Below are 144,179 nucleotides of genomic sequence, written 5' to 3'. Positions count from 1 at the left end.
CTGCTACTGCTTCTTTAATAATGGACTCCAACATTTTCCCAACCACAGATGTTAGGCTAACTGGTCTATAGTTTCCTGCTTTTTGTCTGCATTATTTTTTAAATAGGGGTGTTACATTTGCAGTTTTCCAATCTGCTGGGACCTCCCCAGAATCCAGGTAATTTTGCAACATTCTCTTTTATGGACAAACTCACTAAAACAGCCACCCTTCTACGGTTATTATTTGGGCAACTATCAAACATTTCTCCCTTCAAAACCTTACGAACGCTTTCTAGGATATCCTCATCCCAAAAAGTTTCATGCAGACACAATAGGTTAGTGCCTTTAAAACACTGCAACAACGGCTGCAATTTCTTCTCCTGCCTCAGTCCGTTCACACTAATCGAGACCAATGTAATCATTGATCCTAATAAAAGAAGTGTGCCTGATAATCCCCCCATCATCATTAAATCTCTGGCCTTTCCCACCTCTCATGCTCCTCCCCAACCTTTTGGGCAGCTGTTGCTCTCTCCTGCAGCCTCCGGCTCTTTTTCACTTCCTGTTTGAACTTTCCCTGCAGTTTCAGCCTCTTACATTAAATTTAGGCCGTGGAACTGCACCTTCTCCCTCCTTCTGCCCCTCACTAACCTTTCCCTTCCCACATGATACACCACCACCCCCCATGTCCATGCCTCCTTCCTCTTCTGACTCCTTACTCTCGGGCTCTTCTGTAACCTCCCGTCCCTGTTCCCCGTCAGATACAGAATCTCCCTTAGAGAGTCCTCCTACTAACCTGGCTTCTCCAACAGTGCCACTCCCTTCAGCCTCACCTCCACCACTGAACTTGCTCCCTGTTTCTTCTCTCTCTGGGACAATGGCGCATCTCCACCCATCTTGCTCCCTTTTGGCGTCTTTGTCTCCCTGCTCCTGTCCTGCTGCCCCTTTAAGGCTCCTGTCTCTTGCACCCTCTCCTGGTCTTGCCCCCTCCTGCTCCCCAAGATGTACAACTCCCTGTATCACTTTGAAGTACTAACACTTACCCCGTACCCTGCACCCGCCTCTGTTCCCCTATGGACACCTGAAGGCGAGCAATATTATGGCTCAACTCTGTCCTTAACCTGTGATGTCCTCCGCTGACTTTGTCCTTTTCCATCATACTTGCTGTATTTTCCACCATCTCCATCCTGTTTTTTGCTCTGCAATTTTATGCCTCTTCTTGATGTCTTTCCTCATTCCGTTCGGCGGCTGTGTCCTCCGCCTGCTCCCATCTTCTGGCCACTTCACTCAGACCTCCTGCTCCTTCTCCCATCTCCTCGTTGCTCAATGAGCTCCCTTCTGCCTCATGCTCACAGCGGGTGGGGCCTTTGAAACAAACCGCACAGCTCTCTGCCTTGCAGTTCCGAGCGATGTGTCCAGACTTGCCACAGTTATAACAGTACAGGTCTGGACAGCTTCTTACTAAATGGTCATGTCCAAGACAGAAATAGCAAACCTTCACCTGGTTATCATGCAGAACCTGGAAGTACTGCGCTCCTTTCATTGTCTCAAATTTTATGCTGTAGGGTAATGACTTCATCCCCTCTGTGAACCGCACTTTTACATAACAGGTTCCATCAGCTACCCGCTTTCCAGGAAAGGATCTCCTCCTTATTACTTAGCAAAGTTTAATATCCCACGACTCCAACTTTTTTATCAGCACATCGTCCTCAACATATACCGGCAGGTTTAAAAATGAAACTACCACCTCTCGGAATACAGCAGAGATACAGAAGAACTTCTCACCAACCTTCAGGCTCAGTAAAAGTTTTTCCACCCCCTCTCGGCCTCTGACCATCACCTCGAATCCAACATTCGGATTTGGTCAGCAAGCAAAGCAACTTCCCTCACCGCAGTCCTCATGTACCGCCTGGATAATATCCCAAGCTCGCATCACCTTATCCTGGCAGTGAATCACCATTGTGGTTGATTTTCCAAACCTCCTGGGATCCTGGCCCAAATGTTTGGACCTTTTATTCTCCCTTCTCAAGACATTCTCTTCCCTGGTTAAATTCACACTGGGAGCATGTCTTCTGAGGGGTCCGGCACTCCAGGCCCCTCAGCAGCCATGTGGTTGATGTTTATGGGCCAAAAAGGCCCTAAAATTTGAAAAGAAACTACCCAAAAACCCACCATCAACTTTTACACACTCACTCCAATAATCAGCAGCACCTGCTCACTCCTAGCCCCTCCCACCTCGAGAGTGCTACCCATTGGCCCATAGCTGACACCGATTATTCAAACAGAAGCAAAGTTCAGATATCATAGACCCTTCAATCAGTCCCTTTTGGAAATATAATACAAGTTTCCCACATTACAACACTTCCAAAGTACTTCATTGGCTGTAAAGAGCTTTGGTTTGTTCTGAGGCAGCTAAAGGCGCTGTATAACTGCTAATTCTTTCTTTAAGTACTTATTATTAAAGATGATTATTGCAATGATTTTCTCCCTTTTTCCTGTGGGAGATGAACTTTTCTTATGCCGCAGAAGAGCAGAGAATGGGTGACCTACATTTCAAGAAATGTTCCAAAAGGATGCTGTTATGTAATTCTCCTGCTTATGACCTTTGCCTACCTGAAGGATAATGTGGAGGATGTTTCCGTTCAAAGGATGAAAATGATCTTGCAAAGTAAGAAATCCTATTTCCTTGGCAGCTTTCAGTCCATGAATACTGCCTCTGAATGAGATAGAACCTGAACAGCCCTGCTCGGTGATGCAGTGGGGACTGCTCCAGTAATAGATTTATAGCTGTTCTCTGAACGAACCACCATAACGCTCTGACTGGGTCAGATCTGTCCTGGATTTCTACCACAGCAGTCGAACTTACGCTAAACCCTTTAGGGTAGAAATTACTCTCAGCAGTTTTCTCACACAAATGCTTAAGGCATTTTGGGGATGAAATTGGGTTCCTTTGCGCATCCCGGTCACGCCTCCGGGAGGCGGGGGCGATAACGATAACGTGTCGCAAATGGTTTTGCGACCGGGAGCAGCGAGATCCGCAACTCCTGCTAAATTCGGCGGGAGGTTTGCAGCGGCAGTAAGACGTTGTGCCCCGATCTCCTGCGCCCGGAGATCTTTACGTCATTGCCCTGCGCAGCACCCCGGTAACACCCCGGATGCTAAATTGACTCTCGCCCCCAGCTTGTGCACCTGCCATTAACACCAACGGGTAGAGAAGGTGGCTTTCAGTCACATGTTGGCTGGATGAATGCTATTTCAAGGCGCCAACATCCGGTTTAGTTTTATTCGGCCAATAATACTGCCTTGTTACTTTCACACAGGCAAACAGCCCTTTTGACCGGTTTGAGGTTTTTGCAGTTTACCGAGTGTTCTGGCTCATAAAGATTCCTGAGTTTCATTGAGGGGAGATTTGAAAGTCCAATATTTAGATCCTTTCATGGGGGCTGTGCTGGCACTGGACCTCGCTCCCAGCCTCAATGTCGGAGGCAACTGAGGCACAGAGAAAGACAGCAAAATGTGGCCAGAGGGAGGAGGGCCAACAGGGCTGTCAACAGAAGGTCTTACCCACTCAGGGTATTCCGGCAGCAGTTCTCCGACATCAATTTCACTGAGGAACGGTGTGTGCGAAGGCTGCACTTCAGCAAGGACGTGGTCACAGAGCTCTGCCAGCTCCTGTAACCAGACCTCGAGCCTCAGACCAGGGTGACCACGGCTCTCTCAGTGGCAGTAAAGGTCACCATCGCGTTCAATTTCTACACCAGTGGATCCTTCCAGTGTGCAACAGGAGACATCTCCAACATCTCCCAGTTTGTCATCCATTGCTCCATCCGTGAGGTCACAGATGCTCTGTACAGAAGGAGGAGAGACTACATTTCCTTCCCCATGACCAGACAGAAGCAGCACGAGTGTGCATGATGTTTTGCCAGGATAGCGGGTTTCCCCCGGTGCAGGGCGCCATTGACTGCACCGATGTCGCTTTGCGGGCACCGCATCACAATCCTGAGATATTCCGTAACCACCAAGGCTTCCATTCACTGAATGTGTAGTTGGTGTGCGACCACACACGCAGAATCCTCACCGTCAATGCTCACTATCCTGGCAGCAGCCACGATGCCTTCATCCTGTGCCAGACTGGTGTGCCAGATCTCTTCCAGCCACCACATCAAGCTCGCGGCTGGCTGCTTGGAGACAAGGACTATCAGCTCTCCACCTGGCTCATGACTCCCCTCCATAACCCAACACTCCTGGCTAGTACTCATACAATGAGGGCCATGCCGACACCAGGAACATCATTGAGTCGACCATCAGAGTGCTCAAGCAACGGATCCGCTGCCTTGACCGCTCAGGAGGAGTCCTCCAGTACGCGGCTGAGCGGGTGTCCCTTTTCGTCGTCATCTGCTGCATGCTGCAATCAACCTGGCCATCATGAGGGTGCAGCCGCACCACATAAGGAGGAAGAGGACGATGAGGAGGAAGAGGATCATGAGGAGGAACAGGAGCAACAACAACAGCGACAGAGGAGGCAGCCACTCAATCGGCCTTGTGGAAGGGTGGTCCGTGACTGCCTCATCAGACTTTGGTGCCAATGAATTGCAGGCTACTTCCTGGTTGCTCAGCACATCCCCATCATTGCATCAATTTCCGCTTGCATACCACACCCCAAAGCTGAAATGAACGACGCCACCAAATGTGCAACATTCCAGAAATAAATGTCTCCAAAAGCATTAACCACATATATATTGTGTTCCTAACACAGATGAGGCTGCACACAGGGAGGTTAAAGTAACAGTGACCTCAGTCTTTAATAAGACACTGCACAGTGAGGAACAGGCCTTAGGGGCCATCTTATATACAGTGCTCCCAAGGTATGCTGGGATCCCTTGGGACTTCAGGGGATGAGCTCCCTGGTAGCGGAACATGGGAGTGCATGCTTTACAGATACTTCGCCCCCCCCAAAGTCAAAGTGAAAACTATTTACAAGGTGAGGCGGTCGGGAGCCTTTCTTTCCCTGGTGGACCGCCTCGGTACAAATGTCTGTTCTGGTGTGTTGGCTGTGCCCTCGCTGGGCTGGCGTGTTGTTGGCCCTGCAGGGTTGCTAGGTGAGCCTGGCCATGATGGGCTGTTAGGCATGATGGGTTCGATTTCCTGGTCCGGCGTGGTGCCGTTGATCCTTTGGGTGTGTGTTATGGGCTCGAAAAAGGTGGTGCCTGCTGTGGGTTGTTCAGTGCAGCCTGTGAACCGCAGCCTCGTTTGGTCCAGGTGCTTTCTGCAAATTTGTCCATTGTCTAGTTTGACTACAAACACCCTATTCCCTTCCTTAGCTATCACCGTGCCCACGTTCCACTTGGGACCATGTCCATAGTTTAGCACATACACAGGGTCATTCTGTAAAGTCCTGTCCCCTCAGTACAGATTCACAGGAGGCATGTAGTGAAGTCAATGTCACTCTGGACCTGCACCTTTATTTCACAGCTCTGGAATGCTGCACTTGCCTGAGACCTGTGCTTCTTTACCTGTCTCTTGCAAGTGCACCCCTGGTGGTAAGGTATGCTGGTGGTTACAGGTCATATCTTATTACAGTCATGTATAGCATGTTAGGATACAGTTATATATAATAATGTAAGATACATGACATCACCCTCCCCCAAGGTCTTATTGTCTTTATAGGTTCAGTCTCTCAGGTGGTCTACGCTCTCGCGTGGAGCGTCTGAGTTGTGGTTCAGTTGTTTGCCTTTGTGTCTGTTTTTCTTTGGGTGCGGTTGCTGGTATCTCGCCTGGGCTGTCTGTTTCGATTGGTGTGATTGTTGTTGACTCGCCTGGGCTGTCTGTTGGGATTGCCTCAGGTTGTTCCCTCTGTCTGTCCACCAGGTGTGGTGCGAGTTCCACGTTGTAGTCTGCCTCTGGTTCCGCAGTGTTGTTGGTAAATCTGCTTTTGACTTGGTCTACATGCCTCCGGCAGGTTTTGCCATTGTCCATTTGTACTACCAGTAGCCTGTTTCCTTCCTTGCCCGTTATTGTCCCTGCAAGCCATTTGGGACCCCTGCCATAGTTTAGTACAAACACTTTGTCCCCTATCTCATTCCATCTCCCCCTCGAATTTCTGCCATGGTACTCAGTCAGCTTACGGCGCTTTGCCTCAACGATTTCGTGCATGTCTGGGAGGATTAATGAGAGCCTTGTTTTTAAAGTCCTTTTTATCAACAGTTGCGTGGGGGGATCCCAGTCAGTGAGTGTGGACAAGATCTGTAGGCCAGCAGCAGTCGCGACAGGCGACCCTGCAGCGTGGGACCTTGGATTTTAAGCATGCCTTGTTTAATGATTTGCACTGCACTCTCCGCCTGGCTGGTGGAGGCTGGCTTGAACGGTGCCGTCTTGACGTGATTTATGCTGTGGTCAATTATAAAGTCTTGGAATTCTGCGCTGGTGAAGCACGGACCATTGTCACTGACCAATGTGTCAGGGATTCCGTGCGTTGCAAACATGGTTGCGAGGCTCTCCACAGTGGTGGAGGTTGTGCTCGAGTTTAAAATGGTACATTTGATCCACTTTGAAAATGCATCTACAACTACGAGGAACATTTTGCCCATGAATGGGCCCGCATAGTCTACGTGCACCCGCGACCACGGTTTGGTAGGCCAGGGCCAGAGGCTCAGTGGAGCCTCCCTGGGGGCATTGCTGAGTTGGGCACAAATGGTGCACCTTCGGACGCAGAGCTCCAAGTCCGCATCAATACCAGGCCACCAGACGTGGGATCTGGCTATGGCTTTCATGAGAATGATCCCCGGGTGCTCGCGGTGGAGCTCCCGGACAAATGCCTCTCTGCCTCGCAGAGGCATGACTACTCGGCTGCCCCACATCAGGCAGTCTGCTTGTAGTGATAGCTCAGGCATGTGCCTGTGAAAGGGTTTTAATTCCTCGGGGCAGGATTCGCGAGCCTCTGCCCAGTCACCGGTTAGGACACATCTTTTTACTAAGGATAACGTGGGGTCGCTGGCCGTCCAGGCCCTGATTTGGCGAGCCGTCATGGGCGAACCTGTGGACTCAAAGGCATTGATTCCCATGACTATCTCACAGTACTGTTCGTCAGACCCTTCCGTGGTTGCCAGGGGTAGCCTGCTGAGCGCGTCGGCACAGTTGTCTGTGTCTGGTCTGTGCCTTATTGTGTCGTCGTAGGACGCCAGCATGAGTGCCCACCATTGAATTTGCGCCGAGGCGTTGGTGTTTATTGCCTTGCTCTCGGATAGGAGGGACGTGAGGGGCTTGTGGTCGGTTTCTAACACGAACTTGGCCCCGAAAAGGTATTGGTGCATCTTTTTCACATCATACACGTACGCGAGCGCCTTCTTCTCTAACATTCCGTACACGCGCTCTGCCCGCGAAAGTGACCGAGAGGCATAAGCTATGGGTTGTAATTTGCCCGCACTATTGACATGTTGCAAAACGCACCCGACCCCGTACACTGACGCATTGCATGTGAGAACTAGCTTTTTACCTGGGTCAAAGAAAGTCAAAACACTGTTGGAACACAGAAGATTGCATGCCTTATTGAAGGCGTGTTCCTGGGCGTCCCCCCAAAACCAATCGCACCCCTTCCTGAGTAGCACGTGGAGAGGCTCCAGCAGCGTGCTTAAGTTCTGCATAAAGTTCCGAAAGTAATTGAGTAGCCCGAGAAAAGCGCGCAGTTCTGAGACATTCCGGGGCCTGGGTGCCAGGCGATTTGCTTCTGTTTTGTACTCTATTGGGCGGATTCCATCAACGGCAATCCTTCTGCCCAAAAATTCAACCTCGGGTGCGAGAAACAGGCACTTGGATTTCTTGACTCGTAGGCCTACCCGATCCAACCGCTTTAGTACTTCCTCCAAATTACGGAGATGGGAGTCGGTGTCCCTGCCCGTGATAAGTATGTCGTCTTGAAATACAACCGTCCCCGGGATGGACTTGAGCAGACTCTCCATGTTGCACTGGAATATGGCAGCTGCCGACCTGATACCAAATGGGCATCGATTGTACATGAAAAGGCCTAGATGTGTGTTGATGGTGGTGAGTAGCTTGGATTCCTCGGTCAATTCTTGCGTCATATACGCAGATGTGAGGTCTAATTTTGAGAAAAGTTTACTTCCAGCCAATGTAACAAATAAGTCCTCCGCTCTGGGCAGCGAGTACTGGTCCTGTAGTGAGACTCTGTTTATGGTAGATTTGTAGTCCCCACAGATTCTTACGGATCCATCAGGCTTCATGACTGGGACGATGGGACTTGCCCAGTCGCTAAATTCCACAGGTGATATAATGCCTTCCCGCAGAAGCCTGTCAAGTTCGTGTTCAATCTTTTCCCTCATTACATAGGGTACAGCTCTGGCCTTGTGATGGACTGGTCTAGCATCCTGTGTGATGTAGATTTTGACTTTGGCCCCTTTGAAAGTGCCCACACCTGGCTGAAAGAGATGCTCAAATCACTTTATAGCTGTTGAGCAGGAGATCCGTTCCTCTAATGACATGGCATGGACATCATCCCATTTCCAGTTTAGTTTTGCCAGCCAGCTTCTCCCCAGCAGTGCTGGGGGGTCTCCGGGGACAATCCACAGGGGAAGTCGGTTCACTGTCCCTTTGTGTGTGACAGAGAGCATGGCGCTGCCGAGGACTGGTACGATTTCTTTGGTATAGGTCCTGAGTGTGGTGTCGACCCTTGTGAGTTTTGGTCTGTCTCTTTTATGCGGCCACAATTGTTCAAATTGTTGAGCGCACATGAGAGATTGACTCGCTCCCGTATCCAGCTCCATATTGACAGATATCCTGTTGAGTAGGACCCTCATCATTGTAGGAGGCGTCCTGTTGTAGGAGCAGCGGCCATTGATCGTGTTGACCCGCTGTACATCGGTGTCCCGGGTACTGTCCCCACCATTTTCTGGTCCGCTTTCCGACCCATCAGATTCGTATACCAGCCGAGCTGCTGTTTTTTTGCACATGCGGGCCAAATGCCCTGTATAGTCGCAGTTTCTGCAAACAGCCTGCTGAAATCGACATCCCCTTGACGAGTGCCCACCCCCACACCTTCAGCACAGACCTGTTCCATTGTTCAAAGTGTTCCCAAAGAATGAGCTGCATCTGGCTAATCTCTCTTGAGCTTCTCTCAGTTTGTAGTTGATTGCTCGCATTGTGGGTAGATGAGGTGTGAACGGCCGTTCCTCTGGCCTTTGATGGCTTCTGCCTGCTGTCGGGAACCTGTTCTCCCGGTTTTGTCTGTGTGTGGGGGTAGCAGCTTGTTTAGTGCTGTCAACTTCTTGTTCCAATATTTCATTAGTTGTCGTACCTGCATTGTAAATCAATCGTTTCTTCTTCCCCTTCCAAGAATGTCTGTGCAACCAGTGCTGCTGCCTCTAAGGTCAGGTTCTTGGTCTCTATGAGCTTTCGGAATATGCCTGCGTGGCCTATTCCTTCAATGAAAAAGTCTCTCAGCATTTCTCTCCTCAATTCATCGGAGAACTCACATAAACTAGCCAACCTCCGAAGTTCCGCCACAAAGTCAGGTATGCTCTGGCCCACACAACGTCTGTAGTTGTAAAACCTGTGTCTGGCCATGTGTAGGCTGCTCGCTGGCTTCAGGTGGTCTCTTACCAGTGTGCTCAATTCTTCAAACGACTTGCTTGCTGGTTTCTCAGGTGCCAACAGATCTTTCATTAAAGTGTATGTTTTCGAGCCACAGCTGGTCAAGAGATGGGCTCTTCTCTTGTCTGCCTTATCGTCGCCTCACTTGTCTTTGGTTACAAAGCTTTGCTGGAGCCTTTCTATAAAGTCCTCCCAATTGTCTCCCGCAATGTACTTTTCATCTGATCCGTTGTTCGCCATTCTGTGGATTCTGTAATCCCGTAACCCGTCGCCACTGTAAAGTTCTGTCCCCTCAGTACAGATTCACACGAGGCATGTAGTGAAGACAAGGTCACTCTGGACCTGCACCTTTATTTCACAGCTCTGGAATGCTGCACTTGCCTGAGACCTGTGCTTATATACCTGTCTCTTGGTGGTAAGGTATGCTGGTGGTTACAGGTCATATCTTATTACAGTCATGTATAGCGTGTTAGGATACAGTTATATATAATAATGTAAGATACATGACAATGCAGATCAATTTCCCGTGACACAGTAGCGCAACATAGAAACATAGAAAATAGGTGCAGGAGTAGGCCATTCGGCCCTTCTAGCCTGCACCGCCATTCAATGAGTTCATGGCTGAACATGCAACTTCAGTACCCCATTCCTGCTTTCTCACCATACCCCTTGATTCCCCTAGTCGTAAGGACTTCATCTAACTCCTTATTGAATATATTTAGTGAATTGGCCTCAACAACTTTCTGTGGTAGAGAATTCCACAGGTTCACCACTCTCTGGGTGAAGAAATTTCTCTTCATCTCGGTCCTAAATGGCTTCCCCCTTATCCTTAGACTGTGTCCCCTGGTTCTGGACTTCCCCAACATTGGGAACATTCTTCCTGCATCTAACCTGTCTAACCCCGTCAGAATTTTAAACGTTTCTATGAGGTCCCCTCTCATTCTTCTGAACTCCAGTGAATACAAGCCCAGTTGATCCAGTCTTTCTTGATAGGTCAGTCCCGCCATCCCGGGAATCAGTCTGGTGAACCTTCGCTGCACTCCCTCAATAGCAAGAATGTCCTTCCTCAGGTTAGGAGACCAAAACTGTACACAATACTCCAGGTGTGGCCTCACCAAGGCCCTGTATAATTGTAGCAACACCTCCCTGCCCCTGTACTCAAATCGCCTCGCTATGAAGGCCAACATGCCATTTGCTTTCTTAACCGCCTGCTGTACCTGCATACCAACCTTCAATGACTGATGTACCATGACACCCAGGTCTCTTTGCACCTCCCCTTTTCCTAATCTGTCACCATTCAGATAATAGTCTGTCTCTCTGTTTTTACCACCAAAGTGGATAACCTCACATTTATCCACATTATACTTCATCTGCCATGCATTTGCCCACTCACCTAACCTATCCAAGTCACTCTGCAGCCTAATAGCATCCTTCTCGCAGCTCACACTGCCACCCAACTTAGTGTCTTCCGCAAATTTGGAGATACTACATTTAATCCCCTCGTCTAAATCATTAATGTACAGTGTAAACAGTTGGGGCCCCAGCACAGAACCTTGCGGTACCCCACTAGTCACTGCCTGCCATTCTGAAAAGTCCCCATTTACTCCTACTCTTTGCTCCCTGTCTGACAACCAGTTCTCAATCCATGTCAGCACACTACCCCCAATCCCATGTGCTTTAACTTTGCACATTAATCTCTTGTGTGGGACCTTGTCGAAAGCCTTCTGAAAGTCCAAATATACCACATCAACTGGTTCTCCCTTGTCCACTCTACTGGAAACATCCTGAAAAAATTCCAGAAGATTTGTCAAGCATGATTTCCCTTTCACAAATCTATGCTGACTTAGACTTATCATATTACCTCTTTCCAAATGCGCTGTTATGACATCCTTAATAATTGATTCCATCATTTTACCCACTACCGATGTCAGGCTGACCGGTCTATAATTCCCTGTTTTCTCTCTCCCTCCTTTTTTAAAAAGTGGGGTTACATTGGCTACCCTCCACTCCATAGGAACTGATCCAGAGTCAATGGGATGTTGGAAAATGACTGTCAATGCATCCACTATTTCCAAGGCCACCTCCTTAAGTACTCTGGGATACAGTCCATCAGGCCCTGGGGATTTATCGGCCTTCAATCCCATCAATTTCCCCAACACAATTTCCCGACTAATAAAGATTTCCCTCAGTTCCACCTCCTTACTAGACCCTCCGACCCCTTTTATATCCGGAAGGTTGTTTGTGTCCTCCTCAGTGAATACCGAACCAAGTACTTGTTCAATTGGTCCGCCATTTCTTTGTTCCCCGTTATGACTTCCCCTGATTCTGACTGCAACCATCATTTACATTTTGTTGCTGCCTCCTGTTCTCTACCTGATTATGCAGGTTGGGGTGAACCAGTGAGAGTCTGGTTTTAAGTGTCCTTTTCATGAGTAGCTCAGCCGGGGGCATCCCTGTGAGCGAGTGGGGTCTCGTGCGGTAGCTGAGCAGTACTCGGGACAGGCGGGTTTGGAGTGAGCCTTCTGTGACTCGTTTAAGGCTCTGTTTGATGGTTTGTACTACCCGCTCTGCCTTCCCATTGGAGGCTGGTTTTAACGGGGCTGAGGTGACATGTTTGATCCCATTACGGGTCATGAGTTCTTTAAATTCGGCACTGGTGAAACATGGCCCGTTGTCACTGACCAGTATGTCAGGCAGGCCTTGGTTGGCAAACATGGCCCTCAGGCTTTCAATGGTGGCGGTGGCGGTGCTTCCTGACATTATTTCACATTCGATCCATTTTGAAAAAGCATCCACCACCACCAGGAACATTTTACCGAGAAACGGGCCCGCGTAATCGACATGGATCCTTGACCATGGTCTGGAGGGCCAGGGCCGCACACTTAGTGGTGCCTCTCTGGGCACATTGCTCAACTGAGCACATATGCTGCATTGCCATCCACAGGACTCTAAGTCAGAATCGATATCGGGCCACCACATGTGGGATCTGGCTATCGCTTTCATCATTACTATACCCGGGTGTGTGCTGTGGCGATCCGAGATGAACGTCTTCCTGCCCTTTTTTGGTAACACTATGCAGTTACCCCACAACAGGCAGTCTGCCTGAATAGACAGCTCGTCCTTTCGCCGCTGGAACAGCTTGATTGGCTCTTGCATTTCAACGGGGATGCTGGCCCAGCTCCCATGCAGTACAGTTTTTTACTAGGGACAGCAGAAGATCTTGGGTGGTCCAAGTCCTAATCTGGCAGGCCGTGACAGGTGATTTATCATTTTCAAATGCTTCCATGACCATCAACGAGTCTGCGGGCTTCGCCACCATCAACAAGTTTGTAGGCTTGGCCATTTCCACCCCCATGGTGGGCAATGGTAGCCGACTGAGAGCATCGCACAGTTCTTGGTGCCTGGCCTGTGGCAGATGGTATAGTTATATGCTGATAGCGCGAGTGCCCACCTTTGTATGCAGGCTGAGGCATTAGTATTTATCCCCTTGTTTTCAGCGAACAGGGATGTGAGGGGCTTGTGATCGATTTCCATGTCAAATTTGAGGCCAAACAGGTACTGATGCATTTTCTTTACCCCGAACACACACGCGAATGCCTCTTACTCAATCATGCTGTTGGCCCTCTCGGCCTTAGACAAGCTCCTGGAAGCATAGGCGACAGGTTGCAACTTCCCCGCAACGTTAGCTTGTTGTAATACACACTCGACTCCATACGACGATGCGTCACATGCTAACACAAGTCTTTTACACGGGTTATACAATACAAGCAGCTTGTTGGAGCATAAAATGTTTCTGGCTTTCTCAAAAGCAATTATTTGTTTTTTTTTCCCAAACCCAGTTCTCACCTTTGCGCAATAACACATGTAAGGGCTCTAAAAGGGTGCTTAACCCCGGTAGGAAGTTACCAAAATAGTTGAGGAGTTCCAGACACGACCGCAGCTCCGTGACATTCTGTGGCCTGGGCGCGTTCATGATAGCCTCTGTCTTGGCGTCTGTGGGCCGAATGCCGTCCGCCTCGATCTTTCTCCCCAAAAACTCCACTTCTGTTGCCATGAAGAAGCATTTCGACCTCTTCAGCCGCAGCCCTACGCGATCCAGTCACTGGAGGACCTCCTCCAGGTTTTGTAGGTGCTCGGCGGTTACTCGACCTGTGACCAATATGTCGTCCTGAAAGACCACCGTGTGTGGTACCGACTTGAGTCGGCTCTCCATGTTTCTCTGGAAGATCGCTGCAGCCGACCGAATTCCAAACGGGCACCTGTTGTAGATGAACAGTCCCTTGTGCATGTTGATGCAGGTGAGGCCCTTCAGAGGCTCCTCCAGCTCCTGCATCATGTAGGCTGAAGTCAGGTAGAGCTTGATGAATGTCTTGCCTCCTTCCAGCGGCGCAAATAGGTCATCTGCCTTAGGTAGCGGGTATTGGTCCTGTAGCGAGAAACGATTAATAGTCACTTTATAATCGCCGCAAATCCTGACCGTGCCATCACTTTTGAGTACTGCAACAATAGAGCTGGCCCACTCGCTGAATTCGACTGGGGAGATGATGCCCTCGCGTTGCAGCCAGTCCAGCCTGTCCAGCTTAATTTCCACTCTCTCCCTCATCATGTGAGGTACCGCTCACGCCTTGTGGTGAATGGGTCGTGCCTCTGGGACCAAGTGGAAAAGTTTCACCTCAGAAAAGTTTCCAATGCCTGGCTCAAAAAGGGAAGGAACTTTGTTGAGAACCTGGGTACATGAGGCCTCATCGACATGTGATAGCGCTCGGATGTCATCCCAGTTCCAGCAGATTTTGCCGAGTCAGCCCCTTCCGAGCAGTGTGGGGCCATCGCCTGGGACAATCCAAAGTGGCATTTCGTGCACTGTGCCCTCGTAGGTGACCTTGACCATGGCGCTGCCCAGGACAGTGATAAGCTCTTTGGTGTACGTTCTCAGTTTCGTGTGGATAGGGCTCAGGGCTGGTCTGAATGCCTTGTTGCACCACTGTCTCTCAAACATCTTTTTACTCATGATGGATTGGCTAGCACCGGTGTCCAGTTCCATGGCTACGGGTAAGCCATTCAATTTTACGTTTCGCATTACAGGTGGACATTTCGTCGAAAATGTGTGCACCCCGTGTACTTCAGCCTCCTCTCTCTGAGGCTCGAAATTGCTTTACTCCACCATGTACCGATCTTCCTCTGCCACGTGGTGGTTAGCAGGTTTTGCAGAGCTTGCAGCTCGTTTGCAAGCTCGTTGGAAGTGCCCCATTGTTCCACAGCTCTTGCAAACATACCCTTTGAAGTGGCATGAATAAGCTGAATGGCAGCCTCCACAACGCCAACAAGGTGTGAATTGCCTTGCAATCATCCTTTGTTGGGGACTCGGAGTCATCTGGATCAACTGAAGCCTGCTGGCAGTTGTAGACTCGTGGGTTCTGCCCTGTACATTTCTGCTCGCAAACACAGTTCCAGTTAATTTATGAATATTGCTAGCACTTGTGTTCTGAGAGATTTGTTTGGTGTTATCACTGGTGGACATAAACGCCTGTGCTATCGCAATGGCCTTACTGAGGGTCAGTATCTCTATAGTCAAAAGTTTTCGTAGAATGGTCTCGTGGCCAATGCCCAGTACAAAAAAATCTCTGAGCATTTGCTCCAGGTAGCCTTCAAACTCACATTGTCCTGCAAGTCGCCTTAGCTTGGCGACGTAGCTCGCCACTACCTGACCTTCAGATCGCTGGCACGTGTCGAACCGATACCTCGCCATCAGCACGCTCTCCCTCGGGTTAAGATGCTCCCGAACCAGTGTACACAGCTCCTCATACAACTTATCTGTGGGTTTCACCGGAGCCAGAAGATTCTTCATGAGGCTGTAGGTCGGTACCCCGCAGACTGTGAGGAGGACCGCTCTCCTTTTTGCAGCACTTCCTTCTCCGTCCAGCTCATTGGCTACAAAGTACTTGTCAAGCCGTTCGACATAGGCTTCCCAGTCCTCAACCTCCGAGAACTTATCCAGGAGACCCACAGTTTGCCGCATCTTTGTGTTGGATTCGTATTCTCGTCGCCAGTTATTGTGTTCCTAACACAGATGAGGCTGCACACATGGAGGTTAAAGTAACAGTGACATCAGTCTTTAATAAGACACTCCCAAGTGAGGAACAGGCCTTAGTGGCCGGCTTATATACAGTGCTCCCAAGGGATGCTGGGATTCCTTGGGACTTCAGGGGATGAGCTCCCTGGTGGCAGAACATGGGAGTGCTTGCTTTACAGATACACAACAATACCCAACAACAATATTGACTAATCACGCTTGTGCAAACCCTCCCTCCCCTCTTAACACTGCCTTTTCCTAATCTACTGCTCCTAGATAGTGCCTCCCCAGTGGCTGCAGCAGGGAGGCTGCTGTGTACCAAGGCCAGAGACGACAGATGGCCTTGCAGGATGTGCTTGACCAGCTGTGGACGTGGAAGGCCCGGCTTTAGACTGCACCACCTCAGGCTGGGCGGCAGCAGTCTGGGCTGGCTGGATGACAGATAGTGACAAGTGCAATGGCAGAGTAGCAGTGGTGGGATCAGGAATGCTGTCATCCTGAGAGAGGCCAGCAGGTTCCTGCTCCACTGACCCACGGCCAATTCATCGGGGCAGCACCTCAGCATCCCCACCTATTTGCTTGAGCACAGATTGGTGACCTGCTGCAACACTGTGAGATCCCCGATGGACTGTGGTGGAACCAGCGATGATGGCAGCAGCCTGAGCTTCGATGCCAGCTTCCATTATCTGCATTCCAGCACTAAGATGTTGCATGGCTTCTGCCTGTGCTGCAATGGAAGCTGCCAAAAGCCCATGGCGCACATCATGAGGTCTAGGTCCCCATGGACTATCTAGGAGTCCACCATCCTCTGCAGACTGGCAATGATGGGCTCCATGGTGTGCGCAGAACTCTGTGCAATATTGGAAGTGGACTCCTCCACACTCCTTATCATTGTCGAGAGGTTCTCGGGCACCCTTGCCATTGCACCATTTGGAGTGCATGGCCATCGCCCTCCTTGTTAATGCCTCCCCATCGAGGTCCTCATCTGAGTTCTGTGCAGCAGAACACGTGCGTAAACTCACCCTCCGAGGTACTGGCCCCCGAGCTACCCTTTCCCCTTGGCCTTGCTGCAGCCTGCTTGTCCCCAGTGCATCGCCCAGTGCAGATCCCTCTGCTAAACTTGCCTCTAACAAACGCATAGTGCCAGTCTCTGAGGTGCCTGCGGGTGAAGATGCAGTGACATGGTGCTCCTTCCTCACTCTCAGTGGGGTCTCAGGGACAGGCTGGTCATCTGCTTGCTGATTATCTGAAAGCATAAAGGCACAAGGCTTGGGTTAAGGTGAGGGCAGGGGGGCAGGAATGGAGCAAGGAAGGCAGACAGTACCAGGAGCTGGAAAGTGATAAAGGTTTCTGATGTGAGGGGGAAGTGGGATGAGAAAAGGAGAGGGGTTGAAGATACCCTTGTTGCCCCCAGCGGGGTTGATGTTACCGATGGCCACGGCGCCCACCACCTGCTGCCCAATGAGTGGCAACACTTGCTCCTCCAGGTCGGGCAGCTGCTGGAGTTGAGGTTCACCCCCGTCTGTCCTCTGCTGCTCACTCCTATTGTGCGCCATCTTGGCCTGCAAAAGAGACGAATGTGTGTGAGTCAGAGTCCAGCTATGTGTTTGTGAGATATGCCTGCTGTCACAGAATAACGGTGAGTGTAAGCAAGGCGTGAGATGTGGATATGAGTTTGAATAGGTGCAGATGTTTAGTGGGTGAGTGGTGGGGGAGTGGTACTTTGCACAGAGGTTCAGATGCTGGTATGTGGGGTCTGTTGAAGCATGTGTTCACCTTGACCACCCGACTGAGGTCATTGAATTTCTTCCGTCACTGTGACAGGCTGCGTTGCACCACACTGCTGGCCGAGACCTCCTGGACCCCTTGCCTCCACATTGCCCTGAAGACCTGGGGCAATGGCCTCCTTCCAGTGACTGGGAACAGCACTACCCTCCTTCGTTTTGCTCCACTCCCGTGATCACAGATAGATAGATTTTTAACCAATAAGGGAATTAAGGGTTATGGGGAGCGAGCGGGTAAGTGGAGCTGAGTCCACGGCCAGATCAGCCATGATCTTGTTGAATGGCAGAGCAGGTTCGAGGGGCTAGATGGCCTACTCCTGTTCCTAATTCTTATGTTCTTATGTTCTTATCAATGCCTAAAATGCCATGTTCGTGAACCAATGAGCTCTTTCCCTGGGAGTGGGATCAGCCATGATGATCAGGGGATCCACTTGTTCACAGGTCGTCTTCAGAGCCAGCAATGCAGAAAATGAGCATCTGCACAATGATACAACCTCCCCTTCAATGTCTCCTTGAAATTTAACTTTTTCATTAAAATAGCAGAGGGAGGAATTTACAAGCATGTTTACTGTTAGTGCAGTAACTTCACCAAAGGTAAGTTAACCATTGTGCTACTAAAGAGAGATTACATACTGGTGGAATGCCAATCATTTTTGACAGGATTCAGATGGAGCTAACAGCTACACATTGGATAACTTGTCTCGCGTACAATTTCCTTTCAGGGTTGCTCCTGTTTATATTATCCTTCTTGTGGATCTGATTCTTTGTGCTTTCAGAAATCGATAAAACCATCTTCCTGATTCGGCTGTCACTATTTTGCAAAGTATTAAAAGGTGGCAGCTGTAATGTCTGTAAGCTTGTAATGTTTGTAGCTCCACACTGTGGATGTGGACGTATTGTGTACTGCAAGTGCAGGGTTAATAATAAACAGCCCAGGCAGATTTCTGGAGACTTCCGAGAGCGATGCCTGCCATGTTAGGAAGCTGTGTGTACTGTGCTCTGTGAATGTATCACATTTGGCAATGGAAAATGGGGTTTTTCGGATGATTTAAAGCTTCATTTTTGTTGGTGAAGGATTCAGCCAGGTGACAGAGAGACTTTGGAAGTTTCTGTCTTTGGAAAAAAGCTACAAAATCCAAGGTAAAATACAACACACGATGTGAACAGCTAGAGATTAAAATGGCAGGTGCAATCGGTCATTTGGGGGAATATAGACACGACCGGGAATATTTTAAAGCGTATGTGGATCGGCTAGAATTGTATTTAATTGCAAATAACATAATCGAAGTTCCAGACAATGCAGTCCAGAACAGGGCTGTGTTGGAACGTAAGAAAGCGATCTTCTTATCGGAGGCAGGTCCAGCATTATATGACATTCTTGTAAATCTGCTTGTGCCTGACGAGCCAAAGGACACAACGCTTAAAGAGATTTTAATGAAGCTGGAGCAGCACTATAAACCCAAACCATTAGAAATTGCTGAAAGCTAACGTTTTGAGATTCAGAATCAAAAGGCTGATGAAAGTATCAGTGATTACATCGTTGCATTAAAGAAGCTATCGATGCACTGTAATTTTGGAAACTTTCAAAACTGAGCATTACGGGCTCATTTTGTTTGTGGGGTGAAAAATAATGCGATCAGAAGGAAGTTATTGATGATGGATGACTTGACTTTTGAGATTGCTTGTCAGACAGCAAGGTCGATGGGCATGGCCAAACAATATTCCCGAGAATTAAATAATGATTACGGTCGTCAGTCAACCCAGGTAAATCACCTGCAGGTTCAAGGTAAAAGACGGGCATGGCTGAAAGTCTCAGAAACTGGAAATTCTACCAGAGCATCGAAGTCGTGCTATAGGTGCCTGGGACAACACATTGCTCAAAGTTGTCCATATGTGAAGGCAGAGTGTTTCTTCTGCAGAAAGACTGGGCATCTTGCGAAGGCATGCCGACTGAAGGATAAACCAGTTTTTAAAGCTATGAGTCCAGCGTTCAAAGCTATGAGTAGAAATCCCAAGAGACTACATAGCATGGAAAAACAACAACAGGACGAAGAGATGTTAGAGTTACACGTCATCAGGAGCACGAGGTTAACGGAAGCGATTCGGAAAGCATCAAAATCCACATAGATGTTGCGGGATTCAAGATACCACGGAAATCAACATGGGTGCCTCCGTGAGTGTAGTACCGGAGTCACTATACCGTGACAAATTGTGTGATTTCCAACTGGAGAAATCCAAGATAGAGCTGCGAGGCTACTCGGGAGAGAAAATTCCTGTGATAGGTCGTATCACCATACCGGTGAAATATAAAGATCAATTTCAGAACTTGCCTCAAATAGTAGTGAAAGGAGACAAGCCGGCTTTACTAGGAAGAAATTGGTTGAGCTCACTGAAGCTGGATTGGAGTAAGATTTTCTGTGTGGAAGCGAGATTTTCATCAACGGATGAGGTTATCAATAAGTATCCGAAGGTGTTCTGTGAAACGGGCAGTCCGATCCAAGGCTTCAAGGTGAGTGTCAGGGTACAGAAGGACACAAGATCGGTTTACTACAAGCCACATTCCTGACCATATGCACTCAAGGAGAAAGTTGAGCAAGAACTCAAAAGACTAGAGACTGAGAACATTATATGTAAAATACATCGATGTAATTGGACTACACCTATTGTTGTTGTACCTAAGTCCGATGGTAAGGTAAGATTGTGTGGTGATTATAAAGTAAACCAGGTTCTAGAGGGTAATGTCCCCAATACATTGCCGAATATAGAAGATTTGTTCACAACACTGACAGGTGGTCAGATCTTCTCAAAACTGGATCTTACGAATGCCTACTTACAGCTTGTACTAGATGAGGAGTCCAAGTCATGTTTGACTATAAATACTCATCTAGGCCTATATCAATTTAATAGGCTACCGCTTGGAGTGTCTTCCACCCCTGCCATATTCCAAGGTGTGATGAACCAGATTTTGCAAGGTATTGAAGGGGTAGTATGTTATTTGGATAACATACTAATTTCAGCACCAAATAGGCAAATTTATAATAACATTTTTAAATGAAGTCCTCAAACGGCTAGAGAAGCACAGAGTACGAGTGTCTGCTCCTAAGTGTGAGTTATTTAAAAACTCAGTGGAGTACTTAGGGTATAGAGTAGACAAAGATGGTTTACTTCCAACCATGGAAAAATTGGATGCAATTAGAAATGCACGCACTCCCAGGAATGTCACTGAACTTCGTTTATTCTTGGGTCTTTTGAACTATTATGGGAAGTTCCTACCAAATTTGGCTACAGTGTTACATCCACTGAATGAACTTTTGAAAAAACAGGTCCATTGGAAGTGGTCAAAAGAATGCGATACAGCATTCAAGGAGTGTAAAAGCAAATTAGTAGAGAGCACCATGTTGGTTCACTATGACATATCTAAGGAGATTAAGCTAACATGTGATGCCTCTCCGTATGGAGTTGGGGCAGTAATCTCTCATGTATTAAGTAGTGGGGAGGAGAGACCAATTGCTTTTGCTTCACGCGCTCTCAGTGCCAGTGAGAGTAATTATGCGCAAATTGAAAGGGAAGCTTTGGCATTAATTTTTGGGGTCAAGAAGTTTCACAAATACTTGTATGGTCGTAAGTTTACCATCGTTACGGATCATAAGCCCCTAACAGCAATCCTCCATCCAAAGTCCCCAGTTCCAACATTAGCTGCAGCCCGAATGCAGAGATGGGCTTTGATTTTGTCAGCATATACATATGATATTGAATACAGACGATCAGCTGATCACAGTAACGCTGATGCAATGTCTGATTGCCTTCCCCATCACAGGTTACACCCAATAGGGAAGGTGTTTTATTCTTCATAAATTGATGAACTGCCAGTCACAGCTGAAGAGATTGGTAGAGCAACCAAACATGACCCAGTGATGTCAAAGGTGTATGAGTATATTGCAAATGGATGGCCAAACCAGGTAACAGACAAAGATACACATCATTCTTCATTTGTAGGAATGAATTATCAGTAGATAAAGATTGTATCATGTGGGGTGCAAGAGTGGTTATACCAAATAAATTCAGGTCCAAATTATTAGGAGACCTCCATGACCAGCATATGCGAAAGTGCTTGACCAAGAGTTTGGCACGCAGTTATTTATGGTGGCCGGGTCTTGATAAAGATATAGAGTACATCGTGAGTCAGTGTACGACATGTCAATCGGTCAGCAAGCAACCACCACCAGTACCATTACAGCCATGGAAATGACCTCCCAGGGTGTGGCAAAGGCTACATATTGATTTTGCTGAGTTAGAAAGACAACAATTGTTCATTGTGATTGATAGCCATTCAAAGTGGGTTGAGGTGTTTCCAATGTGGAAAATAACAACAAGTAAAACATTGGACATTTTACGAAAATTATTTTCTTCATTTGGCCTCCCTGAAGAAATTGTTTCGGATAATGGACCACAATTTCATTCAGAAGAATTTGCACAATTCACCAGCAAAAATGGTGTGAAACATACCATGGTTCCACTATACCATCCTGCTTCAAATGTTGCAGCAGAGTGCACTGTACAAATTGTAAAATGTGCCCTCATAAAACAAATGTTAGATCCAAATCCAAGGAAACGACAGTTGTCATTGGATCACAAATTGGCTAATTTTTTGATTGCATATCGAAATACTCCTCATACAACTACTAGTAGAACACCAGCAGAGTTGTATCTCAAACGACAGCCTCGAACCAGATTCTCGTTGTTAAAGCCAAATTTGACACAGTCCGTAGAAGAGACACAATTAAGTCAGAAAGAGAATCAGGATAGAGGTAGAGTAAAAGAGAGAAGTGTGAAATTAAACCAGAAGGTGAGAGTGAAGAACCATCACCATAAATGGTTAAAGTGGTTACCAGGAAGAGTAGTGAAGATATAGAAACATAGAAACATAGAAAATAGGTGCAGGAGTAGGCCATTCAGCCCTTCTAGCCTGCACCGCCATTCAATGAGTTCATGGCTGAACATGAAACTTCAGTACCCCCTTCCTGCTTTCTCGCCATACCCCTTGATCCCCCGAGTAGTAAGGACTTCATCTAACTCCCTTTTGAATATATTTAGTGAATTGGCCTCAACTACTTTCTGTGGTAGAGAATTCCACAGGTTCACCACTCTCTGGGTGAAGAAGTTTCTCCTCATCTCGGTCCTAAATGGCTTACCCCTTATCCTTAGACTGTGACCCCTGGTTCTGGACTTCCCCAACATTGGGAACATTCTTCCTGCATCTAACCTGTCTAAACCCGTCAGAATTTTAAACGTTTCTATGAGGTCCCCTCTCATTCTTCTGAACTCCAGTGAATACAAGCCCAGTTGATCCAGTCTTTCTTGATAGGTCAGTCCCACCATCCCGGGAATCAGTCTGGTGAATCTTCGCTGCACTCCCTCAATAGCAAGAATGTCCTTCCTCAAGTTAGGAGACCAAAACTGTACACAATACTCCAGGTGTGGCCTCACCAAGGCCCTGTACAACTGTAGCAACACCTCCCTGCCCCTGTACTCAAATCCCCTTGCTATGAAGGCCAACATGCCATTTGCTTTCTTAACCGCCTGCTGTACCTGCATGCCAATCTTCAATGACTGATGTACCATGACACCCAGGTCTCGTTGCACCTCCCCTTTTCCTAATCTGTCACCATTCAGATAATAGTCTGTCTCTCTGTTTTTACCACCAAAGTGGATAACCTCACATTTATCCACATTGTACTTCATCTGCCATGCATTTGCCCACTCACCTAACCTATCCAAGTCACTCTGCAGCCTCATAGCATCCTCCTCGCAGCTCACACTGCCACCCAACTTAGTGTCATCCGCAAATTTGGAGATACTACATTTAATCCCCTCATCTAAATCATTAATGTACAATGTAAACAGCTGGGGCCCCAGCACGGAACCTTGCGGTACCCCACTAGTCACTGCCTGCCATTCTGGAAAGTACCCATTTACTCCTACTCTTTGCTTCCTGTCTGACAACCAGTTCTCAATCCACGTCAGCACACTACCCCCAATCCCATGTGCTTTAACTTTGCACATTAATCTCTTGTGTGGGACCTTGTCGAAAGCCTTCTGAAAGTCCAAATATGCCACATCAACTGGTTCTCCTTTGTCCACTTTACTGGAAACATCCTCAAAAAATTCCAGAAGATTTGTCAAGCATGATTTCCCTTTCACAATTCCATGCTGACTTGGACCTATCATGTCACCATTTTCCAAATGCACTGCTATGACATCCTTAATAATTGATTCCATCATTTTACCCACTACTGAGGTCAGGCTGACCGGTCTATAATTCCCTGTTTTCTCTCTCCCTCCTTTTTTAAAAAGTGGGGTTACATTGGCTACCCTCCACTTGATAGGAACTGATCCAGAGTCAATGGAATGTTGGAAAATGACTGTCAATGCATCCGCTATTTCCAAGGCCATCTCCTTAAGTACTCTGGGATGCAGTCCATCAGGCCCTGGGGATTTATCGGCCTTCAATCCCATCAATTTCCCCAACACAATTTCCCGACTAATAAAGATTTCCCTCAGTTCCTCCTCCTTACTAGACCCTCTGACCCCTTTTATATCCGGAAGGTTGTTTGTGTCCTCCTTAGTGAATACCGAATCAAAGTACTTGTTCAATTGGTCTGCCATTTCTTTGTTCCCCGTTATGACTTCCCCTGATTCTGACTGCAGGGGACCTACGTTTGTCTTTACTAACCTTTTTCTCTTTACATACCTATAGAAACTTTTGCAATCCGCCTTAATGTTCCTTGCAAGCTTCTTCTCGTACTCCATTTTCCCTGCCCTAATCAAACCCTTTGTCCTCCTCTGCTGAGTTCTAAATTTCTCCCAGTCCCCGGGTTTGCTGCTATTTCTGGCCAATTTGTATGCCACTTCCTTGGCTTTAATACTATCCCTGATTTCCCTAGATAGCCACATATTTGATAAAGATGTTTGATGATGGACAGGTTAGGTTTGTTCATATTGATCATATTTTACCTCCAGACATGGAAGGAGTTGAAGGTGGGAATGATTCAATTATTTCTGACTCATCAGAGAGTTTTGATATACCAGTAGCAAATCTTAAATCCAATGTACTGGAAACAAATCCAGGAGAGAATCAGAATGAAAGTCTGAGTCCGAGTCAGGAAAACAAAGAGCCTGAAGTTAGAGTGAGTTCAAATGAAAATCAAGGAAATTCCGTAGAGGAAAACATTCCTCAGGATGAGCCTCGAATGAGTGTGAAATCGACACCAAGTTTGGAAGGTTCTGTTCGAGAGCGAAGGTATCCTTTTCGAAACAGAAAAGAAGTGGTAAAGTTAAATTTGTAAATATGGAAAAAAATAAGTTTATATCCTGTGTTATGTATAAACATGAAAGTTTTGTATGATGTTTGTTATGATGGCTTCTTCATTAAGGAGGGAGGAGTGTAATGTCTGTAAGCTTGTAATGTTTGTAGCTCCACACTGTGGATGTGGACGTATTGTGTACTGCAAGTGCAGGGTTAATAATAAACAGCCCAGGCAGATTTCCGGAGACTTCCGAGAGAGCTGCCTGCCATGTTAGGACGCTAGGTGTGCTGTGCTCTGTGAATATATCACAGCAGCGAGAGTCTTCTTTTATTAAGCAGTCCCTTGGAGTCGAGGATGACTTGCTTCTCCTCTAATATGAGTTCTCAGGTGACTGAAGAGTCCAATGCTGGACCTACAATCTCTGTCACAGGTGAGGCAGACGGTGGTTGGAGGGACGGGTGGGTGGGGTGCTTGGGTTGTCGTACGCTCCTTCCGCTGTTTGCGCTTGGCCTCCGCTTGCTCCCGGCAAAGAGACACGAGGTGTTCGGTGCCTTCCCGGATACTTCTCCTCCTCTTTGAGTGGTCTTGGGCCAGGAATTCCCAGGTGTTGGTGGGGATGTTATACTTTTTCAAGGAGGCTTTGAGGGTGTCCTTGAAGCGTTTCCTCTGCCCACCTGGGGCTCGCTTGCCATGTCGGAGCTCCGAGTAGAGCACTTGTTTTGGGAGTCTTGTATCGGGCATGCGGACGATGTGGCCCATCCAGTCGAGCTGATTGAGCGTGATCAGTGCTTCGATGCTGTGGATGTTGATCTGAGTGAGAATACTGACATTGGTGCGCCTATTCTGCCAATGGATTTGCAGGATGTTGCGGAGGCAGCGTTGGTGGTACTTCTCCAGTGCTTTGAGGTGCCTGCTGTATATAGTCCATGTCTGTGAAGCGCATAGGAGGGCAGGTATCACTACTGCTCTGTAGACTATGGGTTTAAGGTCCTGGTCCTCAAACACTCTCTTCCTCAGACAACCGAAGGCTGCACTGGCACACTGTGTTGGACTTCGTCATCGAAGTCTGCCCTTGTTAACAGTAGGCTTCCGAGGTATGGAAAATGGATCACGTTGTCCAGGGCCTCGTCGTGGATTTTGATAATCGGGAGGGGGGGGGGCAGTGCTGTGTGGGGCGGGGAAGGTTGGTAGAGAACCGTTGTCTTACGGATGTTTAGCATAAGGCCCATACTCTCTTATGCTTCTGTGAAGATGTTGACGATCGTTTGGAGTTCGGCCTCCACGTGTGTGCAGACGCGAGCGAGGGACTGCCTCAGAAGAAGACAAATAAAATAATTTACAGAAGCAGGAAGATAATCAGATGCCTAGGCAACACAAGTGGCCATTTACAATATATGCAGCTCAGATCATCATTTAAAAGAATTCATTATTCGCTTTGGCACTTCTGGCAAACTCTCGGAAAGGCACAGTCTCCGGTGTAAGATCTCCCAGAGGGGCCCTGGTTCCATATATTCGAGGTTGACCCGTATTGAGCATATAAATCCAGGCTGACAGAGTTTTCATCTTTCAAATAAGACACAAAAGATCCCATGGCGCTATTTGAAGAAGAGCGGGGGCGTTCTCCCAGGTGTCAAGGCCGCAACCAACATCATTAAAAAATATATTATCTGGTCATTATCACATTGGCTGCCGCGTTTTCCACATTACAACAGTGACTATGGGCCCAAGTTTCCACATGATTTGCGCCTGATTTTTAGGAGCAACTGGTGGAGAACGGACTATTTTAGAAATCGCAATTCTCCACATTTTTTTTTCTGCAGTTCTAGTCAGGTAGAACAGTTCTATTTTGGAACAGAATTTTTTCTTCTAAAGGGGGCGCGTCCGGCCACTGACGCCTGATTTCAAAGCTTCCACAGTGAAAACGTACTCCAAACTAACTTAGAATGGAGCAAGTGAAGATTTTTGTAGACCTGAAAAAACCTGTTCTACACATAAAAAAATCAGGCGCAGGTTACAAATTAGGTGTCCAGAACGAGGTGGGGGGGGGTGGGGGGGGGAAGGGAAGTCATTAAATTCTACAATAAATCCTTATTTATACTTCTACAAATATTATACAAATAAATCCAACCTGAATAAAAATTTATAAGCAAAGAAAAGATTAAATAAACCATCTTCCTACCTGTGTGAAAGTGCTTCAGCCAGCCTCACAAGTTCGTTCGTTCGTTCCCGACAGCAGAGGGGGGAGGAGGAAGCCGTTCCCGACGGCGGGCGGGGGGGGGGGAGGAGGGAGTGCGAGACCGACCGACCGACTGACTGCCTGCCCGACCGCAAGGGGGGGGAGGGGAGGAAGCCGTTCCAGACGGAGGGCGGGAAGGAGATAGTGAGAAGGCTGCAGGAAGCCTCAGAAGTTGAGCAGCCATTCCCGACGGCATGGGGCCGTTGGGAATGGCTGCTTAACTTTCTGAGGCTTCCTGCACCTTCTCACTGCTGCAAGAAGCCTCAGTGCTGATGTGCTGATGGCAATGTGCTTTTATTAAAAAATGTTCAAAAATTAAACAGCTACAAAGAACTACAAAAATGGCCGAGTGCCAATGTTTCCTTCACACTGCGCGTGTGTGAACGCTCCAATGCGCACACGCAGGGTTGCCGGCAGGAAAAAAACGAATTTAAATGGTACCCGCCCCCTCCCACTTACAAAATCGGCGCGAGTGGTAGGCTCCGCCCCCTGCACGCCATGCCAAGCAGACATGGAGCTGCAAGGCGCTCGAGAATAGCGTGGTTTCTTTTAGGCGCCGTTTTAGGCGCGAAAAACGGGCGCCCAGCTCGGAGGGGCGCCCGTTTTATATCGTGTGGAAACTTGGGCCCATACTTCACAAGTACTTCATTGGTTGTAAACTCCTTTGGGACATCCTGAGTTTCTGAAAGGCGCTATGTAAATGCAAGTTCTTTCTTCACAAGATTAACAGAAAAATAGTTTTGAATACGAAAAGATTCTCGAGATTTAAGGACATTTTCTCCTGTGAAGGTGAAAGAATTTCATTTCAGAGGTTAAGCCAGCAAGATGCTAAGGGGCCGAAATTGTCCTCCACCCAAAATGGGGTGCACCTACTGCTTTTGTGTGTTCATTACCGCCGCGATGGATGCGTCAGTGATTGGAGTGAAATTCAGCGTTTTTGGTGGTAAAAAGCAGCAGAGCGGTATTGCAGGAAATGGGCTGTTTGCAGCGGTGTGGGTGCGGGTGGCCTTTGACTGTGAAATTCAGCTGCTGACCATTTGCTCAAAACGAGGCATCTGTTCCCTGGCCTTCTCAAAGAGCAGGTTTTGCAGCTGGGCCAAGCACTGAGTTTGGTCTCTGTTGCTCGAGAGGAGATGGCTGAGGCTCCTCCCCAAGCCCCGCCTCCTCCCCAAGCCCTGCCTCCTCAGTCATGGCTCCCTGTTGTGGAGTTGGAAGAGGCGAGGTGAGGCAGAATTGTTTCACGCAGCGAGTTGTTGTGACCTGGAATGCAGTGCCTGAAAGGGTGCTAGAAGCTGATTCAATATACAGTTGAAGGGGAAATAATTGCAGGGCTATGAGCAGAGGATTAGAATGAATTGGTTAGCTCTACCCAAGAGCCGGCACAGGCATGATGCGCCGAATTGATTCCTTCTGTACTGTATCATTCTATGATTCTATCATCAGTTCTTGGTATTTATGCTGTTAAATCTATTCACAGTAGTCTGGCGACAGACTCATACAGCCAAACAACAATGTAAAAACAGCTTAAGATGAATTATTTGATTAAATTGTTCTTAATTATGTCAGAATTGTCGTGGGAGCAGGGAAAAGCACAACACTCTGTATTAACCCTGATACATACTGTAACAACCGTACGAGCGCTGCTGCCTTTCTCGCTCCCAATTCCATTCCCTCTCCCACTCCTATATCCTTTCCTTCTCCCACACCCGCTCCAGCTCCCAATTCCATTCCCATTCCCTCTCCCACTCCCGGTCCTGTTCCCTCTCCCACTCTCGCTCCCACATCCTATCCTGCACAACATGTTCTCCTGCTCCCACTCTCACAATATTGTCCTCAGTAATCGGGGGGCGGGGGGTGGGGAGTCGTTCCTCGGCGCTTTGGGGTTGGGGAGGTCAGCCGCGATTTCAGCTTGGGGAGGTCAGCGCTCAGTGCTTGGGATGGTGTGTGTCTTGGAGGGGAACTTGAAGGTGATGGTGTTCCCATGTGCCTGCTGTCCTTGTCCTTCTAGGTGGTGGAGGTCGTGGGTTTGGGAGTTGTTGTCAAAGAACTTGTATTATATAAAGAGAATAAAGACTGGAGAACGATGGAACATCTAGTATTCAAAGAGACTTTAATCATTTGCTCATCACTTAGTCAGGCACAGTTTAGAATATCATCCTCATTAACAGGATACATGGTGTATTCCACAATACCGTCTTATAGTTGGAGCACTGTGATTATAAAATACATGGATAAGGACCACAAACTATAAGTAAAACACGGTTTTATTTAACGTCATGGTTGTCTTAACTATAATTGCCACAAACATTCCATTTTAATTGCACTTCCAAATCTTAGTTTATTTAAATATTTGCTTCATGAGTGTCCCCATTAATGAAAACCAGAAACCTAACTATAAACTAGTCACCAGTCGCTAAGAGACAACAATGGGCATAAAGACACTCAACATAATCTTCACTTAGCATCACAGGAATACTTGCACATTTATTACGCAAGCGACTGCAATATTGAGGAGACATTAAATCTCAGAACTTTCAGGAGACATGCTGCCCTTTTGTTTTCATACTTGCTGCAGAAAAATATAGGAACATTAAGAATGGGAGTAGGTCATTCAGCCCCTCGAGCCTGCTCCGCCATTCAATTGGATCACAGCTGATCTGCACCTCAACTCCATTTAGCCGCCTTTGTTCCATATCCCTTGATACCCTTACCAAAAATAAATCTATCCATCTCAAGCTTGAAAGCTCCAATTGTCCCCCAGTATCCACAGTCTTTTAGAGGAGAGAAATCCAGAAACACGATGCAGTACAGTAACAAGCCCAATGAAGGGAATATGATGAATAAGAAAGAGTCTTCTTGGTAGGATAGTGAAATGGAAAGTCTTGACTCACTCAAGAGATAGATAATATTTGGGCTAAAAAGGTTAAACTATTAGGACAGGTTGCATAGACTAGGCTTGTATTCCCTTGAATATAGAAGAACAAAGGGTGATCTAATTATGGTGTTTAAGATGATCAATGGATTTGATAGAAATTATTCCTCGGGTCGCAGAGTCCCAAACAAGGGGGCAGAGCCATGAAAATAGAGCCAGGCCATTCAGGAGTGATGTCAAGCATCACTTCTTCACACAAAGGGTAGTGGGAATCTGGAACTCTAAAAAGCTGTTGAGGCTGGTGGGGTGGGGGGGGGGGGGGGGGGGCGGAGGGGAGGGTCAATTGAAAATGTCAAAACTTTGATCAATTTTTGTTCAGCAAGGCACAAAAAGTTGTTGAGGCCAGTTCGTTAGATATATTCAAAAGGGAATTAGATGTGGCCCTTACAGCTAAAGACATCAAGGGATATGGAGAGAAAGCAGGAATGGGGTACTGAAGTTGCATGATCAACCATGATCATATTGAATGGTGGTGCAGGCTCGAATAGCCTGTGCCTGCACCTATTTTCTATGTTTCTATTAAGGGCTATGGAACCAAAGTTAATAGATGGAGGCAAGGTACAGATCAGCCATGATCTAATTGAATAACAGAACAAGCTCAAGGAGCTAAATGGCCTCCTGTTCTATATTCCTATGAGACAATGGGGCAATGCAACATTTTGTTTATTCTGAATGGATGTCTTAAGATGGGCCAAACAGCCTCCATCATCTGCATTTATCTTGTGAAGTCAAAGTTACTTTACACTGGTAAGTAATCAGCTTTCTTAAATGCACGAACCCCGCTATTTTGGCCAGCGTCCATCTATTGTATGTAACCGGTCTTCCTTGTAGCTTTTGTACTCCATATATCGCAACCAAATGGGTGTTCACCTAACTCGGCTGAGCAAATGGCTAAACAAAGTTCTAGTTGCACTGTCGCTGATCAATGGAAATTTAGAGATTGACTTCAACTCTTCAGCATTTACACCATTGTCCAGTTCAGGACAACGCCTGGCCAATTTGTAAAAGAGAGGAAAATAATAAGGAGTAAGATTGGAACCTTTCTCTTATTTTAATGCAAACCGCATTTGTGGAAAAGAAAGCTCTTTGAGGAGGACGAAGTGTTGCACTATGCAAGCTAAACTGAAATATTCGCAATATTCATGAATAATTTAAGTCGAAATATAGTTTAAAGAGGCACGTTTTTTTTAAAATTGAAATTGTACGATAAATTGTTCTTGTTGCCAAACACTGCTAAATCGTCACATCAAACTGCGCTATTAGTCACAATAAACTTCAGGGATCAAAACTACATACTCCTGACCTGGGTGTTCCCTCTTTTCAATGACAGAAAACAGTGCCTCTAAATTCCGTGGCTCAATGGGTAATACACGTGCCTCAGAGTCTGAAGGTTGTGGGTTCAAGTTCCACTCCAGAGACTGGAGTACAAAAATCCAGGCTGACACTCCCCGGGCAGTGCTGAAGGAGTGCTGCACTGTCGGAGGTGCCATCTTTCGGATGAGACGTTAAACCAAGGCCCCGTCTGCTCTCTCAGCTGGACGTAAAAAATCCCATGGCATTATTTTGAAGAAGAGCGGGGGAGTTCTCCCCGGTGTCCTGGGGCCAATATTTATCCCTCAATCAACATCACTAAAAACAGATTATCTGGTTATTATCACATTGTTGATTGTGGGAGCTTGCGGTGCACAAATTGTCTGCCACGTTTCCTACATTTCAACAGTGACTACACTTCAAAAAGTACTTCATTGGCTGAAATGCACTATGGAACGTCCGGTAGTCATGAAAGGCTCTATATAAATGCAAGTCTTTCTTAAAATTTACAGATTGGATGTTACCAGAACATAGTGCAAATGTAAATAATTTGGCGCTTGATTCTAATCAGCACTCCTCTGCCTAATCCAAACAGGACAGGCTATTGTGAGATAATCCAGAATAAACCAGCACCAAATCCTGGCCTTTAACTGGTAGGTAGGCCTTCAAGACTACTTCACAGCTTATCTAAATAGCTACACTGAAGCAATATGTTACATTCAAGCGTGAAAGATTGTGGGGTCAGTCAAAATGCACTTAACATAGTCAAGTTTTACTAATTGTCAGAAATGCAATTAATACAGTTATTAAGGCTAGGGGCATCGACTAGTCAAGATCTGGTTTAGACAAAATCAATTCCATAACTACGTATTACATCAAAACAAACATATATGATTTAGATACGGTGTTTTTTTAAACATACATACAGTTCTCAACCAAACAGAAATCTACATAATCAGAATGTGTATTAAAAGGCAGAATTTTGCCCCCTAATCCTCAGCTACGTTTGTATATTGAGCCCAAGTATTTCTTTAAGATGTATGACGAAATAGTTCACACAGCTTGTGACAGATTCTGTCGGTACAGGCAGATTAAATTATTTCACACATCCAAATGCCGTGTGCGCACTACATGGATTGCTGCAAAAATAAGATAATATATTTCACTTTGGCTTCATGAGAACACACACATACACACACACACGAGACGAAATGTGCAAACCATCAGATACTAGGTTAAATTGAATGTTGCTGATAATATAATGGGAATCCAAAATCCGACAAGGTGCATACATGTTTTCAAGTTAAAAAAAAAGACCCAAACGTCCCCAGGCTAATTGGTCTTTTCTTGTATTATTTTGTGCTGGACGTAATGATGTCTGTGGAAGACGAGGTGCTTCTTATGACTATAAATGCTACTTAACATCACGTTTCAATACATTTTAAATAGGGGAAATCGTGGGTGGCAGAGTGGCACATTGGTACAGAGCGCCAAGATGCACACACCATAGAGTTGTAAGTTCCTGATCTGTTACTGCAGGGAGGCACTGAATGGAGGCCGATGGTTTCTCAATGGGGTGGGGGCCGGGGTGCAGGGCGGGAAGGGAGTGGGAGAGTCGGCAAACCAGTCACCCCTGGTCTGCTCTCGTACGCCTCCTCAAACTATTGTGGGGCACCTGGGAATCGATCGTCTACCTGGTTCCTTGGCTTCAGTTAGTTCATAGGCCAGGAAGCACGAAAGGAATGGAGAGGGGAGGGGGATGGGGAATTTGGCCTTGTATTTTTTTTCTTAAAGTAACAAGAAAATATTACTTGTAGTATATGTTTGAGCAGAAATTGTAAAAGTTTTAAGATTCACTCTCACTGTCTTTGTATTCCAGGCATAAATAATATGTTTCCCTCATTGTCTCCGACAGGACCAATTAAGTTCAAACTATTCTGTACTTTGTATATTCCTTGCAGATTTTTTTAGCTCTTCCCTAAATTGAATTCCAAGTACATAAGAAAGCATAAATAATTTAAAAATGCTTGTTGCTTCATAAATATACATATGACTTAACAAAAATATACATTCTCAAAATAAGACAATATTATTGGGATTCAGACTGTAAAAATAGTCACAAAAATGCACTGAGATTTCAGCATTGAAGGTCGTGAATTGATTATATTATCAGTAACATCCTTCACATCACCCTGACCGTGCACATCCTCCACTAGATGAGATTCCATTCAATGTACTGTTTCAGTAAGACATGAATGGCTAAAATAAAACACCACTTGTGCAGTGGCGATGACAGGTGTATCTGCCACACTGCATACCCGATCTGGGGGTCGGCTGGGCAGCTAGTCACCGCGGGAGGTTCCGAGACATGAATAATAACACGCGCCGAATGCCTTTCAAACGTTCCCGAAGGGTGGTCATCGCAAGGAAAGGAAGTTGAGCCCGGTTTTCCAATGGCAGCACGGCAAGTAGCCACCAGCACCAGCCCGGGCCGTTCGGACTTGCCTGGGGAGAAGAGAAACAAAACACAAGGTTAGCTGAAAGGGCAGCTCAACATACATTCTAGTCCATGGCCTCACCCCTTCCCTATCTCTGTAATCTCATCCAGCCCCCCAAACCCCCGCCACGAGATATTGGCACTTCTCAAATTCTGCCCTCTTGAGCATCCCTGATGATAATCGCTCAACCATTGGTGGCCATGCCTTCAGCTGCCTGGGCCCCAAGCTCTGGAACTCCCTCCCTAAACCTCTCCACCTCTCTACCTCAAGAAGAATGAGAGGGGATCTCATAGAAACATATAAAATTCTGACAGGATTGGACAGGTTAGATGCAGGAAGAATGTTCCTGATGTTGGGGAAGTCCAGAACCAGGGGTCACAGGCTAAGGATGAGGGTAAGCCATTTAGGACTGAGATGAGGAGAAACTTCTTCACTCAGAGAATTGTGAACCTGTGAAATTCTCTATCACAGAAAGTTGTTGAGGCCAGTTCGTTAGATATATTCAAAAGGGATGTGACCCTTATGGCTAAAGGGATTAAGGGGTATGGAGAGAAAGCAGGAATGGGGTACTGAAATTGCATGATCAGCCATGATCATATTGAATGGTGGTGCAGGCTCAAAGGGCCAAATGGCCTACTCCTGCACCTACTTTCTATGTTTCTATGTTTCCTCTTCAAGACGTTCCTTAAAACCTACCTCTCATCGGCCGTAATTTCTTCCTATCTGGCTCAGTGTCAAATTTATTTTTTGTCTTATAACACTCCTGTGAAGCACCTTGGGACGTTTTACTTACATTAAGGGTGCTATAGAAATACAATTTGTTGTGGTAGTAGAGTGATCAGCCCTCCCGCACGGCCCTAGAGTCTCCAGGGATTAAAGATTAATCTGCAGGACACTGCTGTAGCAACCCAGGAGAACGATCACAAGCTGTATTTTTGAATCTACGAACAGGATACAACCATTTTAGTTGCTCCTGTAAACCAAATTTCAATCAAGTGCCCCCTGATTAAAGGCAGGGTGGGGGGGGTGGGAGTACCAAAGCCGATACATTAAACAAATTAACTTTGAACAATAAACAGGGTCAAATTAAAATTTGATTGCCGGGGTGATGATGCACTCCAGTCCCTCCGGCGCCCACTTCTCGCAGAAGGCCGCGAGCGTACTGGTGGGCACCATGTGCTCCATCTCCAGGGACACCCTGGCTCGGATGTAACCGCGGAAGAGAGGCAGGCAGTCAGGCTGAACGGCCCCCTCAACCACCCGCTGCCCGGACCGGTTGATGGCCACCTTGGCCATGCCCCGAAGCAGTCCTACGAGGAAGCCCTCCGACCTGCCCGACCACCTCCGAACAGGGTACGAACAGGTTGCAGCATTTTTCTCGAGAAAACAGAGGGTTAGAGCAAGGTTCCCTTTAATGTTATTTTTGGATGCGCAGTCCCTTTTAACGGGCCCCGGGGCCCATTCAAATTTCCGCACATGCGTGGGGTTTATTTCTATTTAAATGCCGGTGAGCCGGCTACGCAGGACCTCCAGAGCTCTGCAAAGGCCACACAGCTTAAAGGGAACTTTGGTTGAGCGGTGACCTGATAGAGGTCTGTAAAATTATGAAGGGGTTCGATAGGGTAGATATAGAGAAGATGTTTGCACTTGTGGGTGGTAATCCAAAACTAGGGGTCATAAATATAAGACAGTCACGAATAAATCCAATAGGGACAAAATACTGCGAATGCTGGAATCTGGAATAAAAACAGAAAATGCTGGAAATCTCAGCAGGTCAGGCAGCATCTGTGGCATCATTGGCAAAATGTTTTTCTAACTCCTGGCATTACAATTTGAATTTGGGCCATCAAGAGCAAATTATTATTTAAATGGAGAAAAATTGCAAAGTGCCGCAATAAGCGGGACCTGGGGGTACTTGTGCATGAAACACAAAAGGATAGTATGCAGGTACAGCAAGTGATCAGGAAGGCCAATGTTTTCTTGGCCTTTATTGCAATGGATTGAGTGTAAAGGGAATGGAGTGTAAAAGCAGGGAAGTCTTGCTACAGCTATATAAGGTATTGGTGAGGCCACACCTGGAATATTGCGTGCGGTTTTTGTTTCCATATTTACAAAGGATATACTTGCTTTGGAGGCAGTTCAGAGAAGATTCACTAGGTTGGTTCTGGGGATGAGGGGGTTGACTTATGAGTAAAGGTTGAGTAGGTTGGGCCTCTACTTATTGGAATTCAGAAGAATGAGAGGTGATCTTATCGAAGCTTATAAGATTATGAGGGTACTTGACAAGGTGGATGCAGAGAGGATGTTTCCACTGATGGGGGAGACGAGACCTAGAGGGCATGATCTTAGAATAAGGGGCCGCCCATTTAAAACAGAGATGAGGAGAAATTTCTTCTCTCAGAGGGTTGTAAATCTATGGAATTCGCTGCCTGAGAGAGCTGTGGAAGCTGGGACATTGAATAAATTTAAGACAGAAATACACAGTTTCTTAAGTGATAAGGGGTTATGGGGAGCGGGCAGGGAAGCGGAGCTGAGTCCATGATCAGACCAGCCATGATCTTATTGAATGGTGGAGCAAGCTCGAGGGCCGTACGGCCTACTCCTGCTCCTATTTCTTATGTTCTTATTATCCCTTTTGTCTCTCTAATCTCTCCTGTCTTCCAACCTATCACAGACCTTCCCGTTTGTTCTTTCTTCCCCTCCCCCTTTCATTGCTCGTTAAGAATCTGTTCTTTTCGAACACTCTCCAGTTCTGACGAAGGGTCATCGACTCAAAACGTTAACTCTGCTTCCTCTCCACAGATGTTGCCTGACCCACTGAGATTTCCAGCATTTTCTGTTTTTAAATCCAATAGGAAATTCAGGAGAAACTTCTTCCCCCAGAGAGTGGTGAGAATGTGGAACTCACTATCACGGGGAGTAGTTGAGGTGAATGGCAGAGATGCATTTCAGGGGACGCTAGATAAACACATGAGGGAGAAGGGAATAGAAGGATATGTTGATGGGGTTAGATGAAGAAAGCTGGGAGGAGGCTCGTGTGAAGCATAAACACTGACATGGACCTGTTGGGCAAAATGGACGGTTTCTGTGCTGTAAATAATTTGTAATATTTTGTGAACTGCTATTTCAAAAGCTGATGTTGGATGCCTACTTGTTAAATTAATTCTAAAAGCAACTAAGGCACACATGTAGTCGCGAGCTAACGCACCTGTATGTCTGTATCCTTCTTCGGCATTGGTCCAAAGTGGCTCAGAATTCGAGTCTTCAATATTTGCTTGAGTGAGCTGGACCACACATACGCCTGATCATAAACCAAGTCATGTAGCCGAAGAAGTTCAGCGTAGTTCTCTCCCTCTACCTGTTAGATGGTAGGTCACATGAGAGTACAGGAGGTTTAGTATACCCATTAGAGAAAATTCCTTAGCAGTGGTCAGATACATCCCATGTGACTATAGATGCACTTCTGCTTTCTCCATCTCCCTCTAATGAATGCCTTCCTCATATTCCAAGATAATTGGCAAAAGAACTAGAGGGGAGATGAGGCGAAATTCTTTTACAGCGAGGTGTGGTGATCTCGAATGCATGGCCTCAAAGGGTAACTGAAGCAGATTTAATAATAACTTCTTTAGGCAGAGAGTGGAACTCGCTACCACATGGAGTGGTTGAAGGGAATAGTATAGATGCTTTTAAGAGGAGGCTAGACAAGCATATGAGGGAGATAGGAATACAGGGTTATGCGGATAGATAAGGAAAGACGGGAGAAGGCTCGTGTGGAGCATAAACGCCGGCATGGACTGGTTGGGCCGAAATGCCTGTTTCTGTGCTGTATATCCTGTGTAATCCTATGTAACTTGCAAAAAGGAATTAGATAAATACATGAAAAGGAAAAATTGGAAGGCTACGGGGAAAGAGCACGGGGGTGGGACTAATTGGATTGCTCTTTCAAAGAGCCAGCACAGGCACGGTGGGCCAAATGGCCTCCTTCTGTGCTGTACAATTCTATGATTTTATTCACAGTTTCACCAATTGTAGCAAAATCCTATTGCAAATAAGTAAATTCTTAAAAGGTTCATTGCTATTAACTCCATCATCAACAGCCCTCGATTAATTGTCAAAGCATAAAAGGACACAGCATGAAGGTTTAATGATCACACGCAGTATCTTTGAGAAAGCGTCACCTTTTCGTCTTCAAGGTATTCAATATCTGCAGTACTGTAGCCGTCCTTTTCACTGTGTCGTAACACCTTAAACCTTCGCCTGCCGATAGTGTCTACGACCGAACGACCATCTGAAAATACCTCGACATTTCTGACCTCCAGCATGCAGCCATACTCAGCGAAACTGCGCAGGTTAAAATGAGCACAGTTATAATATATCTGTATCAACGGTGCATTGTTCTAAGTGACTCTAAGGTGTCAGATGTGGTTCAGTTGGTAGAATTCTTCATTCTTGCTTCCCATGTACCTCCCAAATCCGCGACCTCTACCACCTAGAAGGACGAGGGCAGCAGGCGCATGGGAACACCATCACCTCCACATTCCCCTCCAAGTCACACACCATCCCGATTGGGAAATGTATCGGCTGTTGCTTCATCGTCGCTGGGTCAAAATCCTGGAATTCCCTCCCTAACAGCACTGTGGGAGCACCGTCACCACACAGACTGCAGCAGTTCAAGAAGGCGGCTCACCACCACCTTCTCAAGGACAATTAGGGATGGGCAATAAATGCCGGCCTTGCCAGCGACGCTCACATCCCGTGCATGAATAAAAAAAGTGTTCAATCACTCTGTCCCTAATAATAGATGCTGGTAATTTCCCCACAACACAAACTAATAGGTCTATAATTTATTGGTCTCTCTCTCCCTCCCTTCTTATATAGTCGGGTGACATCGGCAATTTTTCAATCCAAGGGGACAATTCCTGAATCAAGAGACTTTTTGGAAGATAACGACGAGACCATCAGCAATTTCCTCACCCATTTCTTCGAATACTGAGGGTGCAAACCATCAGGTCCTGGCAATTTGTCAATCTTCAGTCTCACTGTTTCTCCATTAGCATTTCTTTACTTATATTAAATCTATTTTTTTTAATTTTAGTTATTTTTAGTTTTCCTCGTAACTCTGGCATTTTAAAGTCCCCACGACAAAGATCATATCAACAAGAAGTGGGAAACAGAAGCTGCTGGAAATACACAGCAGGTCAGTCAGTCTCCGTAAAGAGAGCATTCATCGAAACTGGTAGAGAAACATGAATCTGCCTTTTCTATCTACATGCGCTAATTGACCTGCTTTGTAGTTCTGTTTTTATTTCAGATTCAAATCGTTTTTTTTAGTCATGCAGGTGCAGCGTCGAGAATCCGGAACCCTCGGGATCGAGGCCATTCCGGACTTTCGATCGTCTTTCTGACGTCACGAATCCGGAAGCACCCAAGCCCAGGTTCTGGTATTATTTTGGAACATCAGAAAGAGGGGGGGGGGGGGGGGGGGGGGTAGGTGGCGGCAGTCCCCACCAAGGAGCTGTTCGGGCCGGCCGGCCCCATGGTGGAGGTGTTCAGGCAGGCCCTGCCGCCGAGGAGGTGTTCGGGCGGGCCCCGCCGCCGAGGAGGTGTTCGGGCGGGCCCCGCCGCCGAGGAGGTGTTCGGACGAGCCGGTGAGGAGGTGTTCGGGTGGGCCGGCCCCATGGAGGAGGTGTTCGGGCTGGACGGCCCCATGGAGGAGGTGTTTGGGTGGGCCCGCCGCCGAGAAGATGTTCGGGTGGGCTGGTGAGGAGGTGTTACGGTGGGCTGGCCCCATGGAGGAGGTGTTCGGGCCGGACGGCCCCATGGAGGAGGTGTTTGGGTGGGCTGGCCCCATGGAGGAGGTGTTCGGGCCGGACGGCCCCATGGAGGAGGTGTTTGGGTGGGCCCGCCGCCGAGAAGATGTTCGGGCGGGCTGGTGAGGAGGTGTTTGGGTGGGCTGGTCCCATGGAGGAGGTGTTCGGGCCGGACGGCCCCATGGAGGAGGTGTTTGGGTGGGCCCGCCGCCGAGAAGATGTTCGGGTGGGCTGGTGAGGAGGTGTTTGGGTGGGCTGGCCCCATGGAGGAGGTGTTTGGGCCGGACGGTCCCATGGGGGAGGTGTTTGGATGGGCCCCACCGGCAAGGAGGCCCCGAGGTCGGCAGGGTCGTTGGGTCTGGATTCCAGAACATTTTACGGATTCCGGACGACCCTGCCATCAATCGATCCAGAGTCCAGATTTCGGAACATTCCGAATTCCGGAACTCCGGATTCTCGATGCTACCCCTGTATTAATAAGATTGGGTTTTTTCCATAATCAGTATAAGGGGTTTTGATAAGAGTAAATAGGGAAAAGCTGTTTCCACTGGCAGAAGGGTCGGTGACTTGAGGACACAGATCTGAAGTAATTGGCGAAAGAAAGGAGGATAATGAGGAGAATTCTTTCTGTGATCTGGAATGCGCTGCCTGAAAGGGCAGTGGAAGAAGATTGAACGGCGATTTTCAAAAGGAAATTAGATAAATACTTGAATGGGAAAAAAAATTGCAGGGCGATGGGCAAAGAGCAGAGGAGTGGAACTAATTGGATAGCTCTTTCAAAGAGGCACGATGGGCCGAATGGCCTCCTTCTGTGCTGTACAATTCTATGAAGATATGGTAACAGATGCTGTTATATCCTCATTTTCAAATCTCTCCAAGGCCTCCCTATCCCTGTAAACTCCTACAGCTCTACAACTCTACAACCCTTCAAGACCTCTGCAATTCTCCAATTCTGGCCTCGTGCACAGCCCTGATTTTCATTGTTCCACCAATGGCGGCTGTGCCTTCAGCTGCCTAGGCCCTAAGCTCTGGAATTCCCTCCCTAAACCTCTGCACCACTCTACCCCCTCCTTAAAACACTCCTTAAAACTTACCTCTTTGGCCAAGCTTTTGGTCACCTGCCCTAATATCTACTTATATGGCTCGGTGTCAAACTTTGTTCAATAACGCTCCTGTGAAGCGCCTTTGGGACGGTTTTACTATGCTAAAGGCGCTATATGAATTCAACTTGTTGTTGTTGCTGCTACTCACCCCTTAACCGGATCACTCAAACACATTCCAAACTGCTTGCTGCCAGACTCCATGCATCTCCGAATCATTAACCGATAACAAGGCTCAAAAATGTGCAGAGGACACGGGACAGTGGGATATGCCATAGTGCAGACGAATATTGGCACATCATTGTTGAGACTGAGAAAAACAAATATTTTCCAGAATTAATGAGCTAATAGTAAAGTACATCATCCATCTTATAAGTTATATTTCAATGCAGAAATAGATAGCTCAGCTCTACAAGAAGTTGTCCTTATCCCTTGTGTCAAGCAATCCCACTGTGCGAATTCACAATGATACCAATCCTATTGAAACTAATGGCTGGAATTTTACTGGCGCTGAGAGGGCGGGATTGATGGTGGAAGCCCGCCATCAACCCGTCTCCACGCGAGTCTCCCAAGTGTCAGGTCTGTCAGCGCTGAACAGACCCGACATCAAACGACGGAGCAGGCAATTTACATTATTAAGAGTTAGTAAAAACCCAATTAAAGACAATTATACCCTCTACTTACCATTTTCCCAGCTTTTGGCAAGGTTCACGGTACTGGGGATTATGTCAGGTAAGTAGGTCAGGTGTTCCATCAGTATACATTCTTCTGAATAGTTGACAGCGGCAAATCTGGTATAAAAGCTACCATTTCACAGCTGTTCACTTAGAAGTTGGAGCCTTCAGGATTTGGAAGACACTTTTGAGCTTTATGCAAGTTGGAAATGTTTGGAGTAAACTTTCTATCCACTGTCACCTCTATGGAATAACCTCTCTCACCATTGACAGATCGCTTCTGTCATCGCAACTTCAGCTGCTATCTATTCCATCAGCATCAGTGTCCTTGTAAAAAATCTCACCTTGGTCCTCAGAATCTGACCATGATCAGCCCCATCACCAGCAGCACCAGACACACCAGCACCAACAAGACCAACCTTCTCTGCAATCACCTGATGCTGCACAGGTCAGAGGGCATCAGCACCTGACCACATTGCTGCCCGGGAGGCCAGGGATGGCTTCACCATGGCCAGATTGACTTCAGTGGACATTGTACATCCTGTTGATGTGAGGTGGTGCCACATGATACACCAGGTTGGCACCACCTCACACCAACACCATAAAGTATCCCTGCAATTCTCAAGCCATTCCTTTCACACTCATCACCATTGTGGAGGCTACCATTACGTCTCACCATTCAGTACAACTCACTAAGCACACAAATCTGTCTAAGAAGGCAAAATGTTGAAAATAAAGATTTCAATGTTTGACAACTCATTAACAGAAACTTTACATGAACATTGGCTAAAAGACCCAAGTCCCTACCCTTGTGTGTTGTTAGTTGATATGATTGGACAAGGATGAGCGGGAGGGGTGGCAACTGAGATGATGAAGTGACAATGTAGAGAGAGAAGGATGGGTGGAGGTGCACGGTAAGTTAGTGCAAGTAAGGATGTGCAGGAGTAGGGTAGGGAAGGCAGAGTGATGGGGATGTTATGATTGACACAGGAAGATGAGATCAAGTGTTGCTTTCTACTAATGTTTCGTGATCTACTGAGATCATTGAAAGGTTTGCGCCATTGCAGCCTGGTCCTCCTGACCACATCCCTGCTTGTGCCCTCCTGTGCAATGTGCAACCAGGCTGCGTTGGTCCCTGGGGAGGTCTCTACTGCCCATTGGAAGGGAAGAGGACCTCCCTGCGTGCTGTGACTCCCTCCATGGAAGAGCCTGGGTGCAGGCCTGCACCTCTGCCAGTGTTTGCAGCAACTCAATACTGTCGAACACTGATAGCACAACTGTCAAAATTAATTTGGACATGGTCACTTTAAGGAAACTGGCTGATGACGCGTCATCAAATGACGTTTTAATTGGCTGGGAACCTCGCTGGGCAGGCTTAACTAGCCCCATCATCATAAAATTATTTGGAAAGAGCGGGCTGCGGTCAACAGTGGGCCAGAACCTCGCTAAAGACCCTGGCCGCCCCGGATTCGCCACGGTTTGCGAAATCGTGGCCCATGTGGTCCATTCCCACACGTTGGCAAGACCCACATTTGATACGGTGAGCTTGTGACAAGAGTGGTTTTCCCTTACTCGCTTAGCTGTATGTCACAGGACCTAGATTTGCACATTAGATGGGGGCTTACTGCCTCAAGCCGGCAGACACTTCGGGAACCCAGAGTTAGGCCCCAGTGGAAATGGCAGCGGGCCAATCGTCATGGTTACCAGGGTGGGCAGACTATGTGCCTCATTTTTTGGCCTTTACTGCCCCATTAACACCAATTTTACCAAATGAAATTGACCCCCCACATAACTTCCGTGTCAGCCAATGACTCAGTTGGTAGCGCTTTCGTCTCTGAGTCAGAAAGTTGTGGGTTCAAGTCCCACTACAGAGATTTGAGCATAAAAATCTTGGCCGACACTCCAGCACTGTACCGTCGGATGTGCCGTCCTTCGCATGAGACGTTAAACCGAGGTCCCGTCTGCTCTCTCTGTGTAATAGAACTCCTGGCACTGTTTTGAAACATAGAAATATAGAAACTAGGTGCAGGAATAAGCCCTTCGAGCCTGCACCACTATTCAATAAGATCATGACTGATCATTCACCTCAGTAACCCTTTCCTGCTTTCTCTCCATACCCCTTGATCCTTTTAGCCGTAAGGACCATATCTAACTCCCTCTTGAATATATCCAATGAACTGGCATCAACAACTCTCTGTGGTAGGGAATTCCACAAGTTAACAACACTCTGAGTGAAGAAGTTTCTCCTCATCTCAGTCCTAAATGTCTCACCCCTTATCCTTAGACTATGTCCCCTGGTTCTGGACTTCCCCAACATCGGGAACATTCTTCCTGCATCTAACCTGTCCAGTCCCGTCAGAATTTTATATGTTTCTATGAGATACCCTCTCATCCTTCTAAACGCCAGTGAATACAGGCCCAGTCGATCCAGTCTCTCCTCATATGTCAGTTCTGCCATCCCGGGAATCAGTCTGGTGAACCTTCACTGCACTCCCTCAATAGCAAGAATGTCCTTCCTCAGATTAGGAGACCAAAACTGAACACAATATTCCAGGTGAGGCCTCATTAAGGTCCTGTACAACTGCAGTAAGACCTCCCTGCTCCTATACTCAAATCCCCTAGCTATGAAGGCCAACATACCATTTGCCTTCTTCACCGCCTGCTGTACATGCATGCCAACTTTCAATGACTGATGCATCATGACACCCAGGTCTCATTGCACCTCCCATTTTCCTCATCTGCCGCCATTCAGATAATATTCTGCCTTCGTGTTTTTGCCACCAAAGTGGATAACCTCACATTTATCCACATTATACTGCATCTGCCACTCGTTTGCCCACTCACCTAACCTGTCCAAGTCACCCTGCAGCCTTTTAGCATCCTCCTCACAGCTCACACCACCACCCAGCTTAGTGTCATCTGCAAACTTGGAGATATTACATTCAATTCCCTCATCCAAATCGTTAATGTATATTGTAAATAGCTGGGGTCCCAGCACTGAGCCCTGCGGCACTCCACTAGTCACTGCCTGCCATTCTGAAAAGAACCCGTTTATCCCGACTCGCTGCTTCCTGTCTGCCAACCAGTTCTCTATCCATGTCAGTACATTACCCCCAATACCATGTGCTTTAATTTTGCACACCAATCTCGTGTGGGACCTTGTCAAAAGCCTTTTGAAAGTCCAAATACACCACATCCACTGGTTCTCCCTTGTCCACTCTACTAGTTACATCCTCAAAAAATTCTAGAAGATTTGTCAAGCAGGATTTCCCTTTCATAAATCCATGCTGACTTGGACCGATCCCGTCACTGCTTTTCAAATGTGCTGCTATTTCATCTTTAATAATTGATTCCAACTTTTTTCCCACTACTGATATCAGGCTAACTGGTCTACAATTACCAGCCTTCTCTCTCCCTCCTTTCTTAAAAAGTGGTGTTACATTAGCTACCTTCCGGTCCATAGGAACCGATCCAGAGTCGATAGACTGTTGGAAAATGATTACCAATGCATCCACTATTTCTAGGGCTACTTCCTTAAGTACTCTGGGATGTAGACTATCAGGCTCCAGAGATTTATCGGCCTTCAATCCCATCAATTTCCCGCCTAATAAGGATTTCCTTCAGTCCCTCCTTCTCACTAGACCCTCGGTCCCTTAGTATTTCCGGAAGGTTATTTGTGTCTTCCTTCGTGAAGACAGAACTAAAGTATTTGTTTAACTGGTCTGCCATTTCTTTGTTCCCCATTATAAATGCACCTGAATCTGACTGCAATGGAGCTACGTTTGCCTTCACTAATCTTTTTCTCTTCACATACCTATAGAAGCTTTTGCAGTCAGTTTTTATGGTCCCAGCAAGCTTCCTCTCATACTCTATTTTCCCCCTCCTAATTAAACCCTTTGTCCTCCACTGCTGAATTCTAAATTTCTCCTAGTCCTCAGGTTTGCTGCTTTTTCTGGCCAATTTATATGCCTCTTCCTTGGATTTAACACAATCCTCAATTTCCCTTGTTAGCCACAGCTGAGCCACCTTCCCAGTTTTATTTTTACTCCAGGCAGGGATGTACAATTGTTGAAGTTCATCATGTGATCTTTAAATGTTTGCCATTGCCTATCCACCATCAACCCTTTAAGTATCACTCGCCAGTCTATTCTAGCCAATTCACGTCTCATACCATCAAAGTTACCTTTCCTTAAGTTCAGGACCCTAGTCTCTGAATTAACTGTGTCACTCTCCATCTTAATAAAGAATTCTACCATATTAAGGTCACTCTTCCCCAAGGGGCCTCGTACAACAAGATTGCTGATTAGTCCTTTCTCATTACACATCACACAGTCTAGGATGGCCAACCCTGTAGTTGGCTCCTCGACATATTGGTCTAGAAAACCATCCCTAATACACTACAGGAAATCCTCCTCCACCACATTGCTACCAGTTTGGTTAGCCCAATCAATATGTAGATTAAAGTCGTCCATGATAACTGCTGTACCTTTCTTGCACGCATCCCTAATTTCTTGTTTGATGCTGTCCCCAACCTCACTACTACTGCTTGGTGGTCTGTACACAACTCCCACTAGCGTTTTCTGCCCTTTGGTATTCCGTAGCTCCACCCATACCGATTCCACATCATCCAAGCTAATGTCCTTCCTTACTATTGCATTAATTTCCTCTTTAACCAGCAACACCACCCCACATCCTTTTCCTTTTTGTCTATCCTTCTTAAAAGTTAAATACCCCTGGATGTTGAGTTCCCAGCCTTGGTCACCCTGCAGCCATGTCTCCGTGATGCCAATTACATCATAACCATTAAGTGCTATCTGCGCAGTTAATTCGTCCACCTTATTGCGAATACTCCTCGCATTGAGCACAGAGCCTTCAGGCTTATCTTTTTAACACCCTTTGCCCCTTTAGACTTTTGCTGTAATGTGGCCCTTTTTGCTTTTTGCCTTGGGTTTCTCTGCCCAAACTTTTACTTTTCCTCTTTCTATCTTTTGTTTTTGCCCCCATTCTACTTTTCTCTGTCTCCCTGCATAGGTTCCCATACCCTTTGGATTTATCACTATCCTTAATTTCTGTTGTTAGCCATGGTTGAGCCACCTTCCCCGTTTTATTTTTACTCCAAATAGGGGAGTTATCCCCGGTATCCTGACCGGTATCGTGACCAATATCCTGACCAGAAGAGCAGGGAAGTTATCCCCGGTATCCTGACCAATATTTATCCCTCAGTCAACACAACAAACACAGATTATCGGGTCATTATCACATTGCTATTTGTGGGAGATTGCTATGCGCAAATTAGCAGCTGCCTTTTCTGCATTGCAACAGTGACTACACTTCAAAAGTACTTCATTGGCTGTAAAAAAATCTTTAGGATGTCCTGAGGTCTGGGCAGGCACAATATATTAACATAAGTCTTTCTTTCTTTCTTTAGCATGCGCACAAATTCAAAACAATTTTGCACCAATGCTAAACTTGCAGTCAATGCACTGTTAAATACAGCTCTTACCCTAGTCTGCCTCGGCAAAGTTATAATTTGAACTGTTAATTCAGCTTTTAAACGCAAGTTAGCTCCACATGGAATCACCTCCACACGATACCATTTGTTTACTGCATGCCAATGAGATAACCAAAGTATTGGAAAGGTCAACAGAATTTTTATTTATTCATTCAGTGCATGTGGGCGTCGCTGGCAAGGCCAGCAGTTATTGCCCAAGTGCCCTTGAGAAGGTGGTGAGCCGCCTCATACAACTTAGTGGCTTGCACGGCCAAGTCGGAGGGCAGTTAAGAATCAACCACATTGCTGTAGGTCTGGAGTCACATATCGGCCAGACCAGGTAAGGACGGCAGATTTCCTTCCCTAAAAGGACATTAGTGAACCAGATGGGTTTTTATGATAACCCATGGTCACCATTACTGATACTAGCTTTATTTCTAGATTTATTTAATTAACTGAATTTAAATTCCACAAGCTGCCGTTGTGGGATTTGAACTCATGTCACAGGATCATTCGTCCAGGCCTCTGGATTACTATTCCTGTAACATAACCACTCTGCTACTGTACTCCATCATCATCATTATCATCATCATCATAGGCAGTCCCTCGGAATCGAGGAAGACTTGTTTCCACTCTTAGAATGAGTCCTTAGGTGGCTGAACAGTCCAAAGCGAGAGCCACAGTCCCTGCCACAGGTGGGACATTCGCTGAGAGTAAGAGAGGGTGGGACAGGTTTGCCGCACATTCCTTCCACAGCCTGCGCTCATCTTCCGCATGCACTCGACGACGAGACTAGAGATGCTTAGCACCCTCCCGGAAATGCCTCCTCCACCCAGGGTAGTATTCGGCCAGGGACTCCCAGGAGTCGGTGGGTTGCTGCACTTTATCAGGGAGGCTTTGAGGGTGTCCTTGTAACATTTCCTCTGTCCACCTTTGGCTCGTTTGCCATGAAGGAGTTCCGAGTAGAGCACTTGTTTCGGGATTCTAGAGTCTGGCATGCGAAAAATGTGTCTCGCCCAGCGGAGCTGATCAAGTGTAGTCAGTGCTTCAATTCTGGGGATGTTCGCCTAGAATTTGTAGGATCTTGTGGAGGCATCGTTGGTGGTATTTCTCTAGCGACTTGAGGTGTCTACTATACATGGTCCATGTCTCTGAACCATATAGGAGGGCGGGTATTACTACAGCCCTGTAGACCATGAGCTTGGTGGTAAATTTGAGGGCCTCGTCTACGAACATTCTTTTCCTCAGGCGGCCGAAGACTGTGCTGGCGCACTGGAGGCGGTGTTGAATCTCCTCATCAATGTTTGCTTTTGTTGATAAGAAGCTCCCGAGGTAAGGGAAATGGTCCACGTTGTTCAGGGCCACGCCGTGGATCTTGATGACTGGGAGGGGGGGCAGTGCTCTGTGGTAAGGACAGACTGGTAGAGGACCTTTGTCTTATGGATGTTTAGCGTAAGACCCAAACTTTCTTACGCCTCGGTAAATACGTGGACAATGTCCTGGAATTCAACCTCTGAGTGTGCGCAGACGCAGGCTCTCTCAATCTCTCTCATCTGGAGGAAGGAAAGCAAGCCAGGAGATTTCAGAGATGCAGTGCTTGTGACCATCTCCAAAAATAGGGACAAGTCTGACTGCGGCAACTACAGAGGAATCTCTCTGCTATCAGCCACTGGGAAAGTTCTCCTCCTCAACCGCCTTCCCAGAGTCAAAGTGCGGATTCCGTCCCCTACGGGGCACAATGGACATGATTTTTGCAGCGCAACAGCTGCAGGGAAAATGCAGGGAGCAGCGCCAGCCCTTATACATGGCCTGCTACGACCTTACAAAGGCCTTTGACACTGTCAACCGAGAGGGTCTATGGAGCGTCCTCCGCCGTTTCGGATGCCCCCAAAAGTTCATTAACATCCTCCGCCTGATCCACGATGACATGCAGGCCGTGATCCATACCAACAGATCTATTTCAGACCCAATCCATGTCCGGACTGGGGTCAAACAGGGCTGCGTCATCGCTCCAACCTTCTTCTCAATCTTCCTCGCTGCCATGCTCCACCTCATAGTCAACAAACTCCCTGCTGGAATGGAACTAAACTACAGAACCAGTGGGAAGCTGTTCAACCTATGCCACTCCAGGCTAGATCCAAGACCATCCCAACTGTACTCCAATAGACAGGTGACAGCAAATGCATGGTGACATGAATAATAATTCTTTAATAGCTTGATTTTTAAGTAAATACTGATGGTGAGAGTCCTTCTTTAAATAGAAATGAATATTAATTCTGTCACCATTAAAATTCCAAAACGCAACAGTTTTACGATTGACCTACTTTGACAATTCTGCCATCTCTTCGTCATTCACTCTTTTCCTTTCAGCAAGTTCCTCCGGCAAGTGATGGGCTGCTAGTTCTTCTATTAGAACAGTTCTGTTGTACTGTCTCAATGCCTGATACTGCAGGAAGGAGGAAAAGATGTGTCAGTGTTCCTGGTTAAGATGAGAAGCCCATCACACAGTATGCAGGTGAGACTAATCCGTGGGTAGAATCACACCAGCACTGACAGGCAGTGAATCTGCGATGAAACACCTCCCCCCCCCACTCTGGATGCAACAGTCCGGTGCTGGTAGTTTTTACAAAGTATTACAAAAAGTGTTAAAAAGCACAGAAACCGGCCGTTCGGCCCAACAGATCTATGCCGGCATTTATGTTCCACATGAACCTCCTCTCACCCTTCTTAGAATCACAGGGTCATACAAACTTACGGCACAGAAGGGGGCCATTCGGCCCGTCGGCCCGTGCTGGGTCTTTGAGAGAGCAATCGTGCCTAGTCCCCCCGCCTGTTGTCCGAACCCTGCAAGTTACTCATGCTCAAGTACCTGTCCAACTCCCGTTTAAAATGATTTATAGAATCAGCATCCACCACCTTTTCACTAGAGCGTTCCAGATCCTGACAGCTTTCCAAGTGAAAAAAATTCTCATCGCCCCTCGAGATCTTTTGCCAATGATTTTAAATCTGGTTATTGACCCATTCACCAGAGGGAATAGTTTTTCTCTCTCTACTCTTTCAAAACCTCTCCTCGTCTTGAAAACCTCTATTAGGTCGCCTCTTAACATTCTCTGTTCCAAAAAGAACAGTCCTAACTTTTCCAACCTCTACTCATAACTGAAATCTCTCGACCCTGGTAACATCCTGGTAAACCTCCTCTGTACCCTTCCTTCATCTAACCCCATCAACATATCCTTCTATTCCTTTCTCCCTCCAGTGTTTATCTACCTTTCCCTTAAATGAGAACATAAGAAATAGGAGCAGGATTAAACTATTCGGCCCATCGAGCCTGCTCCGCCATTCAATATGATCATGGCTGATCTGATCATGGACTCAGCTCCACTTCTCTGCCCACTCCCCATAACCCTTTACACTCTTATACCTCAAAAATCTGTCTATCTCTGCCTTAAATATATTCAATGACCCAGCCTCCACAGGTCTCTGGGGCAGAGAATCCCACAGATTTACAACCCTCAGAGAAGAAATTCCTCCTCATCTCAGTTTCAAATGGGCGGACCCTTATTCTGAGACTATGTCCCCTAGTTTTAGTTTCCCCTGTGAGTGGAAATATCCGCTCTGCATCCACCTTGTCGATCCTCCTCAAAATGCATCTATACTATTTGCCTCAACTATTCCTTGTGGTAGCAAGTTTCACATTCTCACACTCTCTGGGTAAAGAAGTTTCTACAGGATTCCCTATTGGATTTAATTAGTGATTATCTTATATTTCTGGCCCCTAGTTCTGGTCTCTCCCGCAAGTGGGAACATCTTCTCTATGTCTACCCTATCAAGCCCATTCATTATCTTAAAGACCTCTATCAGATCATCCCTCAATCTTCCCTTTTGTAGAGAAAAGAGCCCCGGCCTGTTCAGTCTTTCCTGACGGGTATAACCGCTCAGTTCTTGTATCATTCCAGTAAATCTTTTCTGCATAATTTTGACATTAAGCTCTGTAAAGACCGTAGTAACACACTACTAGCTGAGCACTGGTCAGTCTTATACAAAGAGAGGACTTACCTCAGATAGGTCTTCTTTACAAAGAGGACATTTTGGACTGTGGTCCATGCATCGCTCAAAACATTTTAGACAAAAGGTGTGTCCACAGGGTGTGGTGATTGGTTCGTAGTACAACCTAAAAAGAAAACAAAACACAGAAAAAGCAGCCCGCGATATCTTACAACAGGAGTTAACGGTGTGAATTACCACTGAGCTGCCATCGCACAAGTTTTAAAACTTTCTTTCTGGTGCTCATCAAGGTGAAGGATGTTAGTGCTTTAGAATGGAAAATTCTCATTTCAGGCACCCAGTGTCAGCATTAAGTACTCCCAGGTCAGGTGCAGCATAGCCAGATGTGGAGTAAATCTACCTTCTACTCTGCCCCAATCTCAGGAGACCACTCTTAGCCAGACCATTGCGACTTTAGTAGCATTTCCTACACCAGCCATATTGTGGTATCTCGGAGTGAGAGCGACAATTAATGCCAAATTAGGGACAATTTTTGACCCGTGCCATGAGGTACTCGCTTGAGACTGCTCAAAGCCATTCTTTATTAGGACCCTTGCACCCAGTGACAGAGACTTTCATCCGTATAGTCTATGCTGGATTTGAGCCCAAGTCTTAGAAATGAGAATCTAGTGTCTAGCCCACTGCATCACGCAGTTCCTCCTACACAACCATTTAGGGGGCAAAATTTCCCTTTTTAAATTTCGTAATGGTGATTTAGCCCAGGGGAGGGGATGCTACCACCTTGCGGCAACTTGTCCCGGAATTTTGGAGGGGGGGGGAAAACGCTGATCCGCCAGCGCTGCGCCCCACGGTTAGCGCTCCGATCCGGCACGCAACCGGTAACAATGTCAGCGACCCACACTGACCCCTCACCGCCCCGCAGGCCGCCACCTTTATTTTTCGGCCGACTCTTGGGTCGGCCCAACAATGGCAGCCCTCACTTCGACCAGGTTACCATCATTCTGGGTTCTGGGCTGCTGGCCCGGTCGATCATATCCCTGTGGCCCAGTGGCTGGCTGCCAAAGGGCCATGCAGAGTGCACGGTGGCCCTCCGCTTTAACGGAAGGGGAGCGGCGTTGTCGAGCGTTAGCCTGCTCCATGTAGCTTGGACTCAGGAGCGTTGCTCAATGGAAGCAGTGCCGGAGAAAGCGTCCGCTTCCTGTGAGGGGTGAATGGCCCAATTCTGCGTGGGGGGCGGGCACAGGAAGGTCACCATCTTATATATCATTCTTCATTCTTTGCCTCCTGGATACTCCCAATATTCCTCTCAACCAACTCATCTCTGCTGTTAGTATATTTTGCTGATCAATTTTTCTCGTTCCAACATTCAGATCCATCTAATAATGAGGATAACCGTCGCTTCATAAACGCTCGCCTTTGTTTTTACCAAATTATCTTTAGTCTTCCATATCCCAGTTAATCTTTTTAACACAGCAGAACCAAGTCTAATTCTTCTTTTGATGTCTTGTTCACAACTCCCATTCTCTGACCCTAACCCACTGAGGTATCCAAACCTTTCCACCTGCCTCCCCTCCAACTGTAACCTGTACATCTTCCTGCTGCTTCCAAAATTACATTTGTCTCAAATTACTATGGCACCAGGGATGAGGCACTTCAGTAATTTGGAGATATTGGAGAAGTTGGGATTGTTCTCCTTAGAGCAGGGAAGGTTAAGGGGAGGTTTGTTGGAGGTGTTCAAAATTATGAGGCGCTTTGAGAGAGTAAATAAGGAAAAACTACTTCCATTGGCAGGAGGGTTGGTAACCAGATTTAAGGTGATTAGCCAAAAAAAGGGGAATGAAGAGAAATACATTTATGCAACAATTTGTTACGATAGAATCATAGAAGTTTACAGCACAGAATGAGACCATTTCGGCCCATCGTGTCCGTGCCGATCAACAAGAGGTTATCCAGCCTAATTTCACTTTCCAACTTTAGGTCCGTAACCCTTAGGCACTTCAAATACACATCCAAGTACATTTTAAATGTGGTGAGGGTTTCTGCCTCTACCACTCTTTCAGGCAGGGAGTTCCAGACCCCCACAACCCTCTGAGTGAAGAAAATGCCCCTCATATCCTCTCTAAACCTTCTACCAAATACTTTAAATCTATGCCCCCTGGTTGTTGACCCCTCTGCTAAGGGAAATAGGTCCTTCCCATCCACTTTATCTAGGCCCCTCATAATTTTATACTCGTCAATAAAGTCTCCCCTCAGCCTCCTCTGTTCCAAGGAAAACAAATCCAGCCTATCCAATCTGTCCTCATAGATAAGATTCTCCACTCCCAGCAACATCCTCGTAAATCTCCTCTGTACCCTCTCCAGTGCAATCACGTCCTTCCTGCAATGCGGTGACCAGAGCTGCACACAGTACTCCAGCTGTGGCCTCACCAGTGTTTTATACAGTTCAAGCATAACCCCTCCAGCTCTTGTATTCTATGCCTTGGCTAATAAAGACAGGTATTCCCTATGCCTTCTTAACCACCTTATTTACCTGGCCTGCTACCTTCAGGGATCTGTGGACATGCACTCCAAGGTCTCTTTGTTCCTCTACACTTCTCAGTGTCCTACCATTTATTGTGTATTCCCTTTCCTTGTTAGCCCGCCCCAAATGCATTACCTCACACTTTACTGGATTACATTCCATTTGCCACTGTTCTGCCCACCTGACCAGTTGATTGATATCTTCCTACAGTCCACAGCTTTCTTCCTCATTATCAACCACACAGCCGATTTTAGTATCATCTGCAAACTTCTTAATCATACCCCCTATATTCAAGTCTAGATCATTGATGTATCTGGAATGCACTTTCAAAGGGAATTGGATAAATATTTGAAGGAGAAAAAATTGCAAGCTACAGGGAAAGAGCAGGGGAGTGGGACTAATTGGAAAGCTCTTTCAAGGAGCCGGCACAGGCACGATGGGCCGAATGGCCTCCTTCTATGCTGTATGATTCTATATAATCCAGATCGTCTACTCTCCATGTACACTGTATCAGCTACTTTGTGTAAATCAGTTTTAGATGTTGCTATAAGGTCAATGCCATCAGCAAATCTAAGATTATTTAAAATCTTGTCACAAAACGAGACTCCTCCAATATCATCTGCTAAATGTAAATACCTAATTTGTGGGCTGAAATGGCCTCCTTCCATGCTGTAAATTTCAATGATTCTAACAGTTTTTACAAGTAAGACCCAGGTCTGTTGGAAACCTTAAGTCAGCACTGAGTTATCATAATTCTTTCATTGGAAACAAAAATATAGAACTTGCTTTTATACAGCGTCTTCATGACTTCAAGACATCCCAAGGTGCCTTACAGCCAATGAAGTACTTTTTGACATGTAGTCACTGTTGTAATGAAGGAACTACGGCAGGCAACCTGCGCACAGCAAGCTCCCACAAACAGCAATGTGATAATCAGGCATCTATTTTTTAGTGATGTTGGTTGAGGGATAAATATTGGCCGGGACACCGTGACGAACCCTACTGCTCTTCTTCAAAATAGAGCCACAGGATTTTTACTTCCACCCGAGAGGGCAGACAGGGCCTTGGGTTAACGTTTTATCAGTACGACACTGGAGTGCCAACCTAGAGCAGGTGCTCAAGTCCCTAGAGCGGAACTTGAACCCATAACCTTCTGACTCAGAAGCAAGAAATCTACCAACTGAGCCACTACTAACACTACAAAATTTGTAAAATTTAATCTAATATATTGTCATGTGTTCAATATAGTTCAGCTGCTGACTCCACCTAACCTTTTGAAGGACAAAAGCAAAATACTGTGGATGCTGGAATCTGAAATAAAAACAGAAAATTCTGGAAATCTCAGCGGGTCAGGCAGCATCTGTGGAGAGAGAAACAGAGTTAACCCTTCGTCAGACCTATTGAAGGGTCATTTTGAAGTATCCCTCCTCCACAGCAAGATAGAGGTCAGCAACTCTTTTCCTTTGTCTCCTTTACACTTCCATTTGCCAGCAAATAAATCAACCAGCTATTAGCAAGACACCTATAAACACATATCTGGAGTTATATCTTTGGTGGATATAGCTTGATAATGTCCTTCCTCATCGACTGGAAGAATTGGGTCAATAATTTCTTCAGGTAACAGGTGTTTGACGTGAAATTCAACAAGTCTCGTCAGAAATGTGGCAATGCACCATGAAGCAACATGAAGTGGGAGAAGGTAGTAAACGTTCCACCCTACTCTGAGGTAATCAACTAGCCAGATTTAACCAGGACTTCTTTTTGAGTACATATTACTAGTTACAGAACTAGGGGGACAGCCTTCTGATGTCGAGAAGCTGGGACATGCAGTTACCCTTACTAACGACTTCCATCTGGAACTTCAGTGTTAATACTGTGGTGAGATGGGCTCCATTTGAGCCCACTAATGGAGCAGGGTTAAACACGGCCACTCAAATGTTGTCACATGTGCAATGCAAGCACTCAGCTGTATATTCACTAAATGCCACAAAGACATCAGGTACATGTGATACAGTACTACACCTGCGTTGCTTTGTGCTGAATACTCTCCTCAATACTCTCCTCGCACTGAATTCCTACTTGCCACAAAAGAAAACACGACAAGGGGAACACGCTGGCTGAGTTTTGACGTGAAGAAGTTCGGCTCCACTTAAAATTGTAATATAGACACGGTTTCAGATTTAAGAAAGGAGATTTATCTTATCTGAGGTAGATCCAGAACTGACTGTGCAATTTGTAAGAAACACTGATCACCTAAATTGCATGCTTTCCTTCCGCAGGAACAAGGGGCACGAATAACCCTTGGTATGCCATAGGAGAATTTTCTCAACGAGCTGCAGTCTTTGTGGAGGCTGTGTTTTTGCACGTGTGGCTCCCACACTTGCCCTGCCCCACCACTCCTGCCCCCCCGCCACTCCCCTGTGCCCCCCCGCCCACTCCACTGTGCTCCCCCGCCCCCACCTCACCACTCCCGCCCCCCTCTCCCCTGCACCACCACCCCACCCCAACATCACTCCCCTGTGCCCCCGCTCCCACACTCCCCTGCTCCACCATTTCCCCCCCCACCCTCCCCTGCACCTCCGCCCCCCCACCACTCCCGCCACTCTCCTGTGCCCCCCCCACGCATTCCCCTGTGCCCCCCCGCCCACTCCCCTGCGCCTCCTTGCCCGCTCCCCCCCACTCCACTGCGCCCCGCCCCCACCTCACCACTCCCCAACCACTCCCCTGCACCACTGCTCCCACACTCGCCCTGCCCCACCACTTCCCCACCACACCCCCATCCCCCAATCAATCCCCCGCCCCCCCCCCCCGCTCCTCCACCACTCCCCCGCGCCCCCCCCCCCACCCCCTCCATCACTCCCCTGCGCCCCCGCCCACACTGCCCCCCAGAGGTAATGGGGCAGATTCTCAGCTTGCCGCCTGTCTGTAAAACCACCACAGTCAATCACTCACCTGTTATGGAAACGGCTCCCTTTTCATTTCTAGCGGACTCAAATGGAAATTAAAATCGGGCAGTTTCGATAACGGGCAGTCAATCCACAATGCTTGTTTTACACCCGGTCGGTAAGTTAAAAAAAACTACCGCCTTGCAAATGTTTGACTTGCTAATTTCCCCAACAAGGCCAAATCAAACTTTAAAAAAAATGCATTCATTCATGGGATGTGGGTGTCGCTGGCAAGGCCAGCATTTATTGCCCATCCCTAATTGCCCTTGAGAAGGTGGTGGTGAGCTGCCTTCTTAAATATAATGGAGTGTCTCGCTAGGACATTTAAGAGTTAACCAAATTGCTGTTGGTCTGGAGTCACATATAGGCCTAGACCAGGTAGGGGCAGCAGATTTCCTTCTCTACAGGACATTAGTGAACCAGATGGATTTTTCAGACAATCCCATAGTTTTATGGTCACCATTACTCACACTAGCTTTTTATTCCAGATTTTATTTAATTAATTGAATTTACATTCCCCAGCTGCAGTGGTGGGATTTGAACTCATATCTCTAGACCACTAGTCAAGGCTCCTGGATTACTAGTCAAATAACATAACCACTATGCTACTGCACCCCTCTTCAAATATTGAGGAACCACACTAGCTGAAGGGAAACCCCCAGCCTTCACACCGCTTTCTAAACCAATACAATGTTAGTTACCTCTTTCAGCTGTACCCTTCCTCTATGTTGACGCAGCTAAGTTTCATAAAAAGAATGAAGTGCAGGAAAGAAACAGGAGAGGTTATGAATGAGATGCTGAGGGACTCGGGATCCAAACTGATTCCTGAGCCTGATGTGAAGTTTACTGGAATCCTGCTCTCAGGTGGAATAAAGTGAAGAATATGTTTCAGGTAAAGGAGATATATATGCTGTATGATATTATCATACAAACGTTTACTGTATTTCAATCAAATTATTTTAATGGTGGTATGGGATAATGCCTCTGTTAAAACAGCAAAAGGAATCTGGTATGGATGCGTTGTGTTCTTACTTAGCACAATTTCAGCCTTGGTTGAGTGGGTAGTGCTCTCACCTCTGAGTCAGGTGTTCTAAGCCCCACCCCAGAAACGTGAGCCCATAATCTAGGCCTGACACTCGCAGTGCAGCACTGCCAGAGGTGCCGTTAAAACGAGGCCTTGTCTGCTCTCTCAGGTGGATGTAAAAGATCCCATGGCACTATTTCGAAGAAGAGCAGGAGAGTTCTCCCCGGTGTCCTGGCCAAGATTCATACCTCAAACAACATCTGAAACAGGTGATTCATTTCATTGCTGTTTATGGGACCTTGCTGTGCACAAATTGGATGCCGTGTTTCCTAATTCACACAGCGAGTTGTTGTGATCTGGAACGTGCTGCCTGAAAGGGCCGCGGAAGCAGATTCAATTATAACTTTCAAAAGGGAATTGAATAAATAATTGAAGGGAAAATTTTTAGGGCTACGGGGAAAGAGCAGGAGGAGTGAGACTAATTCGATCGCTCTTTCAAAAAGCCAGCACAGGCACGATAGGCCGTATGACCTCCTCCTGTGCTGTACGATTCTATTATTCCATGATTTTGCATTATAACAGTGACTGCACTTCAAAAGTACTTCATTGATTGTAAAGCACTTTGGGACATCCTGTGGTCGTGAAAGGCGCTATATAAATGGAAGTCTTTCTTACTTATGATATTCGCATGGTGTAACGTTCAGGCTGCGTGATGTGGCACGTGGAATGTCTGGCTGAAAAACTGAATCCGTTTATTTGTTGTCAACTCTTGACTCTCTCCCTCCCCTCTCATTAGCTCGACATCAATTAATCCGATTACTGCCCTTTGTGAGTCCGCACTTGCAAATACTTTGAGCAGCTATTGAAGCTGTAAGAGGATGAGATTGAGGACAAGGCGGAAACCTCAAGAAACCGCAAGCCTGGAGTGCCGCCAGCTGCTGTATAACAGGAGGAGGACATCACAGGTAACTCTCCGTGCTCAGTTACAGCCCATTGTAGTAACTTTCTGCCACTCGGACTAGCTGCAACGGCTGTCTGTGATTACACACCAGGGCAGGCCCCCAGTCTCCCTGCCTCTGCACCTGCTTAAAACCTGTCACACCTCGAACTTTTCCCAGTTCAGGCGAAGGGTCACCGACATGAAACATTAACTCTGTTTCTCTCTCCACAGATGCTGCCTGACCCGCTGAGTATTTCCAGCACTTTATATTTCTATTTCAGATTTCCAGCACTCGCAGTATTTTGCTTTTGTTATTAGTGTTTAACTCCCTGCTACTTCTCTTCCAGGAATGCCCACCTTGAATAAGTTCTGCTCCTCTCTCTGACAGGACTTCCATTTTGTCTCTTTTACCTTGTTCCTCTTCTTTGCTTTTGGTTTCCCCTTCGCGTGTTTGATCAGGTATCTGCCTCCCTGCCTCTGCACCTGCTTAAAACCTGTCACACCTCTAACTTTTTCCAGTTCTGACAAAAGGGTCATCGATCTGAAACGTCAACTCTGTTTCTCTCGCTCCACAGACGCTGCCTGACCCACTGAGTGTTTCCAGCATTTTCTGTTTCTAGCCCCCTGACTGAATGGTCCGTGAGTGGCTCCTGTGGAGATAACAATCAAAATGTCCCTTTCACTGGATGAAGGGCAATTACTTTGAGATGTGCTGAGGTCATGAAGGTGCTATATAAATGCAAGTTGTTTCCTTCTCTACATGTATAGAAGTGAAGACGACAATTTACGGTGAGCAATGATCTGAACATACAGCTGCAATACTGTCACATAGCTGTGATATTGCCTTTGGTATTGCTGCACCAACAGTACTTTTTTAAACATTTATTCCTTCCTGGGATGTGGGATTCGCTGGCAAGGCCGGCATTTATTGCCCATCCCTAATCACTCTTGAGAAGGTGGTGGTGAGCCGCCTTCTTGAACCGCTGCAGTCCGTGTGGTGAAGATGTTGACTTTGTCGTAGCGGTTTGAGTGGCCTGCCAGGCCATTTTAGAGGGCAATTAAGAGTCAACCACATTGCTGTGGGTCTGGAATCACATATAGGCCGGACCGGGTAAGGGCAGCAGATTTCCTTCCCTGAAGGAAAGAGAAGTTGGGCGCGAGGGGTCGGAGGAATTAAGAGTGTTCCTCTATAATTACACCCATCTAGTTACATGTTCCAATATAGTGAACCAGATGAGTTTTTACACCAATCCAGTAGTTTCATGGTCTCCATTACGGACACTTTTTATTCCAGATTTATTTAATTAAATTTAAATTCCTCCAACTGCTGTGGTGGGACTTGAACTCACATCCCCAGATCATTAGTCCAGATCCTACTGGATTACTAGTCCAGTGACAGAACCACTATGCTAAGAGTACACCTCCTCTTCCTAGCACTGTGTGTCTGCCCAACTCGTTTGGGGTTATTTTGGTTGTGCACCAGCACAAAAAACACAACTGAAGCCTTGCCGATATATTTATAAATAAATGGCTGCATTCAAAATTTCAAAAGGTATCTCAAAAAGGCTCTCCTGACCACTTAGTGGACTGTACAGAGCAGGAAGTTGCCAGGCTCGACCCAAGGTCTGTGTTGAGTTGCCAATCTCAGCCATGTCACCGGTCGGCTCCTGACATTTGGTCTTCGGTTACTTGGGAGGAAGAGCAATTAAGCACCAGATCATCACTTGCTGATGCCTTGTTGGGAAGTGCATGGGTGGGGACGTCAGGTAAGGACAAGATTGGGCTTTGTTCCCTCCCTCAAATAGTCTGCTGACACTCAACGTCTGGACTCACCAAGTCCGAGCTCTGTCAAGCCCGTGTGGTGGCTGGTGTGCAACGGCCACCACACGTTAAAAAAATCCACACACAGGCATCTTCCCCCCTTCACGATTTAGTTCGGGGTCTGAAATATTAGGTCCTTCATTGAAACACCTGTGAACTCATCCCTGTTTGGCGTGGAGGCAAGTCATCCTCGCTTCGAGGGACTGCCTATGATGATGATGATGATGATGGACTCACCAGTTCAAAACCGCCTCCGAGACCAAATAATGAATGACTGCCTCAGTCACCAACTTCAGGTGAGAGAATGCGGGGAAGTGGGTGCGGAAATTAGGAGTGTTCCTCTACAATTACGCCCGCCTAGTTGCACGTTCCCATGGTATCAGCCGTGGCTCAAGGGTAGCATATTCGCCTCTGAGTCAGAACATTCAAGTCCCACTCCCATGATCCAGACTGACACTCCAGTGCAGTGCTGAGGGTGTGCTGCACTGTCAGAGATGCCGTCTTTCAAATGAGACAATAAACCAAGGCCCTGTCTGCCCTCTCAGTTGTACATAAAAGATCCCCTGACATTATTTCAAAGAACAGTAAGGGAGTTCTCCCTGCTGTCCTGACCAATATTTATCCCTCAACCAACATCTCAAAAAAAACAGATTATCTGGTCATTATCACATTGCTGTTTGTGGGAGCTTGCTGTGCGCAAATTGGCTGCTGCGTTTCTACATTGCAACAGTGGTTACACTCCAAAAGGTACTTCATTGGCTGTGAAGGGCTTTGGGAAGGCCTGAGGTTGTGAAAGATGCTATATAAATGCAAGTCCTTTATAAAGGCAGAGTTAACTTTAACACTAAAGGAATGCCAGGAATTAACGCATACCTCATACACAGGGAACACTCCAGGTCAAACGGATCCACAAACTCTGATGGGTCATCACGTTCTCTGCTTGGACTCTGTGTTCTGGCTACATGTTTGAATAAAACATTTTAAAGTACATATATCAAATACTGTGACATAAAACAGAATGAAAATCATTTCATTAAATACTAATTCGTGACTATATTCACAATAAGCTTTGTTCCTAATATGCTGTGATATTAGAAAAGTTTTTACTTCGATGATGATGAAGAAAACAGCAGGGTTTCAGGAGTGGGAGGTTCGGGAGCTGAAACTGGAGAGGATTGTGAGCGATCAGCTATAATTAGCAAGGCCACTGATGAGTGGTTCACATGGAAAAGGGGATGGAATGGCAGAATATGATCCTTAGAAATACCAGGAAAAATCCTGGCAAATCTTGTAACCCGGTGTAATAAAAAATAACATTTGGCTTAGTCAACCAGTGACTCACTTATAAAGAGAGAATCACAGAACGCCTTCTCCAAAGTGCCAGTCAAACATCAAGTAATAAAAAATGAATAAATTTAAGACAGAGATAGACAGTTTCTTAACCGATAAGGGGATAAGGGGTTCTGGGCAGTGGGCAAGGAGATGGAGCTGAGTCCATGATCAGATTAGTCATGATCGTATTAAATGACGGAGCACGCTTGAAGGGCTGTATGGCCTACTCCTGTTCCTATTTCTTATGTTCTTAAATAGACTTATTGAGGCACCCTTGCGGTAAACACTCGTGCTTGCCTCCTACAGATTAGTGCAACTGAATAGTGTACCTCGCTTAATGCATTTGCTGTAGCCTTCGGTCGTTCCAGGTTCATCCTCTTTAACAAGGCTGTGTTTTGTTTTCAAACTGGTCGTTTTTTCAGGACTCGTCCAGGCTAGCTGGTCCGCAGGCAGATTCTTCAGTGTATCTACCTTGTCGCTTATCATTTGAGCCGATGTGGTTAAGCTACCGTACGTGTGGGCCTTCCATTCTTGTTTGACGCCAATGTCAGCTTCATCTATGGTTGCCTTCAAGAAAAGAAAAGGAAGCAACGTTCTTAATTCCAAAAAATAAAAACTTGCAATGCATGCGTGGAGCTCTCTATTAGTCAAACAATCTCCAAACACCATATAGAACAGGGGTGGGAAACTATTTGAGCTGGAGGGCCACTTAACAAGTTTTGGTGAGCTGTTGGGGGTCGCCCACCAATCGCGCGGCCCTGCGCAGGCTTCTCCCCAGCTCCTGCCACTGGAAGGGATACTGTGCATGCGCGGCTGCATAGAGGCCAGCCACGCAGCAAATTTAAAGGGACCGCATATGAAAAAAATGAAAGGGAACATTGCATAAACATAAACTCAGATAGTAGTCAGATGCTATCTCACATACACAACATGTATTCGATACTGTTTAGAAATGAATCAAAGATAAAAGTTGAAATTGTTGTGGTATCTTCTGGTCTATATAAAATCAGTGCTATGAAATGGAACTGTACCCTCTTTAGGGCCTGTGTCAACATCAATTCCCCACCTCAGTCATCCTTATGCTCCTCTGCTAAGATGACTAATGCCGTCCCAATTGGTGCCAGATGAGAACTCCCCTGCCGTCGTTCTCTGGATACCGGGAGAGGAAAGATGCAGCACCAGTCACTTTCTTCGGTAAAAGAGTTGTGGAGATGAGCAGCCATGACTGCACTCTAAAATACATAGGGTATATTCGAGTACGCAGTACATTCTGGGTACAGACGTCTGCCATTGGGGTCGAGAATCACGGAATGGATCTTTTTAAGATTGTGCCAGGGAGAATCTCTTTTGCATATTATTAATTTGATTGAAGTATTACTATGGTTTTTCCTTGGCTGCAGTTCGGGTCTGTCTCTGAGCTATGAGAAGTGACAGTGGATAGACAAATGTGCAGCTCGAGCTCTGGCTCACATTCTATTTCTGTCCCATCCAGTGGGCTGGATAGAATGATTGGCGGGTCAGATATAGCCCGATGGCCGTATTTTGCCCACCACTGATATAGAATCATATAATCATAGAAAATCATGGTACAGAAGGAGGCCATTCTGTGTCGGCCAAAAAAAGAGCTATTCAGCCTAAACCCACTATCCAGCTCTTGGTCCGTAGCCCAGTAGGTTACGGCACTTCAAGTGTATCTCCAAGTACTTTTTAAATGTGATGAGGGTTTCTGCCTCTACCACCCTTTCAGGCAGTGAGTTCCAGACCCCCACCATCCTCTTGAGTGAAAAAGATTCTCCTCAACTCCCCTCTAATCCTTCTACCAATTACTTTAAATCTATGCCCCCTGGTTATTGACCCAAGGAGAAAAAGTCCTTCCAATCAACTCTATCTAGGCCCCTCATAATTTTATACACCTCATTAAGTCTACCCTGAGCCTCCTCTGTTCCAAAGAAAACAACCCTCGCCCACCCAATCTTTCCTCACAGTTAAAATTCTCCAGCCCTAGCGAATATATTCTAGCAGCATTGTATTGCTATATATAAGTTTATGCATCATTCATCCACTGAGAACTTGTTAATCCATCACAGAATTTTTATGCTAGCCTAGTATGTGAATGGACTTCACTCAGAAAGACATGGCTTCAGGTATAGCTGTTTTGTTTACCAACTTAATCCAATCAGTTCTGCCCAATTTTCCACAAAAAGAATTTGAAAATATGAATTACATTTAATGACCTACATTGGTTCCTGGTCCCCCAACTCCTTGATTCTAAAATTCTTGTCCCTCGTGTTCAAGTCCCTCCATGGACTCGCCCACCCCATCTCTGTAACCTCCTCCAGTCATGCAACTGCTGAGAACCCTACCTTCCTCCAATTCTGGCCTTTTGCGCATCCCCCAATTCCTTTGCCCCATCATTGGCAGCCGTGTCTTCAGCCGACTAGGCCTCAAGTTCCGGAATTCCATCCCTAAACCTCTCCGCCTCTCTACCTGTCTCTCCTTCTTTAAGACACTCGTTAAAACTTCCTCTTTGACCCAGCCTGTCCTAATGTCTCCTTCTTTGGCTCAGTGTTAATTTTGGGTCTGATAATCGCTCCTGTGAAACGCCTTGGGACATTTTACAACGTTAAAGGCACGATATAAATGCAAGTTGTTGTTGTATTTAGAGATGTAAGGTGATTAATAACACAAGAAGCATGCAATTCTTTCAAGTAAGTATCTGTGGAAAGGATGAAATATCGCACGCACTTTCCTATCACACCTACCTTGCATGAATTTTCAAATATATTGCTGGAATTTCTAGAATTCAGTGAATTCAGGACAATTCCCTTAATTCGAGATCGTGGAGCCAAAAGTCGCATTATGTCAGGTAACCTTTGGTGCATATTTTCAGCAATGGGTGAAAGCAAATCACACAGGATCTGGAAAAGCGTAACAAAGAAATGTGGATTCAATATGTTTTTTTTTAAATGGTTAAAAAATAGTTGCGCCATCACTTGAATTCGCATTTTGTTCCTGTCCTGCCTACAAGATGTTCCAAATTTTGCTTTTCAAATATAATTGATTGAAGGATGTGTAACGTTACAATCTATCTCAAGTTTCATGGAAAGACTTGCATTTATATAGCGCCTTTCATGACCACCAGACGTCCCAAAGCGATTTACAGCCAATGAAGTACTTTTGGAGTGTCGTCACTGTTGTAATGTTGGACACGCAGCAGCCAATTTGCACACAGCAAACTCCCACACACAGCAATGTGATAATGACCAGATGATTTGTTTTTGCTATGCTAATTGAAGGATAAATATTGGTCAGGATATCGGGGATAGCTCCCCTGTTCTTCTTCAAAATAATGCCATGGGATCTTTTATGACCATCCGACAGTGCAGCACTCCCTCAGCGCTGCACTGGAGTGTCAGCCTAAATTTACTTTAATCACAGTGACAGGATTGGTTAAGGATCAAGTTTGATGTTTGAAAGTGACAGCTGTAATCCAGCAGAAAATTACCCAAGAACGGAATGAATTCCAGATGTGTTACAATCTGTCAGTTTCTCAATTTAAGAGCAACTGGAAAAATGGAATATTGGGCCCAACATTGCCCAACCCCTTTTCTCGGCGCACTGACCTGATGCGCGCCGACTTTGCGCGCTGGAAAGGGCGCCAGAAAAAAGGGGCCCCATCCTGGCCGCTCTTCGGAGTCCCCGGAGTCCTGGCGTGGCGTGGAGGCTGAAGTGGGGGGGGGGGGGAGGGGGAGCGGAGCAACAGGCCAGCGCACAAAAGCACTGCCGGCCCCTGCATGCATGCTCAGTGAGAGCTGCGCGAATGCTCCTGCCCTCCCGGCGTGTCCTGTGGGCTGTGAGCAGGACCCGATGCTTGCAGCACGTATCCCAGGCCGAAAGGACGCCCGGTCTTGCCGCACCCTACCCCTGGCCGAGTGGACTCCTGCACCGGCTGGCCGGCCCGCTGAGTTCCCGGGCAGGTAAGGACTTTGCTTTTATTTTTTATTTAGTGGCTGTGCTTGTGTGGCTGTGCTTTAAACTTTTGATTTAGAGGTGGGGGGGGGGGGCGGAAAGAGAGGAGAGTTTTGGAGGGCGGGGGGAGGAGTGTGTTTTGGGGAAGGGGGGAGGAGGAGATTTTTTTTGGGGGGGAGAGGAGGAGATTTTTTGGGGGGTAGAGGAGTTTTGGAGGGGGGGAGGAGGAGAGTTTTGGGGGGGAGGAGGAGAGTTTTTTTGGTGGGGAGGAGAGTTTTTGGGGAGGGGGAGGAGGAGAGTTTTAGGGGGGGAAGGATGACAGTTTTTTTGGGGGGGAGGAAGAGATTTTTTGGGAGGGGAGGAGAAGAGATTTCTTTTTGCGGGGGGCGAGCGGAGGGAGAAGAGATGAGACTTCCAGACTCACGAGCTGTGATTCCTCGGCAGAGCACCCCCCCCTCCCCCCCGAGACTCCCCGGCCCAGCAGCTGTGACTTCTCCGGTGCGTCTTCCCTCCCCTATCCCAGGTCGAATGGCCTCACACACAGGCCGGCCGGCTGCCTTTCCCGGGCAGACTTTAAAGATAAAGTAGGATTTACTTCTTTTTTTATTGTATTTTAATGGTTTGAGCTTTTCCTTAATGTTTGCTGCTTGGTTGTTGAGGTCCTTTCCAGTTTCCTTCCCTCCCCTATCCCTGCTCTAATGTCTGCCAAATGTGCACTGAATTTTCTTAACTGCCTGCAAGGTTTTTCAGAGCTGGTCACATATGCTGACCTAAGTGGATCAGGAGTACGTTTTTGCTGGCCAAAGTGGCATAAATGGCCAAAACTGACGCAAGTGTCTGGGAGCGCCACCTTTTGAAAAAAAAACTGACCTAAAAAAAAAAAATCGTACCTAACTGACTTACTCTGGAGCAAATTTTTGGGGGAAAATGGCATTTTCTAACTTACGCCTGGAAAAACAACTTACTCCAAAAAAATTGATGCACATCATGGCCAATGTTGAGCCCAAAGAAACAATGTTTAGCCTGAGAAAGGAGTCAAATTTAACATAAAGCAAATGACCCAAGTGATGGGGGTTAACCTTAAAATTAGAGCCAGGCTGTTCAGGGGTGATATCAGGAAGCACTTCTTCACACAAGGCTAGTGGGAATCTGGAACTCTCTTCCTCCCAAAAATCTGTTGAGCCTGGTGGGGGGGGGGGGGGGGCAACTGAAAATGTCAAAACTGAGATTGTTAGATTTCTTTTGGCAATTAAGATATATGGAATCAATTGGGGAAAGAAAGTTAATGTAAAGATCAACCATAATCTGATTGAATAGCAGAACAGGCTCAAGGACTGAATGGCCTCCTCCTGTTCCTATGTAGTCTATATTTTTCTAATTGGAGCTTTTAATATTCCAATAAGAACATGTGAATCTACACTAAATTAAACAGTCTTTATTTTGCACATATAAAGTGTGCGTTCCAGTTATTTTGCAACTGAATGTTTAATTACCCTTTGGGCCTCCATTTTTGCTGTTCTATTTTCTGAATCTAACGCAATACAAATGAGATACTCCTTCAAAGCTTTGTCCATTTTCTGTAGTCCAGCCAGTGCTTGCGCTTTCTGTAAGTGCCCCTAAAAACAAAGCACATCGGTTGTTGAGGATGCAAATGCTGCTTGTCTTACAGCACAACCATGACTGCTATAATGATGAAACAATGAGGAGATTTTGAATTTTTTTTAAAACCTCACTTTAGACCAGAAGGGCTGGATGCTGCAGGCAGCGTTTCCATCGCGCAGTGCGTCTTCAAAGTATTTCATGCTCACATTAATCTGTGCACGGTTGCTCAACAGCAAATGGTCTTTGGGTGCTGCAAACAGAGCACATGTAGAACAGGACGCAAAATAATTAATTCACTTCATTCATTTTAAAATAACTAAAAGTGCACTGAGGTACGTTGGTAGAATAATTCACCATGCGTGCTTTCCTTTTTTAAAAATTCGTTCACAGGATGTGGGAGTCGCTGGCAAGGCCGGCATTTATTGCCCATCCCTAATCGCCCTTGAGAAGGTGGTGGTGAGCCGCCTTCTTGAGCCGCTGCAGTAAAACTGAGTGGGCCATTTCAGAGGGCATGATCATCATCATCAGCATCGGCAGTCCCTCGAAACGAGGATGACTTGCTTCCACGCCAAAAAGGGATGAGTTCACAGGTGTTTCAATGAAGGACCTGGTGGAAGATGCCTGTGCGTGGATTTTTTTAACGTGTGGTGGCCGTTGCACACCAGCCACCACACGGGCTTGACAGAGCTAGGGCTTGGTCCAGTGGCAAAGATTAACCACGACAACTGGAGACCAGCTCTGCTGCACGGACCTAGTGCACACATATCGCAGTGTGGGCTGGCCCGTGCTGCCCCTGGGCCCTCGCCTCTTCTGGACCCCCATTTCAGAGGGCAGTTATGAGTCAACCACATTGCTGTGGGTCTGGAGTCACATGTAGGCTAGACTGGGTAAGGACAGCAGATTTCCTTCCCTGAAGGACATTAGTGAGCCAGATGGGTTTTTTTTGTGACAATCCTGTAGTTTCACGATCACCATTACTGATACTAGTTTTTTTATTCCTGATTTATTTAATTCACTGAATTTAAATTCCCCAGCTGCCATGGTAGGATTTTAACTTGCATCTCTGGGTCATTAGTCTAGACATCTGGATTACTAGTCCAGTAACATAACCATTATGCTACAAAGCGGCTGTATTAAGCTTCTGCCTCCAATTATCAATATCCCTCTTTCTTGTTAGGGCTGTATGACCAAAATAATTCTCTCCACAGACAATAATGGACCTGCTGTGTTTTTCCAGCCTCTCGTCTAGGGATGTATATGGATTTTAGTGTAACTCATCACATATTCTTGGTATATCCATTTACTATCCAGTGTAATTATATTTCAAAAGAAACTACATTTGAACCTCATTATTACAAACTCATTGGGACTGGGAAAGTAATTCTTGCAAATACGGATCTAATTCCTTGAGAATGGTGCCTCTGCTTCAACCTCATTGTAAGATAATAAGTTTTTTACAATAGGCTTTACCATGGTGATTATAAAATGCCCGCCATTAAATAATAGCCAAATAAAGATACAGTTCCTTACATTTGTTGTCAGTTAATCTCGCCACCCTATCACAGACCTTCCCTCTTGTTCTTTCCACCACCCCCTCCCCTCCCCCCGCACATTTCCCTGGCCCTACACTTGCTTAAAACCGGTTACATCTCTTTTTCCAGTTCTGATGAAAGGTCACAGACCTGAAATGCTAACTCTGTTTCGCTCTCCACAGATGCTGCCTGACCGCTGAGTTGAGCAGTTATAATCAGAGATGTTCAAGAGGGCAGAATTTGTGGATCGCAGACATCTTGTGGGGTTGTAAGGCTGAAAAAGATTACAGAGATAGGAAGGGCCAAGGCCATGGAGTGATTTGTAAACAAGGATGAGAATTTTGAAATCGAATTTTGAATGCATAATGTAATTTTTAAAAGATTTTGAGAGCAACTATTAAATTGCTATTCACTTTTGTTGTGCTGACCATATGGAGAGCTGGTGGATTCAGTAGGCAAAGGGATAAAATGCAATTATTCTTAGGCAGTCCACCGGAGTCAGGGATGACTTGATTCCACACTAAAATAAGTTCTAAGGTGAGTAATGAGTCCTATGCGGGATCTATTTTCTCTGTCACTGGTGGGCCAGATGGTGGTTGAAGGGATGGGTGGCTGGGGTGCTTGGGTTGTCCTATGCTCCTTCCGCTGTTTGTACTTGACTTCCACGTGCTCCTGGCGAAGAGACTCGAAGTGTTCGGCACGTTCATAAGAATATGAGAACATAAGAATTAGGAACAGGAGTAGGCCACCTAGCCCCTCGAGCCTGCTCCGCCGTTCAACAAGATCATGGCTGATCTGGCCGTGGACTCAGCTCCACTTACCCACCCGCTCCCCGTAACCCTTAATTCCCTTATTGGTTAAAAATCTATCTAGCTGTGACTTGAATACATTCAATGAGCTAGCCTCAACTGCTTCCTTGGGCAGAGAATTCCACAGATTCACAACCCTCTGGGAGAAAAATTTCCTTCTCAACTCGGTTTTAAATTGGCTCCCCCGTATTTTGAGGCTGTGCCCCCTAGTTCTAGTCTCCCCTACCAGTGGAAATAAAACTCTCTGCCTCAATCTTGTCTATCCCTTTCATTACTTTAAATGTTTCTATAAGATCACCCCTCATCCTTCTGAACTCCAACGAGTAAAGACCCAGTCTACTCAATCTATCATCATAAGGTAACCCCCTCATCTCCGGAATCAGCCGAGTGAATCGTCTCTGTAACCCCTCCAGAGCCAGTATATCCTTCCTTAAGTAAGGTGACCAAAACTGCATGCAGTACTCCAAGTGCGGCCTTACCAATACCCTATACAGTTGCAGCAGGACCTCCCTGCTTTTGTACTCCATCCCTCTCGCAATGAAGGCCAACATTCCATTCGCCTTCCTGATTACCTGCTGCACCTGCAAACTATCTTTTTGGGATTCATGCACAAGGACCCCCAGGTCCGTCTGCACCTCAGCATGTTGTAATTTCTCCCCATTCAAATAATATTCCCTTTTACTGTTTTTTTTCCCCAAGGTGGATGACCTCACACTTTCCGACATTGTATTCCATCTGCCAAACCTTAGCCCATTCGCTTAACCTATCCAAATCTCTTTGCAGCCTCTATGTGTCCTCTGCACAACCTGCTTTCCCACTAATCTTTGTGTCATCTGCAAATTTTGTTACACTACACTCTGTCCCCTCTTCCAGGTCATCTATGTATATTGTAAACAGTTGTGGTCCCAGCACCGATCCCTGTGGCACACCACTAACCACCGATTTCCAACCCGAAAAGGACCCATTTATCCCGACTCTCTGCTTTCTGTTCGCCAGCCAATTCTCTATCCATGCTAATACATTTCCTCTGACTCCGTGTACCTTTACCTTCTGCAGTAACCTTTTGTGTGGCACCTTATCGAATGCCTTTTGGAAATCTAAATACACCACATCCATCGGTATACCTCTATCCACCATGCTCGTTATATCCTCAAAGAATTCCAGTAAATTAGTTAAACAAGATTTTCCCTTCATGAATCCATGTTGCGTCTGCTTGATTGCACTATTCCTATCTAGATGTCCCGCTATTTCTTCCTTAATGATAGTTTCAAGCATTTTCCCCACTACAGATGTTAAACTAACCGGCCTATAGTTACCTGCCTTTTGTCTGCCCCCTTTTTTAAACAGAGGCGTTACATTAGCTGCTTTCCAATCCGCTGGTACCTCCCCAGAGTCCAGAGAATTTTGGTAGATTATAACGAATGCATCTGCTATAACTTCCACCATCTCAATTAATACCCTGGGATGCATTTCATCAGGACCAGGGGACTTGTCTACCTTGAGTCCCATTAGCCTGTCCAGCACTACCCCCCTAGTGATAGTGATTGTCTCAAGGTTCTCCCTTCCCACATTCCTGTGACCAGCAATTTTTGGCATGGTTTTTGTATCTTCCACTGTGAAGACCGAAGCAAAATATTTGTTTAAGGTCTCAACCATTTCCACATTTCCCATTATTAAATCCCCCTTCTCATCTTCTAAGGGACCAACATTTACTTTAGTCACTCTTTTCCGTTTTATATATCTGTAAAAGCTTTTACTATCTGTTTTTATGTTTTGCGCAAGTTTACCTTCGTAATCTATCTTTTCTTTCTTTATTGCTTTTTTAGTCATTCTTTGCTGTTGTTTAAAATTTTCCCAATCTTCGAGTTTCCCACTAACCTTGGCCACCTTATACGCATTGGTCTTTAATTTGATACTCTCCTTTATTTCCTTGGTTATCCACGGCTGGTTATCCCTTCTCTTACCGCCCTTCTTTTTCACTGGAATATATTTTTGTTGCGCACTATGAAATGTTCTCCTCCACTATGGGTGGTCTTGGGCCAGGGATACCCAAGAGTTGCTGTGAATGTTACATTTTTTCAAGGAGGCTTTGAGGTCATCCTTGAAGCGATTTCTCTGCCCTCCTGGGACTCCCTTGCCGTGATGTCACTAGGAGTAGAGTGCTTGTTTTGGGAGTCTCGTATCTGGCACGCGGACAATGTGGTCTGTCCATCGGAGCTTATCAAGCGTGGTCAATGCCTCGATGCTGGGAATGTTGGCCTGAGAGAGAACGTTGACATTGATACATCCATCCTGCCAATAGATTTTCAGGATTTTGCGGAGACAGCGTCGATGGTACTTCTCCAATGCTTTGAGGTACCTACTGTACGTTGTCCATGTCTCTGAAGCATATCGGAGGGTGAGTATCACTATTGCTCTGTGGACCACGAGCTTGGTGCCGGGTTTGAGATTTTGGTCTTCAAACACTCTTTGCCTCATGCGACCGAAGACTGCACTGGCACACTGAAGGCGATGCCCTCACTGATAGAAGGCTCCCAAGGTTTGGAAAGTGGTCCACATTGTCCAAGATCTCGTCATGGATCTTGATAATCGGGGGACAGTACTGTGCGGCGGGTCAGGTTGGTAGAGAACTTTTGTCTTACGGATGTTTAATGTAACGCCCAGTCTCTCGTACGCTTTAGTGAAGGTGTCAACGATGGTTTGGAGTTCAGCCTCCAAGTGTGCACAAGGGCAATGACCGTTACCCAAATGGTAACCTGCTTGAGAGTTTTGCACATTTGGCTTGGCTGAGTTTTTTCCAGCTCAAGTCCAGGGACTGGATGAGACACTGTATCCAGCAAAGTGAAGTGAGGAAGATTGGAGAGGTATTTTTGCAGAATATTTTTTCTCTTATTGGCCCTGGGATTTTTTTCCCTGTCTCCCAGGAGATGACATGGCTGCTGGTGGGCTGAGGATGGGGAGGGGGGAGCTGCCTATGGGAGCGGTGGGTAGGAAGTCTCTAGTCCTGATGCTCCATCGTGGGTGTGGGGTAGGCTAGATGGGCCAGCTGTTTTTTTCCTGTCCATCGGTTTCTGCACTCTTCAAATTGATGCTTTCAAAAGACTATAATTACAGCGGTGATAGAAAAGCTAATTTTACTCTCTAGCTGGCTTAGTATCTGTTGTCACAGGTGCCCTACAAATGGATAAAGTGTGGTCTAAAATAATATTTTTTTAAAGTTCTAGACTACTGTAATTATTAACCTTTTGAGAGCTGTTTTTTGAGGGGAGAGAGGTCTAAATTTAAAGTTATTAATATTAATACAATACTATGTAATTATTCTTAAACCATAACTTTTAAACTGACCGATTTATATTAAAAGAAAATATTTGCATTCATAAAGTGCCTCTCACAACCACCAGACCTCCCAAAGCACTTTACAACCAATGAAGTATTTTTTGAAGTGCAGTCACTGTTGTAATGTAGGAAACGCGGCAGCCAATTTCCGCACAGCAAGCTCCCACAAACAGCAATGTGATAATGACCAGATAATCTATACTTTTTTTTAGTGATGCTGATCGAGGGATATATATAGGCCAGGACACCGGGGATAACTCCCCTGATCATCTTCAAAATAGTGGCCATGGGATCTTTTACGTCCACCTGAGAGGGCAGACAGGGCCTCGGTTTAACGTTTCATCCAAAAGACGGCACCTCCGACACTTGATAGGCTGAATGGCCACCACTTATTCCATAGGAACAGGAGTAGGCCATTGGAGTATCAACCTAGGATTATGTGTTCAAGTCTCTTGCAGTGGGACTTGAACCCACAACCTTCTTACTGCAGAGGATGAGAGTGCTACCCACTGAGCCACTGGTTAACAGCATTAATTCAATGATTTTTAAAAAACGCTGCATTTAAACTAAATCACAACTGTCAAACTTCAGATGGGATAGTTTCTGTTTGATCCAGTTCTACCACTGAGGTTACACAACAGCTGCTACATAACCAGAGGACACTGTAACAAAGCGGTGAAAAGGCTGTATCACATCTTATGCAACACGCCCTGTTCTGTGAACCTCAATTAAAACTCCCCAGTGTTCCTTAAACATACCCCAAATATCTCCTCCAGGAAATATCGTCGATTTAACTTGCATTTTTAAACCGTATTTTCCCCCTGTGACTTTGTAGAGCCCCTCTTTACCCTTCTGTTCATATTTTTTCACATCCTCATCCCTGCCAATAAAAAACATGCAACTTTTGCACTTTACTCATTTCGCTTTGAATTAATTCTAGACACCTAATTACTCCCAACCGTTCGCAAATGTTAAACAGGGAGTGTATAAAACATGCACTGACTCGTTTGACGTTAAGATCCGAAGTACTGAAATGTGCATGTCACAAATACAAATTACAACAATTGTACGTTACCCAATGCGATTGCTTCGTGATATTTCTCTAAGGCAGCCTGCGGTCGCTTGTTCTTGTACAAGATGTTACCTTCGTGTCTGAGAGTCAGTGCTCTGGTCTCTGCCGGGTGGTACTTGCCCAGGAAGCTGTTTAAAACCACGTTGATTTTATAGGAGGAGGAGGCGAGTTTCTCTCTGCAAACTTTGCAGGGGGCTCGCTGGCTGCTCTCCCGCTCCTTCTCCAGGCAGCTCCTGCAGTAAGTGTGGCCGCAGCGCAGGGTGACGGGCTCGAAGAGGGTGCCGGTGCAGCGGCGGCAGCTCAGCAAGCCCCTGGCCAGCGGCTCGCCCTGCGCCCAGCCCTGGCTGCCCCTCATGCCCTCGGCCAGGCAGCCGACCAGCACCTCCAGGTGCTCGGCTCGCAGCCTGCCCTGCTGGCACAGCAGCTGGTACTGCGGCACCGCCTCGGCCAGTCGCCCACCCAGCGCCAGGCACTGGGCTCGCTTCAGGTGCACCTCCAGCTCCTCCTTGGGCTGCTTGAGCCCTCGCAACTGGCACTGGTAGACCTCGGCGGCCAGCTGAAAGTTCCTCGCTCTGAACGCCTCTGCAGCCAGCTCCAGTAACACCTCCACCCCACTGCCTTCTGAACCCATGCTTGGGAAGGGAGAAAAGGATGGAGGAAATTGAACCCCCTTTGACTCAGCTGGCACACTGTGTGGCTCCCAATCCCTTAAAAAACCCCCTCAATCCCCATGGAAGGGGAGAGCTTTATCCACAATAAAAAAATGTGTTACATAAAGCGAGATCACATGACATCCCCTTCGCCGCCTCCCATTGGCCTGACTCACACTGTTACAAAACCAGCAAGTTCTGTAACATTTTGTTTATTTTGAATTATTTGGGAGGCAATTGCAGGAATGACATTTCTCTCTGCCAGTTTACCCTTCAAGCTGTTTTTCCCCTCTCCTGTATTCCACCGACATGAACAGTGCCCTATAATTACTGAGATACAGCAAGTCATTAATAGAATTGCCTGGGGTGTTTAACTGTGCACATCCAGTTCCAAGAGCTTAATATTTAGTCTGCAGGAACCCGCAGGCAAATCACAAGACAATGCACCATCGCCACATTGCATAAATATATAAACACCAATGCCCCAACTCTGTCTTTACAGCTCTTGTAATACTTCCTTTTAAAATGTAACATCTTCGGCGTTTTATATCAAATCTACGATGTCTTTCCCAGTTTCAGCATTAAAACTGAAATATTGACTTCTTGCAAATTCAACCGTTATCGGTGCCCTGTATAAAAAAGAGGTTCCGTAACTTGTTATAGTTCAGCTAGTCGGGAAAAAAATATAGTTTATGAAATAGTTCTGTTAATAATCGTTAATAATTTTGATCCAGTAACTTTTTTTCCACAGAACGTTCTTTTCGTTTGTCTAGTGTATGTGTGGTGTGTAGATTACATCATCCCTTATGTAAGGCACTGTCATACTGGCCGTTTACATAAAGAAAGCCTCACTATTGTACTGGAACTTTTTGTGGGGGTAAGAACACAAAAGATAGCTAGAGACACAAGGAGGGTTTTTTTTAATCTCTCGTAGAATTAGCACTAGTACAGTGTCATAAACTGAAATCAATAAACCCAGCACCGTAAACATTTATGACCTGTTGAATTAGTAATCCCAGACACGGCTGCAAGAATGTGTATATATTTCAAAAAGTAAACAAGACAAAATCTGGCAGTCGCCAATACTATGACCAGAAAAATAAACGATCCAGAGCTTTCTTGAAATCAAATACTTTACATAATAATAACAAAGACAATAAAAATTAAGTTTAATTTTTTTTAAAATTGGAGTGATCTAGTCCAAAAATGTTTGGAAATTGTTTACATAATTGTTTCTATTTTGGTTTGAGAACTTCCATCTCTATGGCAGGCGCAAGGCATGTCAAAGCACTCTTGTGTGTCACTGTAAACAGAATGTGCCTCCATTACACAACAGTACCATTCCACTGATGTCCAATACAGGTAAGGCAAATTGGTGGAGGCTGTTACGTGCCACGAGATTGTATAATCTGTGCAAGCACATGACACAGCTGTCTGAAAACCAGAATGTTTAAATGTTGCTACTGAAAGCACGGGGAGGTTATGCTGTGTTGTCAAATTCCAACTGGTTGCTCCTCCTCCAGTGGAAGTCTTATATTAAACTAAAGAGAATTGCAATGGCAAAAAGGAAGGAAACCCTGTTTAGTTTGCTAAGGCATTCTTTGGTATCTCTGCATAGGATCGGAAATGGGCGAATTGATGCTTGGGAGCTGAAAAAAAAGTTGAGAACTGGTTATTCCTTGGCTGGTTAAGAAATGACAAAAAAATGATTGTCCAAATATATCCTTTTTTTTGTATATGTTCACGCGATGTGGGCGTCACTGGCATAAGTCACAATGCATAACTAGCATTTATTGCCCATTCCTAATTGCCCTTGAGAAGCTGGTGGTGAGCTGCCTTCTTGAACCGCTGCGGTCCGTGTGGTGATGGTACTCTCACAGTGCTCTTAGGAAGGGAGTTCCAGGACTTTGACCCAGCGATGATGAAGGAACAGCGATATATTTCCAGATCAGGATGTTGTGTGACTTGAAGGGGAATTTGGGAGTGATGGTGTTCCCATGTGCCTGCTGCCTTTGTCCTTCTAGGCAGTAGAGGTCACGGGTTTGGGAGGCACTGTCGAAGAAGCCTTGATGAGTTGCTGCAGTGCATCTTGTAGATGGTACACACTGCAGCCACGGTGCCAGGAGTGAATGTTGATGGTGGTGGATGGGGTGCTAATCAAGTGGGCTGCTTTGTCCTGGATGGTGTCAAGCATCTTGCGTGTTGTTGGAGCTGCACTCTGTGTTGCAAAAGGCGCAGTAGAAGGAAAAAAAATGTGCATTCATATAATGCCTTTCACAACCTCAGGGCGTCCCAAGTGCTTTGCAGCCAATGAAGTACTTTTGACATGTAATAACTGTTATAATGTTTTGAACGATAAGGTAGTCAAGGGTTATTAGGAGAGGGTTGGGAAGTAGAGCTGAGCCCAAGATCAGATCAGACATGATCTTATTGAATGGCGGAGCAGGCTCGAGAGGCCAAATGGCCTATTCATGCTCTTATTTCTCATGTTCTTATGTTTATGAAATGCGGCAACCAATTTGCGCACAGCAAACCCCTACAAACAACAATTGTGATAATGACCAGCTCATCATTTTTTAGTGATGTTACTTGACGGATAAATATTGGCCAGGACTCTGACAATAACACCCCTGCTCTTCTTCAAAATAGCACCATGGGATCTATTATGTCCACCTGAGAGAGCAGACAGGTGCTTGGTTTAAGGTCTCATCCAAAAGACAGTGCAGCATTCCCTCAGTACTGCACTGGAGTGTCAGCCTAGATTTTCATGCTCAAGTCTCTGGAGTGAGACTTGAACCCACAACTTTCTGACTCAAAGGTGAGTGGGCTACCCATTGAGCCACTGCTGATACATTGGTGAAGAGTAACAAGAATATATTCCAACTGTACAGGATAGTTTTAAGGATACAGAGAAAAGCACAATATTTACACTTTAAACAGATGATTAAGGAGAGAGGCACCTCACTGAGGTAACTAAGCTATTAAATGGGATGTAGTGAACCCATTGAATAGTGAATACTACTTCAGGGTAAATAGGACATAGGTACATCAATAAAAAAAAAATCTTACAGAGTGTAGGTGGACAGCAAGTTGAAGGGATGGAACACAGAAATTGAGAACGGATGGAGGAATACAGATGGTGGAAGAGATGGTTTTTTGCGAGACTTCTGAAAGTAAGCAGAGGGCTAGACAAAGGGTTGGAGCAAGAGAATTCTAGAGGACAGGGCTGTAGAGGGAGATGTTAATCATTGCATGGACTATTTGAAGAGTATGGAGTCCACCTAGTATCATGCTCAACATTTCTCATGCATCACACCGGTTTGTGGTATCATGCTATGTGCATCGTGCTCACTATCAACAAGCTCCCCGCTGGAGTAGAACTAAACTATAGTACCAATGGGAACCTGTTCAACCTTCGTCACCTCCAGGCTAGATCCAAGACTGTCCCATCCTCTGTCATCGAACTACAGTACGCAGACGACACTTGCGTCTGCGCACATTCAGAGGCTGAACTCCAAGCCATCGTCAAAATCTTCACCGAGGCATATGAAAGCATGGGCCTTACACTAAACATCTATAAGATAAAGGTCCTCCACCAACCTGACTCCAACACAAAACACTGCCCCCGGTCATCAAAATCCATGGCATGGGCTTGGACAACATGGACAATTTTCCATACCTCAGGAGCCTATTATCAGCAAGGGCAGACATCGACGACAAAGTCCAACACCGCCTCTAGTGTGCCAGCACAGCCTTCGGTCACCTGAGGAAGAGAGTGTTTGAAGACCAGGACCTCAAATCTGGCACCAAGCTTATGGTCTACAGGGCAGTAGTGATACGCACCCTCTTGTATGGCTCAGAGACGTGGACCATATACAGTAGACACCTCAAAGTGCTGGAGAAATACCACCAGCGCTGCCTCCGCAAGATCCTGCAAATCCCCTGGGAGGACAGACGCACCAACGTCAGTGTTCTCGATCAGGCCAACATCCCCAGCATCAAAGCACTGACCACACTCGACCAGCCCCATTGGGCATCATCCGCATGCCCGACACGAGACTCCCAAGCAAGCGCTCTACTTGGAACTCCTACACGGAAAGCGAGCCCCAGATGGGCAGAGGAAATGTTTCAAGGACACCCTCAAAGCCTCCTTGATAAAGTGCAACATCCCCACTGACACCTGGGAATTCCTGGCCCAAGACTGCCCTATATGGAGGAAGAGCATCCGGGAGGACGCTGAGCACTTCGAGTCTCGTTGGCGAGAGCCTGCAGAAAACAAGCGCAGGCAGTGGAAGGAACGTGTGGCAAATCAGACTCCCCATCCACCCTTTCCTTCCACGACTGTCTGCCCCACCTGTGATAGAGACTGTAATTCCCGTATTGGACTGTAGTCACCTGAGAACTCACTTTTAGAGTGGAAGCAAGTCTTTCTTGATTTCCAGGGACTGCCGATGATGATGCTATGTGCAAAATGGCTGCTACACTCCGTGCATTTGAAAGTCGTTCATTGTATGTAGTGCTTTGAAATGTTTCTCCGAGAAGTGCCATATGAATACAAGTTTTTCCTTCAACTAGCCTTGTCCTTGACTGTTCATTGTGCTCAATCTCAGTAAATGGAGGGAAGGTGTTAAAAGAGTCCTGCTTTAGTTAAGCATCTTTATCCTTCAATGGCTACAGCCTTGACTCCTGCTGCAGATTCAAGGAAATGCATTCTGACAGGTAACCATTGATCTATGCCAATGTGTGAAACATGAGATACACACTGCTGAGAGAAAGTGCCGTGAATTCTACATTTCGCTAAGGTATTGAACAGATGACGTTGTAAACACCAATGCCCTACTTACATGGTATCAAGGTAAAGGCAGCAGGACCAAGTTCTTTGGTTACATACCTCGCTGTGGTGTTAGCTATCCAGAGTTTGAACAGTTTATGGATGCATTATTTACTCTGCATGACTCTGCAGAAAATAGTGATTAAACAATGAAAACTATTTCTGCCACTTATGGACAAATGTTCAGAAGGTTCAATGATGGAGGCAAAAAAATAAGAACTAATGGTCTTGTTCAGAATAGGCCTAGGTACATGGCAGAGTGGATTTGAAAACCTCATCACAACAGCCTATGGAACAAAGAATTTTAGCTATGAGGAAAGATTGGATAAGCTGGGGTTATTTTCTTTGGAACAGAGGAGACTTAATTGAGGTGTATAGAGTGAATAGGAAGGACCTATTTCCCATGGCAGAAAGGTCAATAATCAGGGACATACATTTAAAGTAAGTGGTGGGCAGATTAGAGGGAAGTTGAGGATAACTTTCTTCACCCAGAGGGTGGTAGGGGTCTGGAACTCACTGCCTGAAAGGGTGCTAGAGGCAGAAACCCTCAACGCATTTACAAAGTACCTGGATATGCGCTTGAAGTGCCGTGGCTTACAAGGCTACGGACCAAGTGCTGGAAAGTGGGATTAGGCTGGGTAGCTCTTTGTCAGCCGGCACAGACACTGTGGGCTGAATGACCTCCTTCTGTACCTTAAATTTGTATTATTTATGATAAATCACTGGAACCTGATGGGTTTATAATTTTCAAAAATTCTGTTGACAGGAAAAAGGGGACCAGTTGACTGGAAGATGGCAAATGTGACAGACCTATAATGTTTATGTTATAGACCGGACTTACTTCAATTATTAAACTATTAGGGACTGAAATTGCCCTCTGTCCCAAACAGGGCGGACAATTCAAATTAAACGATTATTCTCTGCCCCAACGTCCCTCCCTTTCGGTTAAAGGGGAGGGCGGCTATGAGCTCTGCAGCCACTTTAGTGACGCCCACTGGGCCACCAGGGAGGGTTTCGGCCGGGCCAGTGGCCCAACACCCAAGAGGTGCCAGGTTTCCAGATAGTGGCCCGGCCTCCAGATAGCGGCCCGGCCAAACCCATGGATGCCATTGTCGGGCCGACTTCAGAGTCGGCCGACAATTAAAATAAAATGGCGGTCATGGCGATGCGCCCTCCCCTTTAATGGCAGATGTGCCGCCCAGCCACTGGCAGCTGCCCACCAGGAAAAGCTGCCGAGGGCACCGAGTGACGGAAATTTCCTTTGCGGGGCGGAAAAGGGTCACCTCTGGACGGTAAGGGGTCGGCACGTGCCCGACGGGGCGGGAACACGGGTCGCGGCTGAAATCGGTTTCTGCCGCCCCCGGCTCGGGGGTAATTTCGGATGATCGGCCTATCCGTCTGCCCCCGGTTGGAAAGGTCTTACCGGCCCATTACCACCCCTTAGGAGGCGGTATTGGACCTTAAAGAGGGGGCAATTTCAGCCCGAAGGGCTCCTTATATGGTTTTTCCATAACGCATTGATATGGCCCCAACCCCCCCCCCCCACCACCACCCCCAATGAGGCAAAGGTAATAAAAATAAAAATACTTGGGATTTATATAGCGCCTTTTACAACTACTGGACGTCTCAAAGCGCTTTACAGCAAGAAAGTACTTTTGGAGTGTCGTCACTGTTGTAATGTGGGAAACGTGGCAACCAATTTGCACATAGCAAGCTCCCACAAACAGCTATGTGATGACCAGATAATTTGGGTTTTTTTGTTATGTTGATTGAGGGATAAATATTGGCCAGGACACCAGGGAAACTCCCCTGCTCTTCTTCGAAATAGCGCCATGGGATCTTTTACGTCCACTTGAGAGAGCAGACGGAGCTTCGGTTTAAAGTCTCATCCGAAAGACCGCACGCAACTGTGACAGTGCAGCGCTCCCTCAGCACAGCACTGGAGTGTCAACATAAGATTTTATTTGTGCGCTCAAGTCCCTTGTATGGGACTTGAACCCACAACCTTCTGACTCAGAGGCGAGAATACTACCCACTGAGCCACAGCTGACAATAGCACATGGGATTAAGCAGAATCTGGCCGCATGGTAAGAGGACAGATGGTAAAAGGTTATTTCTCAGAATGGAAAGGTGTGGCAAATGGTATTCTGCAAGCAACTGTGTTGGAGCTACTCCTGTTTACTCGAAACATGAATGATCCAGAGTTGTACTGAATTATAACGGGCCATCATTTGCAGTAGCAGGGCATGTAATGGCATCTGCTGTTCATTAGACATGCCCTTGCAGGTTTAGGTTTGTAAATATTTTTGCGTGGCAAGCTGCTGAAAGTGCAACCTGATAACGGCACAACGAGGGAAACAGGGCAACCAACTGTGTGTCTCCTTAACCAAATCAGATTGAAGGATTGCTTGTGAAATTAACAGCACAAGGATTGAGAAAGAGGTATAAATTAAGAGTGGTACAAATTCAAATTCTAAACAAGCAGAGACATTGATATGGGTAAACATGACAGCCAATTTGTGCACGACAAACAGCAAATTAGAGGAATGCCAACTTCATCTGTTTTTAAACAGTGCTGATTGAGGGAGGAATGTTAGCCAGGACACTCCTCCGAATAATGGTAACAGTGCAGCACTCCCTTAGAACTGCACTGAAGTGGCAGCCTAGAATATGTGCTCAAGATCTGGACTGGGATAGGAATGTAGAAGCTTCTGACTCAGAGGTGAGACTGTTACCAAATGAGTTAAGCAGATACTTCAGTGATTATGTAATGATATGAACATGCATGCAAAATATTAAAGACCTTTTGTGGGATATAATGAGCCATAAAAATATTTTGGGCATTATAAAAGAAATATAATGTATGGGTATTATGAAATTATCCCGCTTTAACCTTTAATCTATACCCTGCCAGAAAATCCAAGAAAATTCCAGCCTCACAGCAGGTTGTTACAATTAATTTCAGCACCAATACCAGCAAAGGCTCCTGGTCTTGTTTCCCATCTGCTACCCACTGTTGGAAAGTGCATCCCTATAACCATTGGCTGAGAATCTAGTCAAGCTCAGCCATGATGCACTCCATAGTAACTCAGCAGGACAACATTCACCATCAAAACTCACATGTGAAGAAGGGTCACTTAGCAAAGGTGCACTGGAACTATTGCCCATGCAAGAGTCCAGACCATCACAAGACGAGGGGAGACAAGGAGGGAGTGGGAAAGGGAAAGAAAGAGACTAAAATCTGTTTAAATACTTTATTTTTTCCATTGTCTCCTGGCTCCCATCAGCAATTTTGGGAGAGAGACCCAAAGAATTAGCCTCAGATTGACCGAAAACTGGGCACCTACACTGCACGTCTAAAGATTGACATCATTAGTTCCTAAGCATTGACTCTTGCCAGTCTGAATCCAAGATCTTTGGACTAGGATAAATGGGATGCCTCCATGGAGGGAAAGAGTGTATACTCCATAATGGGAAAACAAACTCTTAGCTAGATGGATTTTTCAGAAGTTTGGTTTGGAGACCCAAACACAATGATCAGTTTCTGCATTGGGCAGAAACTTTGCCAGTCTAAAAAAGAAATGCCAAAATTATGATGGCTTATTCTACGAGGTTTTATTGCATATAAAGTACAAAGTTTGAAACTGGATCTGTTATTGTATATCAAGCTAAAGGTGATTTAACTCAAAAGCTTACCTTAGATTAGCAATATGCACAAAAAAGGATTGGTCATATTCAAACATGACATGATTTACATTCTTGGATAATGTTCCAGTTTTGACCAGTACATCATTACTATTATTGATTAAAGTTACTGCACCCTTTCTTTCATTTTGCACCACTTTTTAAGGTTTTCACTCTCTCTTTCTCTGCCAACGCAGGCTTTTGCCGATGTGTTTTTAATTTTTTAAATAAACTGCTGGACTGAGAGAGTGTGGTTTGGGTTGACTCATCAAGCCAGTTTCAACAGCACTGACTGACACACTGGCTCGCTTTGTAAGATAGGCATTTTAAAGCTGTCAAATACTGGGAACTAACTCAAGAAGCCCGTGTTGCACCAGTGATCTCAGTTCATAACTTGGATCCTCCATACGTGTTCTAAAAATAATGAACATTTCTCTGGGTATGGCAGCTTTAACAAAGCTAACTTGTCTCCTATCGAAGGCTACAAGAAAGTTCCTGTTACACAAGCTTTGAAAACTGGTTTACAGTCTTGTTTCTATCATATTTTGTGAAAGATATTAATCTTGAATTTTGAGAATGCTTCTTTTTTCCAAATCATTCATTTCCTTCAAGATTAGGGCAACATTGTACCGCAACTCCTGGAACTTCGCAACTGGTACCTGAAAATAAAGAGAGAATATAATGAGGTGGACATATTTATCAGTTAGTTATATACTGGAATGAAATAAAAGCAACTTGTCTTGTGTTTATAACAAATGTAACAGCAGAACTGAGTGGTTATACCCATCAGGAAAGATTGTATAGGCTGGGTCTCTCTTCTCTATAAAGGGAAGGCTGAGGGGCGACCCGATAGATTTCTTTACGACTCTGAAATGCTTTGATAGGGTAGACGTAGAGATTTTTTCACTTGTGGGGGAAACCAAAACTAGGCGTCCATAAATATAAGATAGTCACTAATAAATCCAATAGGGAATTCTGGAGAAACTTCTTTACCCATTGCTGTTTGTGGGAGCTTGCTGTGCACAAATTGGCTGCTGCATTTCCCACATTACAACAGTGTCTTTCTTTCTTCCTTTCTTTGAAGGAGCAGATTCAAGGTCAGGCTGCCACTCATGTCCTATGGCCTGAGTGAGGCACCATTGATCAGATCTCATGTACAGGTTTAAACTCCCTTATCCGGAACCATCCCGTGTGGAACGATTCCCAGCCACCAGGTGGTGCATGCGCAGAACTCCGACATGAACAAACTGAAGTCCTTCCTCACTGCCGATTCCTGCAATCGTTGGCCTGACTCCGCAATACACCCCTCCATGATCCCTCTGCTGCACTCCCAGCCCCAAGACAGCCAGCCCCGATATCCCCTTGCTCAGTGCCTGTACCATCCAATTTAACGTGACCACCCCTCGTCCAGAAAAATCCCTTATCCGGAACAGGGCAGGTTCCAAGGGTTCCGGATAAGGGAGGTTCAACCTGTAGTTTGATGGACCGAGTATCGCTGAAAAAAGTGGAAAGTTTCATAGAAAGAAAGACTTGCATTTCTACTGCGCCTTGCACAACCACCGGATGTCCAAAAACGCTTTATAGTCAATTAAATACTTTTTGAAGTGTAGTTGCTGTTGTAATGGAGGAAACACAGCCATCAACTTGCGCTTTGAGACATACCGTGGCCATGAAATATGTTACATAAATGCAAGCCTTTCTTTAATGGTTATTACTTGGGTTCAAGGACTGGGAACAACTGGCCCCAAGTGTGGGATTAGCTTCAAGACCCATTTGGCCTGTTGGATTTGCTCGATTGATAGAAAGAGAAAAAATAGGTGCAGGAGTAGGCCATTCGGCCCTTCGAGCCTGCACCGCCATTCAATAAGATCATGGCTGATCATTCACCTCAGTACCCCTTTCCTGCTTTCTCTCCATACCCCTTGATCCTCTTAGCCGTAAGGGCCATATCTAACTCCCTCTTGAATATATCAAATGAATTGGCATCAACAACTCTCTGCGGTAGGGAATTCCATAGATTAACAACTCTGAGTGAAGAAGTTTCTCCTCATCTCAGTCCTAGATGGCCTACCCCTTATCCTAAGACTATGTCCCCTGGTTCTGGACTTCCCCAACATCAGGAACATTCTTCCTGCATCTAACCTGTCCAGTCCCGTCAGAATCTTATACATTTCAATGAGATCCCCTCTCATCCTTCTAAACTCCAGTGAATAAAGGCCCAGTTGATCCAGTCTCTCCTCATATGACAGTCCAGCCATCCCTGGAATCAGTCTGGTGAACCTTCGTTGCACTCCCTCAATAGCAAGAACGTTCTTCCTCAGATTAGGAGACCAAAACTGTACACAATATTCCAGGTGAGGCCTCACTAAGGCCCTGTACAACCGCAGTAAGACCTCCCTGCTCCTATACTCAAATCCCCAAGCTATGAAGGCCAACATACCATTTGCCTTCTTCACCGCCTGCTGTACCTGCATGCCCACTTTCAGTGACTGATGAACCATGACACCCAGGTCTCGTTGCACCTCCCCTTTTCCTAATCTGCCGCCATCCAGATAATATTCTGCCTTCGTGTTTTTGCCCCCAAAATGGATAACCTCACATTTATCCACATTATACTGCATCTGCCATGCATTTGCGCACTCACCTAACCTGTCCAAGTCACTCTGCAGCCTCTTAGCGTCCCCCTCACAGCTCACACTGCCACCCAGTTTAGTGTCATCCGCAAACTTGTAAATATTACACTCAATTCCTTCATCTAAATCGTTAATGTATATTGTAAAGAGCTGGGGTCCCAGCACTGAGCCCTGCAGCACTCCACTAGTCACTGCCTGCCATTCTGAAAAGGACCAGTTTATCCCGATTCTCTGCTTCCTGTCTGCCAACCAGTTCTCTATCCACGTCAGTACATTACCACCAATACCATGTGCTTTGATTGTGCACACCAATCTCTTGTGCGGGACCTTGTCAAAAGCCTTTTGAAAGTCCAAATACACCACATCCACTGGTTCTCCCTTGTCCACTCGGCTAGCTACATCCTCACCAAAAATTCTAGAAGATTTGTCAAGCATGATTTCCCTTTCATAAATCCATGTTGACTTGGTCCGATCCTGTCACTGCCTTCCAAATGCGCTGCTATTTCATCCTTAATGATTGATTCCAACATTTTCCCCACTACTGATGTCAGGCTAACCGGTCAATAATTACCTGTTTTCTCTCTCCCTCCTTTTTTAAAAAGTGGCGTTACATTAGCTACCATCCAGTCCATAAGATCTGATCCAGAGGCGATAGATTGTTGGAAAATGATCACCAATGCATCCACTATTTCTAGGGCCACTTCCTTAAGTACTCTGGGATGCAGACTATCAGGACCTGGGGATTTATCGGCCTTCAATCCCATCAATTTCCCTAACACAATATCCTGCCTAATAAGGATATCCTTCAGTTCCTCCTTCTCACTCGACCTACTGTCCCCTAGTACAATCAGAAGGTTATTTGTGTCTTCCTTCGTGAAGTATTTGTTCCATTGGTCTGCCATTTCTTTGTTCCCCATTATAAATTCACCTGAATCCGACTGCAAGGGACCTACGTTTGTCTTAACTAATCTTTTTCTCTTCACATATTTATAGAAGCTTTTGCAGTCAGTTTTTATGTTCCCTGCAAGCTTCCTCTCGAATTCTATTTTCCCCCTCTTAATGAAACCCTTCGTCTTCCTCAGTTGAATTCTAAACTTCTCCCAGTCCTCAGATTTGTTGCATTTTCTAGTCAAATTATATGCCTCTTCCTTGGCTTTAACACTATCCTTAATTTCCCTTGTTAGCCATGGTTGAGCCACCTTCCCCGTTTTATTTTCTGGTTCTTCAGCTTTCCATCACACGGTAGCATCAGCGGTGAATTTGTCGACAAGATTCTGAATATCATTGATCTCGGACATCAGCATCAGTGCCACTGAAATAAAACGATGGAGCTCTGGAAAGGATAGCCCTGCTTAGACATCGCAGTGCTTAGGAGCCAATTAGGCAAGAAGCACTGGATGCGAGGATACTACATTGCAGTTTCCAATGCTACTGGTTACAGAGAGGACTTTTGATGGATACTGGTCACTGCATTGGGCTGAAGTTCAGTATATGAGCAATGACCCAAAAATGGTGACGCACTATGGCCCACATCAAACAATTCACAGACCTCAAGTCAGACTATCTGCTATCAGAATCTGCAGAGCCATGGGGGATGGTATATTTCTTGCAGGGTTTCTCCTCGGTCTGAATGACTGATCAATAATCAATCACTCTCGAAACTTTGGAGGAAAACCTGTCGAATGTGTCAGCCCAGACTCATCTTCCCAGCACTCGCTGGGCACTACAACAACTTGCATTTATAATCACACCTTTAATGTAGTGAAACATCCCAAAGCACTTCACAGGAGTGTTATCAAACAAATATCTGACGCTGAGCCACATAAGGAAATACTAGATCAGATGACTCAAAGCTTGGTCAGAGAGGTAGGTTTTTAAGGAGCATCTTAAAGGAGGAGAGATTGGTAGAGAGGCGGAGAGGTTTAGGAAGGAAATTCCAGTGCTTAGGGCCGAGGAAGCTGAAGGCATGGCCGGCAATTGTGGGGCGGTTAAAAATCGGGGATGCTCAAGAGGCCTGTAATAAATGGGGAGAATGCCTTGCGTGTGCCTAAAGCAAACTATTGCCGATTCAACTTCTGGTTTGGAATCATACAATAATGGGGCTTTTCCAGATTTGTTCAATTCATGGATTCCCAACAGTGGGCGTTGCATTGAAAAGTAGTTGAATGTAGGCCAAAGAGACTGCATTGGTAACATTCGGAGAAGACAAAAAAAAAACAAATCTGATTTTCCAGTCAAAAAAGGCCACAGAAGACAACTTCTTTGCGATAGTTCACAATACATTTAAAAATGTTTTTTTAAAGCTTCATATCTCTAAGATAAGCAGGAGGACGAGTACAGAACTGGATGGCAGCAGACTAGCAACCAGTGAATGGCTACTTCAATATACTCAGACAAGTTTGTGCTCTGTTGCAATCCCACTGTTGTTTAAAATCAGAACACCAATAAAAAAAAAGGTATTTGGGATACAGTTAGCGGGATGGTTATAAATCAGATAACTTTGTAATGCAGAGCTCAATAAACTGACGACCTGAAACGTTAACTCCGTTTCTCTCGCCAACAACAAATAACCTTGAAAATGTGTCCATTGATCTTCATCGTGAAGTGAAACTTAATGGTATAAAAAAAATGCAAGCAGAATAGCATATTTTGTTTTCAATTCTTAAAGTGTAACACAATTGACAGTTTACCAAAAGCAAAATATTGCAGATGCTGGAAATCTGAAATTAAAAATGTTGGAAACACTTGGGTCAGGCTTGACAGGGTAGATACAGAGAGGATGCTTAAAGGCCCCCTAGCTCTAGATTCCCACACGAGGGGAAATATTTTCAAGGATATTTGTTGTCAAATTAAAAACTCAGACACAATTCTTAGGAGAGTCATTGTCTCCAATTTAAAATTGGTCATGGATTCAAAACACACTTGTGGTTCATGATTACCTGCAAAGACACATTTCTGATAACTGTGCTGGTGATAATGTGTCACTTTAAAGCTCACTGGAAGACTTTGGTCTTATAAGAACATAAGAAATAGGAGCAGGAGTAGGCCATTTGGCCCCTCGTGTCTGCTCCGCCATTCAATAAAATCTTGGCCTCAACTCCACTTTCATGCCTGTTCCCATGATCCTTGACTCCCTTATCGTTCAAAAATCTGTATCTCTACCGTAAATATATTCAATGACCCAGCCTCCACAGCTCTCTCGGATAAAGAATTGCAAAGATTTACAACCATCAGAGAAGAAATTCCTCCTCATCTCCGTTTTAAATGGGTGACTCCTTATTCTGAAACTATGCTCCCTAGTTCTAGATTCCCCCACGAGGGAAAACATCCTCTCTGCATCTACCGTGTCAAGCCTCAGAATCTTATACATTTCAATAAGATCACCTCAGTCTTTTAAACTCCAGTGAGTATAGGCCCAACCTACTCAACCTTTCTTCATATGACAACCCGTTCATCTCAGGAATCAACCTCATGAACCTATACTTGCATTTATGGTAATTCATATGCAGAGTACTTATAAACTGAATAATTATAACATTATTCTAGTGTCAGGAATATACAGCAAGACCTCAAAATTACAGTGCAGTGTGATATAAATAATAATGTGCATTTATATAGCACCGTTAACACAGAAAAACTTCCCAAGCTGCTTCTCAATATCTCAATTTTAAAATTCTCATCCTGGTTTTCAAATCTCTTCATGGCCACATCCCTCCCTAATTCTGTAATCAACTCCAGCCTCACAACCCTTCGAGATGTCTAATTTTGGCCTCGAGCATCCCCGATTTCAAATCGCCCCACCATTGGTGGCCGTGCCTTTAGCTGCGAAGGCCCTAAGCTCTGGAAATCCCTCCCTAAGCCTCTCTACCTCTCTCTCCTCCTTTAAGATGCCCCTTAAAACCTACCTCTTTGACCAAGCTTTTGGTCACCTGTCCTAACATCTCCTTATGTGGCTTGGTGTCAAATTCTAACTGATAACGCTCCTGTGAAGTGCCTTGGGATGTTTTACTACGTTGCCTGTCCTCGACCAGGCCAACATCTCCAGCACGGAAGCACTGACCACACTTGATCAGCTCCACTGGGCAGGCCACAGTGTCCGCATGTCGGACACTAGACTCCCAAAGCAAGCGCTCGACTCGGAACTCCTTCACGGCAAATGAGCCAAAGATGGGCAGAGGAAACGTTACAAGGGCACCCTCAAAGCCTCCCTGATATTGTGCAACATCCCCACCGATACCTGGGAGCCTCTGGCCAAAGACCACCCCAAGTAGAGGAAGTGCATCCAGGAGGGTGCTGAGCACCTCGAGTCTCATCGCCAAGAGCATGCAGAAATAAAGTGCAGGCAGCGGGAAGAGCGTGCGGAAAATCTGTCCCACCCTCCCTTACCCTCAATGATTATCTGTCCCACCTGTGACAGGGACTGTGGCTCTCGTATTGGACTGTTCAGCCACCTAAGGACTCATTTTAAGAATGGAAGCAAGTCTTCCTCGATTCCGAGGGACAGCCTATGATGATAATATAAATGCATGCTGTTGTTTTTCGCAGAGCCAATCAAAAATAATGACACGGAGCTAAAGGAGGACATTTTAGGTATGATGACCAAAGGCTTAGTCGTGGCCCCCCGACCTGCGAGAGAACAGCTCCGCAGGTCGGGTTATAAAAGAGCTGGAGCGGCATACCACTTCAACCTCCAGCGCGAACTGCTCCAAGGATTTTGAGATCGGCGACTGGGTGACGTCATCAAAACCCTGGTCACCGTTTTGGAGTGTAGGCAGGAACATCGGCAGGGCCCAGGTACAGAGGAGTGGGAAGATCGGGGCGGATGAGTGGCAAGTGCTTGTGGTGGAGGTGCGACAGATGAGGGTACGGGGCCCAGAAGAGGTGAGAGCCCAGGGGCAGCACGGGCCAGCCCACACTGTGATATGTGTGCACGCTAGGTCTGTACACAGAGCAGGTCTCCAGTCGTCTTGGTTAACCCTTGCCACAAGACCTAGACCTGTCGAGCCCTTGTGGTGACTGGTGTGCAACGGTCACCATAGGTTAAAAAAATTCATGCACAGGCATCTTCCACTCCCTCAATTGGAGTTCAGGACTGGAACATTGAGTCCTTCATCGAAACACTGTGAATTTGTGGAAGCAAGTCATCCTCGTTCGAGGGACCGCCTATGATGATGAGTCAAAGGGATGGGTTTTAAGGAGGGTCTTAAAGGAAGAGAGGAAGTTAGAGAGGCAGAGGGGTTTAAGGTGGGAATTCCAGAGCAGAGGGCCCAGGCAGCTGACGGGACGGCCACCAATTGTTGAGGGAAGGCAGGGGTGGAATGCACAAGAGCCCAGAGTCAGGAGAGCTCGTGGGTATCGTGGTCCGGATGAGATTACAAAGACCAGGAGAATTGAGGCCATGAATGGGTTTAAACATAAGGTTAAGAATTTTAAACTCGAGCCACTGGGGGACTGGGCACCTATGTAGGTCAGGAAAGGGTTGATGGTGACTGGAACATGGTGTGAGATGGGATAGCGGCAGCAGAATTTTGGATGAGCTGAGGATAGTTGGCCTGCCAGGGAAAGTATTGGAATGGTCGAGAGTGGAGTCATCGTCACAGATCTGTTTCTTTATGCTCTAAGTTTATGGAACAAAGTTGCAATCCAGATTTAATGCTAATTATATATATCACAAATGCTACAAGATGAAATAGTTCTGCTTTCAGTCTCTAGCCTTCAATAGAAGTCAGTATAGGATTGGGCAGCAGACCAAATGGTTATATAAAGTCTGCAATTGGCAGCAATTCATACTTATATAAGTTTGGTGCATCTCAAGTTCTAATTACTATTCATTTTCAGCACTGGCCCCTCCCAGTGTTTACTGACTAACACAAGTTAAAAGCTGATCATCCCCTTACTGTGCAAAAGTCTAACGGCAGCAGAGAACTAAGACCCGAGATTGTATCTTGGCAATTTATTCACGGAGCAAAAATCTTCATTTCTTTTAACCGTGAAGAAACCAAACTAAAAGCCACAGGCTTTGGTCTCTCCGCCGACAAAGTCCACATGTCTCCCCCCCCACCCCCCCACTGCCGCAGTGTGCTCCATTTCTATTTCTGGTTGTTTTTAGGCTATGCTCGCCTTCTAGAATTTGGCAGGACTCATGGCTTGCAAAGGTCTGTTCCTAGGTCTCTAATCTCACTGGGAATAAGTCGGAAACCGGTCAATCATGGAATAATAGAGAACGGTAGCTTAGTGGTTGTGTTACTGGACCAGTAATCCAGAGGCCTTGGACTAATGATCCAGAGACGCGAGTTCAAATTCCACCACGGCAGCTGGGGAATTTAAATTCAGTTAATTAAATAAATCCGTAATAAAAAGCTAGTATCAGTAACAGTAACCATGACACTACCAGATTGTTGTAAAAACCCATCTGGTTCACTAATGTCCTTTAGAGAAGTTCTACCTGGTCTGGGCTATATGTGACTCTAGGCCTATGGCAATATGGTTGATTCTTAACTGCCCTCTGAAAGGGCCTAACAAGCCACTCTGTTGTATTCAAGAAAGTACCTCACCACTACCTTTGAGGGCAATTAGGGATGGACAATAAATGCTGGCCTTGCCAGCAACCCCCACATCCTGCAAAATAATTTTTTTTTTTTAAAAAGTCCTTCCAAACCACGACCTAATTCAAGTGAAAAAACCCACTAGCATAAGAAATAGAAGCGGATTTTTAAATTTTATGTAAAAAAAAATGTATGTGCATATGTTTGAGATGTGGGTAACATTGAGAAAGCTTTATTAATTGTCCTGAGGGCAGTCTTATAGGTCAAAATGTTGAAGGGGTGGGGGGGGGCGGTGCCAGTGGGGGTTGAGTTAGCGGGGACAATCGGTGGCAGGTCGGGTGGGAAAGTGTTTTTTTCACTCCAGCAGGCTGGTAAAACCCCGCTGTGAACCCGCCGCCACGGGCCTTTCCCGATGGTGGGTCTTTCAGCGCTGAGCAGACCCAAATCAGGTCATTAGTGGCTTGTTCAGAGCCATTTAAGAATAATTTTCAGCTCATCTTTTGCATGTCTGTCTGTCACACTGAGGTGGGAGTTCAGTGGCCATTGAATCTGCTGTTGAGTTGACAGCTTTAAACGTAAAGTCAAAGCTCCCAGCTGACAGAGATAGCTTCCTTCTGCCACATGCTCTTTCTCACTGCATTTCCACAATAGATTCACCACGCTGTAAGTCTTTACACAAGTCTCCATCCTGTCTGATCTCATGATCTCTCTCACCACTGATAGAGATGATCAAAGCGATCTACTTCACCTGCCATCTATTCCATCAGCCTGGGTACCCTTTATACTCTCTCACCTTGAAACTCAGAATCCCATTACGATCAGCCCCAACACCAGCAGCACCAATAAAACCTTCGCCGCAAACAACTGACACTGCACAGGACAGAGGGCATCAGCACATAGAAACATAGAAAGTAGGTGCAGGAGTAGGCCATTCTACCCTTCGAGCCTGCATCACCATTCAATATGATCATGACTGATTATGCAACTTCAGTACCCCATTCCTGCTTTCGCTCCATACCCCTTGATCCCTTTAGCCGTCGGGGCTACATCTAACTCCCTTTTGAGTATATCTAACGAACTGGCCTCAACAACTTTCTATGGTAGAGAATTCCACAGGTTCACAATTCTGAGTGAAGATGTTTCTCCTCATCTAGGTCCTAAATGGCTTACCCCCTTATCCTTAGACTGTGACCCCTGGTTCTGGACTTCCCCAACATCAGGAACATTCTTCCTGCATCTAACCTGTCCAATCCCGTCAGAATTTTATATGTTTCTATGATATTCCCTCTCATTCTTCTAAATTCCAGTGAATATAAGTCTAGTCGATCCAGTCTTTCTTCGTATGTCAGTCCTGTCATCCCGGGAATCAGTCTGGTAAATCTTCGCTGCACTCCCTCAGTAGCAAGAATGTCCTTCCTCAGATTAGGAGACCAAAACTGCACACAATACTCAAGGTGTGGTCTCACCAAGGCCCTGTACAACTGCACTAAGACTTCCCTGCTCCTATACTCAAATCCCCTTGCTATGAAGGCCAGCATTCCATTTGCTTTCTTTACTGCCTGCTGTACCTGCATGCCTACCTTCAGTGACTGATGTACCATAACACCAAGGTCTCGTTGCACCTCCCCTTCTATTAATCTGTCACCATTCAGATAATAATCTGCCTTCCTGTTTTTGCCACCAAAGTGGATAACCTCACACTTATCCACATTATACTGCATCTGCCATATATTTGCCCATTCACTTAACCTGTCCAAGTCCCCCTGCAGTCTCCTAGCATCCTCCTCGCAGCTCGCACTGCCACCCAACTTAGTGTCATGTGCAAATTTGGAGATATTACATTCAATTCCTTCGTCTAAATCATTAATGTATATTAATGGGGGTCCCAGCACTGAACCCTGCGGCACCCCACTAGTCACTGCCTGCCATTCTGAAAAGGACCCGTTTATTCCCACTCTTTGCTTCCTGTCTGCCAACCAGTTCTCTATCCACGTCAGTACATTACCCCCAATACCATGTGCCTTAATTTTACTAATCGCGTGTATGGGACCTTGTCAAAAGCCTTTTGAAAGTCCAAATACACCACATCCACTGGTTCTCCCTTATCCACTCTACTAGTTACATCCTCAAAAAAATTCCAGAAGATTTGTCAAGCATGATTTCCCTTTCATAAATCCATGCTGACTTGGGCCGATCCTGCCACTGCTTTCCAAATGTGCTGCTATTACATCGTTAATAATTGATTCCAACATTTTCCCCACCACCAATGTCAGGCTAACTGGTCTATAATTCCCCGTTTTCTCTCCCTCTCCTTTTTTTAAAAAAGTGGGGTTAACATTAGCTACCCTGCAATCCATAGGAACTGAACCAGAGTCCATGGAATGTTGGAAAATGACCACCAATGCATCTACTATTTCTAGGGCCACTTCCTCAAGTATTCTGGGATGCAGGCTATCAGGCCCTGGGGATTTATTGGCCTTCAATCCCATCAATTTTCCTAACACAATTTGCTGACTAATAAGGATTTCCTTTAGTTCCTCCTTCTCGCTAGACCCTCGGTTCCCTAGTATTTCCGGAAGGTTATTTGTGTCTTTAAACATCTTGTAAACGTTTCAAGGACACCCTCAAAGCCTCCTTGATCAAATGCAGTATCCTCACCGACACCTGGGTGTCCCTGGCCAAAGACCGTCCTAAGTGGAGGAAGTGCATCCGGGAGGGTGCTGAGTACCTCGAGTCTCATCGCCGAGAGCATGAAGAAAACAAGCGCAGGCAGCGGAAGAAGCGTGCGGCAAACCAGTCCCACCCACCCTTTCCCTCAACGACTGTCTGTCCCACCTGTAACAGAGACTATAACTCCCGTATTGGACTGTACAGTCACCCAAGAACTCATTTTTAGAGTGGAAGCAAGCCTTCCTCGATTTCGAGGGACTGCCTATGATGATGACTCCCTGGAACTCCTGCCAGTTGTGCCTTATAGGTGGTGTCGAGGGTTTGGAGAGTCAGAAAGTGGGCTACTAGTCACACAACACCCAGTCTCTGATCGGCAATCATAGGCATGGCATTTATGCAGCTAGTCCAGTTGAATTTCTGGTCAGTGTTGACTATGCACCCTCCTGCTCCCGATCAGGATGTTGATGCTCGGGATCTTGGCAATGCTAATACCGTTGAATACCAAGAGGAGCTTTCATGCTCTCTCTTGTTGAAGATGGTCGTTGTCTGAGACTCGGTGTGGTGCAAATGTTACTTTTCACTTACTGGTCCAAGCCTAGATATTGTCCAGGTCCTGCTGCATGTGAATACAGACGGCTTCATTATCTGAGAAACTGCTAATGGAGCAGAACACTGAGCAGTAATCAGCGAACAGCCCCACTTCTGACCTTATGATGGACGGAAGATCATTGATGAAGTATCTGAAGATAGTTGAGCCTGAGAAATTCCTGCAGCGATGTTCTGGGGCTGAGATGAATGGTCTCCAACAACCATCTTCCTTTGTGACAGGTATGGATCCAGCTACTGGAAAGTTTTCCCTTAATCCCCATTGACTTCAGTTTCACTGCGGCTCCTTGGTGCCACACTCAGTCGAATGCTGCCTTGATGTCAAGGGCAGTAATTCTTACCTCTGCCCAATAGCTGTTCACCTGTCCTGAATGAGTAACACTGTGCTTAAAAACTCTTAAAACCAACTTTAAGATAAATGGTACTTTGCAAAGTGCAACCCACACAGCTTTGTCCGCCCGATTCAAATCCATCGCTTTATGTTTTCTTCTGTTTATTTCTTTCCAGCCGGCACTGTTGTCTTTTTACTATCTTGTTTTCAGCTATTTGTTGCCTTTCGATTTCTGTGCATCCAGTATCTCCTCTTTCACCTGCTACTTAGAACAACAAAGGAGGTGTGCATTGTGCCAAATTTCAAAATTAGGCAATGAGCAGGAGAGACAAACTGGCAGAGTGGTCCGCACCCTTGGGGTCTTCCCACCTCTTGTCTGCCCCATTCCTGGGTCATGAGAGTCTTCTTTACTATGCCAGATTTCCCATGCTGCCTCCCCCCCCCATACCCCCTCTCCTTCTACTACTCTTTTGTAATCATCTACACCTCCTCTGGGCCCAACCTTTGTGCCTTTACTTTTCTGATGATCACCTCCTTTAGTCTTGCACCATCACTCCTGCCAGCCATTCTATCACAGACCTCTCCATGTTATAATCTTCCCACCCCCCTTTTCCTTGGCTCTGTACTTGCTTAAAAACTGTTCATCTCTTAACATCTCCCAGTTCTGATTGACCTAAAATGTTAACTCTGTTCCTCTCTCCACAGATGCTGCCTGACCTGCTGAGTGTTTTCCTGTTTTTATTTCAGGAAAGTTAAGCTGTTTCTTTTGTAAAATCACTGTTTTGCCTTTCGCGTCTCCACACACACTTTTGTTTCTCATCTCCCAAAAACACCGTGCGCCTGCCCATGTTGTGGTTCCTCAGCGTGTTAAGACAAAATTAATCTATAAAATTCATAGATATCTTACATCTCTTGCAAATCAATTTCATGAAGCACTACAGGATCAGACAACAGCATCAACGTTTTAGAATAACCAGCTCCAACACTTCTTCTGGGCAGGGTGCCAAGGACATGCTGTTATACAAAGTGCTGCTGAAGTCAGCACCACAAATTGTAGAACGTCACACTTTCTGAAGTGTTTTAGCTGTGGTTTTCAAAAGCCTGTAAAAGTGGCAGTGCTCCTAAACCAAATATCAGTCACAGAGGCGGCTCATGCCATTGCCTCAAGTCAGCTGACCCAGAGTATGCCCCCAAAAATAGAAATAAATAAACTTTGAGCGCTGCAAGTACTCACTTCAAAACGGTGAGCTTCGCCATCCGACAGTTTTAACTGCATCAGTATAGAGGGCTGCAGGGCACGGGTCAAAGAACTGCAAACAGAAAATCAGTGCAAGCGCCAAAGTAAGAGAGGAACAAGTAATTTGCCACCTTCTGCATCTCGTATTTAAAAATATCGGGCTTAAAATTGAATGGAACGGAGAGGGGCGTTAACGGGGCGCTAAGCGCTTACCGCTGGAGCACCGCGCTGTCAGCGCCTCCCGAGAACTTGAATGAAGGGTTAACGGCGGTGCCACCAGTTAGCACTGCATATTCTAGTGCCACCCACTTGGTGACGTCAGTGCAATTACAACGCCCCGGTAGCGTCGCGGTCGGGAACTTCAATGGGTTTCGCCTGGTGCTCATCGTGCCGGTGAAAGCAGGTGTCCCAGAAGCTCCCGGGGCGATACTGAAACGGATCGTCAGGTGAGTGGTTCGAAGGTAAGATTTTTTTCATTTACTTGCACTTTATGTAGCTTTGTTTCACTTTGTCTGATGTTTAAAAATGTCCCACTCACTTCCCTTGCATTTTACTTTTACTCCTCAGGTGGGCCTGCTGACCTCCCCTTTGAGCACTACTCTGCCGGTATTATAACGCCAGAACTTTAGTAGCGCTACCGGCTTAGCACCCTAAGAGAAGCGTCCTTTCCTTCGTGCTCACTCCACTCCGAGGATGCTAAAAATCAATATCGGTAGCACCGTGCTAAAATATTGCCTGGTGCTAAAATTAGCACCTCAAAATAGTCGATAATCAATTTTCCCCCTGAAGACTTGATAGAAAAACTTCATTTCTATAGCGCCTTTCTCAACCTCGATGTCCCAAAATGCTTCACACCCAATGAAGTAGTTTTGGAGTACAGTCGCTGTTGTAACGTAGGAAAAGTGGCAGCCAATTCACACACAGCAAGCTCCCACAAACAGCAATGAGATAATGAGCAGATAATCTAATCTGATAGATGTGTATTGGGTTAGAGCATCAAGAGATAAGTTGCAAAGGTGGGTAAATGGAGGTGAAGTGCAGATCAGCCATGATCTGATTGAATGACGGAGCAGGGCTCGAGGGGCTGAGTGGCCTCCTCCTGTTCCCAAACCATCAATATAGAGCATTGACAGGTTGAATTGCAATCTCATTAACTAGTTCTTTAACCTTTACACCAATTTTGTTACTGCAGTTTTTAATAGCATATTATAAATTCACCATTATGACATAAGTGGGTTTAAGTTGCATGTAAATTACAAATGGCAGATTTGTTTTTAAACTCAATAATGTAGAATCATGCAGAAATGTAGAACAGGGGAGTAAATTCCAATTCTAAACACTACTGTATTACAGTTTAGGATGATCAGGATAAATTCTTCTGTAATTTTTCTGTTTACAAATACAAAATAAATCATGAAAGATATCACTTGTAGCAACATTAAATAGAGCAGTCTTTGTTTAGTTTCCTTTCAAAAACAATTTTTCAAATGCTTCATGAAGCCGGCATTATGTCACCAAATTACATGGTTTGGTTTATAGATTTAGCTGTATATTTTCACCTATTTTATAGGGGAAATTTAGCAAGGCTCTAATCCTGGCCCAGAGCCTTGTCAAATGGGATCACAAATAGGTTATTTAAAATAATGTGGCTGACTCTGCAATTTCCACACGTCTGTCAAGGATCTGCACTGCCTATGTAGTAGAAGCTCTCCAAGGGCTCAGTGCTGGGATCCCAGTTATTTACAATATACATTAATGATTTGGCTGAGGGAATTGAGTGTAATATCTCCAAGTTTGCAGAAGACACTAAGCTGGGTGGCGGTGTGAGCTGTGAGGAGGACGCTAAAAGGCTGCAGGGTGACTTGGACAAGTTAGGTGAGTGGGCAAACGCGTGACAGATGCAGTATAATATGGATAAATGTGAGGTTATCCACTTTGGTGACAAAAACACGAAGGTAGAATATTATCTGAATGGCGGCAGATTAGGAAAAGGGGAGGTGCAATGAGATCTGGGTGTCATGGTTCATCAGTCATTGAAAGTTGGCATGCAGGTACAGCAGGCGGTGAAGAAGGCAAATGGTATGTTGGCCTTCATAGCTTGGGGATTTGAGTATAGGAGCAGGGAGGTCTTACTGCAGTTGTACAGGGCCTTAACAAGGCCTCACCTGGAATATTGTGTTCAGTTTTGGTCTCCTAATCTGAGGAAGAACGTTCTTGCTATTGAGGGAATGCAGCAAAGGTTCACCAGACTGATTCCCGGGATGGCTGGACTGACATATGAGGAGAGACTGGATCAACTGGGCCTGTATTCACTGGAGTTTAGAAGGATGAGAGGGGATCTCATAGAAACATATAAAATTCTGACGGGACTGGACAGGTTAGATGCAGGAAGAATGTTCCCGATGTTGGGGAAGTCCAGAACCAGGGGACATAGTCGAAGGATAAGGGGTAAATCATTTAGGACAGATGAGGAGAAACTTCTTCGCTCACAGAGTTGTTAACCTGTGGAATTCTCTATCGCAGAGAGTTGTTGATGCCAGTTCATTGGATATATTCAAGAGGGAGTTAGATATGGCCCTTACGGCTAAAGGGATCAAGGGGTATGGAGAGAAAGCAGGAAAGGGGTACTGAGGTGAATGATCAGCCATGATCTTATTGAATGGTGGTGCAGGCTCGAAGGGCCGAATGGCCTACTCCTGCATCTATTTTCTGTGTTTCTGTTTCTGTGGATGACTAAGTTTACAGTATTAGTATTAGACAGTCCCTCGTATCGAGGATGACCCGCTTCCACACCAAAAAGGGATGAGTTCACAGGTGTTTCAATGAGGGACCTGACATTCTAGGTCCTGAACTACATATGAAGGGTGGAAGATACCTGTGCATGGATTCTTTTAATGTGGGGTGGCCGTTGCACACCAGCCACCACATGGGCTTGACAGAGCTAGGTCTTGATCCAGTGGCAAGGGTTAACCAAGACGACTGGAGACCAGCTCTGCTGCACGGACCTAGTGCACACACATATCGCAGTGTGGGCTGGCCCGTTCTGCCCCTGGGCCCTCGCCTCTCCTGGACCCCGATCACGACGCTCCTGGGACCCGATCTCTCACTGCTTCTCCGCCCTGATCAAAAATGGAGCAGTCAGAAACAGGACATCAATTAGTCTCCTCTTATCTTGGAGACATCAAATATCAACACACTGTTATTTGAAATATCAAAATATTAAACTCCAGCCTAGTTGAAGGGTTATTCACATCAGTAGAAACAAATGGCAACTAACAGAATGAACACGATTCAGTGGGATGTGAATAACAGCAGCAACAGCAGAATCTAACCCCTGCAGTCACTTGTGAACTCGCTGGTGTGTCAGCAGGTTGGATGACTGAGTGAATCCCTTCCCACACTCAGAGCAGGTGACTCAGAGCAAGTTTAGTGACTTGCTAGCTGATGAAGGCAGAGATAAATCAAATAGATCCGCCCTAATGCAGTTCAACTTTACACAATTTCAATAACAGTGACTACACTTCAGAAGTACTTCATTGGGTGTAAAGCACTTCGAAACGTTCTGAAGTCATTGAAGGCGCGAGATAAATGCATGTTTTCTTTAACTGTACAACAAGACAAGGTCACTTAATTTGACTGAACAAAAATGAGGATAATTCTATAACTGTAAAAGCAATGTGCACAAACAGTGAACAAAGGAGTATGACATATACAACAGTGCGAGTCAGGCACTTGACATAACACATGACTGGACATATGCTTTTCCAACTGGGAGGATGTAGCTTCTCATCTCTGTAACTTCCTCCAGCCCACCGAGATTTCTGCCCTCTTCCAATGCTGGCCTCTTGCGCATCCTCGATTTTCATCGCTCCACCCTTGTCCCCTGCCTTCAGCTACTTAAGCTGTTAGTAGCACTCTGGCCCGAGTCAGAAGGGTGTGGGCTCAAATCCCACTCCAGACACTTGAGCACAAAAAAAAATCTAAGCTGACACTCCCAGTGCAGTACTGCCGTCATTCAGATGAGACATTAAACCGAGGTTCCGTCTGCTCTCTCGGGTGGACGAAAAAGATCCCGTGGCGCTATTTCGAGGAAGAGCAGAGGAGGTATCCCCGGTGTCCTACCCAATATTTCTCCCTCAATCAACAGCACTAAAACAGATTATCTGGGCATTATCATATTGTCGTTTGTGGGAGCTTACTGTGCGAAATTGGCTGCCGCGTTTCCTACATTACAACACTAACTGCACTTCAAAAGTATTTCATTGGCTGTAAGGAACATTGGGATGTCCCGAAGTCATGAAAGGTGTCATATAAATGCAAGTCTTTCTTTTTCCTCCTTTACGATCCTTTTTAAAACCTACCTGGCATTCGGTCACCTATCCAGTCATCTCCTTACGTGGCTCGGTGCCAAATTTTGTTTGACTACGCTCTGGTGAAGCACCTTGGACAGTAAAGGCGCTATATAAATGCAAGTTTTTGTTGTTGAGTATGCCATGCTGCTCTCGTGCCTGTCAGTAAGCACAGGACTCTATACCAAAAGGGAACAGCATTGCCAGAGGTCCAGGCAGAGGCTAATGCCAGCTTGAATACTTGGGCAGAAAATTATAACTTGGATTGCCATCCAACATGCAAGCGGCAGAAAAAAAAAACGATTTCAAAAGTTATTTTACCTGGAAGAAATAGCCACATCAACTCGCCATCTGAAATCTTGAAGACTTGGCAATCGATTCCCTTTTTGCAAGGCTGCAGCCTCCAGTACTGACCGTCTTAAATCAAAACAAACAGTATTGTACTACAGTACAAACATTTCTTCATCATCATAGGCAGTCCCTCGAAATCCGGTCAGCATCAGAAACGTGGTCAGCATCAAAACATGACAAACATTTATAAATGGTTAAATGACAAAGTTCACAAACTAGTTTTAACTCCATCTGGGAGTTTCTGCCCCAACTTTCTTCCTCGCGTTAGTCTAGACACTGAGGTCGAAATTCCATTTGCAACGCCACCAGTTAGCCCCGGAGAGGGGTGGCAAAGGACCTTCCGTCGGCGGGGAGCAGCTTCCTCGGCTCATGAGAAATTGACTTGGGCGGTGGGAGTGGTGCCAAGAGGTACCGCTGCACACTCTACCACCACCCACGTGGAGATGTCATCGAGCGTGCAACGCCCTCTTGGCGCCGCAGCTGCTAAATTAGGTAGGTACAGTGGCCTTACCGGCAGGTGTTAGTACAGCCTGGAAAAGCTGTTGCTACATTGGGGATCCCGGGGCGGTATCGTCCAGAAATCAAGGTAAGTTGTTAACTTTAATTTTTTTTCAGCATTTATGTATTAATGGCACCAGTGGGGAAGTCAGGGGGTGGGTCAGAGAAGTTTTCAGAAACTTTTTATTTTACCAGCTTTTTCATCTGGCAGCCTGCCGTCGGGAAATCTGGTTGGCCTCCTGAGCTGCCACTCCGTAGGCGCCCGAGGAGGAGTGTGCAACGCCACTTTTAGCACTGTGCTCTCATCTTTGGACAGTAAAACTGAATTTGGCAGTTTGAGACGGTGATTACCGCCTGTTGGTAAAATTGCCGTTCGGTCGTCCAAAATGGTGGTACTGAAGTTCCACCCCCGCTGCCCCCAGAGTGTTGGGAGAATTACATAGAAATTATAACAGAGAGAAACAGGCTGTCTGTGATCATCTTTATCTTCTAAATCAGCACTCGTCCTATTCCCACGTACCTGGCTCATTCCTGTCTCCCTTTATACCCCTTTTCTTCAACCACTGATCCTTAAATGTTGACAGCAGTGATTCCACAACCTCGCAATCCTCTATGCAAGTATTACTCCTTTCTCAGTTCTAAAGTTCTGGCATTTAATCTTAGATCTATATCCCCTTCTTCTAGACATGTCAATCACTGGGGAGAGTCTGTTCCATACCTTCAGAATTTTAAACACCTCCATCAAATCACCCCTTCATCTCCATTCCAATAAAAGCAGCCCAATTTTTTTAAACTAGTCTTTCTTCACACAGTGAAACCTGTATAAACGGACACTACCGAAAACAGACATCTGCAAAAACCAGACATTAAGAGGGAGACCCAAAGAACTTCCATGGTAAAATATACACAAGAGACTCTCTGAATCCACGGACACTCACAGATTATGAACTACAGACAGCTTTCAATGCACCAAGCTCCTTCTACAGCTTAACACACGGGACACGTGGGTCAGCGCGAGGCGACAGTGGGTTTTGTGAAAGGAACGGCTTTTGTGAAATGGCGAGCTCTTTACCCAGCATCCCTAGCGGCAGAGAAACCACTCTGTCTCTGGGATTGAATGCTTGCGCGGCCTCTGTTCCCGTGTAAGAGCCGTTTCTCTGCCGCTATGGATGCTGGGTAAAAGACTCCCCATTCTACTGAAAATTTTTTACCGTACGTACCACTGACCATTTTTAAAATAGGACACCTACAAACAAGAGACAGCCGATACCAGTCACTTAGGTATCCATGATTTACAGGTTTCACTGTGTATTTGTATTTATTCATACCAGACAGCAGCCAAGTGAACCTGCATTGGACCCTCTCTATTACCTCAACAGCCTTCCTAGTGTGGAGATTATTCAACATTGGCGAGTGTCACAGCTGAGCCAGTTAATATCCTCACCTGGTGCCACATGCACGGGTTTCCCAGCAGGGGGCACTGGATAGCCATCAACACCTGCCATTTTTCCTTTCCACTGGGATCCTGAAGCCAAATACATTGCCTCCAACACCATCCTGGATAAGCATTAATTCGTCTGTTTGGCTTATTACCACACGTTGGACTGTATTTTTGCCCCGGAGGGGCGGCAATGGGCTCTTCCAGGTGGGCGGTCAGCTCCAGCACCCCGCCGGGGTTCTCAGGGCTAGTTTCGGCGAGGCGCAGAGCATTACCACCCGGAAGAGGCGAGCCAGTGTGCAAAGCCCTTGGTTGCAACACTGGATCGATTTTTGACTCCCAACCAACCCGTAGCTCTGCTTAGAGTGCCGTGCTGGGACCACCTGTGAAAGCGGGCGGTCTGAGCTGTAGCGGCTGCAGGGAGTTAAGTAATGCTGACCTCAGGTAAGTGAGATTGTTTTAAAAAAAATGTTTTTGCGATTTATGTTGTGGTAGTGTGGGCTATATATTGGGAATATTTTTGGTGTTTTTTTTTTCAGGTCTTTTCCCCCCGCCCCCCCCCCAGCCTCTTTCAGGGCGCTCCCAGGCCGGCTGTTTAGCTCGGGATTTTCCCATGCTCAGCCGGCCTAGCGCCCCAAGAGAGGTGCACAATGCCTCCCTTAGTGCTCCGCCCCACACTACTCCTGGGCGCAAACTTTACTGCCCCGCAATCCTAAAAGCGAAAATCCAGTCCACAGTGTATTTACCCACGAACTCATTGGGCAAGTCTTAACCACAAAACTCCCAACTAATCTTTTATGCATCTACATATACACCTAGTATAGAAATGCCCAGTTCAAAAACTGCTATATTTGCAATCAAACTCCATTTAGTTCTAACACTAGCCCATTTACCCTGGTTTAACATACATTAGCATCAACAGCAAGATTTGAGGTGTTGTACAATTAAACTGTAACTGCGAAACTACACTATTAAAACAAGAATTCCTTATTACTCAGTCAAACTGACGAATGAACGGGCACAGCGGAGTGCTGGGATACTAGAGCAATCTCCTAATCCATTGACTTCTTGATCACAATACCATAGTGGGGCAACAGTCCCTTTAAGCTGTGCGATCGCACATCCCAGGATCGGCTTGTCTAATGTTAAATACACAAAACTGTCAATGGGTCATGCAGCCCCTGAAAGGGGCTGCGCACACCCCCACAAAAAAATTAGGGGGAACATCGGAGTGGGGACATGACAGCCAGAAGCCATGCAGCTCTCCAAAGGGGGGTGAAGAGGGGTTTGAGGAAAAGAAAAAAAAAAATGGGAAGAGAAACTGGATGTGGCACTTCCATGGAGTCGCTCTTAGTTTACTTTAGTTTGGGAATAGTTAGTCTGAGGTGCATCAGGTGAGAAAAAGAAGAAACCGTGTCTCTTTGTAGGAAGGAAAATACAGAAAGGCACATCAATAATTAACAAGATTTTCCTTTCAAAAACTCAACTTAAAAGGAACTGGAGAATCTTCATGGTCCAGTGCCAATCTTGGTTGGCTGGTAATTGGAGTGGGTAGGAGGGCGGGGAAAAAAAAGAGGGAAGACTGTCAAATGAGGACAATTCAGAGGCAATTTTTCTCCCACTCATTTCCCATTTCAGAGCTCAGCATCCAGACGGCTGAAAGCACGGCCGCCAATAGGTGGGGCGAAGTAAATGGGAGCAGCGCAGGAGGCCAGAGTTGGAGGCATGTAGAGTTGTCGGAGGATTGTGGGGCTGCAGGAAGTTAGAGTTAGAGAGGGGCGAGGGCCATGGAGACATTTGAACACAAGGGTGAGAAGGTGTTGCCGGACCGGGAGTCAGTGCTGGTCGGCGAGCACAGGGGATGATAGGTGAACGGGATTTGATGCGAGTTGGGATACGGGGCAGCCGAGTTTTGGAGATCATCAAGTTTACAGAGGGTGGGAAATGGGGGACTGGCCAGGAGAGCCCTGGAATAGCCGAGTCTACAGGTAACAAAGGCATGGATGTGGGTTTCAACAGTTGATGAGCTGATGTGGGGGGCAGACACGGGCGATGTTACGGAGGGGAATGTAGCCAGTCTTTGTGGTGGGAGACGATCAAGCTCAACTCAGGGTCAAATTGGACACAGAAAGGATTGTCATCCCAGCAGTCTGGACTAGATGTGAACAGGAGTGCAAGGACACCATCTCACCTACATCTCCCAGATTACTTGAAAAAAGTACATAAATAACAAAAGGTAGGTAATTGGTGATTTTACTCTATTTTGGATATGTTCATTGGCAACGAGCACTATATCAGACAAAATCAATATACACTAAACTACAAACCCATTACTGTGTTTACATTACAGAATATCAGGATGTCAGTCAAAGCTTGCAGTGAGTGCCAACAAATAACATTTCAAACCAAATGCTCCAGTTTAAGGCACTTTGCTGTCAGCCGATTAACCATAGTTTATTTAAATGTCTGACTAGTTTAATAGTGTCAAGCAGCACCGGAATCCCTGTTCCAACTTGATTCTTCACATCAATAGATACAGGTTGAACCTCCCTTATCCAGAAATCCCTTATCCGGAACCACGCCTCGTCCGGAACCATTCCTGGCCACCCGGTGGCGCATGCGCTGGACTCCGACATGAACAAATTGAAGTCCTTCCTCGCTGCCAACTCGCGCAATCGCTGGCCTGACCCGGAGATCCATCGCCACCTCCCCCCCCCCCCCATGATCTCTCTGCGGCACTCCCAGCCCCAATATCCCCTTGCTCAGTACCTGTACGATCCAATTTAACGTGACCACCCCTCATCCGGAAAAATCCCTTATCCGGAACAGTTCAGGTCCCGAGGGTTCCAGATAAGGGAGGTTCAACCTGTATTTGGACTCTAGGGAAAGCAAGGGATATGGGGATCGGGTGAGAAGGTAGAAGATCAGCCATGATCTTATTGAATGGTGGAGCAGGCTGGAGGGGCCATATGGCTGACTCCAGCTCCTAATTCTTACATTTTTAGGACAATAAGAATACAAAGAAAAAAAAACACAGGTTTGAAGTGGCAGAAATAATTTAGAACAGTTTCCGAAGTAATGCCCCGTAATCTGTGGCCAGCGTTCACCACTGGCCATGAAGTAAGCTCCGCACAAAGATCTCGCAATCTCTGTAGCGAGAAGTTTTGCTTTTCTGACGTGCAGTTGAAATCAGCGTAGTATAGTGGGGATCCCCTAACGCGAGCTGCTGTGACCATCGACAAGCTGTCTAAGCTGCCAATCACATTGCTGAATTCTCTCAAATTCGTTTTTCAGGGTCAGAAAGGTTGTTTATCAGTAGTTGTCACTCAGATTGCCATTTAGAAACCTAGTTACACCTCAATTGAATGGGGCTAACTTTTTACAGGGTTTCTAACAGTGATATCTGTTCGGAAAGGGGGAAGTTTTCATCGGATCAGAGATTTCACTGAATGCCAACTCTGGGGGGGGGGGGGGAAATGGGGAGCACAGCGCAGCCTTTGGAGTAGCAGTGAATGACAGACTGCAACTTCACAATTTCCACGTTCGGCAGCAAATGTGCTAAATCCTGAAGTTGCGGTCAGTTTCGAAAGCGAAATGACGGCGAACGCTGCTTACTCACCGGCATCAGGACCGCATGTTCCGAGCCATTATCAATTGTTGCAGCCTGTATCAGTGACATCCCATGAACAATTACAAATAATAAACCAACCTGCTACCAAACACCACACTTGCAAAGTCCGAAATATATTCCTCTGGAATCCTGAAAGAGATAAAAAGTTAGAAAATAGGTAAGTACAGATCATAAAAGGTCATATCCAGTCTACAAGTTATGGGAAAGGGATTTTTTTTTTTTTTTACATGTACACTAAAGTCACTCCCCAACAGACAGCATAAGATTAGCAACATGCATACCAGAAAATACTTGTTTACAACAAAAGCAAAATACTTCGGGTGCTGAAAATCTGAAATAAAAACAGAAAATGCTGGAAATACTCAGGTCAGGCAGCTTCTGTGGAGTGAGAAAGAGAGTTAACGTTTCAGGTCGATGAGCTTTCAGCAGAACTGGATTATGTTAAGAGATCTAACAGGTTTTAAGCAAGTACAGCAGCAGGGAAAGGGGAGGGAGGAAAGAACAAAAGGGAAGGTCTGTGATAGGGTGGAAGGCAGGAGAGATTAAATGACAACAACTGTAAGGTACTGTGGGCTGGATTTTCAGTTCTGCTCGTTTCGAGGTGGTAAAGTTTGCACCTGGGAACTTGTGCTTTGGTCAGCAAAATTCATCAGCTGGGCTCTGAACATGGGGCGGAGCGGTAAGGGAGGACCTCTTTTCGGGCGCTAGGCCGGTTGAGCAACTGAAATTTCTGAGCTAATCAGCCGGCCTCGGAGCGTTCCGAGAGAGGTCTGGGTGGGGCGAAAAAGCCTGAAATAAAAACACCAGAAATATTCCCAATAACTCACGACACGCAACATAAATCGCAAAAAAAAACAATGACACGTAGCTGGGTCGACATTACTTACCTCACCGCGGCCGTTACAGCTCGGACCTCCCACTTTCACAGGCAGTCCCAGCAGGGCATGCTATAGAGCGCTGCAGATCAGGCAGCAGCCAAGAATTGAGCTGTTGTCGCAAAGAGGGGCATTGCACAACGGCTCGCCTCTTCCTGGCGGTAATGCTCCACGCCCCCTCCAAACCGGCACTGAATGTCCCGGCGGGGCACTGGAAACTGGCCGTCCCTTCGGAGCACTAACAATGGCTGCAGCAGAAGACCTAAAAGCCTTCTGCTTGGCTATTGTGTAATGGTGGGCATTTTATAATCGCCATGGTCAAGCCGTATTGTAAGAGATACAATATAAAATTTATTACATATAATATAAACTCCTGTAATAAAATTGAAGCAGTGTCTCCATTCTCTGAAATAGGGTGGAAGGCAGGAGGTATTAGCATCTCAAAACCAAAATCAGATCTACAAAACGTACTTTTTAAACAGCACTGCATTTGCATGAATATTTAATGCATTTTTAAAATAAAATACAAACTCTCTAAATCACCTAACATTGACTGACTGCTATTGATATCAGCAGGTGGGTTTGACCTTGCAACATGCCATGCAAGGAGCTTCTCATCGCACATAAATCAAAGGCGTTTTCAACAGCAGCTGAAGTGCTTTTCCCCAGAGGGAGGAGAAATGGGAGAAACAGTAAGGAACTGCAACAGCCTCCAAGCACAAATACTCCATTCCCTTATTCACTTAAAAAAAATTTGTACAACTGCTTTTCAAATTTATCTGGTAATCTGGCAATTCTCAACAGCATTTACAGAAGGGCACCTTGGCACAGTCTGTACGGTCGTTTAACACTTAGAGGGTTAGAATTTTGCATGTCGGCAAAAATGATAGTTTTACGCCAAAATTACCGTTTTTAGGTCTAACTTTCGACTTTTCCGTCAGCAAAGTCGGCGTTACACGAGGATTCGCGGCGCAAACTGCGAGTTTCGGCAACTTTAGTCCGGGGCCGGTAGCGCTGCGAGAGACGCCTCGAGGGGCTTGGGGGGGGGTGTGGAGAAATTGCAAAAAACATTTGCAAAACCCTTACCTACTAATTCGCTGAAAAATAATTTAAAAATAGAAACTTTAACTTACCTTTTTTTAAACAGGTCTTCATATTTACCGCTGCTGCCAGGGCTGCACCGAGAGGCTTGACCCATCAGTATTCTGGGCGTGGTGGAGAATGCCAAAAGTCCAACAGTAACTCGATCCACGGCGTTACATGACGGCGCACCTCTCCCTGGCGGTACGTGGAAGTGCCGTCGCAAAAAGGTGCCCGAAGACCCCGCCGATCGGGTTTCCGCCGTGGCGGGTCAAATCGCGGCAAAAACCCGGTCGCAAAGTCGGTAAAATTCTAGCCCTTAGATTTGACAGAGGTGTTCAAAACTATGAGAGGGCTTTTGATAGCGTAAATAAGGAGAAACTGTTTCCACTGGCAGGAGCACACAGATTGAAGATAACTGGCATGAAACCAGAGGGGAGATGAGGAGAATTAGTTTTACGCAGTGAGTTATGATGATCTGGAACACACTTCCTGAAAGGGAATTGGATAAATACTTGAAAAGGAAAGATTTGCAGGGCTATGGGGAAAGAGCAGTGGCCTATATACAATATTCCCTATAAGCTGTGTTTCGTTCTGTGTGGCCCGCTCCCTTCATATTTCCACGCACGTGTGGTATTTGCAACGGAAAATCCGGTGAGCAGCCTGCGCAGGACCTTCCCCATTACTGCGCGGTTGCGCAGCTTAGAGGGAACATTGCCGATGTGGGACTCCAGTGGTTGATTGTTAGCTGGCTTACTGGGCCAATGCAGAGGTCACTCAGTTGTATCAAACTGCTGCAAAGAAGAACAGCGGTTCAAGGCGGTGACCTTCTCAGGGCAACGAGAGATGGACAGTAAATCACAAGCATGCCAGCGACACCCACATCCAGAGAATGAATTTTTAAAAATTAGCGAATCCTCTGATTAATAAAACATTCTTGTTCCATTTGAAGAATTTTTTTTTTTTTTAAAAGCAGTGTCAGCTGTGGCTCAGTGGGTAGCAAACTCACCTCTGAGTCAGAAGATTGTGGGTTTAAGTTCGACTCCAGGGACTTGAGCACAAAAAAAAAATCTAGGCTGACGCTCCAATGCAGTGCTGAGGGAGTGCTGCACTGTCAGAGGTGTCGTCTTTAGGATGAGACATTAAACATCTGCTCTTTCAAGTGGTCGTAAAAGATCCCATGGCACTTTTTCGAAGAAGAGCAGGGGAGTTATCCCCGGTGTCCTGGCCAATATTTATCCCTCAATCAACACAACAAAAAAAAACCCAGATTATCTGGTCATTATCACATTGTTGTCTGTGGGAGCTTGCTGTGTGAAAATTGGCTGCCGTGTTTCCTACATTACAACAGCGACTACACTCCAAAAGTACTTCAATGGCTGTAAAGTGCTTTGAGGTGGCTGTGAAAGGCGCTCTATAAATCCAAGTCTTTCTTTCTAGTTTTATTTCATTCAAATTAGCGCTTAAAAGAATGAAACTGTATTTATACAATATTGCTCAATTCCTCAGAATGTCAAAAGCACTTCACAGCCCATGAATTACTCACAAAGTGCAGTCACTGCTATGTAGGCAAACACAACAATCAAACTGCGCCCAGCGAAGTCCCACAAACAGTAATGAGATAAATGACCAGTTAATCTGTGTGTAACACCATTACGCAAAGCCAAAGCGAGCTCTCAAAATGAGGAAAGTGATCTCACTATAGGTAATGTGTAACTGAACGGATTGCTTAATCTGGAACAGCTCACTGAATGGGGAATAATCTTTCTTCCAGAGAAGCTCTCGAGAAACTTAGCATTCATTAGATTAGACATGCTGTAATAGCAAGTTCTTTATGCCTGTGTATTACAACATGCGGAGGCACACGACAGATTAGTGCAGGCACGCAGCTGCGACAAGAAAAATATTTCAGGCACTGGTGTTTTAAATCCAAATTTGCTCTTATTTTTAAAATGGAAATGACTAACTGGCATAACACTTTAAAAAAATCAATACAAATGACACCAGAGGAACACAAATATGACAGAGACTACACAAACGCGACATAACTGGGACAGATTTGCATCATGTATGATTCAAGTGACTTTAAAAAAAAATGGTACAAATTTAATGCAATTGGAGACCGAAACATGCACTGCTTATGGTTTATGCATCGTTTGTTACAAACGGTATACAATTGAAGGGTTTTGAAACTAATGGCTACAAATCTCACCAGCTTGATTTTTGACAATAATTCAAAAATTTAGTGGTCCACATTTTAGTGACTAGTACTTTAATTAACACTGAAAGGAGAGAAAAAAAAGATTTGCATTTATATATCACTTTTCACAACATCAGGACCGCTCATAGTGCTATACAGCCAATGAAGTACTTTTTGAAGTGTAGTCACTGTTGTAATGTAGGAAACGCGGTAGCCAATTTGCACGCAGCAAGCTCCCATAGACACCAATAATGATCCAAATAATCTGTTTTAGTGATGTTGGTTGAGGGATAAATATTGGCTAGGTAAAACTTTTTAAATTCCTTTCTTAAAATTTCAAGCTGGCTGTCCACTACATTTTATTTATTAAAAACCAAGAAACATTTTAGTTAGAGTTTTCCATTTCCGCACTCGCCAACCCGAGATTTCACACCCATCCGATTTAAAATGAAAACCCTGGCCTTTGTCATATGGGAAACTTCAGATCTATCAAAATGACAGAGGGAGGTGAAGGCGGCCACTGACATAGTCGCACAGGGTGTTCCTGGTAACTTGGACCAGGCCACTCTCTGTGCCGTGGGTAGGATGGAAACCAGAGCAGAGAACACCATTTCACAAATTACTGTTGGTTACCAAATTAAACTCAAAGAAAACTTATCCTAGGAATTGTACAAATAATTCCTTGCGTATCCCCTTTTTAAATCGCTTCACCACTGGCGGCCGTGCCTTCAGCTGCCTAAGCTCTGGAATTCTATCCCTAAACCTCTCTCTCCTCCTTTAAGACACTCCTTAAAACCTACCTCTGAACAAGCTTTTAGTCACCTTTCCCAATACCTCATGTGGCTCGGTACCAAATTGTGTTTGATAACACTCCTGTGAAGCGCATTGGGATGTTTTACTACGTTAAATACAAGCTGTTGTTATTGTTGAAAGGGGAAAAAAATTGCAGGGCTGCGGGGAAAGGGTGGGACTGATCAGATAGCTCGTTAAAGAGCTGGCACTGGCATGATCAGCCAGATGGCCTCCTTCTATGCTGTAAAATTCTATGATTAGTGAAAATCGGAAGATTTTTTGAAGCCCTTGAAAAATTATGTTGCGTCACATTTTGGAAATTAAACAAAGTTATGATCACCTTTTCTCAAATGGGAGGGGCATAATCATTATAAAATCTTACTAGCTATCGCTGCACAGCACAAATATTTGCAAAAGCGTCATCATTTAATTTCTTTTAAACTAAACAATCTTCAGATATAACCGGGAGTGCCAGTTCCTCTGCCATCTGATGGTACTCTTGGGTAGTACAAATAAGGAATTAAGAACAGAAAAAATCCGTTGTTTTCTTGTGCATTTTTTACCTCTCTTTCTTCTGGTCTCTTTCCAGATTCTATTAAAACGTTCATTCATATTGCAGTCCCCAAGGATTCTACCTGAAACATTAATGTACTTTTCTCTCCACAGGTGCTGAAAACACCGACTGCAATTAACTTTCAGCTGCTGACCTGTGCATTTCTATCATTTTTGTTTCAGAACAGAAAATGCAAGCAGCAATGTTCCCTTTAATTATTTTCTGGGTGCGCAGCCCCTTTAACATGCTGCGCAGCCCATTGAAATTCCTGCGAATGCGTCCGGCGCCAACCCCTTAACGCCTCGGTGAGGGAAATTGCCCTGCGGGAGCAGAGCGGCTGCCGCTCGGTGCCCCTGACAATTTTTCCCGGCGGAAAGTTGCCAGTGGCCGGGCGGTGCGTCCGCCCTTAAAGGGGAGGGCACACGTCGCGGCCACCTTTTTGTTTGAATTGTCGGCCCGACTCTGAAGTTGGCCTGACAATGGTGGCCACGGGTTCGACCGGGCCATCAACAGGCAGTCCGGCACCCCCTCTTGGGTGCCCGACTACTGGCCCGGCCGAAGCCCTCCCTGGTGGCCCATTGGGCGCCACTAAAGTGGCTGCAGAGTTCACAGCAGCCTTCCCTTTTAACTGAAGGATGCCCGCAGACTGCGCGGGAACACTAAAGAGTTGTGCAGTCGCGCAGCTTAATGGGAACACTGCACGACAGGAGCACCAGCCCGTGAAACGACACCAGTCCGACCGCCGGAATGAAATGTTTCCTAATTTCACTCCTGAAAAGGTCTGGCTCTAATTTTTAGACTTTGCCCCCAAGTCCTAGAATCCCCAACCAGCATCACTGAATTCCTGCAGCAGATTCCTTACTAATCGTTCAACATACATCTACCCTATTTGTTCCCCTTAATATCTTGAAAACGTCGATCAGATCACCTCTTAACCGTTTAAATTCCAGGGAATACAGCCCTAGTTTGTGTAATCTCGCCTCGTATCTTAACCCTTGGAGACTGGGTATCATTCTGGTAAACCTACGCAGCACTCCCTCCAAGGTCCACATATCCGTCCTAATATACAAAAGTAAAATACTGTGGATCGGAGGAGGCCAGCAATGCGAGAGCGGGCGGCGCAAGAGGATAAAGGACGGTGGCAGATCGGAGGAGGTCAGCATCGCGAGAGCGGGTGGCTGCAGCGAGTGGGAACGGCGGCAGATCTGAAGAGGCCAGCTGGTGCAGGGATAGAAGGTAAACAAAGAAGTAAAACAAAATCAGTGTGAAGTCACAGCCAAGCGGGCAAGTGATTAGCTGGTGGATTGGTGAGTATTTAATCTTTTTCTTTTTATTTCCTTAGCAGTAAGAAACCTCGTCATTGTTGCCAAATTAAATTAATTCAAGGGTTAAGTCATGGCAGGAGAGCCCAGACCAGTGTCATGCTCCTCCTGTGTTATGTGGGAAATCAGGGACGCTTCCAGTGTTCCTGACTACGATGTGTGCAGCAAGTGTATCCAGCTGCAGTTCCTGATAGACCGCATTGCAGCACTGGAGCTGCGCATGGACTCGCTCTGGAGCATCCGCGATGCTGCGGATGTCGTGAATAGCAGGTTTAGTGAGTTGGTCACACAGCAGGTAAAGGTTACTCAGGCAGATAGGGAACGGGTGACCATCAGGCAGAGCAATGGAAGGAAGGTCGTTCAGGGGCCCCCGCGGTCATCTCCCTCAAAAACAGATACACCGTTTTGGGTACTGTTGGGGGAGATGACTCATCAGGGGAAGGCAGCAGCAGCCAAGTTCATGGCACCATGGGTGGCTCTGCTGCACAGGAGGGCAGGAAAAAAAGTGGGAGAGCTACAGTGGTAGGGGATTCTATTGTAAGGGGAATAGATAGGCGTTTCTGCGGCCGCAATCGAGACTCCAGGATGGTATGTTGCCTCCCTGGTGCAAGAGTAAAGGATGTCTCGGAGCGGCTGCAGGGCATTTTGGAGGGGAAGGGGGAACAGTCAGTTGTCATGGTGCATATAGGTACCAACAATATAGGTAAAAAACTGGATATGGTCCTACAAGCTACATTTAGGGAGCTAGGAGTTAAATTAAAAAGTAGGACCTCAAAACATAGAAAACATAGAAAACATAGAAAATAGGTGCAGGAGTAGGCCATTCGGCCCTTCTAGCCTGCACCGCCATTCAATGAGTTCATGGCTGAACATTCAACTTCAGTACCCCATTCCTGCTTTCTCGCCATACCCCTTGATCCCCCTAGTAGTAAGGACCTCATCTAACTCCTTTTTGAATATATTTAGTGAATTGGCCTCAACAACTTTCTGTGGTAGAGAATTCCACAGGTTCACCACTCTCTGGGTGAAGAATTCCTCCGCATCTCGGTCCTAAATGGCTTACCCCTTATCCTTAGACTGTGACCTCTGGTTCTGGACTTCCCCAACATTGGGAACATTCTTCCTGCATCTAACCTGTCTAACCCCGTCAGAATTTTAAATGTTTCTATGAGGTCCCCTCTCATTCTTCTGAACTCCAGTGAATACAAGCCCAGTTGATCCAGTCTTTCTTGATAGGTCAGTCCCGCCATCCCGGGAATCAGTCTGGTGAACCTTCGCTGCACTCCCTCAATAGCAAGAATGTCCTTCCTCAGGTTAGGAGACCAAAACTGTACACAATACTCCAGGTGTGGCCTCACCAATGCCCTGTACAACTGTAGCAACACCTCCCTGCCCCTGTACTCAAATCCCCTTGCTATGAAGGCCAACATGCGATTTGCTTTCTTAACCGCCTGCTGCACCTGCATGCCAACCTTCAATGACTGATGTACCATGACACCCAGGTCTCTTTGCACCTCCCCTTTTCCTAATCTGTCACCATTCAGATAATAGTCTGTCTCTCTGTTTTTACCACCAAAGTGGATAACCTCACATTTATCCACATTATACTTCATCTGCCATGCATTTGCCCACTCACCTAACCTATCCAAGTCGCTCTGCAGCCTCACAGCATCCTCCTCGCAGCTCACACTGCCACCCAACTTAGTGTCATCCGCAAATTTGGAGATACTACATTTAATCCCCTCATCTAAATCATTAATGTACAGTGTAAACAGCTGGGGCCCCAGCACAGAACCTTGCGGTACCCCACTAGTCACTGCCTGCCATTCTGAAAAGTCCCCATTTACTCCTACTCTTTGCTTCCTGTCTGACAACCAGTTCTCAATCCATGTCAGTACACTACCCCCAATCCCATGTGCTCTAACTTTGCACATCAATCTCTTGTGTGGGACCTTGTCGAACGCCTTCTGAAAGTCCAAATATACCACATCAACTGGTTCTCCCTTATCCACTCTACTGGAAACATCCTCAAAAAATTCCAGAAGATTTGTCAAGCATGATTTCCCTTTCACAAACCCATGCTGACTTGGACCTATCATGTCACCTCTTTCCAAATGCACTGCTATGACATCCTTAATAATTGATTCCATCATTTTACCCACTACCGATGTCAGGCTGACCGGTCTATAATTCCCTGTTTTCTCTCTCCCTCCTTTTTTAAAAAGTGGGGTTACATTGGCTACCCTCCACTCCATAGGAACTGATCCAGAGTCAATGGAATGTTGGAAAATGACTGTCAACGCATCCACTATTTCCAAGGCCACCTCCTTAAGTACTCTGGGATGCAGTCCATCAGGCCCTGGGGATTTATCGGCCTTTAATCCCATCAATTTCCCCAACACAATTTCCCGACTAATAAGGATTTCCCTCAGTTCCTCCTCCTTACTAGACCTCCCGACCCCTTTTATAACCGGAAGGTTGTTCGTGTCCTCCTTCGTGAATACCGAACCAAAGTATTTGTTCAATTGGTCCGCCATTTCTTTGTTCCCCGTTATGACTTCCCCTGATTCTGACTGCAGGGGACCTACGTTTGTCTTTACTAACCTTTTTCTCTTTACATATCTATAGAAACTTTTGCAATCCGTCTTAATGTTCCCTGCAAGCTTCTTCTCATACTCCATTTTCCCTGCCCTAATCAAACCCTTTGTCCTCCTCTGCTGAGTTCTAAATTTCTCCCAGTCCCCAGGTTCGCTGCTATTTCTGGCCAATTTGTATGCCACTTCCTTGGCTTTAATACTATCCCTGATTTCCCTTGATAGCCACGGTTGAGCCACCTTCCCTTTTTTATTTTTATGCCAGACAGGAATGTACAATTGTTGTAGTTCATCCATGCGGTCTCTAAATGTCTGCCATTGCCCATCCACAGTCAACCCCTTAAGTATCATTCGCCAATCCATCCCAGCCAATTCACGCCTCATACCTTCAAAGTTAGCCTTCTTTAAGTTCTGGACCATGGTCTCTGAATTAACTGTTTCATTCTCCATCCCAATGCAGAATTCCACCATATTATGGTCACTCTTCCCCAAGGGGCCTCGCACAATGAGATTGCTAATTAATCCTCTCTCATTACTCAACACCCAGTCTAGGATGGCCTCCCCCCTGGTTGGTTCCTCGACATATTGGTCTAAAAAATCATCCCTTATGCACTCCAGAAAATCCTCCTCCACCGTATTGCTTCCAGTTTGGTTCGCCCAATCTATGTGCATATTAAAGTCACCCATTATAACTGCTGCACCTTTATTGCACGCACCCCTAATTTCCTGTTTGATGCCCTCCCCAACATCACTACTACTGTTTGGAGGTCTGTACACAACTCCCACTAACATTTTTTGCCCTTTGGTGTTCTGCAGCTCTACCCATATAGATTCCACATCATCCAAGCTAATGTCCTTCCTAACTATTGCCTTAATCTCCTCCTTAACCAGCAATGCTACCCCACCTCCTTTTCCTTTTATTCTATCCTTCCTGAATGTTGAATACCCCTGGATGTTGAGTCCCCAGCCCTGATCATCCTGGAGCCACGTCTCCGTAATCCCAATCACAATCATATTTGTTAACATCTATTTGCACAGTTAATTCATCCACCTTATTGCGGATACTCCTTGCATTAAGACACAAAGCCTTTAGGCTTGTTTTTTTAACACCCTCTGTCCTTTTAGAATTTTGCTGTACAATGGCCCTTTTTGCTCTTTGCCTTGGGTTTCTCTGCCCTCCACTTTTCCTCATCTCCTTTCTGTCTTTTGTTTTTGCCTCCTTTTTGTTTCCCTCTATCTCCCTGCATTGGTTCCCATCCCCCTGCCATATTAGTTTAACTCCTCCCCAACAGCACTAGCAAACACTCCCCCGAGGACATTGGTTCCGATTCTGCCCAGGTGCAGACCGTCCGGATTGTACTGGTCCCACCTCCCCCAGAACCGGTTCCAATGCCCCAGGAATTTGAATCCCTCCCTGCTGCACCATTGCTCAGGATTGCTACCAGTGCCACGTACTAGTCAGAGTAGAAATAGCAGGATAGTTAAGATGAATACATGGCTTGAGGAATGGTGCAAGAGAGAGGGATTCAAATTCCTGGGACACTGGAACCGGTTCTGGGGGAGGTGGGACCAGTACAAACCGGACGGTCTGCACCTGGGCAGGACTGGAACCAATGTGCGCTAGTGCTGTTGGGAAGGGTTTAAACTAATATGGCAGTGGGATGGGAATCTATGCAGGAAGACAGATGGAAGTAAAATGGGGGCAAAAGCAAAAGGTGGAAAGGAGATAAGGAAAGGTGGAGGGCAGAGAAATCAAAGGCAAAATCAAAAAGGGCCACATTACAACATAATTCTAAAAGGACAAAGAGAGTGTTAAAAAACCAAGCCTGAAGGCTCTGTGTCTCAATGCGAGGAGCATTCATAATAAGGTGGATGAATTAACTGTGCAGATAGCTGTTAATGGATATGATGTAATTGGGATTACGGAGACATGGTTCCAGGGTGACCAAGGCTGGGAACTCAAAATCCAGGGGTATTCAATATTCAGGAAGGATAGACAGAAAGGAAAAGGAGGTAGGGTAGCGTTGCTGGTTAAAGAGGAGATTAACGCAATAGTAAGGAGGGACATTCGCTTGGATGATGTCGAATCTGCATGGGTAGAGTTGCGGAATACCAAAGGGCAGAAAACGCTAGTGGGAGGTGTGTACAGAAACGGTGCTGGAGAGGTTGGGGACAGCATCAAACAGGAAATTAGGAATGCGTGCAATAGAGGTACAACAGTTATCATGGGTGACTTTAATCTACATATATATTGGGCTAACCAAACTGGTAGCAACACGGTGGAGGAGGATTTCCTGGAGTGTATAAGAATGGTTTTCCAGACCATATGTCGAGAAACCAACGAGAGAGCAGGCCATCCGAGACTGGGTCTTGTGTAATGAGAGAGGATTAATTAGCATCTTGTTGTGCGATGCCCCTTGGGGAAGAGTGACCATAATATGGTAGAATTCTTCATTAAGATGGAGTGTGACACAGTTAATTCAGAGACTAGGGTCCTGAACTTAAAGAAAGGTAACTTCAATGGAATGAGACATGGTTTGGCTGGGATAAACTGGTGAATGACACTTGAAGGGTTGGCGATGGATAGGCAATGGCAGACATTTAAAGATCACATGAATGAACTTCAACACTTATACATCCCTGTCTGGAGTAAAAATAAAACTGGGAAGATGGCTTAACCGTGGCTAACAAGGGAAATTAGGGATAATGTAGGCCAGAAAAAGCAGCAGGCGTGAGGGCTGGGAGAAGTTTAGAATTTAGCAGAGGAGGACAAAGGGTTTAATTCGGATGGGGAAAATAGAGTATGAGAGTAAGCTTGCAGGGAACATAAAAACTGACTGCAAAAGCTTCTATAGATATGTGAAGAGAAAACAATTAGTGAAGACAAATGCAGGTCGCTTGCAGTCAGAATCAGGTGAATTTATAATGGGGAACAAAGAAATGGCAGACCAGTTGAACAAATACTTTGTTTCAGTCTTCACTGAGGAAGACATAAATAACCTTCTGGAAATACTAGGGGTCCGAGGGTCTAGCGAGAAGGAGGAACTGAAGGAAATCCTTATTAGTCAAGAAATTGCGTTAGGGAAATTGATGGGATTGAAGGCCGATAAATCCCCAAGGCCTGATAGTCTGCATCCCAGAACACTTAAGGAAGTGGCCCTAGAAATAATGGCGCACTGATGGTCATTTTCCAACATTCTATGGACTCTGGACCAGTTCCTATGGATTGGAAGGTAGCTAATGTAACCCCACTATTTAAAAAGGAGGGAGAGCGAAAACAGGGAATTATAGACCGGTTAGCCTGACATCGGAAGTGGGGAAAATGTTGGAAGCAATTATTAAAGACACAATAGCAGCGCATTTGGAAAGCAGTGACAGGATCGGTCCAAGTCAGCATGGATTTATGAAAGGGAAATCATGCTTGACAAATCTAGAATTTTGTGAGGATGTAACAAGGATGGACATAGACATAGAAAATAGGTGCAGGAGTAGGCCATTCGACCCTTCGAGCCTGCACCACCATTCAATAAGATCATGGCTCATCATTCACCTCATTACCCCTTTCCTGCTTTCTCGCCATAGCCCTTGATCCCTTTAGCCGTAAGGGCCATATCTAACTCCCTCTTGAATATATCCAACGAACTGGCAGCAACAACTCTCTGCGGTAGAGAATTCCACAGATTAGCAACTCTCTGAGTGAAGACGTTTCTCCTCATCTCGGTCCTAAATGGCTTACCCCTTATCCTTAGACTGTGTCCCCTGGTTCTGGACTTCCCAAACATCGGGAACATTCTTCCTGCATTTATCCTGTCCAATCCCGTCAGAATTTTATATGTTTCATTGAGATCCCCTCTCATCCTTCTAAACTCCAGTGGATACAGGCCCAGTCTCTCCTCATATGTCAGTCCTGCCATCCCAGTAATCAGTCTGGTGAACCTTCGCTGCACTCCCTCAATAGCAAGAACGTCCCTCCTCAGATTAGGAGTCCAAAACTGAACACAATATTCCAGGTAAGGCCTCAGCAAGACGCTGTACAACTGCAGTAAGACCTCCCTGCTCCTATACTCAAATCCTCCAGCTATCAAGGCCAACATACCATTTGCCTTTTTCACCGCCTGCTGTACCTGCATGCCAACTTTCAATGACTGATGTATCATGACACCCAGGTCTCGTTGCACCTCTCCTTTTCCTAATCTGCTGCCATTCAGATAATATTCTGCCAACAAAGTGGATAACCTCACATTTATCCACATTATATTGCATCTGCCATGCATTTGCCCATTCACCTAACCTGTCCAAGTCACCCTGCAGCCTCTTAGCATCATCCTCACAGCTCACACCGCCATCCAGCTTAGTGTCATCTGCAAACTTGGAGATATTACACTCAATTCCTTCATTTAAATCATTGATGAATATTGTAAATAGCTGGAGTCCCAGCACTGAGCCCTGCGGCACCCCACTCGTCACTGCCTGACATTCTGAAAAGGATCCATTTATCCCGACTCTCTGCTTCCTGTCTGCCAACCAGTTCTCTATCCACGTCAGTACATTACCCACAATATCATGTGCTTTAATTTTGCACACCAATCTCTTGTGTGGGATCTTGTCTAAAGCCTTTTGAAAGTCCAAATATACCACATCCACTGGTTCTCCCTTGTCCACTGTACTAGTTAGATCCTCAAAAAATTCTAGATTTGTCAAGCTTGATTTCCCTTTCATAAATCCATGCTGACTTGGACCGATCCTGTTACTGCTTTTCAAATGCACTGCTATTTCATCTTTAATAATTGATACCAACATTTTCCCCACTATTGATGTCAGGCTAACTGGTCTATAATTACCCGTTTTCTCTCTGCCTTTTTAAAAAAGTGGTGTCACATTAGCTGTCCTCCAGTCCATAGGAACTGATCCAGAATCTATAGACTGTTGAAAAATGATCACCAATGCATCTACTATTTCTAGGGCCACTTCCTTGAGCACTCTGGGATGCAGACTATCAGGCCCTAAGGATTTATCGGCCTTCAATCCCATCAATTTCCATAGCACAATTTCTTGAATAAAGATTTCCTTCAGTTCCTCCTTCTCACTAGATCCTCGGTCCCCTAGTATTTCCAGAAGGTTATTTGTATCTTCCTCAGTGAAGACTGAACCAAAGTATTTGTTCAACTGGTCTGCCATTTCTTTGTTCCCCATTATAAATTCACCTGATTCTGACTGCAAGGGACCTACGCTTGTCTTCACTAATCTTTTTCTCTTCACATATCTACAGAAGCTTTTGCAGTCACTTTTTATGTTCCCAGCAAGCTTCCTCTCATGCTTTATTTTCCCCCTCCTAATTAAACCCTTTGCCCTCCTCTGCTGAATTCTAAATTTCTCCCAGTCCTCAGGTTTGCTGCTTTTTCTGGCCAACTTATATGCTTCTTCCTTGAATTTAACACTATCCTTAATTTCTCGTTAGCCACGGTTGAGCCACCTTCCCATTTATTTTTACTCCAGACAGGGATGTACAATTGTTGAAGTTCATCCATGTGATCTTTAAATGTTTGCCATTGCCTATCCACCATCAACCTTTTAAGTATCATTCGCCAGTCTATTCTAGCCAATTCACATCTCATACCATCGAATTTATCTTTCCTTAAGTTCAGGACCCTAGTCTCTGAATTAACTGTGTCACTCTCCATCTTAGAATTCTACCACATTATGGTCACTCTTCCCCAAGGGGTCTCGCACAACAAGATTACTAATTAGTCCTTTCTCATTACACATCACCCAGTCTAGGATGGCCAATCCTCTAGTTGGTTCCTCAACATATTCCTAGAAAACCATCCCCAATACACTCCGGGAAATCCTCCTCCACCATATTGCTACCAGTTTGGTCAGCCCAATCTACATGTGGATTAAAGTCGCCCATGATAACTGCTGTACCTTTATTGCACGCATCCCTAATTTCTTGTTTGATGCTGTCCCCAACCTCACTCCTACTGTTTGGTGGTCTGTACACAACTCCCACTAGCGTTTTCTGCCCTTTGGTATTCCGCAGGTCCACCCATACAGATTCCACATCCTCAAAGCTAATGTCCTTCCTTACTATTGCGTTAATTTCCTCTTTAACCAGCAATGCTACCCACCTCCTTTTCCTTTGTCTTTCCTTCCTGAATGTTGAATAACCCTGGATGTCGAGTTCCCAGCCTTGGTCACCCTGGAGCCATGTCTCCATGATGCCAATTATATCGTATTCGTTAATTGCTGCCTGCGCAATTCATTCGTCCATCTTATTATGAATACTCCTCGCATTGAGGGACAGAGCCTTCAGGCTTGTCTTTTTAACACACTTCGCCCCTTTAGAATTTTGCTATAATGTGGCTCTTTGATTTTTGGTATGGGTTTCTCTGCCCTCCACTTTTACTTTTCTTCTTTCTATCTTTTGTTTCTGCCCCTATTCTACTTCCCTCTGTCTCCCTGCATAGGTTCCCAAGGGAGAACCAGTGGATGTGGTGTATTTGGACTTTCAAAAGGCTTTTGACAAGGTCCCACAGAAGTGTGCAAAATTAAAGCACATGGTATTGGGGGTAATGTATTGATGTGGATAGAGAACTGGTTGGCAGACAGGAAGCGAAGAGTAGGAATAAACGGATCCTTTTCAGAATGTCAGGCAGTGACTAGTGGTGTACCGCAAGGTTCAGTGCTGGGCCCCCAGTTATTTACAAAATACATGAATGATTTGGACGAAGGAATTGAATGTAATATCTGCAAGTTTGCAGATGACACTAAGCTGGGTGGAGGTGTGAGCTGTGAGGAGGATGCTAAGAGGCTGTAGGGTGACTTGGACAGGTTAGGTGAGGGGGGAAATGCATGGCAGATGCAGTATAATGTGGAGCAATGTGAGGTTATCTACTTTGCTGGCAAAAACATGGATGAAGAATATTATCTGAATGGTGACAGATTAGGAAAAGGGGTGGTGCAACGAGACCCGAGTGTCATGGTACATCAGTCATTGAAAGTTGGCATGCAGGTACAGCAGGCAGTGAAGGTGGCAAATGGCATATTGGCCTTCATAGCGAGAGGTTTTGAGTATAGAAGGGAGGTTTTGCTGCAGTTGTAGGGGGCCTTGAATATTGTGTACAGTTTTGGTCTCCTAATCTGACGAAGGACATTCTTGCTATTAAGGGAGTGCAGCGACGGTTCACCAGACTGATTCCCGGGATGGCAGGACTGACATATGAAGACTGGATTGTCTAGGCTTATATTCACTGGAATTTAGAAGGATGAGAGGGGATCTCAAAGAAACATATAAAATTCTGGAAGGATTGGACAGGTTAGATGCATGAAGAATGTTGGGGAAGTCCAGAACCAGGGGTCACAGTCTAAGGATAAGGGGTAAGCTATTTAGGACCGAGATAAGGAGAAACTTCTTCACTCAGAGAATTGTGAACCTGTGCAATTCTCTACCACAGAAAGTTGTTGAGGTCAGTTTGTTAGATATATTCAAAAGGGAGTTAGATGTGGCCCTTACGGCTAAAGAGATCAGGGGGTATGGAGAGAAGGCAGGAGTGGGTACTGAAGTTGCATGATCAGCCATGATCATATTGAATGGTGGTGCAGGCTCAAAGGGCCAAATGGCCTACTCCTGCACCTATTTTCTATGTTTCTATGACACAAAAGGATAGCATTTCAAACGGACCCTCTTTTCTAGTTCTGACAAAAAAAGATCTCCAACCAACACGATCACTCGTCTTTCCTCTTTACAGATGCTGACACATCTGTTGTGCACTTTCAGTATTTTCTGTTTCACATCAGATTCCTGGCATCCGCGATTTTTATACAAGTCATCGGGCACCGATGAATAAAATCTCTCGATCCTGCCCCTGGGCAGCGCATGACCACCAAAAGTAACTGCTACATTTTTAAGATGCTGAATACACCTCTTCTCTGCAGCAGTAAAGGTTCACTGCTTGTTTTGTGCATCCTCAACATATTTTCCTTGGACAAAATTAGTAACAGCATCTAAAAAAAAAAAGGTTGTGCTGGTCAGGGCACCAACGTTCATAAGAGCAGAATTTGCTGGAGCGGGGTATCTTGTGGAGTTAAACCTTCCCTCCTCCCTCCCCTCCCCTCCCTCCCTCCAAAAACTTTCAGCAAATTGCTTGACATGCGAGCCGACAACAGCGGGTACAGGAGCAACGGGGCATTACATAGGATTACACAGGATATATGGCAAACAAACAGGCCATTCGGCCCATGCCGGCGTTTATGCTCCACTCGAGCCTCTTCCTGTCTTTACTCATCTAAATCTATCAGCATTACCCTCTATTCCCTTCTCCCTCATATGCTTGTCTAGCCTCCCCTTAAATGCATCTATACTATTTGCCTCAACCACTCACTGTGGCAGCAAGTTCCACATTCTCACCACTCTCTGGGTAAAGAAGTTTCTTCTGAATTCCCTATTGGATTTCCCGGTGACTATCTTAAATTGATGGCCTCTAATTATGCTCTTCCCCACAAATAGAAACATTGGGCTAGAAACTGCCCTCCGCCCCAAACTGGGCGGATAATTTGAATTAAATGAATATTTTCTGCACGTATCCATGGGGCGGAGAATAGAGTGAAATTGCTCTCTTTTTCTGAGAGTTTGTTGCGTAGTGTTTGGGGCGGCTGTGGGGCGGAAGTGCGTCGGGAGCCGGGCGGTAGGCTTCATCAGCGTCGCGCTAAGACGTAGTAAAGTCCCTCTCCTTCAGTTAAAGCTCTGCAGCCACTTTAGTGGTTGTCCACTGGGCCACAGGGGAGGGCTTCGGCCGAGCCAGCAGTCCGGCACCCAAGCCTGTCGACGGCCCAGCTGAACCCGTAGCCGCCATTAAAATAAAATGGCAGCTGCAACGGTGCGTCTTCCCCTTTAAGGGCGGGCGCGCCGCCCAGCCACTGGCAGCTTCCTGCTAGGAAAAGCTGTCGGAGGCACCGAGCGACGGCGGCTCTGCTCCCATGGGGCAATTTCTCTCGTGGGCAGTAAAGGGGCCGTGGCCAGGTGGTAAGGGGTTGGCGCGTGCCCGACGGGGCGGGAATACGGGGCACGGCGGAAACCGGATTCCACTGCCCCCGACCTGGGGGCAATCTCAGATGGGTCGGACCAGTCGCCTGCCCCTGGTTGGAAAGGCCTTACCATCCCATTACTGCCTCTTAGAGACGGTAATGGAGCTTAAAGAGGGGGCAGTTTAGGCCCCATTCTCTCTGTATCCACTCTATTAAAACTTTTCATAATTTTAAAGACCTCTATTAGGTCACCACTCAGCCTTCTCTTTTGAAGAGAAAAGAGACCCAGCCTGTTCATCCTTTCCCGATATGTATACATTGGCATTTCCGGTATCATCCTTGTAAATCTTCCCTGCACCCTCTCCAATGCCTTTATATCCTTTTTATAATATGGCGACCAGAACTGTACGTAGTACTCCAAGTGTGGTCTAACCAAGGTTCTGTTATGTCTTTAGATGCTCTGATAATGACTCCACGAGGCAATGTATTGTACTTGAACTGTAGTGACCTTAGTCCATTTAATATAACTCCAGAGTGGATCACACATGCCTTTTATACTAAGCCTGGCACACCTGTACAGGTAACCTACAAGTTTCCCACTGCAGTGCCCTCTGGTGGCACACCTTAGTGACCATACAACTGGTGTACAAGTTTCCCATAGTAGTGCCCTATGGTGGCACATCAAATGTAATAGTACAAGCAGTAAACATGTTTGGATACATGACAGGTTCAATGCAGGTTGAGCATAACTTCCCTACTTTTCAATTCTATAGCTCTAGCAATAAACCCTAATGCTTGGTTTGCTTTTTTTAAGACCTTGTTAACCTGTGTGACAATGTTTAGCAATTTGTGTATTTGTACTCAGAGATCCCTTAGTTCCTCTACCCCACCTAGACGCACACCCTCCATCATCATCATCATCATCATAGGCAGTCCCTTGAACGAAGATGACTTGCTTCCACATCAAAAGGGATGAGTTCACAGATGTTTCAATGAAGGACCCAATGTTCCAGTCCTGAACTCCATTTGAAGGGTGGAAGATGCCTGTGCGTGGATTTTTTTTAACGTGTGGTGGCCGTTGCACATCAGCCACCACACGGGCTTGACAGACCTAGGCCTTTATCCAGTGGCAAGGGTTAACCAGGACGACAAATAACAAGTAACCACCCCTATTCTTCCTCCCAAAATGTAATTATAGGATTACACTTGTAACAGCACATCAGTCGGGTAAAACTAACCTGTCTCACGCCGGTCTAATCCCAGCTCACGTTCCCTATTAGTGGGTGAACAATCCAACGCTTAATTAATTAGCATCCAAAATCCAGAGTTCCTGAATCTGTAATGTTCGGAAATCCGGACACCCCGCCAAACCGCTTAACGTCGCGAGCCGGGCCCAGGGAAAATCCAAAAATCAAAAACTCACAGGAATGAAAAAACAAAAACTCCAACCCACCTCTTCTTCCAGGTCTTCATACCCACAGGCTCCTGGGTCCGCAACGCAGGTCACCGCCACCGCCCCCCCCCCCCCCCACCCCCCACCGGGCGTCTTCCCTCGGCCAGAACACGGGCGCACCAAAACTGCAAAGCGCGGCAATTGCCGCACCCCCAGCCTTGCCTGCCGACGGTCCGCCTAAAACCGCTGGCACAAGACCCCGGTGAAACTCTGCAAACGGCACGTCCCTTCTCTACAAGGGGATGATCCAATTTTCCTTTCCCCTCCTTCTGCCTCTCTGGTCACAATGCTCCACACAATTCCTGCATTGTTTATTCTTTCACCTTTCCCACTATTTACTTCCAGAATTAAATCCAAAACAGTGCCAATTCATCGTACTGCTCCGACTGAAACTGGGAGTTAACTGGCCCAGTCCTGGAAGCAGAAGCAATTGCTGCCGATTTTCCACACTATTTTTTTTTGCGGGGGGGGTTACTTGTGCTGTGAGTAAAAAATTTTGATTGAAGTATCGCTGTTTATTTCCATCAAACGGCCATCTGAAAGCCGGACACGCACACTGCAGCTCCTCAAACCAGCCGAACCCTGCCGTCCCCTAAATTAAACCGCGCAAATCGGGAGCTGTGATCGGATCGCAACGCCCCATGACCCCAAACGGAGTCGGAAAGACGTTCCAAAATCCGGAAATACCTGGAATCCGGAATGGCCTCGGTCCCAAGGTTTCCGGATTTTGGACGCTCCACCTGTACCTCACATTTATCTGTGTTCAACTTCATTTGCCAATTATATGCCCATTCTGCAAGTTTATTAATGTTCTTCTGTAATTTGTCACAGTCCTCCTCAGTATTGACTATCCCCCCCAATTTGGTGTCATCCGCAAATTTAGAAATTGTGTTTTTGATTCAAATCTAAATCATTACTATAAATTGTGAACAAGTGGTCCCAGCACTGATTCTTGTGGAATATCGTTACCCGGCTTCTGCCCGTGAATAGCCTTTTACCCCAACTCTCTGCTTTATATCCATCCATGTCCACTGACTCTGCATTCACTGACCTTGTTCATCAGACTATTATGGAGTACCTTATCAAAGGCCTTTTGAAAATCTAGATAAATTACATTTACTGAATTACCTTGTCTACTCTGTCTGTTACCTCTTCAAAAAATTCAATGAGGTTGGTTAAGTAAGACTTTCCCTTATGAAATCCATGCTGACTATTCATTTTTATATTTCTGGTTTCTACATGTTTTTTTTCTCCTTCAGTAGGGATTCCATTAGTTTTCCTAAATGCATCACTTTGCACTTTTCTGAGTTAAATTTCACCCATCACCTGTCCGCCCATTCCACCAGCCTGTCTATGTCCTCTTGAAGTCTATCACTATCCTCCTCACTGTTCACTATACTTCCAAGTTTTGCGTCATCTGCAAGTTTTGAAATTGTGCCCTGTACACCCAAGTCCAAATCACTAATATATATCAAGAAAAGCAGTGGTCCTAGTACCGACCCCTGGGGAACATCACTGTATGCCTTCATCCAGTCTGAAAAACAACCGTTCACCACTACTCACTGTTTCCTGTCACTTGGCCAATTTCATATCCAGGCTGCCACTGTCTCTTTTATTCCATGGGCTTCAACTTTGCTGGCAAGCCTATTATGTGGCACTTTATCAAATGCCTTTTGGAAATCCATGTACACCACATCAACCTCATTGCCCTCATCAACCCTCTCTGTTACCTCATCAAAAAACTGGATCAAGTTGGCTAAACACGATTCGCCTTTAACAACTCTATGCTGGCTTTTCTTAATTAATCCACACTTGTCCAAGTGACTGTTAATTTTATCCCTGATTATTGTTTCTAAAAGTTTCCCCACTACTGAGGTTAAACTGACTGGTCTGTAGTTGCTGGCTTTATCCTTGCACCCTTTTTTGAACAAGGTTGTAACATTTGCAATTCTCCATTCCTCTTGCCTGCATCCAAGGAGGACTGGAAGATTATGGCCAGTACCTCTGCAATTTCCACCGTTACCTCGCTCAGCATCCTAGGATGCATCCCAACTGGTCTTGGTGACTTATCTACTTTAAGTACAGCTAGCCTTTCTAGTATCTCCTCTTTATCAGGTTTTATCCCATCCAGTATCTCAATTACCTCCTCTTTCACAATGACTTTGGCAGCATCTTCCTCCTTGGTAAACAGATTAAAAAGTACACATTTAGTACCTCAGCCATGCCCTCTGCCTCCATGCGTAGGTCTCTAGGTCTTTTTTGGTCCCTAAACGATCCCAACCCCTCCTACTACCCGTTTACTATTTATATGCCTATAGAAGACTTTTGGATTCCCTTTGATGTTAGCTGCCAGTTTATTCTCATACTTTCTCTTCGCCCCACTTTTTCACTTGCCTTCTGAACTTTCTATATTCAGCCTGGTTCTCTCATATATTCTCAATCTGTCTTATGTGCTCTTTTTCTGCTTCATCTTACCCCCCATCTCTTTCATCATCCAGGGAGCTCTGGCTTTGGTTGCCCTACCTTTCCCCCTGGTGGGATTGTACCTCGACTGGACCTGAACCATCTCTTCACAGACAGCCCATTGTTCGGTTACAGTTTTGCTTGCTAAGACCTCTGAGAACTTGAAAGGGCGTTTGGCGAATGCAACACCTTTCGCCCTGCAATGTCAGACATGTGGTAATGCACTGCAGTGAATCTAAACACCCACGCGTCACATTGCAGGGAAAGCGCTGAAAGTTTACAAAAACCACAGAGCAGGCAAAACAAATCTTTTGCTTTCTTAGATACACAGTTCAAAACATCGATAGGAACAAATTAACTCAGTAAAGGAATGCAAGAAGGGAGCCACTTTTAGTATTTGTTTCACCATTAAATGGCATCCTCAAAATAAGGGAAAATATTAATAATTACCTGAGGTCCCTTAGGTCGTCCTTAAATACCTGAAGAAACCAAATAAAACTTTGATCAGAAACTATGTTCTTCAATTTACATCAAACCAACAGTATTTACCTAGGGATGCTGCAGAATTATATATAAACACACACACACGATCCTAATACTGATAATGATGAGCATTTTCACAAGCTGTACAATTCAGCTAGTCTGCATTTGTTTAACCCAATGATATGACGAACCTGAAAAACCTCAATACACTTGCTGTAATTACAGGCTTTTACAGAATTTCCCCATTACCATCACTTGCTTCATATTTTCTGGCCACGATAATCAGCAAGCTCCCATATATACAATGCAGCTGGAGGTGCTGAGTGTGCGGGACTGGATTTTAACCCACTGTTATCTAGACCGACAGTGCAAGCTCCAACTCACCTCTTGTTTGAGGGACGACTGTGGCAGCCGCAGAGCTTCGCTGAGCAGCGTGTACATGCCTGCCAGGATGCAACTTAGTTGCTCCTCGGATAGGCTCTTCGTCTCGGCGATGCTCCTCACAGACTCTGTGGAGTCTTTTCCTTCCAGCGAGTTCACGACCGCTACGGGAGACAAGCATGCTTACTACAATACGATTTTATTTTAATAAAATTGTCTCTTTCAATAAAATTTTGTCCGTAAGCATTAATTTCCCCAACGGTTTAAAAACCACTTGATTTCTCACACATTCATGTTAACACCATGCTGAATGCACTATACAACCTGCCCCACTAAAACACAGGGAAGCAACAAGCATCTTCAATAATAATAGTTTTTTGTTCCACTCCATTCCAGAAAGTTGTATTTCAAGATTTTTAAAAAAAACTAAGTTTTGCATTTATATAGCGCCTTTCACAACCACTGGACATCCCAAAGTGCTTTACAGCCAATTTAGCACTTTTGAAATGTAGTCATTGATGAATGTGGAAAACACGGCAGCCAATTTGTGCACAGCATGCTCCCATAAACAGCAATGTGATAATGACCAGATAATCTGTTTTTGTTATGTTGACTGAGGGATAAATATTGGCCAGGACACCGGGAATAACTCCCCTGCTGCTCTTCGAAATAGTGCCATGGGATCTTTTAACTCCATCCGAGAGCACAGATGGGGCCTCGGTTTAACGTCTCATTTGAAAGATGGCATCTCCGACAGTGCAGCACTCCTGCCTGGAGTATCAGCCTAGATTTTTATGCTCAAGTCTCTGGTGTGAGACTTGAACCCACAACCTTCTGACTCCACAGCCAAGAGGCCCCGTCTGCTCGCTCAGGTGGATGTAAAAGATCCCACGGCACTATTTCGAAGAGCAAAAGAGTTCTCCCCGGTGTCCTGGCCAATATTTATCCCTCAATCAACATAACAAAAGCAGATTATCTGGTCATTATCAAATTGCTGTTTGTGGAAGCTTGCTGTGCGCAAAATTGGCTGCTGTGTTTCCCACATTACAACAGTGACTGACTACACTCAAAGTACTTCATTGGCTGTAAGGCGCTTTGGGACGTCCAGTGATCGTGAAAGGTGTTATACAAATGTACATCTTTCTTTCTTTTCAAATGCATCAACGATGACATGCAGCCAATGCAGTGAAAGCTGTAAATTACAGACACCTTAAGGACCCACATTAGCTGTCCGTTTTTTCCAAAATGGTCAGTGTACGTACTTTAAACATTCCCAGTAGAATTTTCCGCATCCATAGCGGCAGAGAAAGGCTCGCGCAAGCATTCAATCCTGGAGACAGAGCAGTTTCCCTGCCGCTATGGATGCTGGGTAAAGAGCTCGCCAATCCACAAAAGCCATTCCTTTCACAAAACCCCGCTGCCGCCTCGCATGTACTCCGATTCCACGAGAAGCCGGAGCAGGTGAGGGGGACAGAAAGGAAGCGAGCTACAAGGGGAAGAGTCAGTGATCCCGACCCAGTGGAAGTTCCAAATACCGCAGCTTTGCAACAGGCTGCATTCCACGTGTTAAGTTGTAAAAGAGTTTGGTGCATTGAAGGCTGCCCGTAGTTTGTAATTTGCGAGTGTCCGTGGTTTCAGAGTGCCTCCAATGCTCCCTGTAAGCTCAGGGAACCCGCAAAGCTGGCTCTTCAATGTAAAAAACTGCACACAGTACTTTGAATGGCCTGCGCAGCCCCATAAAGGGCCGTACAGGGCTAAAAATAAATACAGAGAACATTGAGTGCCTCTTGTACATTTTACCATGGAAGTTCTTTGAGTCTCTCAATAACTGTCCATTTTTGCAGATGTCCATTTATACAGGTTTCACTGTATATAACTATCGATCTGAAATCTTTTAAAAAGGCAAGAAAAAAATAATTTGACACCCATTTGTTTTGACACATCACAATCCCAGGCTATAAATGTCAATACTTACCTTTGAGTATTTTTCTGAAGATTTCTTTGTCCAAGTCCTTCAGCTGTTTCACCATCAAGTCAACCTCCAACGGCATCCTGGCTCCAAGGAAGCAACTTCTGTGGGACATGCTAAAGCAAACAAAATCACACTGAATGAGACCACCTTCTATGAATCAGTTAGCCAGAATGAGATAGGAACATCGGAACGGGAGTAGGCCATTCAGCCCCTCAAGCCTGTTCTGACATTCAATTAGATTATGGCTGATCTGTATATTAACTCCATCTACCTGCTTTGGTAATGTAATCCTTAATAACATTGCCTAACATCAATCACAGTTTTGATATTTCAATCGACTCCCAGCCTCAAGCTTTTTGTTGGATAAGAGTTCGATTTTCACGATCCTTTGTGTAAAGAAGTGCCTCCTGACATCACCCCTGAACAGCCTAGCTCTGATTTTAAGGTTATGTCCCTTTGTTCTGGACTCCCCTCAACCCCAAGAAAAGGGGCCCGAAATTCAGCCTCCCGACAAAGTCTGTTACCACCAGAAAGCGGCGGCCACATGGCAGTGTCAAATGGCCGCCACTCGCAAAACTCCCCCCGGTGGTTTTTCTGGCAGTCCTCACTTCCGCCCCACTGCTGCTGAACTCTCCGAAGTGCGTCATCAAAGCGCGCACCGCCCATGTCCCGCCCCGCAAGCAAAATTCACCATAGAAAATCTTCCGGCCTCCGCTCGGTGCCCCCCCGATAGTTTTTTCTGTCGTTGCACTGTGTTTGTAGTGTGTGTAAAATGGCAGTGAGGCCTCCATTAAAGGGGAGGGCGCACTGCCGCGGCAACCACCTTATTTTTTTTTGTTGGCCAACTGCCAGGTCGGCCCGACAATTATGCCCCCGGGTTCAGCCGGGCCGCCAAGAAGCAACATGGCATCCCCTATTAGGTGCCAGGCCGCTGGCCCGGCCGAAACCCTCTCTGGTGGCCCAGTGGACCCAACTTAAAAAGCTGCAGAGCTCGCAGCAGCCCTCCCCTTTAACTGAAGGGGAGAAATGTGTTGACGGGCCAGCGCGATGACATCACCAGCCCGGCGCTGATGACTGACAGCGATGGACACGCCGCTGTCCCTACTTCCACCCCTCTTATGACGGACACGCCATTCCCACCCCCACTATGACCGACTTCTCAAAAGAAAACGACAAAGAGCTGAATTTCGTAAGATGGGCCGCTGAAAACACAAGAAAAACGGTAGGTGCCACGCGTTTCCGGCGGGGGGGTGAATTTCGGCCCCATGGTTTCTCTCTATCCCACCCCATCAACTCCTTTTGCCCATCCCAAGTTGCTGTTGAGAAGGTGGTGGTGAGCCGCCTTCTTGAATCACTGTAGTACATGACTGCTCCCACAGTGCTGTTAGGGAGGGAGTTCCAGGATTTTGACCCAGCGACGATGAAGGAAGGGCAATATATTTCCCAAGTCAAGATGGAGAGAGACTTTGGGAGGGGAACCTGGAGGTGATGGCGCTCCCAGGCAATTGCTGCCCATGGCTTTTGAGTCATTGAGTGAACGGTCGTAAAATTAGGATTGGTCCATATCCGTTTAATTGTTCATGTGATGCCAACAGGATTGAATTCTACATACAACACTGTAGAGTTTCCACTTTGGGCGCAATCTGGAGCCAAGAGTATCTCGGTCTCCAGTGACAGAACTAAAGCTGCAGATCCTATTAATGACACAGGCCAGTTGGTAAATCATCAGAAACATCCCGACTTGGCTATCGAAGCAGAGTCTGCCATCACCAGACATACCCTCTTGCGTCACGTTGACTCTGAAGAGACTCTATTGTTACGGCCCCTTCAAAAGGACTATCATTACTAGTTGGTCATTGGACGACTGACAATTTCAGTCCTAAGCAGATTAACAGTTTGTAGGAATTTCTCACGAACAGGGTGATGATTCATAGAAATTTACAGCACGAAGTGTCCGTGCCAGCCGACCAAGAGCTATCCCAGCCTAATCCCACTTTCCAGCTCTTGGTCCGTAGCCCTGTAATTTATTTTCCTTCAGATACTTATCCAACTCCCTTTTGAAAACCATAATTGAATCTGCCTCCACCACCCTTTCAGGCAGTGCATTCCAGATCCTAACCACTCGCTGCGTTAAAAAAGTTTTTCCTCATGTCGCCTTTGGCAGAAAAACCAACTACCTTAAATCTGTGCTCTCTGGTTCTCGACTCTTCCGCCGATGGGGACAGTTTCTCTTTGTCTACTCTGTCCAGACCCCTCATGATTTTGAACATCTCTATCAAATCTCCTCTCAACCTTCTCCGCTCTAAGGAGAACAACCCCAGCTTCTCCAGTCTATCCACGTAACTGAAGTCCCTCATCCCTGGAATCATTCTCGTCAATCTTTTCTGCACCCTCTCTAAGGCCTTCACATTCTTCCTAAAGTGCGGTGCCCAGAATAGGACACAGTACTCTAGTTGAGGCCGAACCAGTGTTTTATACAGGTTCATCTTAACTTCCTTGCTTGTGTACTCTATGCCTCTATTTACAAAGCCCAGGATCTCTGTTTAACTGCTTTCTCAATCCGCCCTGCCACCTTCAGCGATTTGTGCACATATATCCCCAGGTCTCTCTGTTCATGCATCCACTTTAGAATTGCACTCTTTAGTTTATATTACCTCTCCTCGTTCTTCCTACCAAAATGTATCACTTCGCACTTTTCTGCATAAAATTACATCTGCCACGTATCCGCACATTCCACCAGCCTGTCTATGTCTTAAAGTCTATCCCTATCCTCCTCACTGTTCACTACGCTTCCAAGTTTTGTGTCATCTGCAAATTTTGAAATTGCGCCCTGTACACCCAAGTCCAAGTCATTAATATACATCAAGAAAAGCAGTGGTCCTATTATCGACCCCTAGGGAACACCACTGTATACCTTCCTTCAGTCCGAAAAACAACCGTTCACCACTACTCTGTTTCCGATCACTTAGCCAATTCTGTAATCATGCTGACATTGACCCACTTATTCCACGAGCTTCAACTTTGCTGGCAAGTCTTTTATGTGGCACTTTATCAAACGTCTTTTAGAAGTCCACGTACATATCAACCGCATTGCCCTCATCAATCCTTACTTGCTCTCTGCTGCCCGCAAAAAAAAATAACTGAATTGACAGAGCAGGCAAAGGGGCTCAATGGCCTCCTCCTGTTCCCATATTCCTACAACATCCGAGACATCCTGAAGTCTTTACTTTTCTTTCTCTCTTTACTTGAGGCAATTTGCATCTTCACACCAATTTTAACGCGACAAATTTTAAAAGTCTTAAAAGTCTTGCACTTATATAGCATCCTGACACGCTTTTACAGCCAATGAAGTACTTTTGAAGTGTTGTCAATGTTGTAACCCAGGAATGTCAATTTGCACACAGCAAGCTCCCACAAACAGCATTGTAATAATGACCAGATCATCTGTTTTTTTTTAAAAAGTAATGCTGAGGGATAAATATTGGCCAGAACACCAGGGAGAACTCCACTGCTCTTCTTCAAAATAATGCATGCGATCTTTTATGTCCACCTAAGATAGCAGACGGGACCTCGGTTTAACATCTCATCAGAAAGATGGCACCTCCGACAGTGCAGTGCTCCCTCAGCACTGCACTGGAGTGTCAGCCTAGATATTTGTGCTCAAGTTTCTGGAGTGGGACTTGAACCAACAGTATAGGAGGTGGGTGGGGTGGCTTGACCCATCCACCTCCACGGAGGTGTGTGGGGGGCCTGACCCATCCACCTCCATGGCACGAACCTGGTATTGCAGTACTTCCAGGAACGGTGCAGTGGCTCTAGGCCTTTTGGCTAAGAGCATTGGCGCAGAGTGATCCTTGATGTGTGCAAGGTGACCTCTGGCGTTTGTGATTTGACAAAGAATTGGAACGATTGGCTACGAATTTCAAAAAAAAAAAAAATCTGACTCAGAAATTGCTACCCACTGAGCCACAGCTGACACTTACTCTTGTTGTAAAGCCAGAAGCACTTTCCTCCCCACAATTTCTAAATACAGAAGGTCAAAGGGCTGCCATTTAGTAGCAGTCCCAGACTCTCGAAGACCTAGGGTGATCATCTACAAGTTATAAGTCAGGAGTGTGATGGAATACTCTCCACTTGCCTGGATGAGTACAGCTCCAACAACACTGAAGAAGCTCAGCACCATCCAGGACAAAGCAGCCCACTTGATTGGCACCCCATCCACCACCTTAAACATTCACTCCCTCCACCACCAGCACACCGTGGCTGTCGAATGCACCATTGCAGCAACTCGCCAAGGCTTCTTTGACAGCACCGCACTAATCCACGACCTCTACCACTAGAAGGACAAGGGCAGCAAGCGCATGAGAGCATCATTACCTGCAAGTTCCCTCTAAGTTACACACCATCCTCACTTAAATATATCGCCATTCCTTCATCGTCGCTGGGTCAAAATCCTGGAACTCCCTCCCTAACAGCACTGTGGGAGTACCTTCAGCACACGGACTGCAGCGGTTCAAGGCGGTGGCGCACCATCACCTTCTCAAGGGCAATTAGGGATGGACAAGATATGCCAGCCATGGCAGTGACGCCCAAATACCAAGAGCGAGTAAAAAAAAAACTATAAGTAGAAAAAGCAGGTCAGGCAGAATCTGTGGCGAGAGAAACAAGAGTTAACATTTCAGGTCGATGACCTTTCATCAGACTGTGCTCTGGAGAGGGTAAGAGGCCAGAGGGAGGGGTCCAGGTAGAAAGAGAAATCATAAGCCAGAAGAGTTTGCTAGGGGTGGGGAACTCCTGGCCAAAGAAGTGGGTGCAGAGACGAAGGCGGCGGAAAAAGAGTTCAGCGTGGCGCCGAGCTCGAAATTCATTGCAAGTTGGGGGGCATAAGGGGACGGAGCAGAGTCCCGGTGCTCGGGGTCAGAGAGGGGATGGTGAAAACATGGCAAAGGAGGGGGCGAGATTGGAAGAAGGGATGGGGGGAGGGGTTCAGATGAAAGTGAAGGGGAAGAAGGTGTCAGAGGGGCATTGGAGTCCAAGAGTTGGTGAAGCTTTTTTTGCCATTTTTGAAATCTAAATGGTTTCGTTCATAATAAAAAAAATCCCTGGTCCACCATGGTCCCCCCCCCCGGACACCATGGCAACCTGGTCGCCCCCTCCCCAGTGCACCATGGCAACCTGGTTCCCCCCCAGGACACCATGGCAACCACTGCACCAGGAAGATTCACGGCTCAGCACACCCCGAGTCACCTACTTGCCCGGCCCTCCGTCGCCGCTCTCTGCCTGCCGCAGCTCACTTCCGCCCCGCTACTGACCTCACTTCCGCTCGCCGCTCCCTGCCCGCACCAGCTCACTTCCGCCCCGCTGCTGATCTCACTTCCGCCCCCACCCCGCGGCTCTCACCTCACTGCCACTGCCGCTCACCAGCCGCAAGGGCGGCAGCAGAGAGCAGACCCGCAGGCCCACTCCCCTGCCCCAAACCCCTGGGGGACAGCAGCACCGTTGGAATCATTAATGCAAGAATAATGATTAAATACACACATTGGGGAATAGAAGAGTTTCAGTGATTTCCTGGTAATTTTAATGCATAGTCAAAATAACCTTCCCCCACAGTTACTGAAAAAAAGAACGACTTGTATTTCTATAGCGCCTTTCACGGCCACCGGACATCCCAAACACTTTACAGCCAACGAAATACTTTTTGAAGTGCAGTCACTGTTGTAATGTAGGAAACGCAGCAGCCAATTTGCGCACAGCAAGCTCCCACAAACAACAATGTGATAATGACCAGATAATCTGAGTTTTTTTAGTTCTGTTGGTTGAGAGGTAAATATTAGCCCCAGGACACCAGGGATAACTCCCCCGTTCTTCTACAAACTAGCGCCATGGGATCTTTTACGTCCACCTGAGAGGGAAGATGGGGGCCTCGCTTCAACGTCTCATCTGAAAGACAGCACCTCCGACAGTCCAGCACTCCCTCAGCATTGCACTGGAGTGTCAGCTTTGATTTTTGTGCTCAAATCTCTGAAGTGGGATTTGAAGCCACAACCTTCATAGTTCAGAGGAAAAAGTGTGATCCAATGAGCTACAGCTGACACTCAAGATAACAATGCACGAGTAATTACTAAATACACAACAACAACAACAACTTGTATTTATATAGCACCTGTAATGTAGTAAAATGTCCCAAAGCAGAGTGTTAGAAGACAAAAAAATAAATTTAACACCGAGCCAGATAAAAAGAAATTACAGCAGATCTTGGTCAAAGTGGGGGTCCTTGTGCATGAAACACAAAAAGTTAGTATGCAGGTACAGCAAGTAATCAGGAAGGCAAATGGAATGTTGGCCTTTATTATAAGGGAGATGGATTATAAAAGCAGAGAAGTCCTGCTACAACTGTACAGAGTATTGGTGAGGCCACACCTAGAATACTGCGTACAGTTTTGATCTCTGTATTTAAGGAAGGATGTACTTGCATTGGAGGCAGTTCAGAGAAGGTTCACTCGGTTGTTTCTGGAGATGAGGGGGTTGACTTATAGGTTGTGTAGGTTGGGACTATACTCGTTGGAGCTTGGTCAAAGAAGTAGGTTTTAAGGAGTGCCTTAAAGGAGAAAAGAGAGGTAGAGAGGTGGAGAAGTTTAAAGTGGGAGTTCCAGAGCTTAGGGCTCAGGCAACAAAAGGCAGGCCACCAAAGGTTGAGCGATTATGATCAGGGATGCTCAAGAGGGCAGAATTAGAGGAGTGCAGATATGAATGGGGGTTGGGGGGGAGAGCGGTGGTTGGGGACTGGAGGAGATTCCAGAGATTGGGAGGCAATATCAAGCAAACAGCCCAAGTTACAATGTTCACATAACTACCTGTCTTCATGTGCAAGGGTTTATAATCTGGACACCTTTGAGTTCTCAGTTTTCTTGACGTGGTTGATCGGCTTTTGCTTGTTTTCCAGGTTGACACGTTATGTGGGTTGCATATTACATGCAATTAAACTCTTGGTGGTAAAACTTGCTCAAGGGACCATTGGGCCTCCAGTACTTTATTTACACCAAGATACTGCTACTGATTTGGACCTTGTCAAGGTACAGCAGTTGCTGTTACAGTTCCCACTTACTCCCAGTACTTTTAACTCATGGTCACAACAGCCAGGCAGTTTCTGGAAGTTGAGTACTGAAAATATGTGTGCCATAAGTGAGCTAGCACATCACACATTTAATAACTCCCCCTTGTATTATAGTACATGCCCCTCTGTGTCGGCCAGTGGTTCTGTTGGTAGCACCTGTGCCTCTGAGTCAAGAAAGTTGTGGGTTCAAGTCCCCGCTTCAGAGACTTGAGTACAAAAATCTAGGCTGACACTCTCGTGCAGTGCTGAGGGAATGCTGCACTGTTGGAGGTGCTGTCTTTCAGATAAGACATTAAACTGAGCTCCTATCTACCTCTCATGTGGATGTAAACGATCCCATGACACCATTTTGAAGTAGTGCCAATATTTATCACTCAATAAACAAAACTTAAACAAATTATCTGATCATTATCATATTGCTGTTTGTGGGAGCTTGCTGTGTACAAATTGGCTGCTGCGTTTCCCACATTACAACTGTGACCACACTCCAAAAGTACTTCATTAGCTGTAAAGCACTTTGAGACGTCCGGTGGTCGTGAAAGACGTCATAGAAATGCAAGTTGTTCTTTTAATGATTATTGATGCATTAACAGAAACATAGAAACATAGAAAATAGGTGCAGGAGTAGGCCATTCGGCCCTTCGAGCCTGCACCGCCATTCAATGAGTTCATGGCTGAACATGCAAGTTCAGTACCCCATTCCTGCTTTCTCGCCATACCCCTTGATCCCCCTAATAGTAAGGACTACATCTAACTCCTTTTTGAATATATTTAGTGAATTGGCCTCAACAACTTTCTGTGGTAGAGAATTCCACAGGTTCACCACTCTCTGGGTGAAGAAGTTTCTCCTCATCTCGGTCCTAAATGGCTTACCCCTTATCCTTAGACTGTGACCCCTGGTTCTGGACTTCCCCAACATTGGGAACATTCTTCCTGCATCTAACCTGTTTAAACCCGTCAGAATTTTAAACGTTTCTATGAGATCCCCTCTCATTCTTCTGAACTCCAGTGAATACAAGCCCAGTTGATCCAGTCTTTCTTGATATGTCAGTCCCGCCATCCCAGGAATCAGTCTGGTGAACCTTCGCTGCACTCCCTCAATCGCAAGAATGTCCTTCCTCAAGTTAGGAGACCAAAACTGTACACAATACTCCAGGCATGGCCTCACCAAGGCCCTGTACAACTGTAGTAACACCTCCCTGCCCCTGTACTCAAATCCCCTCGCTATAAGGCCAACATGCCATTTGCTTTCTTAACCGCCTGCTGTACCTGCATGCCAACCTTCAATGACTGATGTACCATGACACCCAGGTCTCGTTGCACCTCCCCTTTTCCTAATCTGTCACCATTCAGATAATAGTCTGTCTCTCTGTTTTTACCACCAAAGTGGATAACCTCACATCTATCCACATTATACTTCATCTGCCATGCATTTGGCCATTCAACTAACCTATCCAAGTCACTCTGCAGCCTCATAGCATCCTCCTCGCAGCTCACACTGCCACCCAGCTGAGTGTCATCCGCAAATTTGGAGATACTCCATTTAATTCACTCGTCTAAATCATTAATGTACAATGTAAACAGCTGGAGCCCCAGCACAGAACCTTGCGGTACCCCACTAGTCACTGCCTGCCATTCTGAAAAGTACCCATTTACTCCTACTCTTTGCTTCCTGTTTGACAACCAGTGCTTAATCCACATCAGCACACTACCCCCAATCCCATGTGCTTTAACTTTGCACATCAATCTCTTGTGTGGGACCTTGTCGAAAACCTTCTGAAAGTCCAAATACACCACATCAACTGGTTCTCTCTTGTCCACTCAACTGAAAACATCCTCAAAAAATTCCAGAAGATTTGTCAACCATTCTGTATATGATATATACAGAATAAAAATCATATACACGATATTCAATATCAACCATATACAATAGATATTAAATATCAACAACAACTGGTATTTATATAGCACCTTTAACGTAGTGAAATTCCTTCACAGGAGTATTCTGAGACAAAAACATTTGACCCCGAGCCGCATAAGGAGAAATTAGGGCAGGTGCCCAAAAGCTTGGTCAAAGAGGTCGGTTTTAAGGAACGTCTTTGAGGAGGAAAGTGAGGTAGAGAGGCAGAGAGGTTTAGGGAGGGAATTCCAGAGCTTGGGGCCCAGGCAACAGAAGGCACGGCCACCGATGGTGGAGCGATTATAATCAGGGATGGTCAGGAGGGCAGAATTAGAGGAGTGCAGATATCTTGGGGGGTTGTGGGGCTGGAGGAGATTACAGAGATAGGGAGGGGCGAGGGCCATGGAAGGATTTGTAAACAAGGATAAGAATTTTGAAATCGAGGCGTTGCTTAACAGGGAGCCAATGTAGGTCAGCGAGCACAGGGGGTGATGGGTGAGCGGGACTTGATGCAAGTTAGGACACGGGGCAGCGAGCACAGGGGATGATGGGTGAGCGGGTCTCGGTGCGAGTTAGGACACGGGGCAGCGAGCACAGGGGGTGATGGGTGAGCGGGACTGGGTGCGAGTTAGGACACGGGGCAGCGAGCACAGAGGGTGATGGGTGAGCGGGACCCGGTGCGAGTTTGGACACAGGCTACCGAGTTTTGGATCATATCCAATAGATATTCAATATAAATCATACGATATATATTAAATATAAATCATACGATATATATTAAATATAAAACATACAATATATTTTCAATATAAAATATACGATTATATATTCAATATAAATCATACGATATATTCAAAATAAAGTTTTAATCGCCTGGATGGGTCAGAGAGGAATTTTCCCAGATTTTTTCCCCAATTGGCCTGGGTTTTTATCTGGTTTTTGCCACTCCCAGGAGATTACATGTCTCCGGTTGGGGTGGAGTGTAGAATGTTTCAGTATAAGGGGTGTTGCAGTTGTGTGGGGCGGACTGGTTGGACTGGGTGCTCTTTGCCTTTCCGTCATTGATCATAGGTTTATATGTAAACTTCAGGGCAGCTGACCGAGGGCCGTGTGGCTCTTTGTCGGCCGGCGCGGACACGATGGGCCGAAATGGCCTCCTTCTGCGCTGTAAATGTCTATGTTTCTAAATCATACGATATATATTCAACATAAATCCTACGATAGTCAATATAAACCATACGATATACATAAATGCTGTATATTGAATATAATGCAATGTAGAATATATCACATACTGTGACCCGAATAATACAATGCTACAGATACTGACCTCCAGATAAACCATCCCATTCCCCCCCCCCTCCCAGTGTGTGTGTGTGTGTGTGTGTGTGTGTGGGGTGTGTGTATATATAAACCCCCCCCTTCACATCCACCCCCCCCCCCCCCGCCCCTGGTATAAACCCCACCCCCCAGGGATATATATATATATATAAACCCACCCCTCCCCACACCGGTGTATGTATGTATATATATAAAACCCACCCACACCCCCCCCGGTGTATATAACCCCCCTAGTATATATAACCCCCCGGTACATATCACCCCCCCCTGGTGTGTATATGTAACCCCCCGGGTATATATCACCCCCCCTGGTGTGTATATATAACCCCCCCGGTATATATCACCCCCTCTGGTGTGTATATATAACCCCCCCAGTATATATCACCCCCCCTGGTGTGTATCACCACACCCCGCCGGGTGTGTATATATATCACCCCCCGGTGTGTATATATAACCCCCCCGGTATATATCACCCCCCCCCCCCCGGTGTGTATATATATAACCCCCCCGGTATATATCACCCCCCGGATATATAAATAACCCCCCGGTATATATCACCCCGCCGGTGTGTATAACCCCCGGTATATATCACCCCCCGGTGTGTATATATATATATAACTAACCCCCCGGTATATATCACCCCCCGGTGTGTATGTATATATATAAATATAAATAACCCCCCAGTATATATCACCCCCCGGTGTGTATATATACAAATAATCCTCCGGTATATATCACCCCCCGGTGTGTGTGTATATATATATATATAAATAACCCCCCAGTATATATCACCCCACCGGTGTGTATAACCCCCCTGTATATATCACCCCCCCGGTGTGTGTGTGTACATATATATATATAAATAACCCCCCCGGTATATTCACCCCACGGTGTGTATATTAATGATTTTATATTAATGATTATATTAGTATTAATAATTTTGCGTTTATAAATATTGTTGCAATCGTTATTCTTGCATTAATGATTTAATATTAGTGATTAAAAGTACATTAATGAGATTGCATTAATGATTATTCTTGCATTATTGATTTTATATTCGTGGTTTTGCATTCATGATTATTCTTGTAATCGTGATTCTTGCATTAATGAGTTTACATTAATTAATATTTATTTATTAATAATTTGCATCAATGATTCTTCTTACAATAATGATGATCCCTCATTATTAATACACATGTTGCAGAGCGCGGTGCTCTTTGCTGCCCCCCGGTGGGGGGAGCGGAAGTGAAGGAGGCGGCGGGCGGAAATGAGCTCAGGAGAGTGTGTGGGGGGGGGACGGAGAGAGCGGAGCGGAGCCGGCGGGTGAGTGAGTGAGTGAGTGAGTGAAGGAGGGAAGGGTGGGCCTGGGTATCCGGGAGGGAGAGCCAGGGGCACGATGGCGGGGTCAGTGTGCGCGGGGCCCGGCCCACAGCCCGAAGCTGTGGTTCCAGGGCCCGGGCCTCCAGCCACGGCCGTGG

The 144,179-nt window shown here is 46.0% G+C and overlaps 3 protein-coding genes across 9 annotated transcripts in view; 1 reads left to right on the top strand and 2 right to left on the bottom strand.

Annotated features, from left to right (window-relative positions):
• Nucleotides 1–29,067: 29,067 nt before the first annotated feature.
• LOC139265664 (LON peptidase N-terminal domain and RING finger protein 3-like) lies at nucleotides 29,068–74,445 on the bottom strand. 4 transcript variants are annotated; one of them, XM_070882866.1, is made up of 13 exons: nucleotides 73,704–74,445; nucleotides 67,083–67,201; nucleotides 66,843–66,965; nucleotides 64,143–64,298; nucleotides 61,710–61,947; nucleotides 60,922–61,006; nucleotides 50,849–50,963; nucleotides 49,117–49,238; nucleotides 40,779–40,937; nucleotides 37,896–38,058; nucleotides 36,926–37,075; nucleotides 33,538–33,724; nucleotides 29,068–32,358 (listed from the first exon to the last, which is right to left on the bottom strand). In XM_070882866.1, exons 1-12 carry the CDS (start codon nucleotides 74,329–74,331, stop codon nucleotides 33,566–33,568), a joined length of 2,217 nt encoding a protein of 738 aa, XP_070738967.1. In that variant the 5' UTR covers nucleotides 74,332–74,445; the 3' UTR covers nucleotides 29,068–32,358; nucleotides 33,538–33,565. The 4 variants fall into 4 exon arrangements, with proteins under 4 accessions (XP_070738967.1, XP_070738965.1, XP_070738968.1 ...); XM_070882864.1 differs by having other exon boundaries at nucleotides 29,068–33,724; XM_070882867.1 differs by having other exon boundaries at nucleotides 29,068–33,724; nucleotides 73,773–74,445.
• Nucleotides 74,446–82,421: 7,976 nt separating this feature from the next.
• Nucleotides 82,422–137,672, bottom strand: commd5 (COMM domain containing 5). 3 transcript variants are annotated; one of them, XM_070882872.1, is made up of 9 exons: nucleotides 137,598–137,612; nucleotides 136,724–136,995; nucleotides 132,350–132,459; nucleotides 130,378–130,538; nucleotides 129,961–129,989; nucleotides 107,233–107,283; nucleotides 101,558–101,653; nucleotides 96,885–96,960; nucleotides 82,422–83,524 (listed from the first exon to the last, which is right to left on the bottom strand). In XM_070882872.1, the coding sequence occupies exons 2-9, from the start codon at nucleotides 136,750–136,752 to the stop codon at nucleotides 83,423–83,425; spliced, it is 654 nt and encodes a 217-aa protein (XP_070738973.1). In that variant the 5' UTR covers nucleotides 136,753–136,995; nucleotides 137,598–137,612; the 3' UTR covers nucleotides 82,422–83,422. The 3 variants fall into 3 exon arrangements, with proteins under 3 accessions (XP_070738973.1, XP_070738974.1, XP_070738972.1); XM_070882873.1 differs by lacking the exon at nucleotides 136,724–136,995 and having other exon boundaries at nucleotides 137,598–137,672; XM_070882871.1 differs by lacking the exon at nucleotides 137,598–137,612 and having other exon boundaries at nucleotides 136,724–137,353.
• A 6,303-nt stretch (nucleotides 137,673–143,975) lies between these two features.
• The window catches only part of fam199x (family with sequence similarity 199, X-linked), a 30,303-nt gene continuing 30,099 nt past the window's right edge, over nucleotides 143,976–144,179 (top strand). The window contains exon 1 of one of the 2 annotated variants that reach the window (XM_070882869.1): nucleotides 143,976–144,024. The gene's annotated coding sequence lies outside the window, so the exon portion shown is untranslated. The remainder of the gene's footprint in view (nucleotides 144,025–144,179) is intronic. The other variant, XM_070882870.1, reaches the window with a different exon arrangement.

Source organism: Pristiophorus japonicus, chromosome 6 (genome assembly GCF_044704955.1).
Source record: "Pristiophorus japonicus isolate sPriJap1 chromosome 6, sPriJap1.hap1, whole genome shotgun sequence".
Lineage (NCBI taxonomy): Eukaryota > Metazoa > Chordata > Chondrichthyes > Pristiophoridae > Pristiophorus > Pristiophorus japonicus.
Note: the sequence above shows the minus strand (reverse complement) of the source record. Positions and strands in the feature narration are given on the sequence as shown.

What these genes read in the sequence shown, in the direction of transcription:
- LOC139265664 (XM_070882864.1), bottom strand. Translation starts at nt 74,331, where the DNA reads ATGGGTTCAGAAGGCAGTGGGGTGGAGGTGTTACTGGAGCTGGCTGCA. An exon ending in CAAAAATGGAGGCCCAAAGG is followed by an intron (nt 64,299 to 66,842) that starts GTAATTAAACAT and finishes ACGCTTTTCCAG; the next exon opens with ATCCTGTGTGATTTGCTTTC. An exon ending in GTAAAGAAGACCTATCTGAG is followed by an intron (nt 49,239 to 50,848) that starts GTAAGTCCTCTC and finishes TCCTTCCTGCAG; the next exon opens with TATCAGGCATTGAGACAGTA.
- commd5 (XM_070882872.1), bottom strand. Translation starts at nt 136,752, where the DNA reads ATGGTGTGTAACTTAGAGGGAACTTGCAG. An exon ending in AACTTAGAGGGAACTTGCAG is followed by an intron (nt 132,460 to 136,723) that starts GTAATGATGCTC and finishes TGTTTGCTTTAG; the next exon opens with CATGTCCCACAGAAGTTGCT. An exon ending in GATGTGGCTATTTCTTCCAG is followed by an intron (nt 96,961 to 101,557) that starts GTAAAATAACTT and finishes TTCTGTTTGCAG; the next exon opens with TTCTTTGACCCGTGCCCTGC.